This window comes from Pteronotus mesoamericanus, unplaced genomic scaffold (genome assembly GCF_021234165.1).
Source record: "Pteronotus mesoamericanus isolate MK-2021 breed Mesoamerican mustached bat unplaced genomic scaffold, CSHL_Meso_final contig_78, whole genome shotgun sequence".
NCBI lineage: Eukaryota > Metazoa > Chordata > Mammalia > Chiroptera > Mormoopidae > Pteronotus > Pteronotus mesoamericanus.
In genome coordinates, this window is record NW_026555258.1 from 5,618,761 (window position 1) to 5,755,369 (window position 136,609).

Genomic DNA, 136,609 nt, shown 5'->3' on the forward strand with positions numbered 1-136,609 from the left:
TTTAGTTCTTACATATACATGTATATTTTTAAAAGACTAAGGGAATACTCACCAAATTGTTTAGACTGGTCATTTCTGAGGAAAGGCATAAAATTGGAGTTTGATTAGGTTTTGATGGGAATTTGCATTTTTTCCTGCCATATATTTCTGTATTGTTTGGATTTTTTTTTTTTTTAACAAGAGTGGCTAACTCTGGTAACTTAAAATCAATAGACTTGAAATGATTCAAAATTGTATTGATACATAGTTACACATGGTCAAAAAGTAAAATATGCTATGCAGAAGTAAAAAAAATGCACAAAGCTAGTTATTAGAATTGGAGTGAGGGTTGGGTCAAGATAGAATTCCTGGAGGAAGTAACATCTAAACTGAGACCAGAAGGTGGAAGACTATTCTGGATGTGGATGGAAGCAAGAAAAGTATGTATTTGGGAAGATACTGTTTGAGCCTACGGGAGAGAAAAAGTTCATTAAAAAAAAAACAACAAAATAATGTTTTAAACTCTCTAGATTGGAGAGTGGACGTGGGAAAGTAAGCGAAGGGGACAGGAAGCTGGAAAAGGAGACAGGGGACAGTTATCCTTGTCTTCCACAGCGAGGGTTGCAAGCAGGGGAGAGCCCAGGTCAGATTTAAGTTTTGGAAAAGCCACCCAGGGGCTGCGGAGAGAATGAGGGGAAGGACCAGGGAGTTCCATTAGGAGGCCGTTACGGAACCCCAGAGTAGAAGTGATGGTGGAGAGTCCGGCACTACCGGGTCAGGAGAGAAGGGACTGGGTTTGAGAGACCCTTAGCACTTGGCGACTGCACCAGGAGGTGAGGAAAACACAGGGGCCAAGGCCCACTACCAACTTCCTACGTGACAGCCGAGTTGCCCGGTGGCTCATTAACTAGCTGGGGAAGCAGCAGGGCGTTCGGGAGGAAGACGGTCACTGCGTTTGGACGAGTGGGTGTGAGTTACCTGTGAAACCAAAGGGGAAGTTCAATAGGGCGCCGGGTGTAGGGGCTGGCGCTCCGACAGACGTCGCTGCTGACAGGGGAAGGTGGAGTCAGTCCCTCCCTGAACCACTGCCTGGGATCTGGTGGGCCTCAAGGCAGAGCGGGACCCGAACCCAGGAGTCACACGAGCGGGCCCCCGGAGGCCAAGGGGAGCCCTTGAGGCACGTGCTCAGCACCAGGGCGCGAGCCCCATCCACTCCCTCCTCCCCCGGCACACGGCTCCGGGGTCCCGAAGAGAAGCCCCGTCGGAGTCCCGGAACCTTCTGCCGCCACCGCCCTCGTTCGCCGCGGGACCCTTCGGGGACACCGGTCCGCTGTTGCTAAGGGGCGGCCCCGGAAGTGACGCGCCCGTGGTTTGTTGACAGCGGAGGCGGTGGCGGCTGCAGGCTCCGAGCCGTAGGAGCCGAATCGGGGGAGGGGCCGGGCCCCGGAGCCAGCACCCGGCGGCCTGCAGCCCTAAGGGCAAGGTAAAGGCCAAGGGTCTCCCTGGCGCGACCCCCTCCCGCCCGGGGCTCCCGCCCCCGGGATCCCAAGTTCCGCCTCGTCGACCCCGATCTCCCCCAGACCCCGGCCCTAGCCTGTCGACATCCCCTGCCGGCCCGGGCCGCATCCTCCGCTCCTCCTCGGCTGAGGAAGCATCCTGTCCGTTCCCGGAGCCAAGGGATGTATCTGCGTTCCACCCCTTCCCCTCCTGCCTCCGGCGCCTCGGCATCGCCTCAGCATCGCAGCTGCGACCGCTTGCACAGGTCCATCTCGGCCAATGGTGGGAGGGCTTCTTCCTCCTCTACCCCTGCTACCGGGTCTGAGAAACGTACCTTTTCAAACGGAACTCCCTTCCTCCAGAGAGAAAATGACTCCCTGTTGGATGCTCCTACAAAATGGGGGTTCGGTGGGGGACCGAAAGAGCCAGCCCCTGCCCTCCTACCTGTTGGAGGAGCTTAAGTTCCCCCAAAGCAGTGCTTAAACGCTCAGGGACGGCTCGGATCCTGGATCAGGTTCTCAAAGGGATGACAAGGTGCAGAAAATCCAACAACCCCACAGGGTGGGAAAGGGGTGGAGTGGGGTTGCAAACCTGAGGAGCAAGGAGCCAGGAAGGTGAGTTGGAACTGAAACTGACTGCGCTGGCCACTGTAGCTCTGTGGGTGGAATTTGACTTGGCTGCTCTGGCTCAAGGTGTTCCGGATTTCCAGTCTCTGCCTGTGCCTGCCGCACGTTTGGGTTTGTTTTTTGTTTTCTGTTTTGTTTTGTTTTTTTTCCCAAGGGGAGAGGGCTGCCCGATGCCTCCATGGGAAAATCACCCCATATGATCTTTCCCATGGAATGTTTCTCTTCAGGGTTCAAACTGGTTAGAGCGGGCACTGAAAGCAGCTTTGAAAAGGGTCACAAGCTACCCTTAGAGCAGGAGGTGGGCGCCAGGAGTGAGCGGCCTCTCTGTTTTGTTTCATTTGTTCATTCAGCACATTGTAAATGTGACATGCAGGGTGGCCACAGAGGGGGAAAAGCAGGAAGGGCCACGGAAAGAGCCAGAGAGTACGGTCGTATTTTTATAGAGGGTGGTCAGAGAACATGTTGAATGCATTGATATCTGATCAGGGACCTGAGGGGAGTGAAGGAGCAAAGGCATGCCGCTCTCTGAAGGCAGAGCATTCAACAGAAGGTGCAAAGGGCCTGAGCTCATGTGCCTGATGATTTTAAGAAACAGCATGGGGACAACAGGGCTGAAGCAGAATGGAGGAGGGAGGAGGAGTGGTTGATGAAGTCAGAGAAGAGTAGGGACCAGATAACGTTGGGCACGATATCAGGGACTATGCCTGATGCCAGGCCATGGGATGTCTAATGGGGCACCCTTTCAGAACTGTACTAACTTGAAGTGTCTGGTGCTTGGAGAAAATACAGATTTGTTTTAGATGACAGATGGCCATTGTGCTCTGGCCTTGAGTTGCAAGTACGCTTTTTCCATCTTTGTAATGACCATTGATTGAATAAACACAAAAGGACAGCCATAGAGCGCTGTGGTTAGATCAGGTCATGGCCCTGCTTCCTGGTTGTGAGGACTTGGGCAAGGGACCTTTTTCTTCACCTCAGCTTCCTCATCTGTAAAATAGTTCTTCGGTTAAATGAGATCACACTGAAGTGCTTAGCACACTAATTTGCACATATTAAGGACTCGAGCGATGACGATGACAATGATGAGGAACTGTTTGTGTGTACCTGAACACCTTTCTTTTTAGCACCAGCTGGTGGTGTCATCCCTGAGTTCGTGGAATTTGGGGGAACAGTGGGCGAGAGAAGGTGGAAATTTCCTGTCACCCATCAGCGGGAACACTGGTTGCGTATCCTCCAAGGGAGGATGGTAGCTTGGTCCTGGCTTTTTGACAGTGGAAGGTGATGGGGACTTTTTTCTTTTTTTAAAGATTTTTCTTTATTTTTAGACAGAGGGGAAGGGAGGGAGAAAGAGAGGGAGAGAAACATTAACGTGTGGTTGCCTCTCGTGCGCCCTCGACTGGGGACCTGACCCACAACCCAAGCATGTGCCCTGACTGGGAATCAAACCAGCGACTCTTTGGTTCACAGGCCGGCGCTCAATCCACTGAGCCACACCAGCCAGGGCTCGGGGACTTTTTTTAAAGAGCTCAGCAAAACCCCATTCTGCTACATAACATAGGCAAAATTACAGTGTTGAAATAAATATGACATGAAGGCAGGCTGAGAAGGGCAGTATGTGTTGGCCTTAGATGTATGGCTGGGGTGTGTGTGTGTGCCTGATCTTGTGATGGAGACTGCCCATCCCAGAAGAGCCCCACAGAGGCTGAGATTTTTGCAGGTTGGTCTGATAAGCTGAGTGGGGCATCTGGGCCAGAGGATTTGAAAATGAAAAGTCGGAGCACGTAGATGCTAAAAGCCAGCGCGCGTGTCGGAGCAGGCTGTTGTGGCTGGCTTGTCGGACTAGCAACCTATGGACCTGGTTCAAGCCCCAGCTCTGCTGCTGGCGTGCGTGTGAACTTGGGCAGCCTCATCCCATCTGGGCCTCAGTTTTTCTGTCTGTATACTAACTCTGAAGGCTGTTGGGAGGAGGAAATGAAATGAGGTTCTGAAAGAATCTGATGCACCCTAAAGCTCTCTACAAAGGTAAAGAGCCATTCTTGTTAGTGCCACCAAGATTCTGCAGCCGTATTCGCTCCCCTGGCTCGCCACCGCAGGCAGAGGGCTTCAATACCTCAGCTCTTCTTGACTCTGAAATGTAAGTTCAGAGTCTCCCCTTTGGTCATCTATTTTGGGATCACAAAGTTTCAGAAATGAGCAGGTTTTCCAGCTTCAAAAAGGAGCAGAAGGGTCTCTCCAAACATCATTCGTAGGAAATTTCTCCAATAATTATTGGTTTCCACCTTCTTTCTATCATTGGGTCACATGTCCTCAGCAACCCCATGAGGCAGTGACGTTGACAGGTAAGGGTCCTGATGAATAGTGAGGCTGTAAATATTGCCTGGGTGCCTCGTGGAGCTATGTCTCCTTCACCCGTAATCAACCACTCCCTCACTGTGTCATGGAGACCCTAAGGATCACATAGGGTCCCTGCCTTAGGAAGCTTCTAGTCCTGTGGCAAACAAATGCTGTATGTCCACAGGATGGGTACCAGCGATTTCCAATCATGTGTGCTCAGTGTCCAAGGACACTCAGAGTTGTAAGGAGGCAGTGAAGGCTCAGGCCACGGAAGGGAGAGCTGAGGCCTGGAGAACCTGTTCCTGCCTATAGCATAATGGTAGAGAGGGCCAGGTACTTAATGGGAGACCTTGGGCAAGTCATTGCACTTCTTTGAACCACAGTTCATCTGGAAAACAAAATTATAAAATACATGTACTTCAAGTTATTTGTGGCTTCAACAAGAACAGGCGTGAGAAGCTCAAACCACTGGATCTTGAACAAATGAATACATGTATACACATCAGTGTGTACTTCTATGTTGTCCGTGGCAAATCACTTCACTCCTCAGAGCCTCAGCTGCCTCATCTGTAAGTTGTTAGATTACAATAACTCCTGCCTTGTGTGCTTGTTGAATTCATGGAGCTTAGGGTGGGCGTGATCGTTACGTTTCAGTAGAACCGGGTATCCCCCGAGGCCCCTCTGCCTCCAGGTAGCTGCAATGCACATTCCTCCCTCCATATCCACACCTTCCTAGCGCACCCACCCTACAGAGTCAGACTCGGCAGGCTGGCTGCTCCCCGGGATGCCCTCGGATCCTCACCTGCGCCCCCGCTCCCCGGAGCCCCCTGGCGCTTGCCCTGACTCCCCTCACAGCAGCCTCCTGCCTCCCATGCCTGGCCCGCGGTCTGTTCTCTCCTGGAAAGCTTCCAGCCTCTGTCACCAGGGCATTTGTTTGGGTTCCCCCCATCCCCAGCCCCTGGGTTAATATTTCACAGGGTGGGCACTGCTCCAAGGCTCAGAGTTTCTGGCTCCCCCAGCCCCAGTCGGCTGGGTGTCAGGGTGCTGACGGGGTCCCATGCTCCCCACTCGGGACCTCACTTTGTCTTCCCTCTGTTGGATGGACGGAAGACTGGTTTGGTGAGCAGTTCAGATGTGGTTTAGGGCTGCGTCCCATTCGCGTTCGTTGTGTGATTCCCAACAAACCCCAGTGTCTTCATTAGGAGATAGCGACAGTGCCTTGTGTGCTTTGGTGAGGTTACGCAGGCAGAAGCCAACCTTTACGCTGCTGGTGCCAGGCGCTGGCTGGACACCAAAGACCCAGGAGTGTGCGAGTGACCGGGATTCCTGTCCTCCCAGAGCTCGCAGGCCAGGGGACTGGTTGTTAGACAAATTGTGACACAACTGACGAATGAGCTGCAAGTACAGAGTCCTAAGGAATGCTGCTTTGTTAGATAGGAGGCCATATGAAACAAACAGTTAAATAGGAGACCGTATGAAATAAGTCCGGAAGCCACAGTGAGGAGGTGGCGGCTGCCGCTGCCCTCTCCCATCTCTCCCCACTGTCCCCTGTACTCCCAGGATATCATGGGCTCGTCATGGATCCAGTTTTAGGGAACCTGCAAGAGAACGGATGGAGAAAGACACAGAGTTCTCCTCACCATGTGGTGTTCCCTCATGAGCAGCGTTCCTTCTGTCCCCGGTTGCCAGAGCCCCCGCGTGACCGAGCCTGCCTTGAGGCCACAGAGCTCTTCGTGGGGGGAGGATGGGGGGGTAGAAATGGCTGCATCTGGCAGGTGCCAGGCCTGCAGCTGGACGCGCGCAGGGGGCCGGCATCGCAGCCCCCAGGCCTCTCGGCCCCGGTGCCAGCACCAGGACAGCCCCTCCCTCCCCCAGCTCAGCCAGCTCCCAGCAGCAGCAGCGTCGACACCGCCAAGGGCAGTTAGCGGGGGGCGCCCTCTGCCTGGTTTGTCTTTTGGAGCTTTTGGTGACTTTGGCGACTGACAGGATGGTGCCTCTTCCTCCTGAGGAACAGGCTCAGGGCAGAGCAGCAACCTGGGTGACTGGGCTCAGACCTGCAGAAAAGGCAAAGCGCTCTCTCAGGTACAGTCACGAGGGTGCCTCTGCCGCCACGGGGTGCCCGGCACTGTCCTGCACACCGGGGGGTGTGGGGGGCGCGGGGGAGGGTACGGGAGCGTGCCCTGCTTCCTGCCTTCCAGGGGGGCACGGTCTGCAAGTCCCCCATGGTCCCTTTCACAGGCATATGTTGACGCCCTACTATTTGTCAGGCCCTCACAGGCGTCCAGCCCTTCTTTTGTCCAGCAAGGAGTCGTGGCCAGGGCTGCGGTGCCAGCGCCCCCCGCTGTCTGGCCCCTCAGCCGGTGCACAGCCTTTCCTCCTCTCGGGAACGCCTTTCCCTTCTCTGCCCACCACCAGAATTCACTATGACTCATCTTTTGGGTTGCAGCTGAAATGTCACTTCCAGGGAGGCCTGCCCAGGCCAAAGCTTCTTAGGTGGCTGGCTGTCCTGCTCTGGAGCCGGTGTGCTCCGTGAGGACAAAGCCCTTGTCTGCTGTCGCGCACTGTGGGATGGACGGATGGACAGTGTTCACTAGACAGGTACCGAGTGAACAGTTAAACGACCTGGGCTATGGCTGGTGAGAGATACCAGGCAAGACGACCTGCTGCCTGCCCTCGTGGAGCTGGCCGCTGGGCTGGGAGGCCAGGGAGTTAAACTAGCCTCAGTACAAAGTGGCCCTTGGGGCCCATGGCAGGTGCACCTTGGTGGGTCAGGGAAGGCTTCTCAGAGGAGATGACGTTGACACTGAGACTTGAGGGTGCTTAGGCATCGGTTAAGCAAGGAGGAGAGTTGAAAGGTGACGTGGGCTGGAGTGGTCACTGACACTCCCTGGGGGAGGGACATATATATTTGGGGGTGGGAGCGGTATTTGGTAGAAAGTGGAATAGTTTGTTGAATTTGGATGGTTCCAGTTGACAGAGAACTGACTGAACAAAGGCCTGAAGGTGACCCTCTGTTTCTGGCTTATTGCCAGCACAGCGACAGAGGCCAAGCTGGCTAGGGTAGGGGCCCGTGGGCTCTGGGCTGGCTAGAAGGCTGGTTCTAATCCTGGAGGCCTTGAGAGAGGGCTAGAAGAGACTCGTCGGTTTCCAGCAGGGACTGCCTGCCTGCCAGCAGCGTACACTCTGGCTCCAGTTCCCAGGCAAGAGCGGCCACTGGGCTCTTGAGGGTCTGAAAGTGAGTAAAGACAAAGGAAGGCCGTGCCCGGAGCCCAGGCCGCCTCTTTGTTGTGCTCTCCCTCAAGGTTGTCACATAGCTAGTGAGACAGCTGCCACAATGGGCCTTGAGGCAGGAGACTCAGGCCTGGGGAAGCTGGCAGGGACAGACCCTTGCTCTACTTAGGGACCAGGGCAGATGAGATAGGTGGTGATGATGATGAATATGATAAGGACAGTAATAATAGTTGCTATTACTACGTGCCAGGCACCATGCCGAGCCTGTTCTGTATCATTCCATGTTGTCTTCACAAAGCACTCCCTAGTTTAGAATAGAAACCGAGGCACAGAGAGGTGAAGACACTTGTCCAAGTTCACCTGTTCTTAAGCAGCAGGAATGGGACTTGAAACTGAGTTCTTACATCCAGCTCACCAGTAAGTGGTGGCACCAGAACTTAGAACTGGTGGTTCCAAAGGGTGCAGTGCTCTGTGGCCACCCGCCGGATTTCCTGAGCATCCTGTTAAGAGTCAAATATGGATACAGAGGTTCCCAGTAGCCAGGGGCAGTCCTGGTGGGCTCTAAATTTTAAAACCCTCCAGGAGGCGAGGTAATGGAGTCCAAGAAACCAGGCTCAAATCCCGATTTGGACCAAGTAGCCTCTCTCTGAGCTCAAGTCCCCTCATCTGTAAGATGGGATCGTAGCCACCTTATGCCGTGCACTCAGTCATGTCAAACCTGACACTGAGCATTTCCCCAACATCTCATTGACTCCAGCAGCCCTGTGAAGTGGGGGTGATTATCCCCATTTTCCAGTTGAGGAAATGGAGGACCACAGAGGTTAAGTAATTTACTAGTGAATTGTGGAATTGGGTTGAAACATAGATCTGTCTGACTACAGAGCCTGCACTTTTATAGATAGATAGATAGATAGATAGATAGATAGATTATGCTATTACAGTTGTCCCATTTTTTTCTCTTTATTCCCCTCCACCCTTCACCCCCCCCCACCAGCACTCTTCCCAACTTAGTTCATGCCCATGGGTTGTACGTATAAGTTCTTTGGCTTCTCCATTTCCTATACTATTTTTAACCTCCCCCTGTCTATTTTGTGCCTACCATTTATGCTGCTTATTCCCTGTACCTTTTCCCCTTTTCTCCCCCTTCCCCCTCCTCTCTGATCTTCATTTCTGTGATTCCTTTCCTGTTCTTGTTGTTTGCTTAGTTTGTGTTTGTTTTGTTTTTTTTAGGTTCAGTTGTTGATAGTTGTGAGTTTTTTGTCATTTTGCTCTTCATAATTTTTTAAAATTTTCTTCTTTTTCTTAGATAAGCCCCTTTAACATTTCATATAATAAGGGCTTGGTGATGATGAACTCCTTTAATTTTACCTTATCTGGGAAGCACTTTATCTGCCTTTCCATTCTAAGTGATAGCTTTGCCGAATAGAGTAATCTTGGGTGTAGGTCCTTGCCTTTCATGAATACTTCTTTCCAGCCCCTTCTTGCCTGCAAGGTTTCTTTTGAGAAATCAGCTGAGAGTCTTATGGGAACTCCTTTGTAGGTAACTGTCTCCTTTTCTCCTGCTGCTTTTCAGATTCTCTCCTTATCTTTATTCTTGGGTAATGTAGTTATGATGTGCCTTGGCGTGTGCTCCTTGCATCCAACTTCTTTGGGACTCTCTGCGCTTCCTGGATCTCCTCAAAGTCTATTTCATTGGCCAGATTGGGGAAGTTTTCCTTCATTATTTTTTCCAGTAAGTTTTCAATTTCTGGCCCTGGCTGGTGCGGCTCAGTGAATTGAGTGCCTGCCTGCGAACCAAAGAGTAACTGGTTCAATTCCCAGTCAGGGCACATGCCTAGGTTGTGGACCAGGTCCCCAGTTGGGGCATGTGAGAAGCAACCACACATTGATGTTCCTCTCTCTCTCTTTCTCCCTCTCTTCCCCTCTTTCTAAAAATAAATCTTTTTTTTTTTTTTTAAGTTTTCAATTTCTTGCTCTTCCTCTTCTCCTTCTGGCACCCCTATGATTTGGATGTTGAAAAGTATAAAGTTGTTCCAGAGGTTCCTAAGCTTCTCCTCATTTTTTTTGAATGCTTGTTTCTTCATTCTGTTCTAGTTGAATGTTTATCTCTTCCTTATGTTCCAAATCATTGATTTGAGACCCAGTTTCCTTCCCTTCACTGTTGGTTCCCCTGTGTATTTTTCTTTATTTCATTTTGCGCAGCCTTCACTTTTCCTCCATTTTGCAACCATACTCCACCACTTCAGTGAGCATCCTGATTACCAGAGTTTTGAACTATGCACCTGCTGGGTTGGCTCTCTCCTCCTCACTTAGTTCTATTTGTGAAGCTTTGATTTGTTCTTTCATTTGGGCCATATTTCTTTGTGTCGGCGCACTTGTTATGTTGAAGGGACGGAGCCATAGGTATTCGCCGGGGTGGGGCAACCCAGGTCGCTGTATTATGACGCTGCGTGGGAGGGAGGGGTCCAAGAGGGAACAGTACTGCTTGATTGGCTCTCGCTCGCTTTCAGTCACTTCCCCCGCTGCCCACAAGCAAATTGGGCTCTTCTAGTGCTGATTCCGGGGTGGATGGGTTTGTGTAGTTCTGGGATCCTGTGGGCCTCTCCAGCGGACTCTCCTGTGAGGCTGGCGTTTCTCCTACTGCCACAACCCCCACAGGTTTTTACCTCCAGAGGTTTTGGGGCTTTGTTTTCCGTCTCTAGAACCCTGGGTTGAATGGTCTGTCTCGCTCCCCAGCTGTTCCTCCTGGCTTATCCTCACGCGTATGTGGGACCATCCGGTCTGCCAGCCACCGCCTTGCGCACCCTGTCCTCCAGCCACTGCCTTGCCTCACGTCCTCTCCGCTCCAGCTGCCAGTCTCCGCCACTCCTACCAGTCTGGATGAATGTTTGTTCTTTAGCTCCTTGGTTGTCGGACTTCCATACAGTTTGATTTTCTGGCAGTTCTGGTTATTTTTTTGTTTTTAAATGTGTCGCCCTTTTGGTTGTGTGAGGAGGCAAAGTGTATCTACCTACGTCGCCATCTTGGCCAGAAGTCACTCTTAATTCTTAGTTTTTAATCCTTACCCAACAGTATTTTCTATCATTGATTTTAGAGAAAGAGGAAAGGGGAGAGAGAGATGGGTTACCTTCCATATGCACCCCAACTGGGGATAGAATCCACAACCTTAGTATGTACCCTGACCAGGAATCAAACCTGCAACCTTTTGGTATATGGAACGATACCCCAACCAACCTACCCACCCAGCCAGGGCCACATTGCTGTCTTTTTTTTTTTTTCTTTTTTTAAAATTTTTAGACGGGAAGGGAGGGAGGAAGAGAGGGAGAGCAACAATAATGTGTGGTTGCCTCTCCCTGCTCTCCCTGCACCAGGACCTGGCCTGCAACCCAGGCATACGCCCTGACTGGGAATCAAACCAGCAACCTTTAGGTTCACAAGCCAGTGCTCAATCCACTGAGCCATGCCGGGTAGGGCTTGTTGCTGTTGTTTTCAATAAATTCATTCTGGTGGGTGGGCAGTGGCACCTCATTGTGGTTTTACTGATACTGATGAAGCTGAGCACCTTTCCATATGCTACTCTCCATTTCCCTGTCTTTCAGGAAATGCCATTCAAGTCTTTTGTCCATTTTTTATTCGATGCTGTGTCCTGTTTTAGAAAACTGATTTGTAGGAATTGTTTATATATTCTGAATACAAATCTTTTGTTGAAGATATCTTTCACTCTGTGGCTTACCCTTTCTCTTCGTTTTAAAAAAATTTTTATTAATTGATTTGAGAGGGAGGGCGGGAGTAAGGGAGGGAGAAAGACATGGATTTTGTTGTTCCACTTATTTAAACATTCGTTGGTTGCTTCTTGCATGTGCCCTGACCAGGGATCGAGCCCGCAAGCTTGGTGTATTGGGACAGCACTCTACCCAGCTGAGCTACCCAGCCAATGCTCTCTTTTTTATTATTTTTTTTTTCATCCTCACCTGAGGACATTTTTTCATTGCTTTTAGAGAAAAAGGATGGGAGAAGGGAAGGGAGAGAGAGAAACATTGATTGTTTGCCTCCCACATGTGCCCTGATGGAGGATTGTACACCCAGACCGGACACTGAACCTGCAACCTAGGTATGTGCCCCAACTGGGAATCCAGCCCACAACCCTTTGGCTGCAGGATGTTGCTCCAACTGAGCCATACTGGCCAGGGCCAGGGCCCTTTCTTAATGACATCTTTTGATGAGAACAGTCTTAAATTTTAAGGCTGTTCAGTTTATCAGTTTTTCTTTCTCACTTGTGTTTTTTATGACCTATTTAAGAAATTATTGCCTATAGTAAAGCTATAAAGATAGTCTATGTTTTCTTCTAGAAACCTTGTTGTTTTACCTTCACATATAGGTCTAAAGTCCAACTCATATTAATTTTGGGGTATGAAGAAACAGAAGTTTCTTCACTTCAGTGCAGATCAACTTACCATTTTTCCCTTATAAATCTTATTTAAGAAATCTTCACCTACCTCAGTGTCATGAAGATAGTAGAGGACTTCAATTTTTTAATAACTTTTATTGAGCCATAGTTCCTGTATCATACAACTCACCTCTTTAAAGGAGATAATTTGGTGGGTTTTAGTATTTTCACAGAGTCGTGCCATCCTTGCCACAGTCAACTTTAGAACATTTCATCACCCCCCCCCAAAAAAAAAATCACAAACCCATGAGCAGTCACACCTCCTTCCCCCCAGCTTCCCAGCCCCAGGCAACCGCTTATCTACCCCTGTCCCTATCGGTTTCCCTAGGCTGGCCAGACATTTTATATAAACAGAATCACAGAATTGTACATGGGCATGGCGCCTTTTGTGACTAGTTTCTTACACTTAGTGTGATGTTTTCAAGGTCCAGTGTTGTGGTATCTATCTGTACTTCATTCCTTTTATGCCTGAATGATATTCCATTGTATGTATAGACCAGCTTTGTTTGCCCATTCATCAGTTATTGGGCATTGTGTTGTTTCCATTTTGGGGCTATTATGAATAATACCTCTGTGAACAGTAACATACATCTTTTTATGTGGATGTATATTTTCATTTCAATTAGGAGGAGCCTGGATTCTTAATTATATATGATGTCTATAAAGCCCTGGCACGTAGTAAGTGTTCAAACACTGACACCTATATACAAGTTAAATTATACAACAAGGGTGCCGGCCAGGTAGCTTGGTTGGAGCTTTGTCCCAATGCACCAAGTTTGCAGGTTCAACCCCGGCTCAGGGCACATAAAGGAATCAACAAATGAATGCATGAGTCGGGGTGGAGCAACAAATCAATGTTTTCTCTCTCTCTCTCTCCCTCCCTTCCCCCATCTCCCTCTCTCCCTCCTTCCCTCTCCTTTCCCCTCTCTCTCTTAAATCAATATGTTTTTTGAAAAATGTAAAAAACATTACATAGCAAGGAACACCCCAGTGTAGCTGTTAATGAAAGCTCTGGTTATCCCCACCCAAGCACTGGGTCCCTAACACACATGCCTGCCCACAGACACTGTGAAAGCATAGAAACACTTGGACAAGGCCCCCCGCTCTTGGCAGGTCAAATCACGCTTAGATGGTGGCACGGTAGAGAGGGAGTCAGGAGTGGTGGAGCCTGGCCTGCTAAGCTGCTAATCCGAGTGCGACATCCGGGGCCTCGGTTTCCCTACTGAGAGAGTAGACACAGGGCAGCTGGTGGTTCTGGCCCTTATGTGGCTCACTCTGCTTCTCTCCCATTCTCTAGGCCGGGGCCCTGCCAATGATCCTGTGAGTGTTGAGGAGTCACTGCCGCCCCTGGAGGCCCCTGCCCTGGAGTGGCCCACCTTCCTACCCCAGCATGGCGTCCGATACCCCTGAGTCCCTAATGGCCCTCTGCACCGATTTCTGCCTGCGCAACCTGGACGGCACCTTGGGCTACCTACTTGATAAGGAGACTCTGAGGCTGCATCCAGACATCTTCCTGCCCAGCGAGATCTGTGACCGGCTCGTCAATGAGTGAGCAGGCCTGGAGCTGGGGGGCAGGAGGGAGTCTTAGAATGAGCACATGTGTGTCTTAGATTGGGACCACTGCGTGTGTACCATGTGGTGGTGTGGCTGTGGGTATGTATGTGTGACGGCGTGTGTGCATGCACATGCGCGTCCACGGGTGCTCAATACTGGTGTAACCCTAACCTCAGAGTCACACGTGTGCACGTTTGGTATGTGTTTGGATGGGTGTGCATGTGAAGGAATGGGTCAGCGTGCACATGGGCTTCTGCAGCACAAGGTATGTTTGAATGTGAAGCTATAGGTGTGCACTGCACCTGTGGGAGGGTACAGAAACTTGCACATAAATGAAGAAGTTACTTGCTGTCCTGTATGTGTGTGCACACCTGTGTCTGTGAACACATGTCTGTGTGTGAACATACAGGTTTACACATCAATGCCCAAATAAGGGATCTGTGACGAGGGATAGAATCATTCAGAAAATCCTTATGTGGCTCCCCTCCAAGGGACTCCTGCTAGTAGAAGCTCCTAGAAGCATGATATGTGTTCACTGACCTCTGAGAATTCAGTCAAGATGCCCAGGAGGGATATTGTTAGATGGGACGGTTGCATATAGAAGTGGGAACCTGTGTGTCCTGAGCATTTGATGTGGATCAGGCAGCACTGGGTTGAACACCCTGTAGACCAGAGTTATGATCATTTTACAGATGAAGAAATTGAGGCCTGGAGGAGTTCAGTTATTCGTAGGATGGGGCCCATGTAGTGAACAGCCAAGCAGGATCTAGGGGCCAGAGTGCTTGACTCCCAAGCCCTCGCCACCAAGACCAGGATTCTTGCACGAGCCAGTACCTCAACAGGGCTTTATTGCATGCAGCTGTACTCAGCTGGGAACACCAAGCCCCTCGACTTCCTCTTCCTGTTGGAAAGGGTCCTGGGAGGGGCTGCTCGAGGAGCCAGGCACTGGATTAGAAAAGATGAGGAAAGGAGACGTGTGTTTGTTCTACATGTGTCTGTGGTGTGGGAGGAAGAGCTAGGGGTTTGATGTTGATAAGAGGTCTACCTTTGGACCGCTGGTTCCTGGGGACACCCTTAATCTCACCTGTGGTAGAGGGTAGTCAGGGTCCAACCAGGTACTATTAGGAAGAGGAGGAAGAGCCGAAGGAGGAGGCAGAGGATGCTACCGGAGAGGTCAGAGAGGGCTCCAGGGAGGCTTACGCGGGGTCTTGAAGGGGCCAGGGGTCACCACCTCACGCCCATGAGCCAGGCTTTCCTCCGTACCAGGTACGTGGAACTGGTCAACGCCGCCTGCAACTTTGAGCCACATGAGAGCTTCTTCAGCCTCTTCTCAGACCCACGCAGCACCCGCCTCACCCGCATCCACCTCCGTGAGGACCTGGTGCAAGACCAGGACCTGGAAGCCATTCGCAAGCAGGTGAGACCTGCCTCGCTGGGCATGAGGTGGCCATGAGAGGCCACCACGAGACAGTCGAACGGTGAGTCAGGAGCAGGGCAGGAAGTCCGGGGCCCCTCCAGGGCTCTTTGATCTCGTGCAGCCCCCTCCCCAAGCCCACCTGTAGCCCAGGGCCAGGCCGAGGGCAGGGGCTGGGCCATGGCACTGATGGAGCCGTGCGTCCCCCAGGACCTGGTGGAGCTCTACCTGACCAACTGCGAGAAGCTGTCCGCCAAGAGCCTGCAGACCCTGAGGAGCTTTAGCCACACCCTGGTGTCCTTGAGCCTCTTCGGCTGCGCGAACATTTTCTACGAGGAGGAGAACCCAGGGGGCTGTGAGGACGAGTGCCTCGTCAACCCCACCTGCCAGGTGCTGGTCAAGGACTTCACCTTCGAGGGCTTTAGCCGCCTGCGCTTCCTCAACTTGGGCCGCATGATCGACGGGGTCCCTGTGGAGTCCCTACTGCGGCCGCTCAATTCGCTGGCCGCCTTAGACCTCTCAGGCATTCAGACCAGCGATGCGGTCTTCCTGACCCAATGGAAAGACAGCCTGGTGTCCCTCGTGCTCTACAACATGGACCTGTCGGATGACCACATTCGGGTCATTGTCCAGCTGCACAAGCTGCGGTGAGCAGCCGCCCTGAGCTTGCCGGGGGGGGGGCGGGGGGGCGACATTCGTGTTGTCAGTCCCAGAAGGTTCATGAGCCCCTGGCTAGGTCGAAGGTGGGCGTGGAAGAGACAGCCCATTCCCTAAATGCAATGTGTCAGCTGGATCAGGGCTGTTCAGGGCACCAAGGTCCCGGCAGGATTTTTCCCAGAATGCCCCATGGCAGTTGTGGGCTCTCCCCTGCCATGGACCGAAGGAACAGGGGTCTACAAGGCAGCCCCAGCCTGCATCCAGCTCCTGATCTGCACCCCCACCCCAATCTCCAGACACTTGGACATCTCCCGAGACCGCCTCTCCAGCTACTACAAGTTCAAGCTGACCCGCAAGGTGCTGAGCCTCTTTGTGCAGAAGCTGGGGAACCTCATGTCCCTGGATATCTCTGGCCACATGATCCTGGAGAACTGCAGCATCTCCAAGATGGACGAGGAAGCAGGGCAGACCAGGTGGGGACCCAGCCACGTGGTTGCCGTAGGGTATCATTCAACAAGCATTTACCAAACATCCCTTTGGGTGCTAGAGATTAAGACAGGAATCAGGCCCTGCCCTCTCCAGGCTGTGTGACAGGTCATTACAAGCACTGCAGAAGGGGAAGCCCAGGGTTGCCCTGAGGATCGGGAAGGAGGGAGGAGGAAGAACGGTATCCAAGCTGTCTTTTTTTTTTTAAGGTTTTTTTTTTTTTTTTAAGATTTTATTTATTTTTGGAGAGGTGGGAAGGAAGGGAGAAAGAGAAGGAGAGAAACATTGATGTGCAAGAAATACATCTACTGGTTGCCTCTCTCACACCCCCAAATGGGGACCTGGCCCACAACCCAGGCATGTACCCTGACTGGGAATTGAACCAGCGACCCTTTGGTTTGCAGGCCGGCACTCAATCCACTGAGCCACACCAGCTGGGGCCATCCAAACTATTGAAAGTTCATTCTGGGTTTGCCAGAGGAAGGGGGTTCTAGCAGAGGGAATAGCACGTGCAAAGGCTAGAAGGAACAAGCACAAGGAATGACCGGGAAATGATGACACTCAGACTGGCCACAGGCAGTGTCGTGGTGTTAGAGAGGCTGGCAGAATCTGCCACTTGTTAGGCGTTGCAGCAAATAGGTTAATTTTTTAATTAACCTATTAATAGGTTGGTTGAAAGATCTCATTCAATCCCATCCGGCTATAATTGGCCATAGCCCTATCTATCCCCAGCCATCCTCTAGCGGGGTGTGGTTGATGGGCATGTCCCTTCATGATTGCTGGCACCTAAAGATGATGTATTCTCATTAATATGGCAGATACTATTTTCCGAAGATGGCTGCAACTGTATCTCCCATCCCACATGTCCTTTTACAATGTGACCTTGCCCCTCAAGAAGTGGGGTCTAGCCCCGGCTGGTGTGGCTCAGTGGACTGAGCGCCGGCTTGAGAACCAAAGGGTTGCTGGTGTGATTCCCAATCAGGGCTCAGGCCTGGGTTGCGGGCCAGGTCCCCCGTAGGGGTGCGTGAGAGGCAACCACACATAGATATTTCTGTCCCTCTCTTTTTCCCCTCCCTCTGTCTAAAAATAAATAAATAAAATCTTTAAAAAGGAGAGAGAGAAGCAGGGTCTATGTTAAAAAGAAAAAAAAAAAAAAAAGCTGAAGGGCCTAGAATAGAGTCCGCAGTGAACCCCCGACCGCCCCCAGGGAGAGGCTCACCTGTGTGCTGAGCCTGGGGCAGCCCTGGCCCAGGCCACTGACACCAGCACCCTCTTCCCTCAGCATCGAGCCTTCCAAGAGCAGCATCATGCCTTTCCGGGCCCTGAAGAGGCCGCTGCAGTTCCTTGGGCTCTTCGAGACCTCCCTGTGCCGCCTCACACATATTCCGGCCTACAAAGTGAGGGGGGAGTGGAGGGGGCAGGGAGCAGGGAGCCCTGGGAGAAGGGAAGGGCATGGGCTGGGGGCCCCAAGGTGTTTGCTTTGGGGCTAGAGATGGAGCTGAGGATCCCAGAACGTGGCCTCTTTCGGGTGGTTTCTGAGCATGCTTCGTCTACAGGTAAGCGGCGACAAGAACGAGGAGCAGGTGCTGAACGCCATCGAGGCCTACACGGAGCACAGACCGGAGATCACCTCACGGGCCATCAACTTGCTTTTTGACATCGCACGCATCGAGCGCTGCAACCAGCTCCTGCGGGCTCTGAAGGTCAGCCCCGTCCCTGGAAGCAGGAGGGCACTCTCAGGTCCCCATCCCTCCCCACGTGGAGGATGCTGGATGTGGCTGAACCATGTGCCCAGAGTCCCTGTCCCTCCTCCACATCCCCTCATCCCCAGGACACAGGTAGTCCTACCTCCCAACCACACAGTGCCTCACATGCCCCTGCCCTGGCCTTGTCCCAGAACATGGCCCTGCCCTCATCTCTGCCCCTCAAGCCCCCAGACTTGTCCCTGCACAGCTTTAACAGGACTTGCCAACTTGGTCCCCATACCCTGTCTTCATACAGCTGGTCATCACAGCCCTCAAGTGCCACAAGTATGACAAGAACATTCAAGTGACAGGCAGCGCTGCCCTCTTCTACCTGACGAATTCCGAGTACCGCTCAGAGCAGAGCGTCAAGCTGCGCCGGCAGGTCATCCAGGTGGTGCTGAATGGCATGGAATCCTACCAGGAGGTGACGGTGAGCCCCTTCCTGCCGCGGCCCAGCATGCTCTCACCCAGGCCCGCGTTCCCTGCTCCCCCTGCGGCCCAGCCTCGCCAGCCTGCTCGTGGATCCCTCGGGCGCTGTGCTTGCTCCCTCCCCTTCTCACCTGGCTCTGCACTGCCCTCTCCCCACACCCCTTCCCTGCAGCATCATGCCCAGACCCTGGGGCCTAGCATTCGGGGCCCCCTAGCCTGGCCCCACCACCCTGGGCCTCTGCGTGTGCTGACTCCTCAGCCTTCCTGCCTAGTAACACTCTGTTGGGGGCTACTTTTTTCAATGACTGTTTCTTATAAGAGTCATAAAGATTTTAAAACCCATCCATAACCCCACCACCAGAGAGAGCCACCGTTACCACTGGGTATCCATCGTTCTGGATTTCAGTCTACGTGTATTTAGTTAGTGAATGGCCTCACTCTGAGCATGATGCATGTGTAACGAGGGGTTTTATTTCAACAGTGTCTCATGAATGTGAACCTCTCCCATGTCAACAAACACTTGGCAACAAAATTTTTAAAATAATGTTTGTTTTGTGTAAGACACTGAATGCTTAGAAAACAAAGTCAAGTAATATGAAAACGTATTAACCAGAAAGTAGAAGTTGTTCACAGCCCCACCTCTCCTCCCTGGACAACTGGATGTGATGGTTCGGTTTCATAGTTGTTGGTGTCAGCCTCGTGTCCGGCGTCCTCCACGGAGAGGCCTATCTGGTGCTGACTGACTCCGGGCTGGAGCTCAGAGGCAGTCGCCAAGCCCTGTCCTCCGGAGGGGACCAGAAAGGGGCTCCTCTGAGTGCGGGGGCTGCAGTTATGGAATCGGCCCCCGTAGGTGAACATTTAGGCTGCTTTTTTAGTTTTTTCTGTTTCAGTAAGGCTTTGCTGACTGTACTGAATAGGCTACCATTACACTGCCTGTTGAAAAGTGGAAGTGCCGGGGCAGTGGACGTGTGCATTTGTAAAGCACTTGGTGTGTGTGAATCGTCCTCAGCGAGGCTGCGGTGGGGACGCTGCCGCAGCAGGAAGGCGGAGGCCTGCTGTCTGCCAGCTCCAGACCAGAACAACTGTTTTTTCCACTGTGAGGTCAATGTTAGAATCAGGTAAAGGGGGCATCTTTGTTTTTAATGAAAAAAGATGCTACTTGAAGACTCTCAAACAAATTAATAAACTCTATCAAAGCAATGGAAATTAAAATAACAAGATGTCACTCTTCTCAAGAGACTGACAGTGCCCAGCAGTAACAAAGGGTAGGGAATGGGCACTCGCGCACTCTCCGCCGGTGAGGTGGGGGTCAGACAGCTTTTCTAGAGGGCAGCTGTCAGAACCTGCTAGAACTATAAATGCCCTTACCTTTCAGCCTATGTTTTCCATAGTTAAGAATGTTCTTTCTTACAGGGAAAAGATGCACACACATCCACCCTTTTTGATTACACAGAAATCAGAGACAAGCAAAATGGTTTAGTAATAGGGGTCAGGAAATGTAATGCACGACCCACCCACCCAGTGGGATATTACAGTGCATCTGTCTGTCCTTACATGGGAGGGGCCCACTGCATATTGGCAAGTGAAGAGAAATCTGGAACCAGCAGCTACATTACCTTTTTTGCCTCTCCTCTCCCCCAAATATATATTTGTATTTACATAGCAGAAAAATCTAGAACAATTGTAATAGCATAATCAATATACTTTGAAAGAAAAATCTAGAAGAATGTACACCAAACTTTTTTTTTTTTTTTTTTTAACAAGAGAACAAATCCACTTTTAGTTTTCACTTTTCAGTACCTTTATAGCCTTGGCGGTGCAGCCTTACACGGATTCTGGCTCCAGTGGCCTGAGCAGGAAGGCTGCCCTGGAACTTGGCGCGAATCCCCCACTGCTCCCACGAGCCCTGGTTCCCGTTCCCCAGACAACCCTGATTTTATTGGACTGGCCACCAGGAGTCACCATGCTGCTCTTCGCTGTGTGCACTTGCTCCTGCCGAGAGAGAGTTTAGTTACACCTTGAGCACAGGCACCTTTGATTTTAAGGAGAGCTGCACGCTCCCTCTGGTTCTGGAGACCCCGCTTACATCCAGCAGAAACAGCCCTGGCCCACAGGCTTCTGGATGGACTTGTCGTTGTAGAGCCCTGCTCCCCAAAGGCCCCCCCACCCCTACCCCCGGCTCCAGGAGGGCGGAGCAAGGAAGGCCTGTGCACCAACCCGTTGACAGAGTACTGAGGGGAATGAAATGGGGGGCTTTAACTTTTTGCTCAGATAGCAGTATTTGAACTTTTTACAGTAAGTATTTTATAACTTAAATTTGTTCTCAAATTTAAAAAATATATATACATTGGCGGGGAGAAAACCAAGAGTTAACCAAGGGTGCTATCCTCTCATTTACATAATAAATAAAGTAGCGTGAACTTCCAGTATCTAATAAGCAGGGATGGAAAGAAATTAAATTGAGAAAAATGTCCTGAGAACTCAAAAAAAATAAGCCTGCAGACAAGACAAAGAGCCCCTGATGCTGGCGCCACGAGCCCTCCTGCACTGCTGGGCGCTGGCAGCAGAAACTGCGAAACAGCCTGGGGCTCCCTGGTGGAGTTGAAGACACGCACGCCTTGTGACCCAGAAGCTCCCCGCGACGTGGGTCTGCTTTGGAGGGGCTCATGGGCATGGCCAGCGGGATGCGTGAAGTAGTCAAGCGCTGAAGCCCACCTGCAGCAGAATGGACGCGTGCATCGGAATACTATACTGCAGTGAAGAGCGAGTGCACAGCGGCCCCTGATAACAGCATGGCTGATCTTGCAAACCTGTGCTGAACAAAATGAAGCAAGATGCTAGAAAATCTTTCAAACAATCAGAGGTAGCGGGTATCTCTAGTGGAAAGAAGCATTTATAATGAGAAAGGGACATGTGACATGGGGACTTCTGGGTGCTGGCAGTGTTGTTCTTTCCCCAGATGGTGGCTACATTGTTGAAAGGCTTGTTTGCTTTGTAATTATAAAACTATACATTTGTTATTTCATACGCTCTTCTGTATGACTATTTCACGCAAAAAAAAAAATGCATTTTAAGAAAGCCTTATAGTCTCCTCTTCCAGAAAAGCCTTCCTGGAGCAGCACAGCTCTGGAGGACCTCCCCTCTAGAGAGCCCCTCCAGCGCAGCTCCCGAGTCTGCCTCTGACTGTGCTCTGCTTGCCTCTGTCCCTGCCCAGGTCCAGCGGAACTGCTGCCTGACCCTCTGCAACTTCAGCATCCCCGAGGAGCTGGAGTTCCAGTACCGCCGGGTCAACGAGCTCCTGCTTAGCATCCTCAACCCCACGCGGCAGGACGAGTCGATCCAGCGCATCGCCGTGCACCTGTGCAACGCCCTGGTCTGCCAGGTGGACAACGACCACAAGGAGGCCGTGGGCAAGATGGGCTTCGTTGTGGTGCGTGCAGGCGGGCTGCCCTGCCCTCCCCCCCCCCCCCCTGTCTGTAGCCCCGCTGCCCTGTGACGAAGTCAGGCTAGACCAAAGGGTTTCCTAACCGTGAATGTTACTTGTGACCCGCGTAGATTTTTCTCCACCTAGAACGTTCTGTCATCCTCTCCCAGCCCCTCCATTCGCCTGTTGGGTCCCAGTGTACAAGTCCTTTCTGCCTCCTTGGACTAGGTGCCTTGACACGTCTTCCCAGTGGGGACTAAATAAGTAGATGGACTTTCCGGGAGCTCCAAGCGGAGGACGTTATGCTTGCTCCTTCCGTCATTAGGTCCACAGCCCTTCCCAGCATAAAGCCTGGTGCATGTTAGCGAGAAAATAAATACAGGACGCGGCATAAATAGTGCCCCTCTTTTCTCACACACTCATAAGCATGTAATTCTGTAACGTAGCAGCACCCCACTCAAGCACACCCTATGACATTTTAGGTGAAATGCTCAAATCGCTGTCCATCTTGTGTGAGACATTCACATACCCCACCAACCACACTCAAGCAGGTGTTACTTCTGCCGGCCCTGTATTTGCTGAAGGAAGCAAGCAAAGAATGAGGAACATCCAGTGTCCTTTCGTTTTCTCGCTGGGGAGGCTGAACTCCTCAGGGGGGTGGGCCACGCCCAAAGCCACACCGTCAGTCAGGGTTGAGCGAGGACTGGCACCCAGGCCCCCTGACGCCAAGCGCCAAGTCTGTGGATTGCCCTTCTTCAAACAGCCTCCCGAATAGACAGGCAGGTTTGGCCTTGTCAGGACATACTAGCCAGGAATGGAAATGCTGTCGCCCCTGGGAGCGACAGCGGGGGCACGGGAGCTCTTGAGGCCTGGAGCCCTGCAGGTTCTCTTCTCTGCCCACAGACCATGCTGAAGCTGATTCAGAAGAAGCTGCTGGACAAGATAGTAAGTCACGTCCTCACAGAGCCACTCCGCCCTCCCACAGCCCAAGAGGGTCCTGGTTTGTCCCGAGGACGTCCGTATTTTGTCCAGGGACCCCGCCTGCCCCCCCCAACCCCGCCACTGGGTGCCAGGAGCCCGCAGGCCCGTCCAGGTGAGCCTGTGCTGAGCCCTCTCCTACCCCCAGTGTGACCAGGTCATGGAGTTCTCCTGGAGCGCACTGTGGAATATCACGGACGAGACGCCTGACAACTGTGAGATGTTCCTCAACTTCAACGGCATGAAGCTCTTCCTGGACTGCCTGAAGGTAGTGTCTCCCTGCAGCAGCCTCCAGACCGTGCACACGGCCACTCTCCTGTCCCCGGCTCCCCACCGACCAAATCTGCCAGCACCCCCACTCCCTGCGGTTCTGGCCAAAGGGCAGCGGGCGGGCGGGCAGGCAGGGGCGGTGGGGGGTGTCTTCACAGACCCATCAGCCCAGGATTTGCTGCAAACAGAAGCTCCAGAGACCCTCCTGGACCCACGGGGCCTGGCCGGGCTCTCCCCGGGAGCCCTCTCTTCTCCTTCCCAGCAGCGCCTTCTCAGGTGGTCCAGTCTAACTGGTCTGTCAGGATAGCAGCTGGACAGAATTCTGTCCAGCAGAACCATCTGTTCATCCTAAAACTCATCCTTTGTTTTCCTGCTCTAGTTTCTAAGAGGGTTCCGTTAAACTAGTATTTTGAGCTTTGGTAAACAGAACCGTGTTTGTCCCAGTCACAATTTTATAGGTCCTGTTCCCACTCAGCCTCTGATTTTGTGACAAGGAGCCCCTACTATTTTAACCCCTTGCAGTGTGTACCCAGCACCGTCCTGGGTGCACTGGCAGGTAGCAGGGCTGCATGTTGCGCCTCCCCTTTGTCCAGTTGAAATAGCCAAACAGATGCTCATAAAGCATCTAGATTAAGAATACGAGACAGTAATTAAGTGCTAATCTATAAGGCCCCGATGGCTGTCATTTGGCCAGGAATTCCCAGAGAAGCAGGAGCTGCATCGGAATATGCTGGGACTCTTGGGGAACGTGGCAGAGGTGAAGGAGCTGCGGCCCCAGCTAATGACTTCCCAGTTCATCAGCGTCTTCAGGTTGGTACTTCTCGCCTTCGCCTTTTTGCCTTGGCTGCCAGGGTGCTCAGAGCTCTGGTCTGTGCTTAGTAGCAGCAATTGCTCTTAGCCTAGGTTTTTGTTGTAAATGTCTCCTTCCCCTGTAGTGTGGATTTTTATTCTTTCAGCCTTCCATAAATGGTCCTCTTGTGGCTTTGTCTTACGTTAGTGACCTCCCATCGCTTTTAAAAGCCACCTGGATATGAATAAATGATAAAGAAATCAGTAGTTCCTCTGGCATCTGGTTTGTAAGTTTGGGTCCAGCACCTGGTTTCTGAAGAGGGGCTTGAGGGGAATTAGACTGCATTCTTCTCCATTTTGGCAGCAACCTCCTGGAGAGCAAGGCTGATGGGATTGAGGTTTCCTACAACGCCTGCGGCGTCCTCTCCCACATCATGTTTGACGGGCCTGAGGCCTGGGGCATTTGTGAACCCCAGAGGGAGGAGGTGGAGGAGCGCATGTGGGCAGCCATCCAGAGCTGGGACATCAACTCGCGGAGAAATATCAATTACAGGTGCGCGGTGGGGAGGGTGGCCTGAGCGCTGGGACAGGGCCTGGTCTGGCTTCTCGCCTCTCTCCTGGTCCTCCTCGGGCCTTGCTTAATGAGGCAGAGTCCACAGACAGGACAGAGCAGGCAGGTTCACAGCTTGGCTGTACAGCATGGTGGACGTTCATGCACGTCAACACCTGCGTGTGCCCAAAGCCTCCTGTTTACAAACACCTGGTACATGTTTATTCATGGGGGGAAATACCCACCTGCACTAGGAGACAAAACAGAAACTGTTAATAAGTAAGCTCACCCCGGAAAGAGAGTCCCTGCTAACATGCCCGTGTCTCCCCTCCTCACTGAGGTGCCCGTGGCCCCCTTCCTCCAGTGGTTCTCCGCACAGATTTAGTTCCTTTCAGTCCAGCTTCAAGACTGAAGCGTCGAGACATACAATCTTGTGACTCAATTTGCAGCCATAGGTTGGGTCTCCCTTATGTATGACTGGGTCACTTTCTAAGTGCTGATGGCCCATCTGATTGACATTAAATTGAAAACCCGTATTGAGAGGAAGGGGCTCATGCTTGTGGCTTTGCCAACACTCCACTTATGTCGTTCCCGAGGAGAGATGAAGTGGAATCACTGGCTCAGGGGGTTTGCATGTCCATTTTGGGGGCTTTGGGACAGGGCAGCAGGTAGCCTGTAGAAGGCCATGATTAGAAGTACAGTCACAGTTCCTTCTGCTTCCCAGGACACACCCATCCCCACAGGCCAGGTCTCTCTTTCTTGCTGAGGCCCCCAGTTTCTGTACCACCTAATCCGTGTCCCTTCTGCCTCCCTCTGTGTGTCCATGCCCTTGACCTCTCACACAAGGGAGCTCCTGCGCAGGGCCTGAGCTGGGCTGAGGGGTCAGATGCCCCGTATCCCCTGCGTGCCCCTGGCCTGCTCAGTTTGTCTGTGGGACCCTTCAGGGAGAAGAAATTCCAAGGAGCACACCCCTGAGCCTCAGCACCAGAAGTGATCTTGATTTCTCTTCCTACAGGTCGTTTGAGCCAATTCTTCGCCTCCTTCCCCAGGGAATCTCCCCTGTCAGCCAGCATTGGGCCACCTGGGCCTTGTACAACCTTGTTTCTGTCTACCGTGAGTACCCACTCGCCCCATGTTCAGACACAGGGACACACGCGGCTGAGGGCTGAGTTGCCCTCAGAAGCTTCCGGCCCGGGCGGGGAGCATTGAGAGAGCCGATGTCGTTGGGGCCCACCTTAGAGCACAGCCCTCTGCTCTCCAGCACTCGTGGGGCGCACGGCATTATGGCTGCCCCCGCCCCACCGCCAGAACATGCCTGGCAGGCCAGACGGCCATCCGGAGCTCCCAGACAGCTTTCTCAATGGTTCCTGCTTCCATGTGAGTGAACAGTCAAAAATCTCCGTGCCTTCTATAAAGCAGAGTAAGATCCACCCAAACAGAGAACCAACCCCTGAGGAAACGGACATCCAAGAGAACTTTAAAACAACTCTAACTTATTTCTTCAAAGAGAGCCCACCCTCCCTGCCCATAGAAGAGTCTAGACAGTCCTGTGCTCGGTGGCTTTGGGGGAGCGGAGAAAGAGGGGGCCACACAGACCAGGTGTGGCCCCTAGTCCCCTCCCTTACTGGTTACGTGACCTCGTGCAGGTTCTCTAACCTCTCTGAGCCTCAGCTACCTCCTGTGAAACGGGGATAATGGGAACACCCACCTCATAAGATTGATGTGACAAGAGAACCACCAGAAAGTGCTGAGCCCGGGGCCTGGGTGCTGCTCAGCCCTGTTAACCAGAAGAGGGGGTCAGCCCGTGGGCTCTGGGCCCAGGCAGCCTAGGTTTGCAACCTGGCTCTACCTCTTGCTCTGTTACTTTGAGCAGGTTTCTCAACCTCTCTGTGCCTCAAATTCCTCATCTTTAAGATGGGATAATAATAGCACTTACCTTGTAAGATTGCTGTGAAGTAAGACATATAAAGTACTTAGAACATACCGCATACCAACCACATGCATATATAGACTGTTCAGTACAGTAGCCTTTTTTTTTATTATTTGAGGTTAGTCTTATTAAAAAGTAGCCCCTTACCTCAGAGAGGCAGCGTAGTACAGAGGAAAGCCCTGAGCTGAGACTCCCTCGGACAAGCCTCTGGAGTGACTTTGGGCGAAGTACTTCAACTCTCTGAACCTCAGTTCTTTCATCTGTAAAATGGAAATGATAAAAATAGCTCCTACCACATAGACCTGCTGAAGGTCCACTGAAATGCCCGTGTTCTCCATGGGGTGGAAGCCCTGGATCGCTCTTTATTGGCATGAACCATGAACCTCCCACCAGAAAGGCATGGGGGTCCACCCTGGCTGGTCACCAGAATCACCTGGTGGTATTTCGTTACAAACACAATTAAACACAGGTTCCTGGGTCTGTGGAATCAGAAAATCCAAGGGCAGGGCTTGGGAATCTATATTTTTACAAAACTCCTCAGAGAGTAGAAGCCATTGGTTTGGTTGATATTTTCCATAGGATGAGCTCTGGGGAAAAAACGCTGCTGCACACCAAAGTGGGGAAGAGCCCTCCCCCAGATTCAGCCCCTGCTCCCCCAGGTGGACAAGCAGGGCTCCTCCCAGGTCACAGCAGTGCCCTTGTCCAGGCCTGCGCCTTCCTCCTGCCCCTCTGCCCCTCTGGAAGGGTCGTCCTGGCAGCGGGGGGGGGCAGTTCTGGTCCGAAGGCTGAGACCCGCCCTGATCCCCTGCTCTCTGCCCCTACCTCCCCCTCAGCGGACAAGTACTGCCCCCTGCTGATCAAAGAAGGCGGGATGCCCCTTCTGAAGGACATGATTAAGATGGCCACAGCGCGGCAGGAAACCAAGGAGATGGCGCGGTAAGTGGCTGGTCGTGTTTCTGCTGGGAAGCCTTGGTTTGGGGACGGAAGGACACAGTGGGGCCCTCGGGAGTCAGGACTGGCTGAGATCCCCCGGGCAACGCTGGGTTGAGTGTGGAGGTGGACAGCATGCTGACGTCCAGCTGGGGCCTCCCCGAACGTCATTTTGGCCCCAGTGCAGTCAGACACCAGGCAGCCACACCCTGCGTGGAGGATCCCTGCCCTTGTTTGTAAGCCTCGTTTTTTTTCCCCCCCCAACAAATTCCATCCTCTCATCACTGGGCATCAGCAAGTCAGGTCAGAACTTTTTAATTATTTCTGGCTAAAAACACTCCAACTAAAGAGAGGAGACAGTACAGAAAAACGCGTTTGGCGCACGAGTGTCCGCGTGTGAAGGTCCCACGCAGAGCCGGCTGGACTGTCACCACTGCGCGGCTTTCACTACAGAGGCTGAAGTGTCACCCGCTCTGACCTCACAGGGGTCAGTTCACAAGAGACTCGGGGCTGCTGCGTGTCAGTCACCACTAATGACCTTGCTTTCTCTAGGGCCAGTTCTAGAAAGGAGCACAACTACGTTTGCCCCAGTTCTAAACACAGCGTAGAGTAGGGTGTCATGGAGGAGGGGCCTGGAGCTCAGGGGCTTCCAAGATGCCGCTGCGCTGGGAGTGTCGGCTGTTTCTGCAGTTATTTTTGGCAAAAGGCATTGCTTAAACATTAATGGGCAGATTTGTCTGAGTTTGAGAATGCTAAAATGACTGGTTCTCACACTTAATCTCCCTAAAGAATCATCTGGAAAGACAGTTAAAATTGGACAGGCCCCACCCTAGATTTTCTCTCCCAGCGGGTGTGGAAGGTGGGTCTGGGAACATTCATGGTCAACAGGAGTCCCAGGAGGATTGAGAAGCAGAGGGTTAAGACGGGCCCATAACCTTCCCCCATCACTGAGCCTCTCTGTGAGACTGAGGCATGCCTCTGAATGACACAGGGCACTTAAGAGAGGTCACTCCACCTCGTCACAACTCCTATCCCACTCCAGCATCCTTTCCTGAAATGCCTTGGGCACCTCCTCGGCACAGAGCAGCTGCAGTGACCACCAGCACCCACCCGCCCACCACACAGGCTTAGTGTTGAGTGGGAAGGCCACCCAGGGTCTAGGGCGCCGCCTGACAGCAGTGGGTCAGCCGTTCCCAAGGGCCAGCTGGAGTGGGTGAAGGACGCAAGATCTGAACCCGGATGGTGGTTCCCAGACATCGCAGGGTGTCTGGCGCCCCATGTGGTCTGGTGCACGGTCAGCATGGCGACCATCAGCAGACACCAGGGAAGGAAGAGGCTTAGGTGTGCAGGAAAAGGTGGAGAGTGAAGACAGTGCTAAAGAAAGGGTCAGGGGGTTCTGGCGGTGAGACCGAGCGGATTCAGGGGAGCCACTAACCACGGAGGACCTGAGGCCAAGAGGCGGGGAGGGCGGGGCACGGGGAGGAAGGCAGGGATGGCGGGATGTTCATGGAATTCACGGCCGCAGGCACCGTTTCATGGGTGCTCTGCACGTGCCGGCCACTCCGGACACATTCTCTCAGTCCGCAACGTTGTTAACGTTTGCTAACAATTTCAGCGACTCATCAGCCAGGAGGGACATGGCCCACCTGCCCTGAGCCCGCCTTCCAACTCTCCCTCCCCCATTGTCTCCAGAAAGGTGATCGAGCACTGCAGTAACTTTAAGGAGGAGAACATGGACACGTCCAGATAGAGGCCTCTGTCCCCGTCCAACTGCTCTGGACCATGCGGCCGGCAGGCAGCGCTCTGCAGCCGCCCAGCGGGCAGACCCCCCCCCGGGAGCCTCCCACCGGATGAAGGGACACAGGGGAACTTTTGCACAACTGACGCTTTTCCTTAATTAGTGAGATATATATATATATTATATATATATATTATTTTTTTTTTTTGGTTAGGAAGTGTGAAGTTTTGTGTATATGATTTCTGTACAAAAACAAAAACACTCCCTGAGTCCTCGCAGCTTCCTTGGCCATTCTCAAGCCCCAACGCGAAGCCGCCAGCGCTGCCACACTCTACCCCCAGCAGACTGAACGCCTGCAACGTTGTGAGTGTCTGGTCCTCTCCCAGCTATCTCAGACCCTGGCCTCGCTTCCTGTTAGGAGAGGCAGCAGGCTTTTAACAGCCCACTCCAGCACCCTCACCCACCCACCAAGCCTGAGAACCCCATCTGGGTTCCTGGGGGGCGGCTGATGGGGTTGGGGATTAGAACTAACCCCAGAGTCTTCTGAGGGCCTTGGTGCTCCCAGCTGTGGGCCATCTGGGACAAGGAAGGGAGCCGCGCCTAGGCCTCGGCAGCCCCGGCCCCGGAGGCCCCTCGAGGAGTGGGGCTCACGGTGGCCCTGCCGCTCTTTGGCCAGGCCTGCCTGAGGCCACGCTGCTATGGAGGCTGCCTCCTAGTCTCCCACCAGGTCCCAGGCTGTTGAAGGCCCCAGTCCCGGGCTCATCCACTGCCCCTCCTGCCAAACATACCGGAACCTGCCCCAGTCCCGGAAGCCAGCACCTTCCAGGACTGGGGGCTTGCTCACCCCCCAACCCTTCATCTGCCCGCAGCACCCAAGGTGCCCAGGCACCCCACCAGCAGAACTGAGCCTGTGTCACTCACCCCTGTGTGCCCTGTGCCACACGACCCCACAGCTCTCAGGCAGACGCCCCCCCACGCCAGCCTTTCCCGCAGCAGCGGCAGGCGGAGGCCTCCTGTCCAGCACTCTGCACGGCCTGCTGTGGGCGCCCTCCCGCCCTGCCCGCGGCTTTACCTGGGAAACTTCTGGCCTGAGTTTCAGAGAAGTGTGAGCCGCAGGTGTATCAGCTATCTGTGCTCCCTGACGTAGCCCGAACTGCTTCTCTTGGGGAACAGATGGGGTGAGCAGGCCCCTTGGGAACCAGGGGCCTGGGGACAGGCCTGACGCTGCAAGCAGCCTTGGGGCACGGCTTTTCTCTCTCCTCCTGCCCGGGCTTGTTTTTGGATTCTCCTAGCGTTTCTGCCTCCACGCAGAGCAGGCCGGGGGAGCAGCCCGTGGGGAGGCACCTGGCCGCTGCGTGCTGGAGTCTTTCCCTCCCAGCCCCGGGAAGAGGCAGCTGCCTTGCATTCCCCCAGCTCGGCAGATGGGCTGCAGCTGGCCTTGCCTCCCGTGCTCAGGTGGCCTGAGCCAGCCACCGCCCCCGCCCCCAATCCCCCAGGCAGAGCTCACATCGCATTGCTTTACCACCTGGGGTCTGGGTAAATGTCTGTACTTTGGGGTGTCACAGAAATACATTTTTGTGCAAAGTGGAGAAGAGCAGAGTGTCTTCTTTTGTGGAAGGGATGGGGTCAGGAGAGGGCTACATTCTCTCTCTACCCTTGTGCCCAGTCAGAGGGTATGGCTGCCAGCAGACCAACCCGGTCCCTGCCTTGGTCTGATGGCAGAGGAATGTCCTGCACAAGGTGATGACCCAGTGTGCAACGGGCGGGGAGAAGGGAACACAGAATCGCCTGTGGGCTGGAGCGAGTGTGCAGGCGGTCAGGGAGGACAAGTCAGCTGGGCCACGGTGCCTCAGAGGGCAGGGAGAGCCCTCGGGGACGGCAGGGGCGGCCTGGTGTTGCCGGCGCAGCAGGGAAGGCCTCTCCCAGAGGAGAGATGTGGGAGCGGAGTCCAGTGAACAGATGGCGCTGTGCAGGGCCCACGGAAAGGGCGTCCCAGACAGGGCCCCGGCTAGAAGGGCCTCGCAGAGAGGACCGTGAAGCAGCCTGTGAGGAACGAGGGCATGAGCAGAAGTCGCTGTGACCAGACCATGAGGTGACCAGGCTCAGGCTGTGCCCAGGACAGTCCTGGCTTACACCTGTTGTCCTGGTGTGACTGTCAACAGTGTCCGGGTGCCCCTGAGGTCCTGCAGTTGCACCCAACTTGGGAGGACTCTTCCCCAAAGAACAGTCTGGGTGCGGGTGTGTCCCCAGTGCCCAGAGAAAAATGCTCTCCTCGCCCTGGCTTGTGTGGCTCAGCAGGTTGGGCCTTGCCCCACAAAGGTTACCAGTTCAGTTCCTGGTCAGGGCACAGGCCTGGGTTGCGCCCGGAGCTGGGGTGTGTGCAAGGGGCAACCGATTGATGTTTCTCTCCCTCCCTTCCCCTTCCTCTAAAAATAAGTAAATAAAAATCTTTAAAAAAAAAAAAAAAAGATTCTCTCCTCAACCAGTTTTTAGCCAGGTTCCTCTGAGCCCTCTTCTCAACTAGGCCTCCGCCTTGACCTATAAAAACTACTGCAGACTCTCAGCTTGCGATTTTGTCCATTCCCGCCTCCCCACATTAAAGGAGGTAAACAAACAATAACCTAATCTCTCAGAGTTCAAGGTTGCATCCCAAGGGTGACCCCAGCCCCCCTTAAAGCAGCCGAGAAAGCTCAAGGCTGCTAAAAGAAGTGCCTGTTTGTTTTCGCCACCACCTGAGGACAGGCCCCCCACACCACCCTGTCACAGCATTTACTAAAAAGGGCTCATAATTGTCACTCCTTCCTCTGTCCTTTTGAATTGTATTGGTGTCTTTTGCTACTGAGGAATGTCTTCCTGAAGGACCTGAAAGCCACTCCTTTGAAATGCAATCCTCAGGAAGGAGGGCCTTGCCTCCCAGTCTCGGTGGGAGGACAGAAGCCTAACTTCACCCACTGCCAGCGACAGACACAGCGGAGGGTCTGAGAGCAGTGACGCTCCCCACCCTTGGTAACATCCCACTTCCCGAGTCTGTTCCAGCCCCTCCCAGTTCCCTCCGTTTAAATTGCCAGTCACCAATCGCTTCTGGCCTTTTGGCTAAAATCAAGTGTAGTGTCCTTTTTTTTTTTTCTTTAAACTGTGTGCCCACCACCTATAGTCAAATCACCTTCTGTCACCATATATTAGGCCCCTTTTTCCCTTTACTACCACCCCTCTCCGACGTCTGTGCTCCTCAGTGTAAAATGCCCAGTCACCTCTATACAAACTGAAGTGGCATTCAGTTCACTCTGGACCCTCTTCCCTACCACAACAGTATATTGCTGATTAAAATCTGTCCTAACCCCTTTACCTAGTGTCTGACTTTGTTTCTCTTTGACACCCGCACAGTCACTGAGTCACGGGAGCTTCAGGATTTTTCAAGTGGATCATGAGCTACAGCTTCCCCCACTCATCTAAGTCATACCCCATCGTAGTAATTAAGACTGAGTTGCACCCTGACCAGTGTGGTTCATTTCTTTGGGTTTCATCCTGCAAAGCAAAAGGTTGCTGGTTTGATTCCCAGTCAGGACACTTGCCTGGGTTGCAGGTTCAGTCTCTGGGTTGGGGTGCACACAAAAGGCAACTGATCGCTGTTTCTCACATCGATGTTTCTCTCCCTCTCTTTCTCCTCCCCTTCTCCTTTCTCTAAATATAAATAACTAAAACCTTAAAAAAAAAAAAAAAGATGAAATAGTAAGTGGCAGACACCCAACTCAAACGTCTACGCAGATTACTCAAAAGGGGGAGGGAATTCATTGACGGATGAGGCTAGAGAACGTAGAGCTAGTATAGCTCCGGGCATAGCTGGAGCTAGGGGCCCAGATGACGTTAAGACTGTTAGACCCCCTTTCAGTGCTGCTTATGTCTGTCTCTTCATAAAATGTCTTCATCTTCTGCCACAGTCTCTCTCCAATTTGCCCTTATACCCCATTCCTGCTTGAAATCCAAAAGAACGCCCCTTTCTCTCTCAGCAGCTATACCGTATTCTCGTAAAATTTTGGCTCTGCCAATTCACACACCCTCCAACGAGGACTAGTCACTGGGGACAATGATACAGGGAACTGGTTTGGCCTTCTAGTCACATGCTCAAAATGACTTCCCACCACCCTGTGGAGTGAGGGGTCAGTTCCTTCAGAGTCACATGAGTTGGGGAAGAGTCAGTTCCCCAATAGAAAAAGGAAGGTCGAGCTGATAAAAATAACGTCCAAAGAGGATTACCAGAGGAGCTGGGGGCGGCGGGGGGGAGGGCGGGGGGTGCGATCTGATGGAGAAAGACGGTGGACATTGTACTACTGGGAGGCGTGAGTGCAAAGGCAGAGCTGAGAAGGAAGGCCCTAGGGGCAGAGTTGGAGTATGAGCCTTGAATGATGAAGCCTCAGGTGGGGCAAGTCAGTCTGGCAGCGTGTGGGTGGTCGCTTAGGCAGTCCCGTGCTAGACACTGTATTTCCATTACTCAGCCACCTTAGGAGGATACTATTATCATCTCTATTATATAAACAGAGAACAGCTCAGAGTAAGTAGTTCAGTAATTTGTCCACGCTCACACAGATAGGAAGGGGCAGTCAGCGATGGCATTTCCGACCCTCACCCAAGTGGATCCCCTCATAGCCAGAATCTACACCACGGACCACTTTGCTCTCATCCCGTTTGCAATATCTGATAATGAATAAGAGCAAGGAGGTAAGAATGCCGCCATGGAGCAACCCTGGGCGAGTGCTGTCCCTCTCAGACATCAATCGCATCCTAGAACCGCGCATAATTCTGCAACATGGAGTCAAAACAAACACCTGGATCTTTGAGGCGCCCACGGAGCGGCACGCATGCGCGAGACTGTGGGGCTGCGGCGAGGGGTGGAAGCTCAGCGGGCGGGATGGAGTCTAGCAACTGCTCCAGCTTCCGAAAGTTACCTGGCTGGTGCGGACTGGGGGTGGGGGAGTTACCGGCTGCGCGCGCGCGCCGGCCACGCCCTCAGCCTCTTCAGGCACCTGTTGGCTCGAGGGCCTACTCGGCCGCAGCTGCCACCCAATAGGGAGCCTTTCTGGCTCAACATGGCCCCGCCCACATCAAGAACTCGCCAATCCCCGGCCACCCGCGGTCCCCCCCACTCGAGGGCCCGCCCCTTTAGGCGCTTCTTCCGGGTGGGGCCCCGGGCCGAGGCTATGGCGCCCTGGGCGCTCCTCAGCCCTGGGGTCCTGGTACGGACCGGGCACACTGTACTGACCTGGGGGATCACGCTGGTGCTCTTCCTGCACAATACCGGTGAGCCGGACCCCGCGCCACCCCGGACCCACCCGATCCCCCGTGGGTTCCCCAGACCTTGGAGTCTCACTGGGTCTCCTACCAAAGCGCCAGAGACCCTGGGATTCAACCCATCGCCGCCAGCTCCTGAAGCCTCTTCCCCATTTGTTATTCCAAGAGCTTTCCGCCTAATACCCAGCCCATCCCTAATTAATCCCAGCATCTTCCTGATCCCTGCCAGACGCCCTGTCCATCCCAGGACCCATGCGATCCTTCCCAGGAATTGACTCCCAACCTTCCCTCCATAAGATCAACCAGATCAAGGACTGGCATCACGCCCAGCCCTGGGGCCACTAGCTGCCCAAGTCCAGGCTCCCCACCCCAGGCAAGAGAACACCTAATAGGGGAGTGGCCGGTCCTCCAGGTCCCCATCCTTAGTTCTTGCCCTAGTAATCCTCATTCACCCCGCCGACCCACCCCCACGTCCATCCCCCTTTTAGTTGCCACGGCTGCTTCCAGCAAAAGGTCTCACCCTCGCTCACTCCCACCCCTGGCAGCCCCCACACCTCCCTCCTTGCTTCAGCCTCAGACCGCGGACTGGGGGTGTTCTCATTTTACTCCTAAGACCTCAAGTCTCCTCCATGGTCTTTGCCCTTTAGCCTAAAAACCTGTTCAGTCTCCCCATCAGAAAGGACCCCCCAACCCCCTTCTCTGCTCCCCTTACAATCAAGGGGCACCACAGTTGTTCACTCTGCTGTCTCACACCCCTCATGCCTTAGCCTCCCTGCCCGGCCCCAGTCCTCAGTCATCTCCACGGGCTGGACCCTCCTGGCCTGGGCCGCCTTTGTGGCCCTCTTTGCGGCATCTGAGCATCCAAGCCTGCGGGCCCCGCCCTCGTCTGTCTCTGTCTCATGGGCATCTCAGGCCTGGTGGAGCCAGAGGCAGGGACCCCTCCTTCCTCTCCCCCACATCCTATCAGGCCTGGTCCCTTCACCCCCATACCCCCATCTGTCCATCCCCTCTCCACTCTTCCTACCTGTGCCCTTGCCCAGCCATCTTCCTCTCCCTCCTGGACAGCTCTCTGTGCCTCGAGGCTTCCCCTCCGATCCACCTTCTCTCCACTGGGAAGGTTTCCAGAAACAGATCTGACCCTATAACCTTCCATGATTCCCTGTTGCCCTCCAGAGAGTACAGATGAACTGTCTTTTTTTTTCTTTCTTGGTCCTGAACTTTTATGCAGCAGGCACATCTGACCACTCATCAAAACCTATGTCCAGGCCTCCGCTCAGCCAGGGACATACTCCCCACCAGCAGCTGTACCTGCGCACATGCACCCCCGCCCCCCACCCCCGGTTTCCCACAGCCCGGCCTCACTCTCCTCCTCTGGCCTCCAGCACTGCGGCAGTGGGAAGAACAGGGGGAGCTGCTCCTGCCCCTCACCTTCCTGCTCCTCGTGCTGGGCTCCCTGCTGCTCTACCTGGCTGTGTCACTCATGGACCCAGGCTATGTGAACATCCAGCCGCAGCCCCAGGTAAGCAGGGGGCCTCTGGGGACCTGAACTCCTCCTTCTACCAGCATGGGGCCCAAGGACCAGCAACAGCTGCATTCCAGGCTCTGTGTGGAGGGCTTTTCTGGGGCATCGCAGCGAATCCCCTTGCCAGCCCTAGAACCCCATCGAACAATGAGGAAATCGCCAAGGCCCAGAGAGGAAAAGCAGCTGACAAAGGTCACAGCCTGGCTTGGTCCAGGGCACTGTGCTCCTCCCTACCACCTCCACTACACACAGAATGGGCCCCAAGATGTGCCCACCAGTAACATTTGCCTCCCAGGTGGCCCCCTCTTATGCTCTGTCTTGCATTTTCAGGAAGAGGCCAAGGAGGAGCAGACAGCCATGGTTCCTCAGGCCATCCCCCTTCGGCGCTGCAGATACTGCATGGTGCTGGTGGGTGATGCAGGGACTTCCTGGGAGGGTCGGGGCAAGGTTGAGATTGTCAGACCCCCTCCTGCCCCAGTGCCTTGGCCTCACCCCTCCAGGAGGGCCTCCCAGATTCAGGCCCCAACCGCCTCCCCTCATCCCTTCCCTTGCTGTTGGGTCCAGAGAAGAGCCAGTGTTGAGCCCGCCTCCCTCCGTACCCACAGCAGCCCCTGCGGGCCCGACACTGCAGGGAGTGCCGTCGCTGTGTCCGCCGCTATGACCACCACTGCCCCTGGATGGAGAACTGTGTGGGGGAGCGCAACCACCCGCTCTTCGTGGCCTACCTGGCGCTGCAACTGGTGGTGCTGCTATGGGGCACGTACCTGGCATGGTGGGTTCTACCACTGCCCCGTGTGTGTGTTGGGGGGGACAGGCAGCATGTGCCCACAAGGCGGTACAGCCAGGGCTCCCTCATCGAGGGCCTCAGACCCTCTCCCAAGCGGCCTGCCCGCCTGGGCCCCCCAGGCCCTGGGCCCCCATCACTATGCTGCCCTGCAGGTCTGGCCTCCGGTTCTTCCAGCCCTGGGGACTCTGGCTGCGGTCCAACGGGCTCCTGTTCGCCACGTTCCTGCTGCTCTCCCTCTTCTCCATGGTGGCCGGCCTGCTCCTGGCCTCACACCTCTACCTGGTGGCCAGCAACACTACCACCTGGGAGTTCGTCTCCTCGCACCGCATTGCCTACCTCCGCCAGCGCCCCGGCAACCCCTTCGACCACGGCCTGACCCGCAACCTGGCCCACTTCTTCTGTGGATGGCCCTCAGGGTCCTGGGAGACCCTCTGGGCTGAGGAGGAGGAGGAGGAGGAAGGCGAGGGCAGCAGCCAGGCTGTTTAGGGCCGCAGGAGGCAGAGCCACCATCTTGTGCCTGAAAACCAAAGCGCCCACCCGAGGGCCTGGGGCTCCTCACTTCCGCCCACGCCTCCCAGCCTCAGAGCAGAGTGAACAACAAAACCCCTGCCCATGGGCATCTCTGCCTCCAAAGGAAGAAGGGAAGGAAGAGGGCCTGTGTGGGTCCAGGGCGTCAAGATCCAGGCTTCTGAGACCTCCACCCCGCCCCTAAGCCAGAATGTCTCCAGTGCACAGTTTTATAAATTTAATAATCCATAAAGCAAGTCAAGTATTAAAAAACAAAACAAACCACTCCTTACTGTGCTGCCCTTTCTGGTCCAGGTCTGGCTGGGAGGCAGAGGATGGGGAGGTGGGGGGAGGGGAGCACCCTGCCCAGTGACAGGCTGGAGCGCGACACAGCTCCATCGCCCCCAGCTCGAGTCGAGGGCTGGTGAATACTAGGCAAGGCCTGGGCCTCCAGGGCGGGGTGCGCAGCTGGGCAGACAGGTGGGCAAGTGGGGGCTCTATCAGTCAGGGCGGCAGGGGACAGGGAGGCGGGGAGAGGCTCTTAGGGCTCCAGGAACCGCTCTGATACAAAGTCAAAGTCCCGGAAGGCGGCCTGTTGGCGGGCAGTGAGGGGGCTGCGGGGGTCAGGCGGGGTCAGGGCAGGCGGCAACCCCGTGAACTCGCCCTCGAAGTAGCGCAGGTCTGTGGGGCCGCAGAGAGTGGGCGCAAAGGGGGGCTGTACAGCACGGGCGAGCAGAGCCTGCCAGTCGGTGGTCTGGGGATAAGGGCAGAGATGCCTGAGACCACAAAAATGGCTGCCCACATGGTCTCTCAACACCTCCCGCCAGGTCACTGCCAGTGCCAGGCCACTGGGACCGCTGTGGTTGTGGCCACTCACCCTGAAGAAGGGCTGGGTCTTGATCTCCTCAGCGTCCTGCTCGCCCGCCCCCAGGCGCTTCTCCGGGCACTTCTGGAGGAGCTGGGCAGGAGGGCAGGGCTCACTGAGGGCGCTCGGCCAGGCGTGGCTGCCCCGCGTACCCCCAGTGAGCCAGGCTGCGGGGCCCCACAGACAGGCGGCGATGGGCCAGCCTGTGGGCCGGGAACAGCTGTCCGGCCCAGCTCTGGACCCTGCGGTGGTTATCTTCTTTTTCAAAATAAAGTTTTTTTAAATCCTCATCAAAGAATATGTTCAATGGCTTTCAGAGGAAGAGAGAGAAACGTCGATCCGCCACCTCCTGTACCCACCCAGACCGGGATCAGACCCAACACCTAGCTATGCACCCTGACCGGGGATCAAACCCGCGGCCTGCTGGTGTACGGGACGGGACGGCGCTCCAACCCATGGAGCCCCCTGGCCAGGGACAGTGGTTACCTTCTGAATGAGCTCGAGCCCTTGCACCGACAGGAAGTGGGGATACGGGGCATCGGCGTTGACGATGCAGTCAAACACCTCCTCCTCGGTGTCCCCTGGGAACGGGCACTGCGGGGATGGGGGCTCAGCAGGGTGCTGGGCCACCCCCTCCTCACCCCGACCTGGAGGCCCCTGCAGCCCGGGTTCAGCACTCACCTCGCCCACCAGCATCTCGTACAGCAGCACGCCCAGCCCCCACCAGTCCACGGCCCGTGTGTAGGCCTCCTGGGTCAGCACCTCGGGGGCCAGGAACTCAGGGGTGCCGCAGAAGGTGCTGGTCCGATCCCCAAAGCCGATCCCTGTAAACCAACGGCCACACCAACGCCGGTTCAGTATGTCTGGTCCACAGTAACCTCTGTGGTTATAAGAACCAACAGCCAACCCTTATGTCCCCATGCACCAAATCGGTGCCAAGCCCTGCCCCCTACTCTTGGAGGTGGGAATGGTTTTTATGCCATCTGAGGGAGGAGGGAGCAGAGTCTCAGCCAAGCTCACATGTCAAGGTCATGAGGAAAGCAGAACCCAGTGCCTTCTCCCAGCCCTGAGCACAGGCTCCCCCTTGGGCCAAGGGCGAGCTATGGCTCCTTCAGAGCTTGCAGGGCTGGGAAGGAAGCACCAATGCGTCCAGGGGGTCCCTGGAAGGAAGACAGTGGCGGGGAGATTTCCCAGGAGATGCCACTCGCCCACCACCCCCGGCCCGGACTGGGAGGGGATGGCTGGAGGACGTGGGATCCGGGACGGGAGACACCCACCTTCCTTACACAGCCCGAAGTCCGCGATCTTCAGGAAGCCCTGGGCATCCAGCAGCAGGTTATCCAGCTTAAGGTCCCTGAGGGCGAGGGAGGCAGATGAAGGGGGCCCCTGGGGTGGCAGCCTGGGAGGGGGGCAGCGCTGCTCCCTCGCCACTCCCTGGCATCTCGGGGACAAGTTACCTGTAAATGATCTTCTTCTCGTGTAGGAACTGCAGCCCCAGGACCACACAGGCCAGGTAGAACCTGGAGGAGACGTAGGGGGAGTTCAGGCTCAGGCCTGCGGGGGGAGGGCAGGGAGGCACAAGCATGGCGGCGGCCTGGGGGCTCGGATTTCCCAGCCAGAGCCAGACGTGGGGCGAGCCTCCTGCCGGGGCTCGGTGTCCTGCAGAGAACAGCCCCAAGGTTGTCCCAAGGTCGCGGCCGGCCAACAGTACTCCCTTCCTGGGAACTTAGACTGTGCCAGGGACGAGGCCGAATTCTCACGCCTTTTTCTCCCAGCAAAAAGCTCCCAGCAGTCTGCATGCCTGTCTTTCAACTGAGGATCTGAGACTGCAGGTAAGTGACGTGCATGGGGTCACACAGCTGGTGGCAGAGCTGATGAGCCCAGACCCCAGAGCTTACACTCATGGTCGAGAAATAACTCCAGCTGCCAGTGACTTCCTAGTCCCTGGTCCCAGGGCTCCGTAATTCATAAATATTATGCTCACGTCTGTAACAAATCTGTGACACAGTTATCACTACACCAATTCCTAGCTACATAAACTGAGACCCAAGGTCACAAATGCTGTGAGCGTTGATAAGAATTTGAACCAAGGCCTCCCTGACTCCCTGCTCCTCTGCCGAGGGGCGCCTGGGGGAAGCAGGGTGGGGGGCCCGGGTACACGGAACCGTGAAGGCTTATTGGAAGGGGCAGACACGAGGGATGGAAACCCACCGGGCCTGGGGCTCCGGGAAAACGTCCTCATGGATCTGCATCATGAGGTCACCACCCGGCGCAAACTCAGTCACGAAGCAGGCGTGGCTGGCGGTCTGGAAGCAGGCAAGGAGGGACAGCAGGAAGGGGTGGCCCGTGCGGCCCACGGCCTCCAGGATCCGCTTCTCGCAGTACAGGCTGCAGGGGGTGTGGGTGTCAGAGGGAAGGAAAACCTTGCCCTGCTGTGCCCTGCCACCCCCCGGTCACCCAAGCTCAGTGCGTCTTCAGTCCAAATGCCAGGCAGCTGGGCAGAGCGATGGTTTCTATGTGTCAGGGGCTCACATGGGTCGTGTAACCTGCACAACCACCACTGCTCCATTTTACAGATGAAGAAACAGGCGCAGAGATAAGAGGAGACCCTCCCAGGGACCATTCACTGCAGGCGCTAAGAAGAGAACCCAGGCGTGGCTGGCCCCAGAGAGCCACCACTTCAAAGCCCCAGGAGCCTTCTGGTGCCCAGAGCACAGGCCGGCCATCCGGGGCCCCCTCCAGGCCAGGCGCCCCGTGGCATCAGCACACACCTCTCCATCTCGTCCCGGCTCAGCACCTCCTGCTTCTTCAGTGCTTTGATGGCGTAGTATTTCCCCGTCCCCTTGAACTGCACCAGGAGGACCTGGGGACCACAGGGAGGCTGGGCTGCAGGTGGGCAGCACAGAGGAGCCTTCACATCCCCCACCCACTGCCTAGCGATCGCAGGGTCCTCCCAGCTAATGTGCTGAGGCTGCCCACCCCCTCCACTGCACCCTCCTCAGTCACTACCTTCCCGAAGTGTCCCCGGCCCAGCACAGCCAAGCAGCGGAAGTCCTGAAGCCGGGGGGGTTTCCTGCAAGAGAGAGGGCACAGGAAGCCCCCTGGGACGAGGGCTGGGCGTCCACCAAGAGCTGGTCCAGACCCTCCCCGGCCCCTGGCCGGTCCTGGTCTGTCCCCATGTACAGGGCTGGAGCGCCCGCGTGGAGCTCCCAGGACAGCAGCCGCCTAGAGTCTGGCATACAGCTGGAGTCCAGTAACATCGGCTCAGCCCTGGCCGGGTCGCTCAGCTGCTTAGAGCCTCATCCTGATACACCCAAGTTGCGGATTCAATCCCTGATCTGGGCATATGCAGGAATCAACCAATGAGGGCATGAATAAGTGGAATGACAAATCAATGTTTCTCTCTCTCTCTCAAATCAATAAATTAAGATCTTTAATAATAATAATAATAACAATAATAGTACTGTTGGTTCAGAGAGTCAGAACCCGAGAGTGAGCCAATGAATATGCCCAGGGGCTGTGGGGTGATATTTGAACAGATACACAAACCCTCAAGGGAGCGGACAACGACCTAAACATGACAGGGAGCCTGGCGAGGGTACCTGGAGGCTGAGGCTGAGGCTGGCGCAGACGGCCCGAGTCGAGTCCTGGGCTCCATGTGGGGGCGTTTGGTGCGCTGTGGGGGCGGAGGGGCTCAGGGCGGAGCAGGGCTTCCTTCCTCTCTCTCTCCAGCTCAGCCACCCCCCTGCCCAGCACCTCCAGGGCTACCATTCCCTCTCACCGGCGTCTCCTCGAGGGTTGGCTCCCGGGGCAGGTAGAGGCGTGGGGGCTTGGGTGGGGGCCTCGTCTCATCTCCCAAGGGGGTCTTCTTGGGTGGGACGTCGCTGTGGGGAGGAAGCAGACGCACGGTGGGCACAGGCAGACGGAATAGCTGGGGGGCTGGACACACAGCCATGCTGAGAGACAGACGGGTCAGAGGGTGAGCAACAGGGACAGAAAGACAGACGCTGACAGAGCCTGGAGAGGTGGATGCCACAGCGAAGCAGGCAGTCTTGGGGGAGGTGGTTCCTCACCTGGGTGAGGCTGGGGCGGCAGCCCCCCGAGGCGTGGCCGGCGTCCGGGGGCACCCTTTGGGAGGGCTCACGGTGCTTGGGGAGCTGCAGGGGGGCAGCAGGTTCATGACCAAGCGCCCCCAGGCTGCCATGCTGAGGTTCATCTGGGAGGCCCTCAGGAAGTCCTGACCTGGAGCAAGAGGGAGCTTCGGTCCCGGGGCCGCCGGGGCCCCTGCCCGGTTCCCCCTGCGCTCGGCCCTCTGCCGTCCTTACCCCTGCGCTTAGAGAAGATGCGCTTCTGCCTCTGCAGCCGGGGCCTCCTCTCAATGACGGGGTCACAGAAGGTCACCTGTGGGGACAGAGGGCAGGGCTGACGACCAGTCCCCTCCATCCCCACCTGCCATGGGCGCCTCTGCAGCCTCCAGGGTCCCGGCCTGAGCCCCCAGTGTCAACAGTGCAAGAGCCAGAAGGGCCCAGAGAGATGGATTCAACATTCTCATTGGAACCAATGGGGAAATGGAGGACCGGAGAAACAAGGCACTTGTCCCGGGTCCCACATGAAGCAGAACAGTCAAGACAAGGACACAGGCTTCTCGACTCCCGTGAGGTTCTCAGAGGTGGCCTGGGAATCGAGTCTCGGGGACCTCCTCCCTCCGGGCCTCCGTTTCCACTCCTCTGTTTGGGTGCGTCACAGTCTCCAAGGCCCTCCAACTCCGATGGAGCCCCACAAAATCAGAAGGCTGGGGTCTGCGGGCACCTGGGCAAAGAGCAGCCCCTGTGGCACCAGGCTGAGGGTGAGCTGGTGACAGGCATTGTCCAGGAAGTCCTCCAGCCGCAGGAAGGCCACGCCACACAGCTGTCGCCAGTCCCGCCAGCGCACCCCGATCTCCAGCTCCCGGGCCTGTGTCAGAAAGGTCAGGTTGAAGATGGGGCGCAACACCAGCCTCTAGCTGGCTGGCCTTCCACCACGTGGCCCGAGGTCACCCCTGGCCTCACCCGCTCCAGGGGGATGTCAAAGGTCTGGTCCCAGCACTGCTTGGCCACAGGGCCCCAGCCCGTCTGGCCCACAACACGATTGTCCACCTTTAGCACGGCCAGCACTTCACCTGCAGGGCCAGAACCAGGGCTCAGGGCGGGCCGGGTGTGGGGGTCCTCTGCTCCCCCCCACAACTCCTTGCAGCCCCCTACTCACTGGCCAGCTCGCCTCCGCCACGCTGCTGCCTGGCCCTGCCCCGAAGCCAGCCCGGCGAGGCGCTCCCGGCCAGCGCAGCCACAGGGGAACGGCCAGGCACAGCTGTCAGCAGCTGCTCACAGCCCAGGAGGTGGACCTGCAGTGTCCCTGTGGGGAGCGTGGGGGAGGGGGGGTGGAGGTCGTCAGGTGCCATCCTCCCATGGCCACCACCAGTGGGCCCCCGGAGCCTCAGGAATGCGCCCTTCTCTAGGAGATGGCTAAACCCAGGGCCTCCTCACAGGCCCTCCTCACAGCCCTCTGCCTCCCCATGCGCACCGGCTGGCCCCCCCTCTTGAGCACCGTCCGTGTGGTGGGGACAGCAGGGACACAGAGGCAGAAGAGTGAGACTCAGGCCGCAGCCAGGCTGCATGGAGCCACAGTGTGCGACATGCTGCCCGGGAACGGGAGCTGGGGAGCAGGGAGCCTGGCCACCTGAGCCGCCCGCCCCTCCTCCATGGGCCTCCGTCTCCTCATCTGTACAGAGGAGACGAGTCCCAGTCCTGTCCTACCTCCCACGAAGGGTACGAAGAGGGTTTTGCCAACCAAGTGGACTCATTTTGAGGGTCACTAGACTTTTGTTCCTCAAAGGGTAGGAGAAACAGTAGGACTCTAGCCATTTCTGAGGAAATAAACTGGCTCAAAGAGCACCAAAGAGTCCAGGCCTGGGGATTGCACTCCGAGGGACCTTATAAAAAAGGCGGTGGCTGGCGTTGGAAGGTTATCTTGGGAAGGACAGGGAACGAAGGTGTTTAGCCAAGACACGGGATACGAGTGGCCGCAACGGCTCCCTCCGAGGCCGTTGACAAGCCATTTCCCCCGCCTTTTCCAGATTGTCTGTTTGGCCAAATCCCATAAGCCCTTCAAGGCCAAGCTCATACACCATCTCCTCCAGGAAGCATTCCTGGGTCCCCAAGGCCAAGCAAGGGGTCCATGCAGCCCCTGTACTTCCCCTTCTCAGCTCTGCTCACACTGGAATTGACCTGTGTACCCGTGCACCAGCAGAAAAGCGCTAGGCCCTCCAGTTGGTGCTGTGTCCCAAGTGGGAAGCTCAGGACTTCCGAAGTCTGCACCCCGAGATTATTCACTGATTGCAATGCAGCTGCCACTATAAGGAGACAGATCCAACTTGGGATGAGAAAGAACTCTGTAATAGTCCATGCTGCCCAGGGCTGTGCACTCCCTAACACTGGCACTTTAAGCATTACCATGGTTACTCAAATAATCGCTCCACAGACAAGAGTGCTAACTGTGCCCACAGAGTGCACGCCACATGCGACAAACAACTCACTGAATTTCCACAGCGACCCCACAAAGTAGGTGCTGCTATCACCCCCATTTTACAGATGGATAAACTGAGGTTGGAGGAAGGATGTCAACTGCCCAAGGCCACACAGCTAAGGGGTGGTGGGGCCAGGAGTGGACCCCTTCTCCAAAGCTCTTCCCCACTGTATTTCACAGTCCTTTCCGGAAGGAAAGGAGAGCCCTGAGGAACGAGGGACCCCCAGCTACCTGTCATGGCGATGGGCTTCACAAGTGTCCCTGAAGGCAGGGGGCTCCCCGACACGGCTGTCCGCAGCTCCCGGGCCACTCGGCCACGCAGAGGGTGGGCAGGGGGCAGCCCCTCCAGCAGCTGCTCCAAGGCCAGCCGTAGGAGGTCCAGTTTCTGGGAGGACTCCTGGAGCTGGGCCTGAGCCTGCAGAGTGGACACAGGCCCGTGGGGTGTGGGGGCGGTGCCTCGGGCTGCCTGTGGACACCCCCCGTGGGGTCTAGATGGAACGAGCCTCCTGTTTCCTCCCTGCCATCCCGCACGGCCAGTCCACAGGGCTTCCCACCACTGCCGAGGGCAGGATGGGAGCAAGGAGACACTCAGAGGGGTGACGACGGGAGGGGACGATGGTCTGACCTCGGCCAGTGCCTTGCGGTCTTGCGTTCGCCGGCTACCCAGCAGCTTCACCACATTCTTGGCACCCTTGGCCACGGCAGCCTCAATGCGCAGTCGGTGCCTCAGCTCCTCTGCCAACAGCTCAGGACCTGGCGGGGGGTCAGCCCTCAGGCCCGTGCCCGGCTCTGCCCCGCCCATCCCCACTTCCCAAGGCCTCACCTGGCTGAGGGGACCCACTGGCCTCCAGACTGCTAATCTTCATCCGCAGCAGGGCCACCTTCAGCTGGCTGTCCCGCAGCATCTGCTGGGCAGCTGCCAGGAGCTTCCTCCCCTAGGGGGTCATGACATATGCTGGCCCAGGGCCTCCCTGGTCAGACCAGAGACTGGAGCCAAGCCTCCCCCATCAGACCAGGGACTGGAGCCAAGCCTCCCCCATCAGACCAGGGACTGGAGCCAAGTCTCCCTCAGTAGGCCAGATAAAGGGCCAAGCCTCGCTTGTTAGACAAGGTCTGGGGCAGAGCCTCCCCCTTGAGACCAGATAAGGACCGAGGTCAAGCCTTCTCCAACCTATCAGTACTGAGCTCCCCACATCATGCTGGGAGGCAGGGCTGGGGCTGGGCCTTCCCTACTAGACTGGGAACTTGTGCCTTTTCTGTTAGACTAGGGGTTCGAGCCATGTCTTTCCCGACCAAGCTGGGATCTGGGACTATGCCTCCCCCATCAGGCTAAGGGTTCGAACTGTGTCTCCCTTATAGGGTCAATGGCTGGGCTGCATTTCCCTTTCAGAACAGAGGCTGGAACAGCCAGTTCTCCCCTAACAATCTGAGAGCCAAATCTCTCCGCATCAGAGCCCAGGAGCCTTACCTTGGGCGTGCCACTGGCATACGTGTGGGTCATGTTCTCAGCCCCCTGCTTCACCTTCAGCTCCACCTGCAGCTGCCGCTGCAGAGCCTCCAGGTGCCGGGCCCTTGGCTGCTCTGCTGGAGGCTGGGGTCCTGGGGCCACAGGTTCTGTGGGCGCAGAGTATGGGGCACGTGAACCCTCACCCACAGACCAGTTCTCTCCTCCCTCCCCTCCTGGACAGGGGCTCCCTGAGGGGGGTCTGAGAGCAGTCAGGGCCAAGGTCCGAGGAGCTGGGTTGGCCTGGGGCCTCCTGTCCCCAGTGGCCCCCCAGACTCCCTCACTCACCAGCCGCGGGGCCGGGCAGCAGGATGCGGGCATGGAGCTCCTGAAGTTCCCCATGCAGCTGCTCCAGACGGCGGTTGGAGGACCTGAGCAGCTGCTGCACATGGCCCAGGTGGCGGCGGTCTGTGGCCACCCGCCGCAGGTTCTCCACACCCTCCTTGATTTTTAGCTCCTTCTGGATGGCCCGGCGGATCACCTCTTTCTCATCCTCTGGCGGCCGCTGGCCTGCCCCAGGCTGTGAAGGGCAGAGGGGCATGCCACTCAGTGCCCGCTGCCACCGGCCTCGGCTCACCACCGGCAGCGGAGGAGGGCGGCACACACGGCACCCAGGACCCACGCGCAGGGTGTGGGAAGCACCTCGGACTGCCGAGCTGGCATCCCTAAGCCAGGTGGAAACCCCAGGGCTCTGTATCCCTCCCAGGCTCCTTCCCTCTACATTAGAGAGAAGGTGAGGGAGGAAACCTTTCATGTGTATGTGGCGCTACTGGGTGTCAGGGTCTGAGAGCTTTGTGTACGTGAACTTGCCTATCCTGACAACAGCCCCATGAGGTAGGCGCAGCTACGTCCCCACAGCATAGGTGAGAACACAGATACAGAGAGATGTTGAGGGATCTGCCCGAGGCCACAGCACAGGAAGATTCCACCCCTCTGGGGCCCCACCCCTCCCTCCCTGCCAGCCACACTTCATCGGGCTGCTGCTGTAAGGCCGGGGTTCAGACTCAGATTTGGGGCCAGAAAAGAGGCTAGGGATTCACTCAAGGTCAGGGGCGGCTGGAGGCCCGAGTAAGGATCAGGACTGTTCCCCTGATGCCTCAGGTGGCAAAACAGAGACACACAGAAGGGCTAGGACAGTCACGGGGAAAACCCCCCCCCACCCCACGGCTCCTGGGAGGAAGTAGAAGGCTTTCTCATGACTTCACCCCAGGTTAGAGCAAGGAAGAGGAAAACCTTCTTCCCAGAGGCCGTTTCATACCTACAAAGCCAAAGCTGACCTCCGCCCAGAGTAACCCATGACACCTCCCGGGGACCCTTGCAGGGCCTCCACCTTACCTCTCGGCTCTCCATCTCCCGAGCCCAGTGGAAGGGTGGCCACCCCAGCCTCAGGGTCCCCCCACCACCCCAGGACTCGGTGCCCCGCTGGCCAGGCGGTCAGAGGGGAGGGGTGGGGCTCAGGAAATCCTTTGCCGGCTCTAGAGGAGAAGGCCAGAGCCAAAAGCCTGAGCAAACAAAGATCCCATGGAGCTGGGGGCCCGGCCACCGGGGTCCTGAGTCACCCAGCCTGCCACTGCTGGGCGGGGGTTCACAGGAAATAGGAAAATGTGTACAAGTCACTGCTGGAACAGGCGGAGGGACCTCCGGAGGAAGGGAGTGGGCGGGGGCAAAGCAGCTCCGAAGGCTGCCTAAGCTCTTGGTCGGGAGGAGCACTCAAGGAGCCTGGCCGGGCCACCTCACCCTTGAGCATGGCCCAGACTCAGTCTGCTGTGGGCTGGACTCCAGCCCTGTGCACACACACCTCCCCCATTCGCTCGGGACTAGAACGGCATCTCTCCCTCCCCAGCAGCAGATGTGCACACAGCCTCGACCCCTGTGCCTGCGCGCACCTATTGTCAAGCTCTGCCAGGAGCCCGATCCCCTCCCTCACCTCAGGGCTGGAACCCGCTGTGTGCTCGCGGGTTCCCGCCCAGGCGCGGAGCGGGGCGCCTCAGCCTGGAGACCACACTCCTCACGTGCCGCGTTCTTTGGGAACTGGCTCCTCAAAGGCCCCTTCTCCCGACCCCACGCATTTTTCTCCCCCAAGGTCGCTCCCCAATGTGCCCGCATGAACCCCACTTTGCTTTCCTCACCGATTCCCATTGGCCTTAGAGTCCTACCTGGAAGAATCGATTTTAGGAAACTTTGGGGCCCACCCTGGTGGCTCTGACTGAGGATTCAGACGTGCTCATAGGCTGGCCTGACTGGCGGTTCTGAGTCACTTGGAAGTGATTTGGGGACGTTTCCAGGGGGCATCAACGACTTACCCCCAGTGCGCAGTTATGCCCTGCGAAGGGGTAGGGGGCCCCGGGGCAGGAGCTGGGAAGGGACACAGGACGAGGCTGGGCACACCGCCGGAGGCTTCCCCCGCCCCCCTCGGCCCGCGCCCGCAGCCCGGCCTCTCCCGGAGCCGTTCACCTGCCGCGGCGCCCCCTCCTCCATGGCGCCACTCCGACCGCTCGGCCCCTCCTTCCACCAGTCCGGTTCCGGAAGCCCCAGCCCCTCGGCCGAGACTTTCAAAACTTGAAACTTCCCGGGAAGCGGCGCCGGAGCCGCGGGATCGGGCGCCCCCTCCCGAGGTCCGCTGGCCCTCCGTGTACCTGGGATCAGCGCCGCCACTCGGCCGCGCCAGGTCGGCTCTCAGCACTCCATCCTGATCCCGAGGCCACAGCGCCTCCCCCGGATCCGACGTTTCGTGGGATTTCGGACCGGCACCCCCTCTTCTGAGGCCGCAGTTCCCTCTCGGTGACACTGACCCCGGTCCCGGGATAGAAGGGCAAGAAGGGGCATTTCCCGCGCTGGGGTTCTCTGGCTGCCCTACCGCGTGCTTAGAGGGGCGGGTACGAGTGGAGGCAGCGCCGCCTGCCGGCAGCGGGGCTCCGCCGGTGTGACCGATCCACTCCCGGCCGGCTCTGCCTCCTCTTCCTCGGAACCCCACTATGACCTGGCTCCGCCCCTCGATGTCTCTTCCTCGCAGATGTCGTTGGTGTAAAAAGGGCTAATTCCAAACCTGTCGCCCCCACGAAATCTTGTCCCTATCTAGAGTCACTATAAAAACGTAAACTTCTGAAAAAACTGAAGCCTCACCCAAGCTATGCCGAATTACGGGTCACAGATGAATAAACCAAAACGGCTCTCATGCCCCCACGGGAGGCCTCTGGTTGCCAGAGCCTCCGTTCCACCTTTGCCCTGAAGAGCCCTACTAAAGTGAAGCCCGAACCCTAACCTGAGTGGCTGAGGCGTCGTCCTTGAAACCTAAAGGCCGCCGGTTGGATTCCCGGTCCAGGCACACGCCTGGGTTACCTCCTTCGTGGGGGGCAGGCCGGGTGGCAACTGATGGATGTTTCTCCCCCTCTTTCTCCCTCCCTGTCCCTCTCTCTAAAAATAAATGAGATATTTCATTAAATGTTTTTCAAAAAGTGAAGATATATTTACACCCTGTGAAAGTCACTATCTCAGGAAAGTAACCAGCCTGCACTGGACATCTAGGCAATGGCTTGCCTATGTAGGAAGCCCTGGTCCAGCCACTTGTGATCCTGTGCTCCCTTGCACCTTGTGCCAGGGCTTCATTGAAAGTAGCCATGTCCCAGAGATCAGAAGGGTCAATGATTGAAGGTAGCCTATTGGCTGACTTGGAATTAGGTGCCCTCCAATGTTTCTTATGGAGGAAAGCGTACCTTGAAATTGGCACATGGTGGGCAATCCCAGGTTGTTGCCCTGCCATGGGAAATCAGCCATGAGGCACTCAAATGCAAAGGCAACTTGGTCCAGTTGTGAACACGCCTACCCTTCAAGCCAGGACACTTACGGATACTTGTATCATAGTTGTTGAGGGAGAGATACTAACACAGAGTAGGCTCTTAATATTTTTTTTTAGAAAGATTTGAGGAAACATCAATTTGTTGTTCCACTTATTTAATGCTTTAATTGGTTGTTTCTTGTACATGCTCTGACCAAAGACCAAACCCACAAATCTTTGTGTATGGGGACACACGAAAACCAACTGAGCTACCTGGCCAGGGCCAGAGTAGGTTTTCAACTGGTACCTATAGCATCAAGCTGCCCTGATCTGGATGTAATTAACCGTAATTTAGAAGTAAAGACTCTCAGCTTCTGACTGCAGGTCATAGGCTCGGGTAAAAACTAGCAAAGCCCCCCACACTTCAGGAGGGTGGTCTGTTTCCCATTGGGAGGACCACTTATCCACTCCTGCAGCCAGAAAGCTGAACTACATTGAAGAACCGCAATTTCCGAATTTGCTGAGAAGTGTTTTACTGTTTCACTTGTCAAGAAGGAAAAGTTCAGAAGTAAAACTCATCCTTTTTAATGAACCCCAGGCTGGACAAATTACAGGGAAACCTGATGGAAATCTGACCAGATAGGTGTGCTGTATGTTTAACAGTGATGTCAATTAATGAAATTTTAATTCCTAGCAAAATTAAAGTTTACATTCAAAATCCATTGTATAGTGGACAGTACAAACCACCTCTCCAGCTATCCAACCATACAACTATCAAACTGAAAGGAACCTAGATTTCCTAGCAGGATACATAAACACTTTTCCCTTTCTATACTCGTTTTTCTCAGTATTGCAAACATCTACATTTAGATTGGCCTCCCTCAGGTACTTGCGTACCCATCGTCACCAACTAATCAAGCTGACACACACTCTCCTTTAAAAAATCCCTTCTTGTTCTAATCACAGAACTGCAGTCCTTTCCTTCAGATGTTAAAAAATTTTAAAGTCTTCAATAAGCACAGTCATATATACGATCACAGCTCGGGTCGAGGATAGATTTTTCAAATAAGGTGTCCTCTTCAAACCACCAGAAAGGCTACTCATTCATGTCCTTAAAAACTTCTTGCCCTGACTGGTGTAGCTCAGTGAATTGAGTACAGACCTGCAAACCAAAGGGTCTCCAGTTCAATTCTCAGTCTAGGGCACATGCCTAGGTTGCGGCCTGCATCCCCAGTTGGGGGTGCGCGAGAGGCAACCACACATTGATGTTTCTCCCTGCTTTCCCCTCTCTAAAAATAAAATCTAAAAAAAAAAAAAAAAAAAAAAATTCTCAATCTTCAGGAAGCCTAGTCTTCACTCTTTGCATCCGAATTCCATTCTTGTAGAAGACAGGGGTTTACAGGAAAATTTAACTGAAGTCAGAAAAACAGTCTGTTTCTGGGACCGAGTGAAACTGTGAAACCACTCATGTTATCCTGCAGTAATGATATAAGACTGCCAGGTCAATTCAGAACACAATTGTCCAGGAATCCTCTGAAGACGAAAAGGTCCCCCAAATTCGGAGTCAAAAACCCATTGCTTGTATAAGCCAAACAGCTAACCCAAGTGCATGCCCAGTGATACAAAGCAAGTCTATCAGCCCTTCAGGACATCCAGGTACTCTGAACATCGTTTAAACTCCCTTTTAGAGCTAGAGTTGGGTGAAAACCGTCAGGGCCTGCTAGGAAGGTCAGAAAGTAGTTAAATCTTTTATAAACCAGGACACCATTGAAGAAACCAATATTAACCTCAACTGCCAGGATGGATTAAAATAGAATACTCCTTAAGGTTTTGAAATTAACATAAAGACACATTACAAACTACTGTCTTCAATGCCCCAATTTGTTATTCGAGTTCCCCTCATAAGCTGAGCATAGCACAGCTTGCGAAAATGTCTTCCCAGAGAAAACTAAACAGCCATTTGCCTTTTTCTTTTTAAATGTCTTTGTACCCAAGGAGCTTTGAGCCTTTCATCTAGCACTTTCCAATACATACTTGCCTAAGGCCCACTAGCTACTCTGTAGCCGTTTTCCAGTAGAGGTGCCACTTTGTTTTCTCACAGCCTCCTCACACTCTGCAAGGTCTGCAAACTGGGGGCACCGGGAGCCTGAAGGGTGATCTCAATAGTTAGAAGGAAATTACCTTTAGTGACTCCTTTATTTTTACTGTATTTCCAGAATAAAATGGCATTATAAAATACTTCATGTGACCTATAACCCAAAAGTTCCGTGATCGCACTAGCATAAACGTTTCATTAAGCTGCAACTTTGTTTACAAACATCACAGGCTTCCGTATTAATTTGACTTTTCTCCTCAGAACTTACATTTCAAGTAACACTATCTTGTCCATGTGTCTCATACATACCTTTTCATGTACATGTTACCTATGCTAAGAATTTCCCCGCTTCACGTCTCTATGAACACAAGACAAACTTATTGCCTAGATCCAAAAGCAAGAAACAGTTCTCTACAAAACAAGGAGAATGACCCGTCAAAAAAAAATCTTTATGTTCCTTTATTGGAGCAAGATTCCTGACCAGTATACAGTGATGTATTTACTAAACAGAGACCTGTGCAGAAATTACATACTATCCATCTAGATAGGTTTTTCATTACACTTTGCCTATTGATGGAATAGTTCCATTTATAAAGTTTTATACACCAAAAAGCTTTGATTTTGACCAGGCTGTCCATTAATCTCTGAAAAAGTGGCATTTATTTTAGCTATTATATTTTACAGCGTTAAAAAGCGTAGGCATTAGGTAGCTTCTCAAAATGTTATTCTTTGCACAGTGGCATTTAGCAGACGAGAGTCCACCATCTCACCCAGACTCACGGAGACAGGTCTCATTGGAGGGATATGCTAAATAGCTGGTCCTTAGAAACGAAAGTACTCCTGACCTGAGTTTAACCACCAATACGGACTTCTTACTGAAGGCCTGTCTTCTTGGCCACATTTTATAGTCCCAATAAAGACACGCCAGCAATAGCCCCACGTGTGACTCAGCTTTAGAGCACCAGGTCTGTCTGATGGTGGTGGCAGGCACTATTATGATATCCAAGTAAATAGAGATCCATTTTTTTAAATGCCAATTTGAAAATACAAAATTAAGTGTACAACATACTCAGAACTGAGTTTTGAGGAATCTGGTATTCCAAGTCATTTGAAGATTTTCAAAAACTGATAGCAAATTGTATTCATGATGTTTCCCAACTACAGAGACATTAATACATTGATTCGAATCCTTTTACTCAGTCCACATCGCCCTGGGGTCAGCCTGCGACATGCATATCGGAAAAAAACAGAGTTACGTTGACAAAGTTTGACAATGTTATACAAGTCGATCCTGAAATCTGCACTGAGAGAAAAGCATCAAATTCTTTGTGTACACATTTAGTTTTATTGTAACAAAGCAACTTGTACACTTTTAACGTTTAAAACTGAGCATCTTTCCTTTCCAGTGAAACAAAAGAAAATTTAAAAATAAACAGAACAAAATTACAATAGAGAAATGTCAATTCCGAATAAGATCCTACAGGTTCTGCTGATTCTCCCACTGAGTGGCAGGGCTCAAGTCATCATCAGGAGATTATTTTATTTTAAAAGTGTCATTTTAAATTGCAAGGATGTCCGTTAAACATCACAATTAAACATGCCAAAGGAGAAGCCATGTTGTCAAAATGCCCACTTAACCCACCCAACATCTCAAACCCACCCTTTGCTGACCTTCTATAACCCCCTTTTTTTTAGTTTTTTTTTTCTTTTTTTAAACAAGAGAAAGTAGACAGATACATGTTGGTAAATGCTAACTGTCCATATTCACATAGAGACACAGTGTAATCTCTGAGCCCAATATACAGAGAAAGGAGGAAAAAAGCTAGAATTCTATGCACTACTACACAGGGGCCTAGCACCCTCCAGCTTCCAGCAGAGCTAAGGAAGCAGAAGGTTTTCTTTTTTCCCACAGAGCACGGTGGTGTTGATTCCATAAAGTTTTTGTCAAGAGAGGAAGGGCTAAAAAATAAATTTGGAACAGAAAGGGGCAGAGATTCTTTTCCCACTGTATTCTGCTCAAGGTACATCCCCCCCAAATAAGGTGAGAACCATGGTGTAAAGGAGAGAAAAGAGACCTCAAAAACAGGGAGACTGAGCACAAGAGGGGGGGGGAAAAAAAAAGGCTGCAACTTGCTCCCAGGGACTGGAGAAAATTAAAAAAGAAGATTGGAATCCATCAGTGTTCCATTAGTCATCTTCTCCTTCATCTTCCTATAAGAAAAAAAGTGGGAGTTAATCTTTATGGTTAATTCTAGAGTCATTCCCCAACATTCACCGGGACCATGGACTCCACAGCTCATAACATGCTATGAGGACATCTCATTTTATGAACCTATCCATCCCAACCTATGCATTAAATCTCAGCTCAAAGACCCAGTTATATTATTTCAGCCACATGCGGATCTGTTATTTGGAAGATTTCTCAGAGTTTGTCCAACTGCACTATCCATATCACATTTAGTAAGTACTGGTAAGGGAAGGACAGGATTTGAGTAGTCATAAAAAACTAACCACAAAAGCAGAACTAGTTAAAAATCACGGATACAGGGAGCTTATCAAAATTTCTTTTAATCTTGGAAAACAAAATAGCTTTTCTACAAATTCTCCCATAATTAGTTGAATCAGTTCCATTTTATAATAATGTATCTTCCAAAGTAGCAGAGTGAGTTTTTTGAGGACTATCTTTCTGGACTTATCCAAATTCTCTTTTTTTACCTCTCCTTCCTCCCCCTCATCATCATCTTCATCTTCTTCACCTTCATCCTCATCCCCTTCTTCATCAATATCTTCCAACCCTTCTTCTTCTTCATCATCATCATCATCTTCTTCTCCTTCCCCTTCTTCATCATCCATATCAGGGACCTTAAAAAAGAACAAAAACAAGAGTTGTATTAAGAACTCATTTTCAAACAAATGAAACAATCGCACCTTGAATTAAAAAAAAAAAAATTCTCAACTCACCAAGTAGTACTGTAATGGATTTGGCCAGATATCATCTTTGATGACTTCTCCTAACTCATCTGCACCTGCATCAGAATGGTCAGTAAACCAGGTAAAAAAGCTCTCTGGTTCCTCATGCTGCCTCTTCCTGCTGGCTTTATTCTGCGTTTGACTCGAACGTTTCGTCAAATCCTAAATGAAGATGGGAGAACTGTTGACACAGGCTCTCTATAAGACCTAGATTCCCTATAATTTAAACAATGAGAGTCTCATCCCAAAGGAGAACAAAAACTGAACATCAGTTTTTTATCAACACTATTAGTCTTATCCAGAAAAAATTGCAATATATAAAGAGAATTCTAGGTCTACACAGACTATCGCCAAATTTCTATGACAAGCTTTTCCTGAAAAAAATACCATCTAAATTTGGCTTTTACGTAAGATTAGTTCCACAAGCAATCTAACACAGTGTAATTTAAAATATATTTACTGGGGGGATGGGAGTGGGTGGATGTGGAATAGGGTATGGGGGGGGGTAAATGGTAACGGGAAAAAATAAACTATAATGTACACATCTCAAAAAATATATAAAAATATATTTACTAATTAAATGCGGGCATAAATGGATTTTGGGAAGTAGTATGCCATTTGAAGAGCTAGGTCACTAATTAAGAAACTAAAAACCCTAGTCCATTTCTTTAAAAACTTGCACTGTAATGTATGAGAGCTCCTAGCTATTATGTTTGACTGAAGGGTTTTTTAAAAAAAATATTAAGGATTTGCATATAACACATTACCAAAGCACAAGTATTGATGAATGATTCAACTAAACCAAAATATACAAAATATTTTTGCCCAACAATTCTTCAAATACCTTTCCAGATTTCCATTTGATTTCAGTGGACTTTGACGATGGATCACCACTCTCATTCAGATGAAATTCTTTGGAGAGAACTTTATTTTCGAAGTAAGGATTTTCATCAAAATACTGTAATAAATGATTAGAAGATTAAAAACCAATACAAACAGCTCATCTAGCCAAAGTTCAAGTTAATTTCTACAGTGGCAAACCATAGTTAGTGATACTCACAAAATCTATTCTGTAACCTGATTTAATATCTTCAAATTCTGTCACTTCAACTCTTGTCAAATAATGCAGTGCCTCTTCATCTTCTTCCCCAAGCAGTGCAGACACTAGGTCAACAAATTATAGGTCAAATGAGTATTAGACAGCAAGCACTAAGTAGGATTTCAAATGCTTGTTAAAGCACTGTACAAATTTTCCAAACTTAATGAGCATCTTTGGTTTCATAAATCCATTATAAACCAAACACCAAATGGCTCAAAGTGTCTGAACTATCACTCTCTTTTTATCAATAAAGGAAATCCTGAGTTAGAATACACTCTTCTAAATAGAAAACATTAATTACAACACAGAGTGTTTTAACCTCTGTATGTAAACCAACATGATGGACCAAGTCCTCAACCAAAGTTCCTCTACTGACTAACAAGCGGACACCCCACACTCCAATAATAATGCTCTGCCATAACATACCTTGTGGATGGTTGACAAATGTTGTTACCCAAAAATTTGGGATTTTGGCGATCAATTCTGACCTCTTCTGAAAAAATGGTTGGCGGAGTTTGTTATATTTCTGTTCTACTTTCAAAATCTCCTCACTGGCTTGTTCATTAAGTCTGAATCAAATGAAAAGACATGTTGACAATGATGGTATTTAACAAATACAAAAATTGCTGAAACTACAAAATATTTGTTAGCTTTAGAACAGCACAAAGTACCTGTTTATAATGACCAAGTCATCTTGATTTTTGTACCTATCAAGTCTAAATTAAGATGACAACTTAATCTGCGTCAGGCACTCAGTAATTGGCAGTGCTTAAACTTTAAGTACCCAGAAGCAAGAATTTTGGTAACATTGTATATTTACTTCAAGTTCTCTAAAACCAGGCTAACTTCAATTCTGTCTCCCTCCAGATCAAGGGGAATAAAGACTGCTAACCAAGTAACAAAGTTATATGGTAAGACAGGGCAACACTGATGCCATAATGATAAACTATCAGAAGTCCATGCAATGCAATTCAGACAATTTGTAGCCTTTGAAAGAAAACCCAGTCTTTACAAGGGCAATGTACTTCCATCAAAACCTTTCTGGTGATTACAAATATTGTACAGAGAAATATCACTGACTTCATATTTCCAACTAAGTTGTAACCATCTGCACTTAGCGAGTGGATACAGAGTTGACCATAGTTTCAAAAATCACCAGACCTTAAGATGTATTTCAGAAAACTTTAGCAAAGTGAATTAAAAACTTTTACCTGTCTATTTCATTTTGTACTTCATCAATATGTTCAATTGCTTCTTGCTGTTCTTTTTCTGCAAGAAAAAGGTACATAAAACTCAATACTAATTAAAAGATACATTTAACTGGCTTTCCTAATGTTAACACTGTCTTTGGTGACCTGTTATCAATAAAGCTGTTTGCAAAAAGAGAAACTGCCTATAAGGCATGCCCTCCACGTGTTCATGCAAGTAGTTAACTAATCACTTTTTAATTCAAAGATTATTCCCAAACCATGCTATCTGCTAGGCTCTTCACAATGTCTGTAGCACTTTTAGGAGTTACATTACAAGAAAAAGGATTGTTAAAGTTTCTATTATGAAAGAGAGAGAATAAAACCTTATTCAGAAACTCATTGTTCATTTTATCACATTATGTACCTACAATACACTAGTACCAGCTGTTAACCAAAATAAGGGAAGTAACCCATGACATTAACAAAAATCAGGACACCATCTATCTCAATGGAAGAATCACTCTTTATGGAAAGCTGAAAATAACCCAGTATCTACAAGTAAAACACAAGACACGCCTACAAAGACAGGGAAGGGTCGCAGAACTACCCCGCCATCGTCAACGGTCTACCTCCTTAGAATATGAGCCCCAAGACTCTCATCAGACCTTTCTCACCCCTCCAACCCAATTTCATGCGAGCTGATCTCAAATGCGGCCCAACACGATCTTGGAGCACACTTACAGGGAACCAACAGCGAAGTCGGACAACTAGGAGCCACACAAGGGAGAAGAAAAAGAGCTGTGCTATGGAAAAGGTGCCCTTTTGTCCGGTGAAGGCTGCAAAACCTACAAGCTAAGTGGGCGTGAAGGGGCCTGCACGCGCGGTTCATTTCCGGTAACCATCCCGGCTTTTGCAGCCCCCCTGCCGAGAAAACCTTAACGTAAAAGGCAGGAGATTTCCTAACAGCCATTATAAAGACCCTCCGACACCCTGGTCGCCACGCCAGGTTTCTCGGCGCCCGGCCGCGACGGGGTGGCCACCCCACGTGGGGAGTGCCCGGGGCCGACCGGAGCATCCTCCGGGGCGTCCCAGGCCCAACGCGCCGCTGGCCGCGTGCTTCCCCGCGCCCCCACCCTGACCCAGCTCAAGGCAGAGAGCCGCGCGGGGGCCGGCCTCCGGGTGGGGATACGGGGGTGCCGTCCGCGGGCCGGGCGCAAAGGGGGAGCCGCGTGGAGGCCCCGGCGCGGGGCCGCGTCCGGCCGCACCATGTGGCGGCGGCGGCGGCTGATGGGAGCGAGGCATCATGGCGGAGCACAATAAAGAGAGGCTTCTCGGGAGGGAGGGAGGGGGAGGAGAGCGAGGGAGGAGGGAGAGGAAGGGGGGGTCTCCTCCGCCCGCGCCGAACAGGCCGCAGCGCCCCCGCCTCGCAGCGCCGTCCGCCACCGCGGCGCCAGCCCGGCCCCGGCCCCGCGCGCACAAAAAAGGGCGCCGAGACGCGCGCCGGCCCGTCCGCCCAGCGCCTCCAGCACGCCTCGAGCCCCGCCGGCGGCCTGCGAGCCGGGCGGGCGGCGAAGATGGCGGCGCGGGCCGGCCCCCGCCTCGCCTGCTCCTCACCTGAGGTCTCGTCGGCCCCGTCGTGGTTGGAGTTGAGCTCCTTTTTACTGACTTTGGCCGCCGGCGCCGACATGGTGCTGCTCCGCGGTCGGGGGGGGGAACGGGGAGGGGGAGAGGAGAGATGGGAAGGCGAAGGGGGCGGGCAGCGGCTTCCCCTCACGCCACACGCGCGGGCGCTCGCTCGGTCCGGCCGCCTCCTCCCGGCGCCCGCTCGCTCTCCCTCCCCCTGGCTCGCGCGCGCTGCCCTCGCGGCCTGAAGAGGAGGGAGGGGCTGGGGCAACGTGCCGGGCCCCGGCCCGGGGCTCCTGCTTACGAAGGGGAGGCGGCGGCGGGCAGGCAAGCGGCTGGGCTCCTTCACTCACGCTCCCCGCTCCAGCTCGCTGCTCGTTCTCCCTGAGCCGCCTCCTCCTCCACCTCCTCCTCTCGGCTAGGGGCGGGCAGCAGGGCGCAGGCGCGCCAGGCCCCGCGTTCAAGCCCCGCCCCAGGCCGGAGAGGCTCGCGCCGCCTCGCCATTGGCTAGAGAGCCGGGACGAGGGGGAGGAGCCTCGGCGAGGAGACACAGGGCCTGGAGGAGAGGCGGGAGGAAGGAACGCGGCGACGTACGGGGCCGCCCCCCGCGCCGCGTACCCCCTCCCCCGCTTTCCCCTTCTCAAGCCCGACCCGGGACATTTGCGCGCTACTGCGCGCGGCGGCCGGAGAGGCGGGGCCTTGCTGGGCTGCACGCAGGCCCCCCAGCGGGCGCATCACGTGGTGTCGGAGCTGCTTCCCTCCTCTGTGAGAGAGCGGGGTATTCGCAGCCCCCCGTAAGGGCAGGCCTCCTAGTAGCATTGGGACCGAGAAATACATTCGCCCCTCCCCTTCCGCCTCCTGGGACACTGCTGGAGCATCCCCCTTCGAGGGAGAAGGAAGGCGACACTTCCCATCCTATTTTCTATATAGGGGAGACTGCTAGCCCTACTCACTAGGGCTAGTTTGCAAAGCCTGAAGCTGTCCAGCCCACTCACAGGGCCCTTTTCTGGCTTTCTGTCCAAGTTCTGCCCAGAAGGCAGTGTGCCCTTGGGCAAGTCACTTTTCCATTCTCTACCTATTAATATAAAATTATAAAATGTGAAACAGGCTGACAAATGCAAAATTATAGACTGCAGGAAAAGGCCGAACTTAAGTGGAAGTCCTCTGAAGATAGGAAGGCCGGTCCTTTTGACCCAACTCAGTGCCTAGCGCTTGCAAGAAACCCTACCTAGTGCTAATGCGCAGCGTGCCCCACACTGAGGCCACACAACTGAGGAGAGGGTAGGTGTTAAAATCATTTTGCCATGTAAGAGATAATAGGCCTGCTTTAGAGGCCATGTCTTGAACCATTAAGTAGGGCCGAGGCATTTGTTTAATGCTTTTCAGGTAATGCAATGTACCTCACTCTCCTCCTGACTCCAGGGCCCTAAGACATGGTCCTCCAAAGCTTCTCTCGTGTGTGTAACCAGAATTTGATATAGGATAATTTGCCTTCCAGCAAGCACATTTTACAGTGTCTTTATTGTTCAAGACAGTCCACCATGGTGAGTGATCGATAACTGTTAGTTAGCATCCAGTCCACCAGTACAGAATACAAATACCTTCTTGGGACTTGGCAAAAAAAAAAAAAAAAAAAAAAGATTTTCATCTCTTCCTTCCCCCTCCAAACCTGATTTTCTGTTGGGTCCAGCTCAATCCATACCTATGCGAATTGCAGACTTAAAGGAAGAATTCCTAGTATATGTTTGATAACCAGCTCCCAGAAGAGGGAAAAACCACCCGAAACCCTGATTTGCAGCATTTGCTGATTCCAGTGATGTATACTCTCACCGTGGTCAGTTTCCTGCTACCACTGTGATGTCCCTGAAGAGCTGGAAAGAAAATACCAGGCTCTAGGGCACTGCTGAAGACAGTAGCATGTGCCACAGGCTGTGATAAGCACGAGCATTTTCTAATTTAATTCTCATGAAATACAAGGTAGGCATTAATATCCTCACCTCACAGATAAACTCAACTTTTTTTTTTTTTTTTTGGATACGAGTGGCAGAGCCAAGGTTCTAAACCAGGTTAGTGTACAGCAAAGGCCCTGCCCTACCTAAGAGGTCTTCTAGTTTCTGACATGACCTACAGTTACATTTGACATCAAGACCTGGTGCACAATACACACAAAACAACGCTTCACCGTTACTAAGTGTGATGTGACCCTTAATCTTCTATTTTCTTTAAATGCAACGCACTCCACTAAAATGATTTCGTGACCCACAAAGGTGATGAAACATTCTGAAAAAAGCCATGCTGAGGGCTGCTTGCGGCACAAAGCCTGCTCACAGGTAGGTCCCAGTGGCCTGCAGCATCCCCGAACTGCCTGATCTACCTGTGTTCCCCAGCCATCTGCAGAGGCTCCAGAGCGCCCTTCCACAACCCCAGGCCTTAGGCCGTCCAGCTCCCTCTCCTGACCTTTCCCACAGCACTCAAGATGAACGCAAGGAGCACACACTAGGAAGTAGAAGAGAAAGAGAAAGCAAAAGGGCAAGAGTTTCGGCAAACAAGGGAGTGGCATGGACACACCAAGAGATAATTCACCCACTGTGCCATTATTCACTGCGGTCTCTCCTTGGCCTCTTACCTCACTCAGAATTCGTCCTCTCCTCCCCTCTCCAGCTGACTTTTGAAGGAGAAGAACTCCACAGCTTAAATAATGGAACAGGGAGGTGCCGGTGTTCCCTACAGTGCAGCAGTGTCCCTGGATGACCATGAGATCTTCACCAAGGCGGCCTTCAATACAATACACGTATACACACCCACCCCATCTCGCCCAGCCTCCGTTATCTGATCTGTAAGATGGGCACATCACCCACAGCACGCTGCTGTTGTGTGGGCTGGTGGATACAGAAGTGCATAGCACAGTGCCTAACAGATCAGTGCCCAGTGAATGGCATGAGCTGCAGTCTGCGTTTGGATGAACCACCCAGGAAGGACTGTGGCGCACCTTCTTGTCCCGCTAATTCTCCCAGGAAGCTAAATGGAAGAAGACCAGGAAGATTCATCCACATTTTGCTGCTCTCAAGTGGGAATGAATTTACTACCCATCTCAAGAACACAGATTAGGTGCCGATTGCTGCCTGAAGTGTTTTACTTCTATCGAAGCCTCAGAGATAGGTACCACTGAGCCCATTTTACAGAAGAGGAAAGAAACACACGTTACACCCCTTGTCCAACAAGGTCACACAGCCAGACAGAGCTGGGTTTCAGCTTGACCCCAGTGGGCCATCAGCTGGGCGGGCGCATGCATCCCACTGGACAAAGGCCCAGTGAGGTCAGGCTTGCCGCGTCGCCCAGCACATCCCTACGAGCATTGACATGCGGACCCATTGCTTCTTCCAGCTCAGCCGAGCCCGCAAATTCGGGAGATTCCCAGACCCCCACGGCCTCCGCACTGAGACAGCCGACCTGCTGCCACGTTCTCCTGGGGCAGTGCCATCCTGCCCCGCACCTATCCATGCCCAGCTCTCGTGAATGCCCCACCACATCCCCACTCTAGCAGGGAGGCCTGGTCACCAGAACAGCCCACTTCGTGCTGGCTTGAAGCTGTGTCTGCAAAAGGTAGCCCTCACCTCCAAGTTAAGGGTTGATGGGGCAGGCACAGCCGTGAAACTGACAATTACAAAGTAATGATGTAAGGGCTGCTCTGGGGTCGCTCTGGGCACTGCAACGCCAGAAGGGAGCTCCTAATGCCCAGCAGCTCAAAGGAAAATGCATGCATGTTAAGTAAGAAGTGGCTTTTCAGCAGAGAGCTGAAGAATAAGGGCACATGCACAGGTAAGGAGAGTGATCAGGCAGAGAACAAGTGGATGTCCGGGTCCCAGATGAGAGAACAGAGCCCCAAGAGGTGAAGAGAGTTGTAAAAGGTGCTGGAGAGAGCATGAACTTGGACAGGTTGGCAGGGACCAGGTGGGCAGAGCCGGGGACCTCCTGTCTCTATCTAAGGGCAAGGGCACAGCAAGGCAGGGGAAGGATTTTAAGCCCAGGAGTCACGTGATTGGCTTTGCTCCTGTGGGATGGGAGGAGGAAGCTGGAGGCAGGAGGAGGAGGAGGAGGAGGTGACCAGAATTGTGGGCCGGCAGCAGCAGCAGCAGGAAAGAGAGGTGGAGGGGATGAGAGACTGAGGAAGCAGGATCACCACGACTTAGGGATCTGACGGGACGGGGGAACGTAAAAGAGAGGAAAGGGGTCCCATGTCTGGCTGACGGTGCCCCATACCAAGACAGGGAACGAACAAGGAGTGTCCCGGGGCTGGGAGGCAAGCTCAGTGTAGGTATGGGGGCGGGGATGAGCTCCCACGTGCCCTAAGTCTCCCAGTTTTCCCCCTTCGTTTTTTTCTTCAAATCGACCTCACCCACTCACCCTATGCTTAAAACTCATCAGGGCAGTTGGGTTCACATCTCAAAACTTTCAAAACAGACTAGGTAAAAAAAAAATTTTTTTTAAGACACTTCAAAGTCAATCTTTGTGAATCCCTTAACTATCCAATAAAACGTACTATAGGGACATACCTTCCTTTGGCAAGTCCTGAGAGGCTGGCTTCTTCTCTGGCTTGGGGGCAGGAGGAGGTCTCGGTTTCTTCGCGAGGGGTGGGAGCGAAGACGGGCGTTTGGGAGCCATGCTGCGAGATAAGCCGGAGAATCTGACCGCCTGAAAGCGGCGGGGCTGGAAGCAGCGCTGAGAAATGAGAGCGCCTCAGGTGCGGGAGCTTTAAATCAGCCCTGGAGCCGCCCTGCCTGGAGGGGACATTTACATGACAGTGGGACACACACCTCATTCCCCCTCCCCCAGCCTCATCCCTTTCACCCACCCTCCAATCAAGATCTACTTCTTTTAGCGGCTCCCTCCACTTCTCCCGGGCCCTTCTAGGCCCGGAGTGGGCGGGGGAGGTATTTCCTCCGGGGAGTGGCCAGGGCTCTCCAGGACCCTCTGGGTCTGGACTTGAAACTCGGCAGCCAAATCCCCTAGGTAGGCTGTGCTGACTTCTCCTCTTCTTTTTTTTCCCCTTTGGCCTCCAGAAAACTTAAATGTGACCTTGCTCCACCTCAGCCTGGAACATTCTCTTGCCCTTCCACCCCCACCGCCTCCATGTTGGCGAACTCACTCATTCCCAGCCTCCAGGTCTCAGCTTGGAGGGATAAATGAACATTGAAATAAGGGCTTCCCAATCAAGAATTACAAAGGAAGAGGGAAAAGCAGGTACCCTAGAAAGCAGCCATTCATTCTTCCCTCATTTCAGAAAAGGATGCAAGGGTCAGGAGTTCGAAGATCATGTTGAAGGCCTCTTGTCTGGGGGTCACAAGCCCCATTGTCTTTTGGGCCTGTCACGTAGTAGCTCTGAGAAAGGCAAGTGAGTGGAACTTACGTGGAATTCGCGACAGCTAGCAGACTGTAAGTTGGCACCACCGCTCAGGAAAACTGGCAGCTCTGCAGGAGCTGAACTCCATGCTGACTTACTCTGTCACCCAGGAACTCTGCTCCAGGCTGTAGCCCCAACAGAAACGCCTGCCTCTGTGCCCCCACATAGGGTGGGGCAAAAGTAGGTTTCCAGTTGTTCCTATGGAAAATAGTACAATAATGAATAAATAATAATACAAGAATTGGGCCCTGACCAGTGTGGCTCAGTGGGTTGAACCCCAGCCTGGGAACCAGAGGGGTCACGGTTCGATTCCCAGTCAGGGCACAGGCCTGGGTTGCCAGCCAGGTCCCCAGTGGGGGCCTCGTGAGAGGCAACCACACTTGCTGTTTCTGTCCCTCCCTCCCTCCCTCCCTTCCCCCTCTCTGAAAATAAATAAATAAAATCTTAAATTTAAAAAAAAGAGTTGGCCCTGGCCAGGTAGCTCAGTTGGTTAGAGCGTCATTCCCGTGTGCCACAGTGGCAGTTTGATCCCCAGAGAGGCCATATACAAGAATGAACCAACGAATGCATAAATAAGTGAAACAACAACTCTCTCTCTCTCTCAAATAAATTTTAAAAATTAATAAAAATACAAGCATAAGCTTTGCATACTTATAACCGTAAACCTACTTTTGCCCCACCCTGTATGTGTGAGCAGCGTGTGCTGGAATGCGCATAGCCATTCATAAAAGCCAAAACCTGGAAACAATACAAATGTCTATCAATGGTCAAATGAATATGTTGTAAGGCTTTGACGCAAGGGAATGTGATAGAACAATGAAACAAGTGAACTGCAGCTATCTGCCATGATGTGCGTGCAGTCTTTACATTTCATGTTGAGTGAAAGATGCAAGACACAAAATACCACAGGCAGTGTGATTTTGTTTGTATGATGTACAAAAACAGGCGGTGCCGGCCTATGCTGTCGGAAGTCCTGAGTGTGGCTGCCCTTGCCTTGGGGCAGGACGTTGCTGGAGGGGGCGCCTTCGGGGCCTCCGGAGCCCTGGGGATGCTTGGTTTCTGGATCTGGGGCTGGGGCTTGCTGTACCTGTGTGATGTGTGAACGCTGTGTTGCCAAAGCTTTGATTTTTCTTTCTAAAGTGAAGCCAAAGATACACATTTTTATGTGAAATCTCTGGATTTTTAAAAGTTAGCGTTAGCGATAATTAGCCCTGGCTGGTGTGGCTCAGAGGGTTGAGTGCCGTCCTACAAACCAAAGGGTCGCTGGATCAATTCCCAGTCAGGGCACGTGCCTGGGTTGCGGGGAGGGGGGGGGGATGGCGCTCGAGAGGCAACCATACATTGATGCTTCTCTCCCTCCCCATCACTCTAAAAATAAATAAATAAAATATTTTTTAAAAGAAAATATTCTTAAAAAAAAGTTAGCAATAATTAAACATTTTAAAAACATACTTTGTGAGCCGTGGCCAGGTATATCAGTTGGTTAGAGCATCATCCTGATACACCAGGGCTGCAGGTTCAATCCCTGGTCAGGGCACATACAAGAATCAACCAATGAATGCATAAATAAGTAGAATAATAAGTCAATGCCTCTCTCTCTCTCCCTCCCTTCCCCCTTCCCCCTCTCTAAAATCAATAAATAAAAATTTAAAAAGTACATTATTTGTGGATTAAATGAAATACATGGTCCGGTCACTTTCAGCCTATGGGCCATGAGTTTGCAACATCTGAAATAGTACAGTTTCCTTTTCTTTTTTCTGTTTTGTTTTTCTCATTGATTACTCTCTTAACAAAATAAATCTTAGGCATAAGTAAACAAGGTCAATACCAGGAAGAAGCTTTTCCAGATGGACAAGCTGAGACCTGAGAGAGCTGATTTGCCTCAGGTCAGGAGGAAAGTATCTTTGTTAACAGCTGGAACCAGGACTGTGGGATCACTTTCTCACACGGGTGACCAGCCTAAGTCTCAGCGTTTACATCTGTAACATGGGTGTTAACAATACTGGCCTCTTTGTTTTAGGATTTTTAATTTGAGGGCAAAAGGGTCATCTGTTCCCTGTTTTTACCTCCACAAGTTGTCCAAAAACAGTTTGGGTAAACAAAAATGAAAATTCTCTGTAATTTTCTCTGTAATAAAATTGGGAGTCTAAACCACAGAAGGACCAGGGGACTGGACAGCCAATGGGAAGGAACAGGATGTGTGCGGGAAGAGAGAGGGCTGATGCCTGGCTACAGATTTCTGGGAGTATCAACAAAGGACGCTTCTGGAAGCAGAGGGGCAAACCCAAAATCCCCCGCCAGAACCTAGTGCTCTGATGTGATGCTGCACCAGGTGTGCTGAGTTCCTAGAATCAAAGAAGGGACAAAATGGGGAGTGGCCTGGAGGAGCTTCATGAAACAAACAGATTAGAACTACATGGAGCCCTGGCTGGTGTGGCTCAGTTGGTTGAGTGTTGTCCTGCAAAGCCAAGGGTCACCGGTTGGACAACCCCCTGTTGAACCCGGTCAGGGCACATGCCTGGGTCGCAGGTTACATGTGAAGTGGCCTATTGGTGTTTCTCACATGGATGTTTCCTGTTTCTCTCCTTCTCTTTTTCTCTCCCTTTCCCTCTCTAAAAATAAGTAAATTCTAAAACAAAAAAAAAAAACAACTTTGAGATACCATTTTTTTCCCCCACCGGCCTAAGATCCAGAAGTTTGGAAACACTTTTCCTGGGAAAAGTTGTGAGGAGAGGTCCCTGCAGCTTAAACAGATACAGCCTCTTGCAGCTTAAATGGATACAACCTTGTTGGGGGCAATTTAGCCTAAAGGGTATCTATCAAAACCACAAAAACCACTCCAGCTGGTGTGGACTGAGCACAGTCAGGCAGACTGAAAGGTGGCAGTTTGCTGGGGTGATGGGCCAGTTCCCCCGGTGGTGAATATGCTTGATGTTTCTGCCCTCTCTTTCTCTCTCCTTTCCCCTCTCTCTAAAAATAAGTAAATAAAAATATTTTTTTAAGTGCAAAAACACATAGCTTTGATCCAGAAATTCCCTTTCTAGGAATTTATCCTACAGATTGATCGCTGTGCTGTGAGTTTCCTGTACAAGGCAATTCATTGCAACATAAAAGCCAAGGTTAGGAACAGTCTAACTTCTTTAGGCTTCTGGAATGCTCTGCAACTAACAAAACATTTCCATGCACACCTAGAACACAAGGGCTTAACAGAAGGACCCCTGGGAAGGTGGTAACTTGGCCGTCCCTGAGGAGAGGACTGGGCCATGAGACATGAGAGGACAGTGGTATGAGGGGGAGCTTTCACTCTTTATCCTGCTGTGTATTTCGAACTTTGAGCCTTATGACTATATTACATTTTTTTTAATTACCTGAGTTCCATTATTTAGATCTAGGTACAGACCTGCTTGGCACATGTCAGCTTAAATTCAAAATACCAGACCCCACCTTTCCTTTCCTGTATAGCTTCCAAAATTTTCACTTCCTGGATTCCCAGAGGTGTTACTAGGCAACTGTGCAAATCTGCTCCGTTCCAGAACGGGCTGCCGACAAGGTGGAGGCAAGGCAAATGGGCTCCCTCCACCCCACCCAAAAGTTGACAGGCTCAGGATGTTCCGTAACCCGGAGGCCAGGCTCCCTGCTGGAACCAGAAGTTTCCAACACAGTCAAAACACCGTATGTATTGTTTAGTTATCTGTGCGCTGTAAGTATAGCTATAAATAGCTACCATTTATTGAGCATTAGCGGTATGAGAGGCATTCATTAAGCATCATCTTTTCGAACCCTCCCAGATTAGTATGATGTCCTAATTTTACAGTTAAAATCAAACTAAGTGAAGAATCCATAGTCAACGAGTCTTGCCCTCAAATCGAAAGGACAGAAGAGTCAGGATTTGAACCTGTGTTTTTCTGACTGCCTCGCACCACCTTTGATTTTAATACGATACAGAAGGACTGCTCCACAGAGCTCAATTGCCAGGTGAGCTCAGAACACATCAACATCTTTCTCTGAGTCTCCTGGGTGGCTCCCGGTGACCTCCCTCCCTCTGTGCTGCTCGCCAAAGAGGAGCCACTAGGGGTAAGACAGCCTTTGTCTTAATTGGGTGCCAGGTTCCAAAGGTTCTTGGGTTCCCTTTTCATTGTCCCCACACTGTGCTCTAGCTCCTAGGAGGATTAAATAGTTACAGCCTTGACCAGGGGGCTCAGTTGGTTGGAGTGTTGTCCTTTACCCCAAAATGTTGCCGGCTCCATTCCTGGTCAGGGCACATAAAAGAATCAACCAATGAATGCATATTAAGGGACAACAAATCAGTAGTGTTCTCTCTCTGTCTCTCTCTCTCTGTGTCTCTCTGTCTCTCCCTCCGTCTCCCCCTCTCCCTTATTTTCTAAAATTTAAAATAAAATATTTTCCTATTTCATGCTTCCATGAATATTTTTTTAATTTTTAAATTAAAATAAACCCCTCACCTGAATATATGCTTATTGATTTGAGAGAGAGAGAGGAAGGAAGGCAGGCAGGCAGGCAAGTAGCAAGGAAAGAAAATCGATGTGAGAGGAAAACGTTTATTGGTTGCTTCCTGTATGCTCTCTGACCAGGGATCACACATGCACCCTAGGAATGTGCCCTGACGAGGAATCCAACCCACAACCTTTTGGTTATGGGACAGTGCTCCACCAACGGAGCCGTCCTGCCAGAGCACCATGACCACGTAAACAAGAAATAATAACCGTGGAGGTCACAGCACAGAACTGGTTTTGAGTCTAGTGTTTCCCACCAACAATTTTCCTTTAACATCTTTTCAGGCTCCTGGATATTCTCCTGTAACATTTTTGACGGCTGCATTGTTTTCTGTTGGATAAATGTGCTATAATTTATTTACCTAAACCAGGACAATGGCAATATAAGATGTTCCTACTATTTTGACATCATAAGCGAACTTGTGAGGACCCTGCTGGCAACGAGACCTCGGCTCGCGCACGTGGCCATTTTCCTACGATGCGCTCCTTGAACTGCGACTGAGGGGTGAAAAAGCGTGTAGGGTCATGAGGCTTTTTAACGTGTTGCCCCCTTGCTCAGGTGCAATCCTGCAGCGTTTGCCTGTCACCGAATCCTGCCTCGTTCTCGGAACTGCCTCCTTGGCAGGTGGAAAATTTTGTCTTGGACTTAGTATTATTAATGAGATGTAACAGGTTTTCAGATGCTTCTTTTTGAAACAACTTTATTTTTGAATTTTTTTATTTATATTTATATATATTTTTCAGATGCTTCTTGCTTGATGGTATTTATTCTTTCGTCAGTTGCCCGTTTGTGTCCATTGACCCCGCCCCCCCCTTTTTTTTCAGTCCACAATGTGTTCAGCGAGAGGGCCCCCGCGCGCCTTCCCCGGGGCGCTTCCGCGCCGCTCCCCGCTGCGGGCGGGCGCAGCGCCGTGGGGCGGCAGCGCCCGAAGCGGCCGTCCGCGCGCGGCTCGGCCCGGCGCGGCGGAGCGGGCGCGGCGTCCCGGGCGTTTCCCATCCGTGAGGAAGGACCCGGGGCTCGGCACCAGGCACCTCTTCTGTGACTCCTCTCTTAGCGAGAGGCCTGCGCTCCCGGGGAGGTCGTCACCTCCGGAAAAAGGCAACTTGCCCAGTTTCTTACGGAGAGGTTTCTCTTTGCTTTCTAAGTGTATTTTACATATTAAGCACATAAGCCTTCTCTCTTCTGTGTTGCAAAATATTTCCCCCTAGGTTGTTATATGCTCCTCATTGTCTTCTAAGTGATATTTCAATTTTTTTTTGGGGGGGGGAGACTCACTAGTATATTTTTATTTTTATGGAGTCAAGGCCCTTGTTTTGTTTTGTTTCCCTTTTTTTTTCTGTTTGTGTTTTCTGCCATTGGTGATGCTTAGTGAGAACGCCTCCATCCCAAGCTGATGTCAATAATCACCTTGTGTTTTCTTCTAATATTGGTGTATCTTCCTTTTTAACATTACAAGATATACCCCATCTGAATTCATTCTGGAGTGTGATGTGAGGCAGGAATATAGTTAGACTTTTTTTCCCAAATGATTAGTCAGTTGATCCAACATATTTTTAAAAATGTAATACATATTGATTGTCTTTTTTAAAGATTTTATTTATCTATTTTTAAAGAGAGGGGAAGGGAGAAAGAGAAGGGGGAACACATTGATGTGCAAGAGATACCAGGATCGGTTGCCTCACACAACCTCAACCGGGCACCCGGCCCGCAACCCAGGCATGTGCCCTGACTGGGAATGGAAGGGGCGACCTTTGGGCTCGCAGGCCTGCACTCAATACGCTGAGCCACACCAGCCGGGGCCATATTGGTTAAGTCTTGATGTGAAGGCTCCAGTTAAAAATGATGACAAATGCTGGAGTGGGTGGCACATGAGCCATCTTTCATTTTAGCTGCTGCTGGAGTTCATAATGTTGACAAAAGAAATACCAGAATTGACATATTTAGAAGACAATCCACTGACATAGAACCATATTCAGTCAGTCAATATTTATTGTCTAATACATACCAGATAACAATGATTAGGACATGTTCTTGAGCCAAATACAGGTCATAAGACAAGGCCTCTCTAGTAAGTTGGCATTTGGGCAGAACCCCAAGGAAATGGGGTAAAGATCTTGTGACCATCAGGGAAAGCACATTCTAGACAGAGAAAGAAGGTTGATGCCCTAAGGCTAGAGCATGTTTCAGGAGGAGCAAGGAGGTCAGGTCCTTGGAACGGGGCCAATGAAGGGAGACGAGCTCAGCAGCTGTTAGAGCCTCAGGTCTCGCAGGATTTGATATCCTGCGGGCTATATGATAAGGTCTCTGGATTTTTTTTTTATACTGAGGATACAAAATTTAAAACTGATTAAGACATGCCTGTGCCCTGAATGAGATTATAGTCCATATCAAAATCTGTAATAGATATGGACAAAGTTCAATAGGACTAGAGAAAATAGAACAAGTAAATCCACTGACAGAAATCAGAGAAGGTAAAATTTAACTTGAGTTAGTAAAAATGGACAGGGCCCTGGCTGGTGTGACTCTGGATTTAGCAGTGGCCTGTGGATACAAAGTTTGCAGGTTTGATTCCCTGTCAGGGCACATGCCTGGATTGCGGACCAGGTCCCCAGCTGGGGGCGTGACAGAGACAACCGATCATTGTTTCTCTCACACATCAAATTTCTCTACCTCTCTTTCTCCCTCCTTTCCCCTCACTCTAAAAATAAGTTAATAAATAATCTTTAAAAAAAAAATGGGTAGGTCCTGTCTGGGTAGCCTGAGTTGGTTAGCACATTGTCCCAATACACCAAGGTTGTGGGTATGATCCCTGGTTAGGGTACATACAGGAATCAACCAATAAATGCATCAATGGGTAGAGCAATAAATTGGTGTTTCTTTCTCTTTGGTGCTCCTTCTCTAAAAAAAAATCAATAAGTAAATCTCCATATTTCTTTAAAGAAAAGAATGAACAGGTGGTATGAGATTTCTTTTCTTTTTTTTATTTAAAAAAAGTTGGGTTTTTTTTTGGCCTGGCTGGTGTGGCTCAGTGGATTGAGCGCTGGCCCGCCAACCAAAAGGTCGCCAGTTGGATTCCTAGTTAGGAACATGCCTGGGTTGCAGGCTGGGTCCCCATGTGGGAGTGTGCAAGAAGTAACCACATTGATGTTTCTTTTTTCCTCCTTCCCTTCGCCTCTCTGAAAATAAATAAAATCTTAACAAAATTTTTTTTTAATTTTAGAGAGAGAGGAAGGGGAAGGAGGGGAAGAGAGAGAAAGAGACATCAATTTGTTGTTCTACTTATCTATGCACTCACTGGTTGCTCTTCTATGTGCCCAGACTGGGGATCCAGCCCCCAGCCTTGGGGTATGGGGATGAAGCTCTAAGCAACTCAGCTAGCGGACCAGGGCTCTTAAAAAAAAAAAAAAAAAAAAGTTTATTTGAGCCAATTGATGATGAGCAAGGTTCCAAATGCTCCCTGGGATGTCTTTTGAAGGTGATGAAATGTTCTAAAATTGATTGGGGTGATGATTGCACAGTTCTTTGAAAATAATAAAAATTGAATTATATATTTTAAACAGTTGAATTGTACAGTATATGAGATATATTTCAATTAAGTTTTTAGAGTTAACCAAAAAAGAGAGAGACAATGAGTTGGATTTCCAAGAAGAATGGATATACATTTTAGATCCAAGGAAGTGTTGGTTTGGAGAGAGGGTTTGTAAGGAATTTTCTCTTTTAAGAGAGAATTCCCCTGTTTTAAGACTTTGAAAATTTCAAGGAATTGACAGCTCAGCTTCTTAAAAACCAAAACAAAACCATATACTTAAGTCTGTTTCTAGACTTGCTATGCAGTTGAATTGATGTCTAGGATTATTCTAGTATCGACTCGACATTCTTTAGCCCTGGATGGGAAGCTCAGGTGGTCAGAACATCACCCCTACACACCAAGGGTTCAGGTTTGATCCTGGGCCAGGGCGCATGCAAGAATCAACCAATGACCGCACAAAGAAACAGAACGACAGATCCATGTTTCTCTCTCTCCCTCTCCCTTCCTCTTTCTCTAAGATCGATTAAAAAACATTGTTTACATTATTCTACTCGGACTACTACTCTTTTATAAAAGATTTTATTTATTTATTTTTTAGAGAGAGGGGGAGGGAGAAAGAGAGGAGGACAAACATTGATGGATGAGAAAAACATCAGTTGGTTGCCTCTCTCATGCCCGCAACTGGGGACCAAACCCTTAACCCAGCCATGTGCCCTGACCAGGAATCGAATCGATAACGCCCAACCCACTGAGCCACACCAGTCAGGGCAACTACTACTTTTTTTTTTTTTTAACAGCTTCTTTTAGGTATAATTTACACGTCATATATTTCACTCATTTAAAGCATACAATTCAGTGGTTGTTAATAAATTTACCAAGCTGTACAATCATCACTATAATCTGATTTTACAACATTTCCATCACCCCAAAAAGAACCTCATGCCCATTGCTGCTACCAGCCCCAGGCAACCACTGATCTATCCTTTGTCTCTATAAATTTGCCTTTTCTGGACATTTCATATAAATGAAACCATATGTGTCATCTTTTACGTCTGGCTTTACTTTATGTCTTAATATGTGGTGAAACTTGGCTTTATTATTATTATTCTTTAATTTCAGGAATTTTATTGGGCATAATTATAGCTTTATTCTTCTCAATGAACTGGAACAAGAGTCATATTCACAACACATTTTATAGATTGAAAGAGACCACCCCACTAAGTCCCAACATAATCATTTATAGTCATGTGCTGCCTAACAACAGATACGTTCTGAGAAATGGATCATTAGGCAGTTTTGTTGCGCAAACGTCATAGAGCCCGCTTACACAAAACTAGACGGTCTAGCCTACTACACACCTAGGCTATGTGTATAGCCTACTGTTTCCAGGCTAGAAGCCTGTATTGCATGTTACTATATTGAATACTGTAGGCAACTGTAACACAGTGGTAAGTACTTGTGTCTCTAAAGATAGAAAACGTATAGCAAAAATACGCAGAAAGGATAAAGAATGGTATACCTACCTGTATAGGGCACTTGCCATGAATGGAGCTTACTGGACTGGAAGTTGCTCTGGGTGAGTCAGTGACTGAGCGGTGAGTGAATGTAACATTATTGTCCCCGACTGTGGACTTCATAAACACTGCACACTTAGGCTACACCAAATTTATACAACAGGAGATTAAATCAGGCACGGGAGAAACTGTTGCAATCAGGAGACGTGGTAACCATGAAATGCTTGAGGCTGCTGCCACCATAGCAGGGTGTAATGTTTCACAGCCAGCTTCTTTTATAAGTAGAAAGAATACACTCTAAAATAACAATAAAAAGTACAGTAAATACATAAACCAGTAACATAGTTGTTTATTATGGTTATCAAGTCTTATATACTCTACACAGTTGTGTGTACTACATTTTTACAGGACTGGCAGCACCGTAGATTTACTTAGAGGAATGCATTGTAGTCTATTGCTGACTGAAATGTCGTTATGTGGTGCAAGACTGTATTTTCTCTCTGAATAAATCTTGATTCTAAAAGTCATATTCATCTTACATGCCCGGACTGGTGTGGCTCAGTGGACTGAGTGCCAGCCTGCAAACTGAAATGTTGCTGGTTCGATTCCCAGTCGGGACACATGCCTGGGTTGCAGATCAGGTTGCCAGTTGGGGGCTTGTGAGAGGCAAATGATATGTTTCTCTCTTTCTCTTCCTCCTCCCCCCCGCTAAAAATAAATAAATGAAATCTTTAAAAAATATGTAAATCAAATCCATCTTACAAATGACAAGTGTTGGTGAGCATGTGGAGAAAAGAAGAAACGGGAACGCTTGCGCACCGTTGCTGGGGATGCAGATTGGTGCAGCCACTGTGGAGAACAGTATGGAGGGTCCCGAGAAAACTTAAAAATGGGACTGCCTTATGACCGAGTACTCCCACTTGTGGGAATATATCTGAAGAAACCCAAAACACTAATTTGAAAGAATATATGTACCCCTATGTTCATGGCAGCATTATTTACAATAGCCAAGCTGCCCATAAGTAGAAGAGTGAATAAAGAGGATGTGGTACCCATGTGTGATGGAATACTACTCAGCCATGAAAAAAACAAAAAACAAAATGTTATCGTTTGCAACAGCATGGATAGACCTAGAGGGTATTACGCTAAGCGAAATAAGTCGGTCAGAGAAAGACAAGTACCAAATGATTTCACTTATGGGACGTTTTTAAAAAGAGATTTCACATAGATACAGAGTGCAGACTAATGGTTGCCAGAGGGGAAGGAGGCTGAGGGGCTGGGTGAAAAAGGGGAAGGGACTGAGAGGTGCAGATTGCAGTTACAAAATAGTCACGGGGCTATAAAGACAGCACAGGGGGTTTAGTCAACGATAACGTAAGAACTCTGTATGCGCCATGGGGTGCAGGGAATACCAGGGGGACACTCCGTAAAGTACATGATTGTCTAACTGCTAAGCTGTATGTCTGAAGCCAATACAAAATAATATCAAATATAAACCATAATTAAATAAATACAGAATTTAAAAATATTAAATCAAAACCATCTTCAAGGGACAGAGGAATTTTTAGTTTTTAGGGCTCTAAGACTACAAAGATAATTCCGGCCTTGACCTGCGTGGCTCAGTGGGTTGGGCGTTGCCCCCCAGAGCAAAAGGTCGCTGTTTCAATTCCCAGTCAGGGTTCACTCCTGCGCCTGGGGTTTCGTTCCTGGTCACGGCACATCTGAGAGACATCCGATCAATGTTTCTCTCTCACATCGATGTTTCTCGCCTTCTTGTTCTCCCTCCTTTCCCCTCTCTCGAAAAATACATAAATAATCTCTTTTAAAAAATGGTAATTCCAGAACTTTTTGTAACATTGAGTTAAGGTGTAGCCCCAGAATAAAACACATCATAACCTTACAGGGTAACTGATTGAAGGGCCCTTCACGTATAAGTTCTGATTTGCTTCCTCAAAACAAAACAAAGCTCTATACTCAGCTGCAAGGCAAATCAGCCTTTCTTTCTGAGCTGTGACTGTTATCTGTGTAATGGGGACCGAAACCTATGCCTTGGAATCATGAACAACCACTTACTTTACCTCCACTACCCACCTGGAAGGTCGCCCCAGCCCCAAGCACAAAGAACTTGTGCAGAACAGGTGCTTTAATTATGGCTCTTCTTTATTAGGCTCTTTCAGGTGTCAGGTGCACTTAATGTTCACAATGACCAGGTGTGACAAGTATTGTTATCACCCCACATTCTGTGCATTCATTCCCGGTGGGTACAGTTGAGGCCAAGGAGACAACGGTCCAGCACATGGCAGAGGGGAACACACACACCACAAGCAGGAGGTAAACAGTAGAGGCATAACACCCAGTTCAGAAGGACAAGACGGCAGCCAACTGGGGCTGCACTGGAGCACGATGAGGAAGGCCCCTTTCAGTTAGTCTGCAGAGGCTGGTCTGAGAAGACTCAATCTCAGACTTAAGAAACCAAAAGGAGCCCTGGCCAGGTGGTTCAGTTGTTTGGAACATCTTGTCAATACACCAAGGCTTCAGGTTCAACCCCCATCAGGGTACGTAAGTGGGTGGAGCAGCAAATCTGAATCCTTTCTCCCTTCCTCTCTCTCTCCAATCAATTAAAATAAAAGAGAAAAAGTTTTTATCCTCACCCGAGGGCATTTATTTTCATTGCTTTGAGAGAGGGAGGGAGCATAGATGTGAGAGAGGAACATCAGTTGGTTGCTGTCTCATACGTGCCCTCACCAGGGATTGAACCTGAGACTTTTTGGTTTATGGGATGATTCTCCAGCCAACACCAGCCAGGGCAAAAAAAAAAGCAAAATGGAGCCAATGCATCACAGAGCTGGAGAAAAGTATGTTTTAGGCAGAAGAAACAGGCACAGAAACAGGAAAGGCACGAGGTCACACGGCGAATGCACGGAAGAGGCAAGATGTGAAACTATTTCCAGAGGCCCAACTCCACTCCATGAATGACATTCTAATAAACTAGTCGTTTAAAAAATTATTTATTTACTTTTGGGCAGAAGGGAAAGGAGGAAGAAAGAGAGGGAGAAAAACATCAGTGTGTGGTTGCCTCTCACATACCCCACACTGGGGACCTGGCCCACAACCCAGGCATGTGCCCTGGCTGGGAGTCAAACTGGAGACCTTGTGGTTTACAGGCCAGTACTCAATCCACTGAGCCACACCAGCCAGCGATAATAAATTGGTCATTAACTGGGCTAATGTGAGGCTCACACATAGCAGGGCCTAAGAAAAATCGCCCTTGCTTGATCCTGGGTGGAGGGATGGTTGCTCAGGGGTAGGGCTCACACAACAGGCAGGCTCGTGAGCGCTGGAGAAGGATTTAAAAAGAGTATCTTCCTGGGCTGCCGCTGGGAGAGGGGCAGGGGTTTCATCCCATTGTCCTTCTCTTCCTTCCCTGTCTAACTCCAGCAGGGACAAAGCTGTTTTAATGAGTTTATTAAGGCTCCTTTGTCTTCAGTCTACCTCTGAACCCAGGCGTTTCCGGTTGGGAGGTGGGTTGGGGCCTGAGCTGGCGGAGGCCAAGTCTGCGGGGCAGAGAGAGTGGGGCGGGCAGGGAAGCTGGGGGCCTGGCGGGGCCGAAGAATTTGCCTCTTGAATGTTACCTCTTCCTGGAGTGCTCCCTTCGCTTGCTTTATTTTCCCTGTGGTCCTTGGGTCATAATAGGCATTCAATTGGTATTTGTTGAATGAACAGTTATTTGTGTCTTCCGCATGCGCATGCGAGGCATGGGGCTGGGCCTGTTCACACCACTTCCTTTCCACCCCACTGTCGATCTCGGAGTGGTGACTCCATCCTCACCGCAATGACCAAGAATCTTCGAAGCGCTTTTCACTGTAATTATGGGGACAGCGTCCAATGCTGAGTGCAAGTCCCAAGAAAGCAGGACTGCTTCCTGGTGTCATCTGCCCCCAAGCACAGCGTCTGACCCACAGGAGGTGGAGGAAATCCTTTGCTGGGTAGGTGAATGAATGAATAAGTGGTAAGGGCATTCCAGGGCTGAGCTGGGAAGCCTGCCGGTGTGCCTTGGAGGTAATGCCTCCTGGCCAGGACGGCAAGGGGTTTTCCCTTCTAAGCTGCTCTCATTTCACTGATACTGCCTTTACTCTAAACAGTTCTGGAATTCTTGAGTCAAGGGGTTTTAAACTTCAGAGCACAAAGAGATGGCCAGGGAAATTCCAGAACGTACCTTAGGGATAATGACTGAGCGGGGCTGTCCTGGACGAGGGGGATCTCCTTAGTCACAATCCACTTCCAGCTCAGCAGCCAGGCTTTTCCTACAGTCCGTAAATCCAGTGGGATCAGTCCCCAGCTGCAAACCCATCAGTGGTTTCCTGGCACCCAGGGATGAGAGTCCAAACTCGTTGTCTCTCTGTGAGATCTGGCCCTGGCCACCCGCCACATCAAGGCACCGAGTTCTCTCACGGTGCTGTTTCCTCTACTTGGAAGACTCTCCCCCTCTTCCCACTCCTACCTTTGCCTTAAAGTTATCCCTGCCAAGCTGATTTTCTTCAGACCTCAGCCTAGAAGCACCCCCCCCACGCCCCCTCCTGATCCCCAGCTGCCATGAGGGCCCTCTGCTGGCCCCGCATCCCAGCCCACCCCCGAGAGCTGCGTCTGCGGGCATCGTGGCTGTCTCTCGTGCCGCTGGAAGCTCACTGAAGGCAGAAACCGCCACAGTGCCTGGCTCATAATTAGTGGAGCTTAGGGAAAGGCAGCACTGACTCGCAGGCCTGATTGTGTGGGCGTGTGGGCGGGGAGAGCCCACCCTGTGGCCTGGTGTCACTCAGGACCCATCTTTCCCATCTTCTCAGGCCCAGTCCCCCTTGGTGTGGTCTCCCTGATCCCCGATGGCTTGGTGTTAATAATAATGTTAGTAATTAAGAGATCTGGGAGCTTGCTCTCCGAGTGTTAGCTCATTCACTTTCAACTGGATGAGATAGGCCTTCGTGTCCCAATTGTGCGGACAAGACCATGGAGGCGCAGAGTCACATAAAGAAAGGAGCATAAGCTTGTGATGGAGGCAGCTGTGGGTTTTAATCTGACCTCTGCCGCTCGGCGGCTTTGCACAAACTTGAGAAGAAACTAAAGGTCTCTGAGCCTTCATTCTTTCCTGTTTCTGTGAAAGGTGAGTCGCGAGAATGCCTGACCTTTCAGGATGCTGTGGGGATTCATGTAAGGTGCTTAGCACACGGTGAAAACTCTAGGAGGTGTGTGTGAGAGGCAACCGAACTACGTTTCTCTCTGCACTGATGTTTCTCTCCATCTCTCTCTCCTCCCTCTCTTCCCCTCTCTCTAAAATTACAAAAAAGAAAGTTAAAAAAACAAAGAAGTAGAGGTAGGAAGCAGAAGCCTTCCCGGAAGGCCCTGTTGAGATTTACAAGGCGCTCTGCCCTGCCTCTAAGGCAGGAAACTGAACTTGCTGATGGCTAGGTGTTTATTCAATTAGTCTTTACTGTGTGTGCCAGGCACAGTGCTGCATGGGCTCTGGGGACAGCTGTGGTGCCCACGCTGGTGGCGCTGACCCACTGGGGCCAAGACAGGCATTACCACCTTGTTACTGAATTACGATTTTGAGGAATGATCCTGAGGAGAGAAACTCAGTCCCTTGAGAGCCATCAACAGGGGCTTGGGATCCCGTCCTTTGAGGAAGTAACACTTCCAAGGGGGCCTGAAGATCAGGAGGGCAGGGAGGAGCGGCCCAGGGGGAGGAAGGGTGCCCGGAGGCCCGAGACGGGTGGAGTTTGAGTTGCTGGCAGAGTGATCCGGGATGAGCCGGAGGGCCTGTTGCTTTGCATTGGGTCTGGCGCTACACCGCAGGGCCGCTCGCTGCCCCGCTGCCCCTCCCTCTCCTCTCCTCGCCCCGCCCCCTCCGCCGGTGAGCCTGAGTCTCCGTTTCGGCCTCCACGTTTCCCGCGCACGGGTGGCTCAAGGCTTTCCCATCTTACCCTGGCTGGTGTGTCTCGGTGGGTTGGGCGCCTGCCTGCGAACTGAAAGGTTGCTGACTTGGTTCCCAGTAAGGGCGCATGCCGGGGTTGTGAGCCAGGTCCCCAGTTGGAGGCCAGCGTCACAGACAACCAGTGGTTCTCTCCCTCTCCCCCTCGCTTCCCCTCTCTCTAAAAATAAATAAAATCTTAAAAAAAAAAAAAGATTTTTCCGTCTTAGAAATGTTTCCCCAGTTGTCTTGCCCACCCAAAGTATGTATAATATGCCCTCCAGCACAGCTAAGCATTTGTCCATCCATTCCCTCCTTCCTTTCCACATACAAGCCACATGAAACTTGAACACTAAAAAGAGAGAAAAATTACACTTGTTACCCACGGGCGACAACAATCAATATTTTGGATTTGTACTTCTAGGTTTTGTTAGAAACATACCTTGTTGGAGAGGGCATCACATTCCTTACTTCCTCCGGGAGAAAGTAAGAATGTTTCTACCAAATGATGGTTGTCCTGACTCAGAAGTCAAAGGCCACTAACACGTTAATAATCCCACTGTAACACCCAAAACTAATATAAAAGAATGTTGAAAGTAACTGTAATTGAAAAATAAAATTAGGAAAAAGAAACATTGTTATAAAAACAGGGTATATTGGTCCTGGCTGGCGTGGCTCAGTGGAGTGAGTGACCCCTTGTGAACCAAAGGGTCAGTGGGTGGTTGAATTTCCAGTCAGGGCCCAGTTGGGGGTGTACTAGAGGCAACCACACACTGCTGTTTCTCTCCCTCTCTTTCTCCCTCCCCCTCTCTCTAAAAATAAATAAATGAAAAAATCTTTAAAAAATAAAAACAGGATATACTGTATGTAAATTGCTTTTTGTTTTTAGATTTTATTTGTTTATTTTCAGAGAGGGGGAAGGGAGGGAGAAAGAGGAGGAGAAACATCAATGTGTAAGAGAAGCATCAATCAGTTGCCTCTTACACACCCCCAATCAGGGACCTGGCCCACAACCCAGGCATGTGCTCTGACTGGGAGTCAAACCCACGACCCTTCAGGTCACAGGCCAGCACTCAATCCATTGAGCCACACCCGCCAGGGCAACATTTTATTAAAACTTTAATATGCTGAAAAGATTGTGTTGCATTTAAACATCCATAAAACAATAGTGTTAATGGCCACCTGAGATTCTATACATGTGTCAGAAATACTAAACCAAGGACCTAGTATCCATTCTTTTTCAAACATTTAGTGAACACCTGTTGTGTGCCACAGCTTTGATTGGAATTTACACTAACTGTAGAATCAGTCACTCTTATCATAGTAACACTATTATAAATGATGTGCTGCTGAATATCCTAGGTGCTCAACATGTGTATGAACCTGTAATTGTTAACTCAGGAAAAAGTTCCCAGAAATGGGATATCTAGATTAAAGAGGAGGTATACTCTATGGTCAAATTACCTTCCAATTAAGATTTAACAATTTACACTCATACCTACTTCCTGCGTTTAGCTTCCCAATAACGCTCATTACTTTCTGTGCTTCCTCATTTTGTTCCTAAACCCTCTGCAGGCTGTTTTTTGTCCCCACTACTCCACTGATATTGCTAAGGGCACCAGATAGCAAAAAATGCCAATTGCAGTAACTGATCTATTTTCTGGCCTTATTTTTATGGACCTGTTTAGGGTATTTAATACTTTGGGCCTTACTGACACCCTTCTCTTCCTGAAACATTTTCTTCCTTTGGTTGGGTTAAGCAGGTCCAGTCTTACTAGCCTTATTTCACAGCTAGGAACCCACGGCCCGGAGAGGTACCAAGGCTAAGAGGACATATAGCACTGTTGGTCTGCAAATCCAGGCCTCACCCCAGCTGTGAGCTTCTTTTTGAGTGTGATTTTTGAAATCCTTGGTGATGGTTGCAAATTCTTCTAGCGTTAAGAGAGCCTCCCAGGGCGAATTTTGTCTGGTTCTTTTTTTGCAGAAAGAAATTTTTGTAGCATTTCATTTTTAGCACCCTTGTTTATCTAACCGGTCCTCAAGGCCGTGGCTGGAACAGGGTTCTAATGAGGACTCAGCCATGGAGGTGCAGAGGGGCCCCTAATTGGGTAGGTTTTCATTCCTGAAATTAGGGGTAGGAGGAAGGCAGCCCAGTGGACCTGGCCGTTGGACTCCTGCCAAGAGACTCAGATCAGGGCTTTGGGGTCAAGCAGCCGACTGTCGGCGTCATGGTCAAATGCGGACTTTACTGGGTAACTTGGCGCAGTCACTCTGACCATCAGCGCCCTCGTGCGAAGATCTATGCGTATCTATGAAGATAGCATTTGCTTCTTCATAGTGTGGTTTTGAGGGTTTAATAAAATCAACATGCAAAGTTCCGGTCTTTGCCTGACACGCAGTGCATGTGTAGCGAATAACTAGGTCTTCAGTTTCGATTTAATGACGCTGTTTCTGTAGACAACCTCGTTTGGGCCTTCCAGCTATTCAATCATACTCTGGATCCACATATGGATATTTTATTTATTGCTTTAAAAATATTTTATTTATTTTTAGAGAGATGGAAAGGGAAGGAGAGAGGGAGAGAAACATCAATGTGTGGTTGCCTCTCGGGCGCCCCCGACTGGGGACCTGGCCGGTACCCAAGGCGTCTGCCCTGACCGGGAATCAAGCCACGGACCCTTTGGTTCACAGGCTGGCGCTCAATCCACTGAGCCACACCAGCCAGGGCGGGTATTTTATTTATTCTTATTTATTGATTTATTTTTTTAGAGAGATAGGGAGAGAGAGAGAAACACTGATTTGTTGTTCCACTTATTTATGCATTCACTGCTCTGACACTTGTGGTACCCAGATGAGTAGCTGGCCAGGGCCGAATATGGATGTTTTAAATTACCATTCTATTACAGCAGAAACTGAGGATCGGAGGAAGAGCACTTGACTTCGAAGTGGCCGCCAACTGGAGCAGTGCGGTTCTTGGCGCCCCTGGGAGGACCTGGCTTACCTGGTGGTCCCAGGCCTGCAGATCTTAAAACGCGCCAGCCTGCCCGGGCCGCAGCCTCCTCTCCGGGCCTCTGCGAATGTCGCTCAGCGCCATCTTTGAGCCTGGCGCGGGTGACTCACTTCCGCATTCCCGCTCCACCCCGCCATGGGGACAGCCGCACAAGCACTAAGCGTTCCCCTTATGGGCATAGTGTATTTAAAGCTGGTCATGCTTGTAGCACCGGCTAAAAAAGAATATTTATCTCCTCTTCCCGGGTCATGCAGAAAGAGTTCTGACCAATTCAAAAATGGCATCGATAGCCTCACTCCCCCAGCCTTGCGTTCTGGAGGCGCGAGGGCGAAGGTCGCGCTGGAGTGCGCCGAAGCAGGCCCGTCTCCATGGCAACCCGTGCGCAGCCCAGGCAGCTCTGCCTGGCGGGAAGCGCGGGTCCCGCGGCGCTGGCGACCGGCAGGGCTGCGAGCGCTGAGGGGAACGGGCGGTCGGGGCCGCTGCAGGACGAGACCCTGGGCGTGGTGTCCGTGCCTTCGCAGTGGAGGGGCGTCCAGGGCACCCGCGGGGAGACGGTGAGGGCGCGGGCCTGGCTCTGGGCGACGCGGGCGGCAGGGCGAGGGGCCACGCGAGGCAGCCGGGCCAGGTTCTGGCGTCCCACCGATTTTTTTTATACTTTAATAAACAGGAACTGACCTTTGGGATACTCTCTCCCAGTTTCCTCAGTTTTTGAACAGCAACATAAAAATAATTTTTTTAAGAAACCTCTGAAGACCCTCAGCGCCATCTTTGAGTTTGGAAGGATTTTGTGTGAACTGAAGTTTTTAGGCATTTCAAACCACCTTTCGTTTTTAAAAAATGACCAGACTGCATCTTAAGATCTAGATAAGCCGGTTTTTGTGTTTTAATCGGAAGCACACAAAAAAGAGGTGCTTGGGCGAGCTGAGGGGCCGCGCTCCCGGCCCGCTCACGAGGCGCCGAGTGCAGACGGACTTGGAACTCGGGCTGCGCGCCGCCCGGAGCGGTTCCGGCGGTGCAGGGGGCCCGTCTGGGCAGTGGTTTTCAGGGGATAGAAAATGGACAAAGCATGGAATAAGTATATTACGCAATGTGTTAAAAGGTGAATGGTGGCCTGGACAAGAGAAGCAGGGGGGAGGGATTCGAAGTATGGATTGGGGAGCGAGAGGGTGAGTTGCTGGGTGGGCCGCATTGACGGGGGGACATTTAAAGAAAGACTCGGCGTGAGAGCGTTAGCCGAGTGAGTCCCGGAGCTAGAAGGGTCCAGGCAGAGCGTAGGGCAGGTGTCTCCCTTGAGGTCCGAGCAAACCTGGTGTTGTAGGAGGTGGGCGGGGCTGGAGGGGAACGCGGGCCGGGGGAGGAGGGTGCCAGGCGAGAGCAGAGGGTAAGCGGAGGCAGGTCGGGCAGGGGGGTAGCGTTTCCCAGAAGAGAAAACCGCGGCTTAGGTTGCCACGCAGGCGTGCCCGATCTGCGGCGCTCACGTTCTCACCAACACCGGTGCGGTTTCCGTGAAGTCAGGCTCTAGAGGACACGCGGTGTCTTGCCTCCAGCCAACAGTCTGTAGGTCTCAAAGCCAGGGTTTGAACTGGCTTCAAAGCGTTCCCGCTTCCCCGCGCTGCGTGGGAACCACCATTCCAGTGAAAAGTAAAGGCAGTGGATATTTGAGTTATAGGTCCTTAACAGGTAAATGTATATAATTCACTGGCCTTGAAGAAAAGTACTTGAAATACCTCCCGCTTGCTGAAGATTCAGATTTTAGAAGACTCCAGGCTGGGAACTACTGCTTCCGTGTAATATTTATTTTTTAAGAATGAGATTGAGGCTTGTCAATTTTCTTGTAGTTTTAACCTGTAGGAAAAGCTGATTTTAGGCTTTCATCTGTGAGGAGGATTCACTTGAATCAGGGTCCTAACTTACTGAGGGAGATTTTTTTAAGTTGTAAGAATGTTGCAAGGGTTGGAAGGAAGTGGTCAAGTGTTTTTCCAAAGTAACTTTTTTTTTTCTTTTTAAAAGTTATCTATGTCTCCCTGGTCAGTACACATACAAAGGCTTAACCGATGAATGCATAAACAACTGGAACAACAAATAGATGTTTCTGTCTCAAATCAATAAAAAAAACTTAAAAGTTACCTATGTCTAAAATTTAGGAAAAAATTGGATAAACAAAAAAGTGGAAATAAAAATCACCCCACAATCTCATTCCCCAGCCATTTGGTTTGTACCTGTCCCCTTTCTGTTTTTTCTCTTCTCCACATTTCTTTTTAAAAATTATATTTTATTGATGCTATTACAGTTATCCTGATTTTCCCCCTTTGTCCCCCTCTTTTTTATAAAAGTGGAATTGCATTGTGCATAACGCTTTCTCACTTAATACAGCCAAACATTCCTGCATGTCGACATGTTTTTATAATTTTATTATTTAACTAGTCCCGTATTTTTGCTGTAAAATTTTTTTTGATTTAATCTTACTGTATTTTTTCCAGTACCATTTAGTTCTTTTATACCTCCCTACCCCCTTAACCAGTCCCTTTTATGGGCTTTTAGATTTTTCCCAATTTTTCTTTTATCAATAAGCCCTAGGAGTGTTTTAGGTAAGTTTTTATGCAGTCTCTTAATTTTTTTGGAAATGTCTTTGGAAAAGTCAAACGGGGGTCTTTGCTTGGCTCGTGTAGCGGTGCGATACTGCAACGTGAGTATACGTTCCGGTGATGGTTTTTCAAATTGTATTTTAGTATTTACTGTCTTTGGCCTGACTTGGCTTTTCTTGTCATATCCCAATCTGCAGGGAGGGACAGGGCCCTGGACTTTGGTTTGAGACCCAGGTGCACAGACTCTCTAAGGGTTTGGCCCTGGACCACTCATGGGATCTCTTCTGCAAAATGTCTTGTTAGAATACTTCCTGTGGGGTGGAGAGATCGCTGCTCAAGTGTGAGAGCCCAGTGCTGTTCAGGCGGAGGGGAGTGTGGGGCTCAGTGACTAGCCCAACGGCCTCAGATAAATGCCGCCCCCCCGCTGCTGTGTCTCAAACTTGGCGGACGCCGGAATGGCCTGGAGGTTGGAAAATGTGGATGTCTGGGGCTTACTTTGAGCGATTTGTGCTTAATTAGCGCGTGGTTACAGCTGGGATTCTGGTTTCATTAAAGCTACCCAGACCATTCTAATACATAGCAAAATTTGAATACTACTGATTTAATCCACCTGCTTTCCAGCAGCGTTACCTTTCTGAAGCCCACGTCTGAACATAGTGTGGCTCTGCCCCTTTGGGACCCTCTTTCCTGCAGCTCTCCACTTGGCCAGCTCCTTGTCCTTCCCATCGCAGCTCAAATGCCATCTCCCTGAGAGGCCGCCTTTGCCATCCCACCGCAGTGGCCTCTCTAGCCGTTCCCTTCCCTTCTCCCACACCTCTGCTGCACTTAGTGCCACTGGATTTCAATGGGGTTGTGTTTGTTTGTTTACTTGTCTACCCCCAAGTCCCAGGTATGCTCCTTTGGCACAGGAATCTTGCACGTTTTGTTTTCTGCTATATCCATCGTACCCAGACAGTGCCTGGCAAGGAGATGCTTAGTAAGTGTATGTGCGCATGTATGTGTCCATACACACACACGTGTGTATAATATAAATAAACTTGTACTAGGTGCCAAATACCTTGCAAAACGCTTGGGACATAAAGATAGGACAGACAGCATTCTTATGCTGGAGGAACTCACAATTCAGTGGGAGATGGACGAGCGGAGAGTTGAATGGAATGTGAAGGGGAACACGGGGACGAGCGCTGAGCGTGTGCGCCGTGTTCTAAGGAGAGCGGCCCCTGTATGGTCCTAGTCCCTGCTCTCCCGGCTCACTGGCTGTGGCCTGGTGCCTAGCCCTGCCCCCAAGGCTTAGTAGGGGCGCATGGGGGCAGGTCTTGCCACTGCCCTGAAGGGCAGGTGTCTGATGAGTGGCTATGGGAGGAGAGCCTCTTGCAAATGACAGTAATTTCAGGGATATAGGGCCCCTCGTTTGGAAAAGATTCGTCATGATAGTAAGAAAGGCAGGTTGGCAGTTCCTCCCCTGATCTGATGTCTGTCCCTGTGCGTAGCTGAACAAGGGACAAGGAACTTGAGACAGATGGCAGGGTGGAGAAAAGGGCAGCTGGGAAGTAACCTGCTTTATACCAGTTAACTAACAGCCACAAGTGCTTCCTTTGCGCCGCTAGGGGGTGACTTGAAAGGTACGCTATGGGAGAGGGCTGTGTGCGGAGGGAGGGAGAAGCTGGGGGGTGATCTGCTGGAGGCCACAAGGTCTAAGGTGTGCGGACCAAGGTTGATGTGCTGTAGGAACTTATGTTAATTAACATGTGATAAAATTGGTTTCCTTATAGTCTTTTGTTTAAAATGGTTACATGACTCATAGCTGTCATTGTCTTCAAAAAGGGCACTCCTGAGTCCTCACCAAACCATGTCACCCTAAGTCCTGGGGCTCTGACTGGGTCACGTGGTCCTTATGATCCAATCACTGAGGCTGGGGAGCAACCCAGTGCTGTGATTGGCTAGCCAAGGTCCTGTCTTCCCCCCAACCTCATTGAAGCAGGGAAGGGCTGAGGGGTCACCTCCACCTGTGTACCACACAGATCGGGGTCCTCCAAAGAAAAATGGGCTAGTTCACGGAGGGAAGGGACAGACTGAACAAACAGAATAAGTAGCCTGAGGATAAACAGCCGCACGGTAAGCGAGCTGCCCCTGGCCGGCGATGCTGGAAGCTGGGAGCAGTCACAAGCTGGCTGGTGACCGCGACCTTTTCCTCTTCTCCAGAAGAGTTGCCAGACGGCCAGCGTTGCCACTGCCGAGGCGTCCGCGCAGACCCGGAGGCATGCAGATGCCGAGGTGCAGACCGAGGCCGCAGTGCCGGTGGACTCTCTGCCTGCGCCCGCGCACGACGGCCCTCAGCTTGCGGCCTTTCTTCGGAGGGTAGAGGCCATGGTTATCCGAGAGCTGAACAAGAACTGGCAGAGTCACGCGTTTGATGGCTTCGAGGTGAACTGGACGGAGCAGCAGGAGACGGTAGGGAGCAGGCAGGCCTGGGGTACCGCCCTCCTCTGCCTCAGGTCAAGCCTCTATCCCATTTTCAGTCCATCTTTTGCACCGCTCAAATAATACCAGTCAGAGTACCAGCCTTCACTGGGCTCTCACTCTCAAGTCAGGTGCTGAGGGCTGTTTTGCAAGAACAAGTCAGTGGGCCATCGCTGCCGGGCTTGCGGTAGCGCCGCCGTCATCTCCGGCCACAGTTGTGGCCGCGCAGACTCAGGGCTGTAGCAACTGCCAGAACAGCAGGGAGCTAGTAAGCAGCAGGGGCGGAGTTTGAACCTGGGCTGTCTGCCTCTGTCGTTCCTGCCGCCGCTGGGCTGTGTCTCCCCAGGTGCTGTGGGTGAGGACTTCCTCCGCACTGTCTCCTTTACTCGCCAGGACACCTGTATCAGTGCTGTTATGATCTCCACTTTATAGAAAAGACTCAGGGAGGTCAAGTGGCTGAGCTGGAATTTGAGCCCTGGTCTGTCTGGTTTCAGGTGACTTTAGTGCCTCCAGGTCTGTCTTTTCTCCAGGCACAGCTCAGAGCCGTCACCTCTAAACTCAGCTGTCCTGCTGGACAGACAGTGTAGCCTGTGGGATCGGGGAGCCTCTGAATGAATGAAGGGCTCTTGGCTTTTGCGCTACACTGGGCTGAGCCTCACTCTCCTCAGCTGGTTGCCTGTGGACAGGCTGCTCGCTCAGTGCTGAGTGCCTCAGACTGCAGTTATTTGTGCTCTGGTTCATACCTTTGTTTTGTTTTACTTTTTAAAAGTTTTTGGCTTATTTTTAAAGAGAGGGAAAAGGAGGGAGAATGAGGGAGAGAAACATGATATGGGAGAGAATCGGTGAATCTGTTGCCTCTCTCACCCCCAACCGAGGACCTGGCCCACAACCCAGGCACGTGCCATGACTGGGAATCGAACCATGACCTTTTGGTCCACAGGCCGGCTCCCAACCCACTGAGCCACACCAGCCAGGGATAGCCCCCTTTTAAAAATATCCTTTTTTGACTAAAAAAGCAGTACATGTTTATTACAATAAATTCAGTCATCATAGAAATACAGAACGTAAGACATGCAGTGAGGGGCACTGGTCCACAGGCCTACTGTAAAGTTTTTCCAGTGCTAGGTTGGCACAGTAGGTTCATCGCTGTGTTGTCCTTAACATGTTAAACAAAAGAAGAAAGCGCTGTTTGTGACCTTTCTGACTTACCAGAGCTTCCCGCGTCAGTTCCCATAAAGGTGCTCCGGTCTTCCCAGCACTTGCGTCGTGTCCCTCTGTACCAGCGCCATCCTTTATCGGCGTCCCAGCTGGTGGAGATGCAGGAAGCAACCGCACTTCTAGAAGTGTAGCCGCCTCCCACGGGCGAGCAGGCGGGAGGCTGGGCAGCTCTGTGGGCTGGCCATACGCCGTGCACGCCCTGACGGCCCCATGGTTTCTAGCTGATCCCAAATGTCAGGCAGAGGAGCACTTTCAAACTTTGCTGTTACATAACAGAACTGCAGTGACTCCCTGTCTTTCTTTTTCTTCTTTTGCATCAATTTCTGGTTTATTCCCCCTGTAGTGGAATTACTGTTTTGGCCCATGTGGGGTTTTTCTGTCTCCTGTTGTCAGGGCTGTGGCCTTGACACTTCCCCACTGTCCTTGGCGTTGCTGCAGTAGCCCCTGAAAGGCTGAGATGTCGCTCTTACTGAAAAGCCGCAATTTCAAAATTTTGTAAACAGCTGTGGCCCGGTGGCTCGGTTCATTGGAGCATTATCCTGAAACGCCCAGTTGGGGCACATGTGGGAGTCAACGGGTGAATGCCTGGATGGGTGGGGTGGTGGGGCGAGCTCTCTCTTTCTCTTTCACCCCCCTAAAAATCAATAACTTTAAAAAAATCTACAAACAACCTGACAACATTGCCAAGCACTCAGAAATTAGAGATAAGGAAGAGATCCCTGGTGGACCTGCCCCTGGAACTTTTGATCTCTCTGCTGTGTCATTTCCTTCCCGTTATTTTCCACATGCGTGTTGTTGACAGCTGAGTCACCGTGACCAATCTTAGGGTCTTTTCTGGTCAGAGGCAAAGCCTGGTCTGTGCCGGCAAACACACACCTACACAGCGAAGGCGTAGGGTAGCCCCGTTATCCCCTAATTCTCTCCCTTTGTACTGTCACTTAGATTGGTTGTATAATCATTGCAGTTATAGTGTTGTGATAAATGACTTACTGTGTATACAGTAGTCCCCCTTATCCTTGCGGGATATGTTCTAAGACCCCCCAGTGGGTGCCTGAAACTGTAGATAGTATTGAACCCTATGCAGCAGGTCCTGGAATAACATTTTACTCAAGTCATTTCATTACAACGTCGATGAGATGCCTAGGAACTCAACTCTTGTTTATGTCAATTAGTCTGTGATAAAGTTGCAGAACCTATTGATGACATTAGGTTACTGTATATACTGTTTTTTTCTATATACACATTCCAATGATAAAGTTTAGTGTATAAATTAGGCACAATAAGGAATCAGCAGTAACAATAATAAAATGGAATAATTCTAGCAATCCACTGTAGTAAAAGCTATGCCAACGTGGCATTGTTAAGTAAAACAAGGGTTGCTGGAACACCAGCACTATGGTCCGGTGACGGTCCATCTGATAGGATGGCCACCGAGTGGCTGACAGGTGCGGAGTGTGCACAGTGTGGAGAAGCTGGACAAGGGACAGTCCACGTCCCGGGCAGCACGGAGCGGGTTGGCAAGAGAGTCCATCACGCTGCTTAGATCAGCATGCAACTTAAAGCTTAGAAATTGTTTATTTCTGGAATTTTCCATTTAATATTTTTCAGTCCATGGTTGATCATGGGTAACAAACTGTGGAAAGTGAAACCGCAGATAAGGGGGGGACTCCTGTAGTTTTATTTTTAACGTAAACTTTTATTAACTATAACATAAGAACATGCATAAATCACCAGTGTTCAAGTCCATGACTTTTATTTTTTTAAAAATCCTTATCCAAGGACATGTTTACTGATTTTAGAGAGAGAGGAAGGGAGAGAAAGAAACATCAATGTGAGAGAGAAACATTGAGAGGTTGCCTCGTGTATGCGCCCTGATTGGGGACCGAACCCACAGCTTAGGCATGTGCCCTTTCGGGGGTCAGTCCCTTAAGCTTCTGGCATACGGGATGGTGCTCCAGCCAACTGAGCCACCTGGCTAGGGCAGGTCCATGACTCTTCGCAAAGTGAAAACATTGGTGGAACCAGAACTCAGATCAAGAAACTGAATTTTACCGAACCGCAAACATTTTCTTATGCCCTGTCTGCTTCCTACTTCACTGTATAGTTTTGTTTCAAAATAACAGACTTATTGAGCTATCATTTATATTCCATATAATTCACCCATGTAAAGTGTACAGTTCAGTGGGTTCTAATATATTCCCAGGCTTGTATAACCATTGCCACTGTCATTTTTAGAACACTTTCATGACCTCCAGGAAACCCCATACCCACTAAGCAGTCACTCCTCATTTCTGCCTGATCCCTGGCAACTACTAATCTATTTCCTCTCTCTGTCGATTCTTCTATTCTGAACATTTCATATACATGGAATTCAGGAGAAGCGGTCTTTTGTGATTGGCCTCTGCTGCTGACCAGAATGTTGTCAAAGGTCATCGTGGTGCAGTGCCTGCTGGTGCTGCATTCCTTGTCTGGCCAAATGACAGTCACCATAGGGATAGATTTCCTTTGTCCAGCAGCTGATGGATATTTTGGCTGTAATGAATAATGCTGTGGACATTTGTGTGTAAGTTTTTGTGTAAACACGTTTTCAGTTTTCTTTGGTAGCCACCTAGGATTGCAACTTCTGGGGCATATGTAGCTCCATGCTAACATTTTGATGAAGCGCCAGATGGCTCGCCTCAGCGGCTTCCTCGCTCTGCGTTCCCATAGCAGTGTGTAAGGCTCCTGCCGCGTGGCGCTTCCAGATCCTGGAGTCTTTCCATCGGACAATTTCTTTATATGGGGCCTTGAAGTCAAGAATTGTGAAACTTTTCATAGGAGTTTGCTCCGTGGTGCAGATCCCACTCCGGGCAGTTCTTGCCAAGTCCTCTCTGTGGCCGGCATCACCAGCCCTCCCCTTTGCTCTCCTGCTATGGGCTGAGAGGCAAGAAGCCAGAGCTTTAAAAAAAACTTACCATTTTAACCATTTTTAGGTGTCCAGTCCTGTGGCATTGAGTACATTCACTTCGTTGTGCAAACATCGCCACCATCCAGCTCCAGAAGCCAAAGCTTTTGAAATTGTGTGTAGAACAGACGTGAGAACAGTGTCCAGCTCTGATCCTGGGCCTGGCGTCGGTCTCAGTTGGCCAGGCCCTCCCTCCGGGGTCCTGGAAGTGTCATGTTAGGAGAGCTGTCAAGATGAAGGCCCACGCTGCACAGTGTGCGGGGGCCTCAGACAGCTTTGAGAGCTTGCCGAGGCCCATGCCCATGAGTGGTTTTTGTTAGGTTGCATTAAGGCCATCTGCTGGGTGGCCTTCAGCATCAGGGTTGGGGATGCTCTGTCTCTTGCAGGTGACCTGCCTGCACACCCTGGGCTACCCCCCTGCCCAAGGGCAGGGACTGCATGTGACCAGTGTCTCCTGGAACAGCACGGGCTCTGTGGTGGCCTGTGCCTACGGCCGGTGAGTGGCAGCAAGGGCGGCTGAGGGGCAGTGGGAGGCCCTCGGGCTCACACGTGAGCCTCTGTCTGCCTGTCTGCAGAGGGATGGCTCAGGGCTCGGTCATCCTGGGAGTCTTCTCCAGGCTGCGCGGGCAGCGGGCTGGCAGGGGAGGGAGGGGCCAAGAGCCCAGGACTCACAGTGCCCACCGGCCAGGCCTGCGCAGTGAGCCGTGGGCCTGCCTCGCCTTCTCCTTGAGTGCTTTCCTCCACGCCACCATTGTGTGCACCCACCCTGGGTTCCTGGGAACCATTTTCCAGAGAAGGCCATGTCCTCGGGGTGCCATGGAGGAGCCTGTGCCACTTTGATACTAAGTACAGTGTCTGGGTATGATGGGGACACAGGCCAGTCTGTTTGCGGGTAATGAGGGGCGGGGGCAGGGTGCGGTGGGATGAAGCGCCGGCCTAGGGGCAGAGCCAGCTCAGGCGTGCCCGTGTGCAGGCTGGACGATGGGGACTGGAGCACACTGAAGTCCTTCGTGTGTGCCTGGAACCTGGACCGGCGAGGCCTGAACCCCCAGCAGCCGTCAGTGGTGGTGGAGGTGCCCAGTGCCGTCATGTGCCTGGCCTTCCACCCCACGCAGCCCTCCCACATTGCCGGTGAGCGACCCAGCCTGCCTCGCGTCTGCTTCCTGCCCTGCAGAGGGTGGCCAAAGGGGAGCTCTCCATCGGGCCCCCAGTCCCTGGGCATGGCCTGGGCAGAACCAGCGGGGGACAGAGACCACAGGGGACCCTGTGCTCAGGCGAGGATGCTGAGTGGGCCTGTGCCGGGCGCGCAGCTCAGGAGGCGGCCGCCAGCCCTCAGCCAAGCCCTGAGGGCGTGTGGGCTGTGCAGGGGTGCAGCCTGGTCAGGACAAGGGCAGGGCGGAGCTGCACCTTGGGGGGCTATCATTGGTGATAGGAGCCACACATCGGGAAAGAGGTCGTCCTGTAGGGCATGGCGCTGCTGGGCAGCAGGAGGGGCTTCTTGGGGCGGAGCAGGGCTTGTCCTCCTCAGGACCATTTTCGGGGCAGTGGCTCCACATCCTCGCTCAGCGGGCAGGAGGGGTGGGTGCCTGGCCAGGAAGCTGGGCGGCTGGGCACCGGTCAGCTCCAGCCTGGCCGGCTTGGCCCCGCAGGTGGGCTGTACAGTGGCGAGGTGCTGGTGTGGGACACGAGCCGTCCTGAGGACCCACTGCTCTGGCGTACGGGCCTGACGGACGACACACACACGGACCCCGTGTACCAGGTCAGAGCAGCGGGCTTTCGGGAGGGTCATGGAACACCGGCCCCTTCTCTCTGAGCGGGGCCTTGCTGCCGTGGGCCTGCTTCTCAAGGCAGAGCAGGAGAGAGGGTGCCCGCTTGGCACAACCACAGGAGGTCACCAGGGAGCTGGCAGCTGGACAGCTGCCTTCGGCATTCCTGGAGCTCCCAGGGCATGAGTCACGCCCCCGTCCCTGGGAGGAGCCACCCCAAGGGCCATTCCCAGCCTCCCAGCTGTCCTGGCTTTCTGCTAGGACTAGGGGACGGACCTCGGAACCCCGTGCCTGCCCCTGGCTGGGGAGGGAGGTGGGGATGCCGAAGGGTGGGGGCAGGCATCCTTTTCTTGACCTCGTTCCCACACTCTGTCGACCCAGGTGGTCTGGCTGCCCGAGCCCCGCCACAGCCACCGCTTCCGGGTGCTGAGCGTGGCCACCGACGGGAAGGTGCTGCTCTGGCAGGGGGCCGGGCCGGGCCGGCTGCAGCTCACAGACGGCTTCGCCCTGGTCGTGCAGCAGCTGCCACGGAACACCAAGCTGAAGAAGGTACCGGGGGGCTGAGGCTGCCACCCCTGGGAATGGCCCCAAAGGCAGCTCTGGCCTGTGGGACCTCCTGAGCCGGTGGCACTGGGGGCAGTTTGGGGCGGGCACTGGCACCAGTGCCACCCGCTGCGCTGAGATGTGCTGCATGGCCTCTGTGGGCCTAGGCTCCTTTGGGACACTCACCGGCTTCCCTCAGCTCTGCCCTGCCGTCCGTTCCTCTGCAGCCGCACCGGGGGGAGACCGAGGTGGGAACCACGGCGGTGGCTTTCTCCAGCTTTGACCCCAGCCTTTTCGTTCTGGGCACGGAAGGTGGCTTCCCACTCAAATGTTCCCTGGCAGCAGAAGACGCCGCTCTCACGCGAACACCCAGCTCTGTGCCCCTGCGGGCACCGGCCCAGTTCACCTTCTCTCCCCATGGTGGTCCCATCTACTCTCTGAGCTGTTCCCCCTTCCACAGGTAGGCAACACCTGGCCTGGGGATCGTCCTACATCTGCCACAGGGCCTCTAGCACAGGGCGGGTGAGGGAGTCCCGCCAGGCTTCTCTGAAGAGCTGCTTAAAGGACCAGGAGTCCTGCCTGGGCCTGGGCCTGCCGCGTTTGAGCTCTGGGGGTTGGCTGCAGGGTATCAGACCCTCTCTAACGAGGACTGCCAGTCTGTGGGGTTCAGGGAGGACTTCCAGGAGCCTGAGGGCCTAGGAGTCCAGCAGGAAGGCTCCAGCCATGCTTGGACATCCAGCACTCAGCCCGGCTTGGCTTTCTGCCCTTCCTTCTGTGCAGGAACCTCTTCCTGAGCGCAGGGACCGATGGGCATGTGCACCTGCACTCCATGCTGCAGGCCCAGCCCCTGACCTCCCTGCAGCTGTCTCACAAGTACCTGTTTGCTGTGCGCTGGTCCCCTGTGCGTCCCTTGGTGTTTGCAGCAGCTTCTGGTGAAGGTAGGAAGTGGGGTGCCAGGCTTAGCTCCATTTGGGTGACATGGGCCCAGCCTGTCCTGCACTTCAGCGATGGGGATAAACTGCACGTGGGCAACACCTCCCCTTATGTGGGACGGAGCTGAACTGGGCTGCATTCTTCTTTTGAGCTGTAGCCTCTGGAGTTTGCCTTCCAGGGTGTGCAGGGAACTTCTGATGCAGCTCCAGGCCTCTCACCCCACCAATCTCTCCATGAAGGTGATGTGCAGCTGTTTGATCTCCAGAAAAGCTCCCAGAAACCCACAGTTTCAGTCAGGCAAACCCAGGATGAGAGCCCCGTCTACTGTCTTGAATTTAATCACCACCAAACTCAGCTGCTGGCTGCTGGCGACGCCAAGGGCACGGTGAAGGTTTGGCAGCTGAGCACCGAGTTCACTGAACAAGGGCCCCGGGAAACAGAGGACTTGGAGCAGCTGGCAGTGGACGTGGCCACCTGAGGACGACAAAACCGCGGCAGGGAGTGTCGCTAAATACAGAGGCAGGTGGGGTGAGGCTGGACCTGTGCCGTGTACTTCTGGTGGAGCTCAATGAAGACAAGTTTTTGGAGGAGTTGAGTCATTTATTTCTTTTACATGAAAACAAAATTTGGGGGGCGGGGGAGGGGTGGGGAGAACAAGAGGAAACTAGCCAACTGCTTAGATTTTTCTGAAGTCGGAATGGAGCAGCTGGCTTCAGGACAGGAAGCTGGGTCCCCATGGCGACTGACTGGGCCAGAAGCAGTTTATTGAAGCACCATTTTCTACTAAGTTTTATCCCAAGCTAAGCAGATTTAAGGTTACATTGGAAAGTAACACTGTCTGGAATATTTTTCTTAAGAGCACAGAGATGAGTTGACATGCAGCAAGGCAACGGCAGGGCAAGCAGCGCGGGCCAGGCTAACCTAGGAGCAGGGATCAATTCACAAAGAGTGAGCGGGTAAACTCAACATAATCGAAAGCTGTGGGGAGTTCGCGGCCCTTGCCGTCCACGTAGGGCTTCATGTGGGAGACGCAGTAGTCGGCTTGTTCCCGAGTCAGGTTCTAGAGGGAAGACACCACCTGTCAGCCATGCTGAAGCCGCGGGTTGGACAGACTTCAAAAATGTTAATGCCCGAGCTTCAGGAAGACCTATGCCCAGAGCCCAAAGCCAGTTCAGCGGGCTGATAGACTCTGGCCTGGACTGAGATCCCCTGGTAAGTGGGGGTGAAACACCTGTTCCGGCAGCCCTCGGCTTTACTTTCACAGGGCCCCTCAATCCCCTCCTCCCCAGGGCAGGGGCGGGGAGTCCCAGACCTGGTACAGCTCCTCCTTGGTCACGTAAGGCTTCCCCTCAGAGCTCAGGGCACGGAAGGCGCTCTCGATCTCCTCGCTGGACTTGACGTTCTCCGTCTCACGGCTGATCATAAAAGCCATGTATTCTTGCAGGGAGACATGGCCGTCCCTGGGGAGGGACAAGTGCAGTGAGCAGGAGCAGGCAGCACATGCCTTGGGCAGAGCCGTGCCCACTACCTGCCCCCAGGCTCACCGGTTTGGATCCACAGTGTCCAGAATCGCCTCGAACTCAGGGTCGGGTTCTCCTTCCTCCACCATGGGCAGATCATAGCCCAGGGAACGGAGGCAGGATTTGAACTCCTGGTGGTTCAGGCGGCCAGATTTGTCCTTGTCAAAGTGTCTGCAGCACAAAGGGGAGGGCAGCTCAGCACACAGGCCCTGCCACTGAGCCTGTCCCTACCCCCACCTAGGGAAGGCGCGCGGTGTACTCACTTAAACATCATGCTGAACTCTTTGAGGGCCTCCTCGGTCACCCCTGTTGTATTCCTGTAAGAAAGGAAATTAGGGACTGAGTCCCCCACCCCACACAGCAGCAACCTAACTGCCAGACGCCGGGTGACCTATGGTCTGGTGGTGAGACTGTCCTTCCCACAGCCCTCGGTACCGGTTGCAGGTACCTGGCTTGGATCTGCTGCTCCAGGTTGTGCTGCATGCGCATGCCCAGCTGGTCGAGCTGGTCCCACTGCTGGGCCAGGCCCACCGTGCTGTGCTCTGTGTACTTGTTGTCCAGGATCAGGGCTTCCTCCATGGCTGCCCCTAGGTCCTCAATCTTCTTCAGCTGACTTCTCATGGCTCGAATCTCCTGGTGCTTGCGCTGCAGTGGCGGGGGAGCAAAGATGTATGGGACGGGCTCTCGCCTAGGTCACCAGGCCCAAGAGGCCTGACTAACAGCCCTGGCCCTCCCAGCCTGAGACCAGCAGGGCTGTCTGCAATGGGAAAGGTGGGCTGGGGTGAGGCTAGAATCCCACAGCCTCAGAAAAGGGAAAGACTTCAAGGGGAGTGTCACAAGGAAGTGGGCAGATCTGCCTGGGTAACCGCTGGGTTGGCCAAAAAGTATTCAGTTTTTTTCTGAAAAGTAAAAGGCACGTTTTTCATTTTCACCAATTTTATTGATTTTGGTATTGTAAGTACGTTGGCTACCGCCTGCGTAGTATAACACTGATGGTTCTCAAATAATGTCTCAGTTTGATCGTTATCAACTTCAACTGTTCTACCCAACTATGGAGCATTATCCAGCAAGACACCTCAAGCATGAAATTTCGCAAACCACTTTTGACACATTTGATCAGTTACAGCACCTTCTCGATATACTGCACGCGACTTTTTTGCATTTCAGTTGCATTTCTACCTCTTGATATAAGAAAGCATAATGCTGAAAACATTGCATATTTTCTTCCCTCTTCAATGTTAAAATGGCTACACAAAAATTCACCAATTTTGATTTTTTTTAAAAAAGGCACACTGATAGGACAACTATCATAATACAATCTAACAAAATTGTCTCAAATGAAATTAAAGACAACTACGCGCTACTAGAGCCAGTGTACGTAAAAAGCCAAACCTTTTGGCCAACCCAATACATATGAAGGACAAGAAAAGCCTTTTCCTCTTTAAGCGGGGCTCAAGGTAGCAATCGTCAAAGCATGTCCTTAGTATGATAGGGACCCAGGCTACTTTAAGCCCAGGGGAAAAGGAGTATCCAGCCCACCTCACGCCTGGCTTTGAGCCAGGCAGGCCTGCTGGGGTGGACGGGTGGAGAGTCTCAGCTGGGCCAGGAGCCCAGGGGGCACTTACTTTGGTAGCTTCAAGCTGGGATTCGAGGGTCCCGGATTCTTCCACCATGCAGGACCTAAACACAAAACACGGAAGCATGGTGAGCAAGGGGGACCTGGGAGCTGGAAGTGAACTGTCCTTAGAGAAAACAGTGCCTGCAGTCTCCAGTTCCTTGTACGAGGGAAATTAAACCTGTCGACTACTGGCCAACGTTTCCTAAGCGGCCCAGGGAGCAGGGTCGGTGGCCATTTCCTGTCCAGAGATGGGAAGCAGCCGCTCCACGGGGCGGGCCGCCTTCCTGGGCTGACCGATGGGCCAGGGCTGAGCCCCGACCAGCCTGCTCCCAGGCCAGGGCCCTTCGTCAGGTGGCCCCTCAGGCCCGGCCCGGCGGTGACATGGTGACTGACCCAAGTTAGGCCCTTGAGGGGCACCTTGGGAACCGACTTTAAAGGAGCAGAGAAGGGCTGCAGGCCTGCCTGACAGTGCACCCCTGTGCCGCCATGGGTCAGGGGGTGGGCTGACAAGCTGACAGCCTCCCCCAGAAACCTCTGGAGCCTCATGCAGGTTCCTGAGGAGGGGAGCCCCATTTTAGGGGGATCAGACCCCTGAGATACGGAGACTGGGTAGCTAAGAGATGACGACCAGACCTGAGGTTTAAAATGGTTCTAGTTCTGCCTAAAGGAGGGAGGTGGCCGTGACTAAGCCTCAGATTCAGCTCCCAAGACCTAGACACAGCACCAGAAGCTCCTTCCAAGCCTTGTTCTGAAAAGCAAGGGGCTGAGGAGCCTCCGTCTTCCCATTAACACAGTGCAAGGTCCCAGGAGGCTTCCAGTGAACAAAGACGACAATCGTGTTGGGGGGACGTGCAGGGGCAAGTCACACTGTGCGCATGTCCTTGGTGGGGTTTTAGCTCCGCCTCCCCAGTACCCACATTTGACCCAACCTACCCTTTTAACACCCAGCGACCAGAGTTAGCTCTGAAATCTCCCCAAGTCCAAAGTGTCTAGCAAAAAGCAAGGCACCAGGCTTCCTCCTACCCCAGCAGCTCAGACTTGCGGTCATGCCATGTTCCCCCGGGCAAAGCACACCCCCGGGGCCTGGGGGCGGGAGGCTGGGTGCTGCTGCAGGGGGAGGAGGACAGACCCCTCTGTCCCAAGCGGCCGAGGGCAGTGGGTTAGTCAGAAAGCAGAGCCGCCTGGGGTGGTGCATTGGTAAAACCAGTGAGATAAGGAGAGAAATAAGAGGAGAAAAACCTTCCAGACAGATCATCCCCAACTTCATACTGATAGACACGAATGACCCGACGATAGGCTATGCTATTCAAAGAGAAGAAACCAAATGAATACACCGAAGGAAGGGGGAGGAGAGGCATACCGAGACAGACACGCCACAGGCCCGAGCAGCAGCGCACAGGCAGGGCGACCTGGCGCCCAGGCGGGACCCAGGGGAGGGCGGGCTGAGGGCCAGCCTGGGAGGGCAGGCAGCCGTGGGGCAGTGCACATGGGCTGGGCAGGACAGGACAGGGCAGGAGGAGCCACACGGTAAGGGGAGCATGGCACCTTACAGAGACAGGACCGAGACCAGCAGACACAGCCACGGGGCCCAGGGGCACGGCAGACACCCGGGTGGCTCACAAGCTGGAAACCGGGATCCCTTGATCCTGACCCATCCTGCCGCCAGCATGTGGGGACGGACCCGTATGTGCTTCTCTCCCGCTCTGCTCGACTCACCTGCGGCAGACCCTCGGGAGGACTAGTCTAAAACACTGTGGTCCTACCAGTCGTGGCCCCGAGAATGGGCCTGGAGGAGAATGTAAAGGTGGCCAACCAGGCAGAAGAAGGGGGAGCAACGGGGGAGGGGTCCCTGCTAGGACTGGGTGGGATGACCCTGTTCCTCTTGGGCTCCTCCCAGGCCCTATCACTTAGAAACACTGGGCACTTATGCCTCCATTAGGGTAAGTGACGCCTGTCCCTCCCCCGACCCTGAGGAAACGGGGGTTGCTGGGGAAGGGGTCAGTGCACTGCTGGGGCCTTACTGAACCAGCCTGAGGCCCTAAACACTGTTAACTTGCTTTATGCTCACGGCCTCCTAAGGATTAAATACAGTCCCACCGGCCACATGAGGAGGAGAGGCATAAGAGGCGGCCAGTGCCGTCCTGTGGCTGACCCAGCGTGGGGGTTCCCAGAGGCTTGGCTTTAGCTCTGACCTCCCAGCTTGGTCACATTCCCCACCTGAGCACCCCTGGGGTCAGAACAGGACAGGAGTACCTCTCCTCCCCAGACCGCAAGCTGTCAGGGCGGGGCTGTGGGGCAAGGCACACCCTCCTTGTAAGGTGACAGGGACAGGGCGGGGGCAGTGGAGCCTGCCCTGGGCTGGGAGGGGCAGGAAGGCCCATCCTGGGATCCTCTGCAAGCCAGGCCACATGGGGGCAGGGGGCAGAGGGACAAGCACACGGGACAGCACCACACCACAAGCCCAGAGAAAGAAGAAGACAATATTAACCCATCGAGGAGGTACGTTCTGCGGAGGTGGAATCCAAGCAGCCACAAGACAAGGTGGTGTCCGGACAGCGGTGGTCAGGAGGTGGGGAACAGAGAGAGCCACGAGGAAGAAAAGAAAAACCAACAACATCAGTGCCCACCCTGCACTCAACCCACCATGGTCTGCCACTGAGTCGGTGCTCAGCGCTGACCAGGGGCCATGCATGTTCCCACCCAACTGGGCAAAGTCCCTCCAGGAACAGTTCTAACGCTGTGCAGCCCTCCAGCTCCCGTGCTCCTACTCTCTTCCTGAGTGCCCGGGATGCCTCCTGCTTTCATGCAAAGTTCCCCAAGCCCTGGGGCCAGAGGCCTGGGCACGCAGCCTCAGGCCCAGAGCGCTCCCAGGGCCAAGCGGGCCGCAGGGCTGCACCTGGTCTCCTGGATCCACTGGTGGAAGGCGTTGGCGTGCTGCGCAAACTCCTGCCGCAGCTTGTCATTCTCCTCCTGCCGGCGCTGCTCCTTCTGCAGCTCCAGCTCCCTCTCCTAAGGACCAAAGGGGAGCAAAGGCCTCGTCACCCCGGCTCCTCCTGAACAGACAGGCCCAGGACGGAAAGACTGCCCCCAGGAATGGATGGACCAGCTGCCTTAACGTTTGAGAGGAGTAGGAAGTTGTTTTCTAAATGCTGAACACAAACTACTGCTGTGGGGGTCAGGGAGACTGGGTGTCAACCTCAACCCAAAGGCAGCAGGGAGGAGTCGGGGAGACGTTCAGGGAGCTCAGAGCACTCAGCCACCTCTGGCTGCTCGAGCCCCCCGGCCTGGGAACTCTGGCAAGACGTGCACAGAAGTGACTGATGACAGGCAACGGGGGCTGCCTGACTGACACACACCGTCACTTCTGAGAACGAAGCCCCGCTTCCTCCGCCCGAGCCTCACTGCTTTCCTGCCGGAAGGGGTTTCTCTGACCAGGTCCCGGGACACAGCCCGGCAGGCGAGCAGAGAGCAGTGGGAAGGGCACCTTGATGATCTTCTGCAGGTTCCTCCAGGTCTCCTCCAAGGCCTCCATGGTGAACCAGGTGTAGGGGTTGGAGGCCACGCGGAAGCTCTTGATCTGGCGGTCCAGCTCGGCCAGCTGGTTGAAGTCAGCCTGGGCTGAGCTGAGGGAGGAGCGGAAGGCGTCGTGGGCCTCACGCAAGGCTTTGATTTCTTCCAGGGAGTTGCAGCGCACAGGGTCTGTCAAATCCTCCTCTGCGTTTTCAAACCAGCTGTTGAAGGCAGAAGCCTTTTTGGCAAAGGTCAGGAAGAGGTCCTCCACCTGGAAGCAGAGGAGACAGAGCTGTGACAGCTCCCAGGCGGGACGCGCTGGGCAGGGCGAGCAGCGGGTGCTGGGCAGGAAAGGCTCCGCGGCACCAGGGCTGAGATGGCCGTGGCCGGCTTGGCTCCCCTCTCCCACCTCCTCCACCAGGAAGTCCTCCGTCTGTCTTCCTTGCCACCCTTCCCCCTGGGTATGTGTGAATTCAGTCTGTCCTGGGGGTTTCTGAATGGCAATCTCATGAAAGCAAGGGTGCCACTGCCCTGGAGGAAGGCGACCCCACACTCCTGTGCAGGAGCCATGGGCCAGGCTGACGGCGCGGAGCAGCACACAGGAGGTGGGCTCGCCTGCCCCAGCCACTGGGCCAGTTGAGCTTCGCCTGGCACGGCCTGCCTTTACCTTGCGGAAGTGACTCTGAGCCTCCAGCAGCTTCTTTTTCCGGGTGGCCGAGTTGGCCAAAAGCTGGCTCCATCTCTTCATGAGGGAGGCGTGTCGGGCCTCGATGGCCTTTGACTGGATGTGCTTTGCGGCCAGCAGCTGGTCTTTGAGGGCGGTGATGTTGGCGATGCCCTCCTGCTGGAAGGCCTGCAGGCCAGCGTCAAAGGTTTCCTGGAACGGGAGCCATGAATTACTCTGCAGTGACTGCGACAAGACTCGAACTTGCTGGTTCTGGTGCCTCGGCCAGACAGCCTGACATCCCCATCCTGTCCTGCCACTAGGTCACACCTGCCCTTGTCCCTGCGACTGCAGACCACAACAGCAGCATCGTCCCAGTGCCCCCCCGCCCCCGGCAGCCTGAGGTCAGACAGGGGGGTAGGCCGACGGCGTGTCCTACAGAGCACAGCCCTGCTCGCACACGGGGCCGCCACAAGCACGCCGAGCGTGGAAGCGCCCCGAGGACCGGGCTCGCATCGTGTGCGCTGCTGAGTCCCTGGGGCCCAACGCAAGAGTCAGACGTCTCCATGAAAGGTGCTGAGCACCGCGCATCCACCAGGAACTGCTATTTGAGCACATTTCAGATACCCAGCCAAGGGGCCGCAACTGACCTGTTTGGTAAGGAGAGTCTGGACAGAGGACAGATCTCGGCCGTAGTCATCAGTCTTCAAACTGTTCTCCTTTTCACCTAGAAAACCAAGCATGGGAAATATACCTCTCCCTCTCAGTGGAGTGAGATTAAAAGAAAAAAATACTCAAACACACTATTACCTTTTTATATTTCAATTTCACTACCACCAACAGCAGCCTGTGATTCCACATTAACTGGCTACTCCCTGCACCTCAGACCCCCATTCCCCATCTGTGCCATGAAGACACGTGATTCAGTCTCCTCTTATGTGACAGCAACTACCAAGGTCACGTGGTCTTGAAATCAGTCTAGTTCCTGCTCTCAGGAAGGGTGAGCGCACCCTGGGCCCAAGTGGCTGGGGGCCGTGCCGACGCAGCCTGGTGCCAGCTGCCGTGCTGTGTCCCTGCTGTGACCTTCACTGCTCCTTTCATTGGCCAAGGGCTTTCCTGTGTGTGTGAGAACCCGTGTGTTGGCCCAGTGCCAGGCCCCGTGAGGCCCTGGTTCTCTGCGTCAGGACACGGGCCCTAGGCCCACCCTGGCGGCGGGTTTTCTGACACGCTCACGTTTGATTAGTTTCTTCTCTGCAGAAGATCTGCTGCAAAGGGAATAGATGAGCAGGGGTCTGAACAGTCCTGCTGGGCAGGGGGCGAGAACCGGGCTGCCCGAGACCACGCTTACCGATCCAGGACTCCACCACGTCCGCCTTCCAGTTGAACTGAAGGAAGGCCGAGTTCTCGTCCAGCTTCGCCTTCCTCTGGGCGGCAGCCTTCTCCAGGTCGGACACTTTCCCATTCAAGCCCTTCATCTTGGAGGAGATGTTCTCCTCATGGTGATTGTTCTGGGCCACAAAGAGAAGGCACGCTCCCGTCAGTCCCCTGCCCCCCACGGTGGTTACCTGCCCCGGGCCTCCCTGCCTGGGGGGCTTTGCTCTCTGGAAGGGTCCTGTGCGCCGGGGGAAAGAGTGGGTAAGGATTCCAACAGCAACACAGAGTAAAAGCCTTAAACAGACGAGTACTGGCAATTCCACATCAAGGAATAAATTCTAAAGGAATAATTGGGAATATACTGAAATGTTAAATCACAATCACGTGTCTCCATCAGCATTAGCTTTGACAGCAAAAAAACTGGAAAAAGCCTAAATAACAGTCTCTAGAAAAAATACTATATACCCAAAAATGGCTGTTTTATGTATTCCATAACAATAGAAAAATGGTTCAGGAAAATGTTTGGATACTGTGGAGACTGAGCTTACGAAGCCTCAGGCCCTTTTGTTCCCTCTTGGTTCAAAATGTACTGGAACGTCCTGTATAGTGGCCCCGTTACAGCCAGAGCGACGCACCCCGATGAGGCAGGCGCCTGTTTCATCGGGGGCAGCGGTGTGGAAAAGGTCACACCGGTGTTCTCAGGTGGTGGCGGAGGGTGATGGTTACGACTTGCTTCCCTGCATTTCCCACTGTTTCTACAAAGGGCTTTAACACTTGAGAAATAAGTGGCGACCACCACAAGGGAGGGGGTGCTAGAGTCACAGAACATGCAGCGGGATGCCTCTCCGCTCAGCTGACGCAGAGAAAGCGTGCGCTGCGCCGTTCCTTACTGACTGGCTTCCGAAGGGGAAACCAGCAACCAATCATGGGGTCTCCTGCTTCTTTATGAAACACAGGAGAGGCACTGCTACTGGCCTTGCGTAGAACTTTGGTGACTATCCTGGGGACGAGCATTGTGGGCAACAGATGCCTGCATGCGTCCCGGCGCTAGAAACCAGGGTCTCACAGGCTCACCTTCTTAACGAGGTCTTGTCCATTAGTGCAGACGTCATTCACACGGTCCTTGTGGACAGTGAAGTCTGTCTCGAAAGCTTCGTGCTTCTTCAGCAGGCCCTGCAAGGGAGGCAGCGAGACCGGCACTGAGCGCCTGGCACGCACCAATGTGCCGCGTCGGGGCAGAGGGTAACACGCCCTCCCAGCATCCATCTAGCTGGGCACTAAGGCGGCAAACAGGTGCCAAAATAAGCGGGGGATCCTGAAGGCAATACACCCCAGGTGCAGCGCGAGGACCGGCGGGGGCGGGCCTCGGGAGCGGCGCCAGGACGGTCTTCCTGGCTGGGCATGCTCTGAGCGGTCAGTCAGCAGTGTCCCTCCTCCCCTCTGGGGGACCCGGAGTGGACAGAAAGTGTGCGGAGAGAGCGATGACACCCCCGAGCCCATCTCCTCAGGGACCTTCCCAGTCCTGCCCTCAGCACAACGGGAGCGCTGGAGACAACGCTCCCAGGGCCCAAACTGCACAGAGGCGGGAGCGCCCTCACCCATTTCGGTTCGCGCTCCGCCACCCCCATGAAACTGCACAGGGTCCCCACTGTGAGGGGCATGGCTCAGGACTACCCCCATTCTTAGGAATGCAGACTCTGGGTCTGCAGCTGGTGACACACATTCAGGAACATTCTAGCATAATGTGCAGCTCCTCCTATCAAGAGGGGAGTCCACTCATCCACCCGACCCCGGGCTGCTTTGTGGCTGCTCTGACCAACAGAAGGCAGTGAGGACAATGCCGTGTCCCGTCTGAGACGAGGCCCACAGACCCCCGGCGGACTCCGCCTGTGCCTGGGAGAAGCCGCCTGAGCGAGGCGGCCCAGCCTGCTGGGAGAGGAGAGGTCGCGTGGCGCGGACCGGCTGCCGGCGGCCTCAGTGACGCTCAGGGATCTCAGCCCGGCCGCCCTCTGCCTCAGGGCGGCGGTGAGGGAGCCCAAGGGAGAACAGCAGAGGGACTGTCCCCCCATTCACAGAACTGGGGGACACAAGAGTCTGTTTTTAGGGTTGTTACAGTGTGACAGTGAACCAACAGCACGTAGGACGCATGTGTGCTGAACTGTGTGCCTGCGAAAGGCACGAAGCGGCCCTAACCCCGGCACCTGTGGGTGTGCGCCTGTGGCCTCTGCAGGTGACCCGATGAAGATGGGGTCACCAGGCTGGGCCCGAACCCCGTGACTGTGTCCTTAGAAGCAAAGGGAAACCTGGACACAGACACACCAGAGCACTGCCGCAAGAAGACAGACGCAGAGGGAAGATGGCTGCGGAGGACAGACAGAGCCTGGAGTGACGAAGCCACAGCCAAGGACCCCCTGGGGCCACCGGGAGCTGGGAGAGCTGAGGGAGGACCCTCCCCGAGAAGTTTCAGGGGGCGAGGACCTGTCCACCCTCCTTGCTCTCAGACTTCTGGCCTCCAGAACTGGAAGACAATGAAGCCACCCGTGCGGCAGCCCTTGATGGCAGCCACAGCAAAGCGACAGAGCACTGGGCTCACAGTCAGGTCCGCTTTATCTGCAGAGGGACGACTCCTGCAGCCCAAGACCTTGAGGACAAAAACCAGCCAACGCGACCTTGGCCCCTGGCTCGGTAACCCCCTGGTAAGAGCACAGCCACTCAACAAACCAGCAGGGAAGGGCGACCAGAGGCGGGGGCTGGGAGAGGAGGCGGGCGGCGCCTCCGGGCCTGCTGACCTGGATGGCAGCCAGAGTGTCTCCATAATCTTCACTGGCCACCAGGGTCATTTTCTCATTGATCCAGGCTTCTTCCTCTTCCACGTTGGCTACGAACTGCTGATATTCCAAGGATTCTTCTAGCCGTTGGCCCCTATTTACAGGAGACAGGAAAAAAAAAATCAGCTATGGCCCCTTCAGACATTGTTCTGACAGTTAACACGCTTAAAAACGCCGACAAGTGTGGGGCGTAAACGGCTCAGTCAGGCCCTCCGCACGCTGCGGACAGTGTTGGCGGGATGAGAGATTCTAGGACCGCACGCTGGGTCCAGAGTCTCGTAATGGGACCAGCTCGCCAGGGGCGGTCAGAGGTGGCTCTGGAGCAGGCCAGCTGCAGCCCCTGTACACACAGGGACAGGGTCCAGGAGGCGGCGGGAGGCCCCGAGCCCCGCGCAGGCCTCCCGGCTGTGGCCGAGCAGGCCGCGCCGCACTGCGCCCCGCCGCTCACCGGGCCGCGGCCAGCTGCTTCAGCTCCTGCCAGTGCTCCACAAACTGCGCCAGGCGCTGCTGGATCTCCTCCTTCCCGATGGTGTTGTCGTCTGACAGCTTCTTCCCAGTGTCTAGGACACCCTGGCGGGCAAGGAGGAGCAGGTTAATGGCCACCTCCAATCCAGAACTTCTTCCCAGTTTGGGGAGAGGGGGTCGTGAACACTGGCGACACCTCAGTGACGCGAACCAGAGCAAAGGATTTCCCAGTGGTCACTGGGGCTCATCCAACCCTGCTGCCCTCTCAGCCCGAAGGGGCTCCTCACCTGAATGGCAGGCTCGTGAGCAGCCAGCTCCGCCTCCAGCCGCTTGTGCTTCTTCCTCAGGTTCTGCACGCCTGTTAGGTCGCGGCCGTAGTCCTCGGAGCTCACCAGCAGCTTCTTCTCTCTGGGCAACACAGGCAGGCGGTCAGCACCCGCACCGCCATGCTTTCAGCTGGAGGTGTCGGCGCGGAACTGCTGTGAAATTCACAGCCCTCATGATGTCCTTCACCGACCCAGCTCCCCAGGAAAACCCTGTCAGCCTTCTGCAAAACAGAAGTCTTTATTTCCCAAATGAACAGTGTCTGTGTATGCGCGTGGGAGCACGCACTATGTCTGCCTCTGCGCAGGGCTGGGGGTGCCTGTGGAACTGCCCTTCAACCCACTTTATCAAAAAGACACAGAATCAGAGAGAAACTGACCATTTTTTTTTGGTGAGGAATTAAGAGATTCCCCCTATTTTAAATTGGTTTGTGTATGTGCTACACGGGCTAGAAAAAGTAGCCTGAAATTGTGGGGAGAGGATTAAAAACAAACTCCTCTCCTTCCTTCAAGAATCGACCTCCCCCAGGAAGTCGGACTATCTTTCCCAGGTGGGAACTCACTAATTTCCCCAGGGACCTCAGGGCAGGGTCTAGCGCAGCCTAGCGCGGCCATCACGCATCGATCACTACCGTTTGGAGGCTGCCGCTGACCATGGACGGCACACCTGGCCCTCCGGAAACGGATGCGGGCCACGGCGAGTGTGGTGGGTGCAGCCGGGACCCAGCACAGCGTGGCTGCCGAGGCCATGCCCTTCCTGCCACACCTCCCTGTCCCACCGCCACAGACCAGGAGAGAGCTGGGCCTCCTGACCCTCACTCGGCCTCACAGTTCCGACTGCCATTGAAGGATTAAGGGACGTCCTGGTGGCCCAGAGCATGACGTCCCAGGAGCACATACTTGATCCAGGACTCCTCGTCATCCATGTCCCGGAAGAACTGGTGCAGGCGATGGGATTCGTTCAGCTTGGCTCGCCGGGAGGCTGCCATGCTCTTGATCTTCTGGAAACGACTGTTGATGGTGTCTCTCTTGTCCTTTACTTGGGATGTGTCGAAGGCACTGCTGGTCATCAGGCTGTCTGCCTGGCTGTTCAGGTCCTTCAGGCGGTCCTGGGTATGGAACAGAATGGAAGGGGTCAGAAGTCTGGGTCTCCATGAACTACTTGCTTGTAAATACGAGCTCAGGAAGTGCTCCTCCCTGATAAATTGGTTTAGGATATATTGGGTGTGGAGTGTTGATACACTCAATGTGTGGTATGCAGACCCCTGAGCTTCTACAAGGTCAAGACTATTTTTGCATCGATGGTGCAACAATGGGCGTGTGAGCGCTGAAGCCTTGGCTCAGGGCAGGGCAGACCGCATAGAGAAATCGCCTCTTCACTGCTCTGCGCTCCCAGTAAAAATGCAGCCTCACAAACTCCCTTTAAAAAGCAGTAAGATCCCTGGCTGGTGTGGTTCAGTGGACTGAGCACTGGCCTGCAAACCAAAAGGTCATCGGTTCAATCCCCAGTCAGGGCATGTGTCTGAGCTGCGGGCCGGGTTCCCCAGCTCAGGGCGTGCGAGAGGCAACTCATCAGCATACCTCTCACACACAGATGTTTCTCTCTCCCTTTCCTCTTCCCTTCTACTGGTAAATAAAGTCTTTTTAAAAAAGCCCAGTGACTGTCTTGAGGAAAAGCATGTGGTACAAGTTCAATGAGCCACCTTTTTCATGCAACCACCATTTTTACTTGAAAGGACAACCGACAAACTCGTCATTCAGACTTCAGGATCTGACAAATGCTGTGTTGGGTATAAAAAAAAGGAAACCTATCATTTCAAGGAAAACTGAGTTTGTTGTTAAGGATAAAACTCAAATTTCCTGAGAAAATCAGAATTCTGGAAAATTTCTGTCTCCCTCCATGAGCCTAACAACGTTCCAACAGGTAACAATTTCTGCGTGAAGACTGGTTGTGACTTTAACTAATGCGATGATATAATGAAACATGTCTACATTTAGAAGGTCTACATAACTCAGTGAACCAGTATTTTCCAAATAGTCCTATAACCTCACACATGGGTAAAGAGCAACATGGACCAGTGGATTTTAAGAGAACATGGTATAAAAACATTTCGCGACTAACCTTTAATAAACTACCACCTACTGACCTTGGTGTGGCATCAAATATTCACATTAATTATCTGACTTAAAACACTACTCCCTTCTCAAGCTACTGTGCATGGCTGTAGTGTGAGGCGACATCCCGCAAGAAACTGCACTCAGAAGCAGCTATGAGAAGTCAGCTGTCTCCCGTTAAGCTGGACGCTGAAGAGATTTGCAAAAATAGAGCCAAAGCCAGTCCTGCTTTATTTTTGTTTTCGGAAAAATTTAGTTATAATTCATCAGAATGTTACTTATGTTAATTTCTAATGGGTTTATTTCTATCTTAAATGAATCGATAAATCTTTAGATGCATAAGAAGCTGCAAAAACAGCGCAGGTTCGTGTGTTCTCCCACCAGGTCCCCCAACTGTCACGCCTTCCATGGCACAGGATCAAAACCAGCAACCCCGCTGACGTTGCTATGACCGATCCACAGGCCTCATGCAGAGCCCACCCTACTCTACATGCATTCACTTGCGTGTGCCTCTGGGGACGGGCTGCGTGGCCCCGCATGGATTTACCCTGCGAGTGGATCTGGGGAAATCACCATCGAAATCGAGGCACAGCCACTGCTCTGTTAGCACAAAGGCACTTCCTGGACCTTGGTAGCCACATACCCGCCCCGACCCCAACCCCCGGCAACCACTTATTTGTTCTCTGCCTCTGTGAATCTGTCATTTCGAGAATGTTACAGAAATGAAGCCACATAGCATGTAACATGTTGATACTGATTTATAAAATTTAACTTCTAAAATTTGTTTACTTTTAATAACGGTGAATATTGATAAATACAGCCCCCACACTCCTCGGGGCCCCTCAGTGATAGTATAAAGTGGTCCCGGGACCACAACGTGTGAGACCCTCGACTTTGAGTGAAGGACACCCCTCCCCTTTCCCAAATGCACAGCCGTGTCCAGACACGGGCCTGGCCACCCCTCTGCTCACCTCATGGGCTGATATATCCGCCTCCAGCAGTTGATGTTTTTTTAGCAAGTTGTTCACAGAAGCCAGATCTTTGCCATAATCCTCAGATGCCAGAAGGGCCTCCACCTGGCGGCGAAAAAGCAAGAGGCTACTGCACAGTGCACATGGAGAGTTGTGGAACATCCAGGCCGCCCCACTGCTGTCCCCGGTCTTAGAAGGCCTGCACACTTCTGACCGCAAGTTACTGCTGTGCCTGCTCGGCCTGGACCAGCCTGTGCGGCCTGAGGCGCCCTGCCTTCCTGTCAATCAAAAACCCAGCACCGGGCAGTTGAAACGCTACAGCTAAAGGCAGGGTCACTGAGCCTTCAAGGAGGTTTGATGCAAAATGCAATGCCACTTCACGGAAACTCCACTCGGGGAAGAACTGGCACATTCCCCTCAGCACAGCGTAGAGTGCCAATCGGAAGACCTGAGTGTCCGACCCCGTGGGACCGGTTCTGTGATGGCACAACTCACTCTATATGGACCCGGGCAGCTATTCAAACTACTGGGAGGAATTTCTGGGGACTTGGCGATAACACTCCCAATATATACTAACAATAATTACACTGTGAGTCCAACTGTATGTGAAAAATACAGCTACAGAGACATTCACGTAAACATGCACAGACAGGACACGGAGAGCGGTGGCTCTAAACGTTTCTGCGCCGCACCCTTCCTGCACCCTCCCACTCGCCTACGCAGCGTGCACGGCTGCCCTACTCTCTGCTCTCTCAGTTTCTACCTGCACTGCCTCTGGAGGAGTGAGCTACAGCCTAAGGCCACCAAAAATAAACTCACTCTTCTCTAAACAGTCCTTCCCTCTACTCCTGAGTCCCATAGAGCACACGGCTCACAGACAATAACGAAGATTTCTGCTAAAAGGGATGTCAGGAGAGCCCTGACTTTTAATGGTTTTGGGCTCACTGGCAGACCTGTTACCATCCTAAGTGACCAGACATCCTCTGACGCTGGGAAGGGAAAACCTCCTGGCATTACCTCGGACAGCCAGAAGTCAAAGTCCTTGATTCCAGTGTTGAAGTTCTGCTGCTTGTTGGCTTCTTTCAGTTTCTGGCTCTTTTCAGCGGACTTCTGCACCAGGAACTGCCACTGGTCAGCTAAGGCTGCCAGCCGCGCCTGGGCCACAGAAAAGAGCCGTTAGAGATGGTGAAAGCCAGAAAACCCGTTGTGCTACAGCTGACTTGACACACTCCCGGGGGGAGAACGGAAGATGTTCAGAGCAGCCCCTCCCACCCGCGTGCACGCCTCTCTGCGTGCAGCCGTGCCGGAGCCGGCCTCGTGTCCCCGGGCCAGTGCGGAGTAGGGCCCACCTTCACAGCGTCCTCGCTGCCGGCACAGGCCCCGCGCTCAATCAGAGAGTTGCCTGTGTCGATGACACCACGGATGCGGTCAGCGTTGGCGTGCAGCTCTGCTTCAAAGGCCTGGTGCTTCTGGTGCTTGCTCTAAGGACAGCAAAAAGCCACCTTTCAAAACCTAGTCCTGCACTTGACAGCTTCCTGGGGAAAAGGGATTCTCAGAAGGGAGTGCTAGCAAACTTAAAGACCCGGGGCAAGGGCCAGTGTGTTTGCAGAGAACACCACATGGTATCTGTGACTACTGTGGGGGTCAGGCTGTTGGGGCTGCGGCAGAAGGGCTGGGCCACCAGAAAGGAAATGCACCAGCTCAGGAATAGGTAAACTGAGTCAACTCTTAAGTCAGCAGGACTGGCTATCTGGGAGTGAGATCCTGGAATTAAACACTTTCTAACACCGTTCAGAAGACCGCAATGGCCAGTTGCAGTTCTGAACCTATGAGTACATCACTCTCCATCCACGGCTTTCTCCTCAACGGACAGAGGCTCTAACAATAACACACGTACGCATCTCTCATCATCTGAGGCAGCGATCACTATGGCGCAATGCCTCTGTGGCCAGGCTAGCAGGCTGGCTGGCCGGCCCGCTGCACCAGAGGAGAAATCTACAGCGGCTGCGGGCTGGGGCTCAGCCGGCCTCTCGTTTGGTGGCTGTCATTATCAAAACTCCTGGATATTGTCAAAATCCAGGCTTCCGTCCCAGTAGGAGCTTCTTTTCGCTAAGAAGAGAGAGGGCTGGGAGGGCGATGGGCTCCTGATGCTGGGGCCTAAGAGTGTTTTCAAGGATCCACAAAGGAACAGGAGGCGCGGGGACACAAGACACAAGTGCAAGGACGTGGCTATGGCACAATTCTGGGTGAGAAATGCAGGGTCTTGGGGGAGAATGTTATTTGGGGGAAAAAGAAGAGAAAAAAAAAAGCAGTATAGCTGAGGAAGAATTCTGCATCAAATATTTCATTTAAGGAGCAGCAACTGTCCAAGGACGGAGCCACCTGGCTGGCAGACCGCAGCACTGACACCGTGTCCCTGCTGGGTACCCTGGCGCCTGCGCTCCAGAACAAGAACAAAAGGTCTCGAACGCCCACAAACCCTGACGAAGCCCGATTCACTCTTCCTCTTGCTCTGATTGCTCTCTGGTTTGAGTCCCATCTATTCTATTACTTCATTGCTTCTCTCCATTTAGGCAACTTCTGAACTGCATTAGGACAAAAAGTCCCTTTCACTACCCCTTGGGTAACGTCCTGTTTTCCCTCAGCCCTTTGCCCCTGGCTCCTCTTAGATTTGGGAGCAGGTCGCCTGCTTTCTCTGTGGATCTCTCGCTGGTCCTCTCCTGTGACCAGCATGAAATTCCCACACTCTGCTAGACCCCCTGCTCTAGGCCACCAAGGGCCAAGGGCCTATGTCTACACGGAAAAAGGTGACTTTCATTTTTTTTTTTTTTTTAAAGAAGCACCTCTCCCTGGCTGGTGTGGCTCAGTGGACTGAGTGCTGGCCTGCGAACCAAAAGGTCGCCGGTTCTACTCCCGGCGCGTGTCAGGGCACGTGCCTGGGTTGCAGGCCGGGTCCCCAGTTGGAGGCGCCTGAGAGGCAACCGATCAATGTCTCTCACATACTGATAACTCTCTTTTCTCCCTCCCCTCTTCTCTAAAAATAAATTTAAAAAAATCTTCGGAAGCAGCACCTCTGGAAAGAAAGCAGCCAATTACTGCCCCTCAAATCAAACACCGCGCAGAACTCGCCGGTGTGATGAACTGGAGCGGGAACGGGGAATGAAGGGGTGCAGGCTAACGACAACAGAGACAGCCACAACCCGCAGGGACACGTGGGTGGGGGCGATGGGGGGTTAGAAATGAAAAGATGGATGAAGAGACACCAGCAGGCTGCGCGTGGCCACGATCACAAGAGTCTATACAGAGGAACACAGGTACCGGAGCTCATTTAACTAAAGCTTTTAAAGAACAAAAAACTTACCAGCAGCTTGGAAAGCTACAAAAACAGATTGAAATAACAAGAGTTCAGTACACTGATGTGAACACACAAGTCAGCTATTAAACAGAGACTCATTTTGCCGTCCTCCTTTCCCCTGGGAAGCTCTGCAGCTGGGGAGAGCGAACAGAAGGGCGCTCTACAGCCTTTTTGGAGCAGGGACCGACGGTGCCAACAGAGACGAAGCAGCCCTGAAAGGGCTCTGGCAATTCATTGGGACCTTCCCACCAGGCTCAACGTCTTATGAAAATTTTCACTGGCCTCACCTTGGGCACCAGGAATTGTCTGACAGGTATACCTTCCTTTTAAAAGATGCCATGCTTAATACAACTACTCAGGACACCAGCTACTTGGGAGGTAACAGCCAAGCCATTCAGCTCACCTGGATGTTGGTGGGATCCTTATAGGACTCGTCACTCGCCGTCTGTAGTTTTTCACTGATCCAAGCCTCGATCTCATCCACGTCCCGGCTGAACTGCTGGAGGGTCTGTGATTCTCCCAGCTTGGACCTCTTCTCAATCATCTGGGCTTTAAGACGTCGCCACCTGAACAAGTGAAACGGAGACCGATGTGCACGAACGCCCCTCCAATGGGACTGGCCAGCGCGCTCTCACAAGTGTGGCGGGATCGGTCAGCGCCGCAGAACACCCACCTGTCCAAAACCTCATTGCGCCGGCTAGCGATGTCGCCTTTGGCATAGTGGCCGGCCGCGATGAGCTGGTCGGCGAAGGACTGCAGAGCAGCGATCTTCTCCTCCTGTGGGCAAGCAGAGGCGTGAGGGCGAGGTGGGCAAGGCGGCACCGCCTGCCCTATACTGCAGGTCTCGCGTAGAGAGCGGTTATTTTGGGTGACTGAGAACTAGCCGGGGGCAGGATCGGAATACACCGACACTTTAGAAGCAGGAGCACAAAAAGCCAAAAGCTTGATTTCAATCATTACTAGAGTAGAGTTTAACTCAAGAAGACTCCAGGTCACGCTGGGGCGGGGCAGGGGCTAGGACACCCGTAAACGTCACATACAAAACTAGGCTAACAGGAGGAGGTGGTCAGGTTTGCTACACAGCGGTTTATAAACCAAAGCATTTTACATCTTTCTGATCTCTGTTAACGTGTCCCCTCACCTACCCCCAGCTTTGTTTCTCTTCCATTTCACAACAAACGTTCCCCCTGTGGCGCCCCCATGGTCAAACCCTCAGGACTGATGTGTAAAGTTAACAAAATGACTTCTGTAGCTCGTTTTTCTGGACTGCACGGGTGTCCCCGGGGGCCGCAAGACGGACTGCGCTGCTTCCTTTCTGGACTCAGAGTCGCGCACTGCGCGTCAAGGACGCTGCCAGCACGCCCTAGCTGGCTTAGACAAGTCAACAACTATTTTTGACCGTATTTGTCGACAAAGAAAAGGAGAGAAACCCAACAAAGACGATGTCCATCAGGAAAAAAACTGTTCAGACTCTCAGGTACAAAGGCCTCACCTGGACATTAATGGCTTTGTCAAAGTCCTCGTGTTTTTTGATCAGGGCCTCCACACTGTCCAGCGAGTCCCCTTTGTCTTCCGTATTCAGGAAGGCCTCCCGGGCAGCCATCCAGTTCTCTGCCTGCTCACAGTCCCGATGAAACAGCTAAAGGAAGCGAGACAGGTGAGAAGACGGAGCCTTTGGCAATGAAATGCCAGGTCAGAAACTCTGCGGAAGCTGCTGTCCAGCACACATACCTGCAGTTCAAGGCACTGGTCCAACATCATCCTGCGCTGCACCCAGGCCTTCTCCAGATCTGCACGCTCCTGATCTAGAATATCTAGTTTCTCCTTGATCTCTGGGCTGGCATAGTGCCCATGGGCCAACAGCTGCTGCCCAAACTGCTCAAATGCCTGGAAAGTGCCAGCCCTGGCATCAATTTCTGTCCGGTGTTCCTGCCAAGAGGAGGAAAGGGATTAGGTAACCGGCAGAAGATGCCCACTCTGATGTCAGCCACCAACTCACAACAAAGGGGGCCAGGGGAAGGGGACGACGAGGTCTGCCCGGCCCGGCGGAGCAACCGGGCTCCCGTGGCTCAGCAGGCCGGCCTCACCCACCTGGTGTCGTTCCAGCAAAGCCTCGGCCCCGGTGACGTCCTTGGCTAGCTCATCTGAGGACACCAACCCGCGTATTCCATTGATCCAAGACATCAGGTCCCTGGAAACCAGATCCACAGAGGAACGGCCATTATGCTATCTGGCAAGCAGGCTTCCTGCCCAGGAAAAGGAGGAACTACAGGGTTTTTGTCTCAGAAGGCTATTTGGGATGAGTACAGTCAATCTAACGAATGGGGCTAGATGTCTGGGCAGTTATTTCAAAGCCCCTTGTTTACCTTATTGATGTGTTTAAAAAAATCAAGAATTCCTTAGAGAAAAAAATGAACAGGTTTATAATGAAGACCTTTCCATCCTACAGAGCAGCAGGTTCTAAAAGAGACAACAGCTGTGGTTAAGTTCCGCAGCTTCAAATGCAAACACCTTCTTTTAGCGTTCGGCCTGCCAAGTCCTAGGCCAATGCATGTATTCAGTCCAGCTTCTCACAGACACGCACATACAACGGCATAAAAATCAAAGTGTAAGGCCGCACATCGCATGCTTCCTTTTACACAACACACCCAGAACAGGCAAACGCACAGACAGAAAGCAGAATCGGTGGGGAGCGGAGAACAGGGAGTGACTGCTTATGGGGTACACGGCGTTCTGCTAGGGTGACGATGAGTTTTCAAAACCAGGCAGGGGATGGTCGTACGACTCTGTGAATCCACTGAATGCCATTGAACTCTCCACTTTAAAATGACTGTTTTGTGACCTTCACCTCAAACAAACAGATAAACAAAAACAAAAACACAACCGGACCTCCTGCTGGGGGCCTGTGAAGGCAAGGAGCACGCCTTGCTGCTCCCACCCCAGCAGAGGCCGGGCCCCAGGCAGATGCACGGACACACGGCAGGAGCACGAGACAGCGCTCTTAGCACCACCGAGAAAAGAAAGGTCTGGCCTGCACGGCAGCACTAAACAAGCCACACATCGCCCACTTGGTGGGATACTACGCAGCTTTAAAAAGACCCTGGTCCTTGACCCCGGGACATTCTAGCAGAGAGCTGGCCGGGGCGCTCATAAAGCGTCGGCGTCACGGCACTGAAGGCAGCGGCCTGTTCTAGGCTGAGGAGACCGGAGCGCCAGAGGCAGATGGTAGTCCTCGCCTGGCTCATGTCCGAAAAGCAAGCCTTGCCTTATAATAACCACTTCACACAACTGGGAAACAACTAAATAGGAACCAAAAACCAAATACTGTTGTATCAGTGCTAGATTTCCGAGGCGTGGAGGTGGAAACGCAGTTATTTAGGAGAAGGACCTTGTCCGCAGGAGCTGCACACTGACAGGCTGGAGGTAAAGCACCAGGAATCAGCAACCTGCTTCCACGTGGTCCAGAGAAACAAAAGCATGGGTTTACAGATAAAGCAAATGCCACAGAAGTTAACTAGGGGACTATATGTGAATGGTGAAGGGTTTCAGGGGAGATCACTGTTTCATCTTTCCATTTCTCTGTAGACTTAAAAATTTTTAAATAAAAAATGTGTGTGAAAAGACTGAGGTACATCTACATCAGTGAAAAATATGTCCAAGGAAGAAATTGCGCTTGGCAGGGGCGAAGAGCTGCGTGTGAGCATGCGTGTGCACAAACACGGCTGAGGAGGCAACTTCTGTCTTTCAGGCCTTCAGTAATTTGAATGAAAATGACCAACGACAGGTCCTCGCCCTCAGAGCTGAGTGCTGGGTGGCGGGGGTTTTACCGGAAGTCACTCAGGAAGCGCTGCAGGTCGTGGGAGTCGCCCAGCTTGGCCTTGCGCTGGTCCGCGCGCTTCCCCAGGCTGCTCCATGCCTGGTTTAACTCGGTGCATTTTTCCTTCAGGTCCTCTGCTGACTCCGGGTGGGACTGGATCAGGCGCTCGGCTGTGTCCCCGAGGGAATTTACCTGGGGGAAGAAAGTGGTGAGAAAGCAAGAAGTAAAGGAGCTCTGCTCCGTGGAACCCAAGACCTGGCTCTGCCCTGGGCAAAAATGGAGGAGGACAGCACGTGCCCACCTTGTCACCCAGAGCCGCCAGGTCCCTCTCAAAGCCCTCGTGCTTGCGCTGCAGCGCCTGGACACTGGCCAGATCGTGACCATAATTGTCTGTATTCAGAGCCTGATTCTTCTCTTCAATCCACTCCTTGGTTTCATCAGCATCTCTGCGGGTGAGACACGTTCTCGTTAATAAATGCTGAGAGCAGCTGCCTTCCTAACAGGACACACAGGGACCTTTCTCACTGGCATCTGTGCATCTGCCAGGGATACCACCAACAGCTCCAAGCCACACATGTGCGTCCACTCACCCAGCATCTGCCTGTCACACACGGTCCCAGGTGCCACAAAGCGCAAACATACCCAGCTCCAGCTGTTACCCTGGCGTGCCAGCAGGTTTGGGACACTTGCAGCGCAGCGTGCTGTCTCCCAGCCCGGTGCTGGCCCTCACCTGTGGAACCTCTGCACCTCGTGGGCGCTGCCCAAGAGCTGGCTCCGCTCCTCAGCCAGCTGCTGCAGGGACCGCCACCGCTCGTTCAGCTCCTGCGGGAGGACGCACAGCGTCAGCCCTCAGCGGCCCCCTCCGTCAGGCCCACCCCCGGCTCTGGGAACCGGGCCAGTGGGCTGCTGGTTTCCCTTGGAAGGACAGGCCGGGCACAGACACTGCTCTCTCCAGCCCCCTGAGGGGAACACATTCGCACACAACCACAGCACACGTCCGGACGGTCAGGCCTCGCCGGAGCTAGAGGCACGTCCGATGGCGTGCACACGCCACGCCTGACCTGGGGTCACCCTGGAAGCAACAGGAGACGCAGCGGACTCATCCTTACTGTTGGCTCCTAGCCTGGCGCCCACCACAGAGCAAGTACTTCATAAATGGCCGCCTAGCAGACAAACCCGAGTCCACGGCCTCGGAGCCCAGAACCCGCTGTTCCCCCACCAGGCCCTGGCAGGCCCGGGGAGCGCGGGAGGGCTGAGGACCTTGCACGCCAGGGAGGAGCCACCACAGCTCCAGAAACAGAGGCCCAGCCTCCCCTGGGAGGAGGCAAGAGGGGCGGCTGCTGCCTTCCTCGCAGCTGCCAGCCCTGCCGGAACCTATGGGAAGGTGAAGGCTAACTCTGGCAAGACCTGGCGGGTATGTGGCCGGAGATGTCAACCCTGGTGCACAAAGAGAGCCAGTTGTTTGCCCAGGACACCCTCAGACCCAGGAGAGTGACACAAGCTCCAGCTCATGCGCTGCTTAGGACGAGAGCCCTGGGCGGCAGGGAAGGGAGCCGGTGAAGCGGGCGGGGAGGCAGGGCCGCTGGCCATGCCCTCTTACCTTGATGGAATTAAAGGTGGCCACGGTGTGAACCATCAGGCGAGCAGACTAAGGTGGAGGAGGAAAGCAGAAGAGCAAAACTAATCAAGGGTCTGCCAATTAAGGGACAGAAACCTTACGTGCCACTCATCAGTTCCCAATTGTCAACCAAAATTATCTTGAAGGGATACTGTCAAAATGCCGAGCAGATAAATTAATAAAAGTATCAATGACTAGAAAGTCACGAAAAACCCCAAGTGCACAATTAGAACCAACTCAATGATTCATTTTCCTTGATGAACAGTGAAAAGAAAATGGTGAAAACCACGATTAACTAGTTGGAAGAGAAACAGCCTAAAGGCTGGTGTCTTTTTTCTTATCCCTATTACAGGAGAATGGTTCAGAAAACATATTCAAGTTAAGAAATGCTGGCAGCTGAAACCGTTTAACAGTTAAGCAGACCAACAATTTCTAATTGTGATTACTGGGTTGCTGTCCTTTTTAAGAGTGTCCCCTTGAGCTAAGGGTGACAGCCTTACCAGATGGAAAAGAAAGTAAACCAACGACCGAGCTTTCTCCTAGCCAAGGCACTAGCTTGTCTCTCGGGATCTCAAGAGCCCAGCGAGGTTCATCGCCCCGGCATTCTGTAACGCCCATAACCTTAGAGGACGTGAGACCAGGGGGCGGGAGGCGAGTGCCAGCCTGGGGGAGGGACGTCAGGCTACCAAATGCTCCTGCAACATGCCCAGGTGGCACTGTCAACCAGCGTGGGGCACACAGGATTCAAAGGCGACGTCTGCTGTCTCCAGCCCTTTTCAGAAACCAGAGGTAGCGCTGCTTGTGAAGCTGTCTGGAATACGCTTCTGAAAGAACACTCATCGCCAGGAAAACTGCCAGGGCAGACAGATGAGGTCAATGCCCACTCATGTCACCCATGATCAAATTCTGCCATATAAGGATTAAGACTGAAAAAAGGGGAAAGTGGAACTAAAGGAAAAATGCCACCGCCCCCCAGTTAGGAACCTACTGAATGAACGGAACAGGCAGAGCCAGGAGGGAGAGAAGGCCGGGGAAGCAACCCCTTCACCGAGGCCCTCAGAAAAGATGCCTGAGGGTGACAGGCACCCGCCTCGAGGGCAAGTGGCGGGAGGCTTTTGGGTTTTAGGCCTTTGCGTCTTCGTCACATCTCAGCAAGATGCAGTCGTATAAAGTAGTGACCTGCTCTATCTACCCTGCCTGCCTGTAACTCGGTGCCACGCTCCTGAAGGGCGGGGTCCGGAGGAAAAAAGCTAAGCACCTACGAATTGGTTTCCTAGTTCCACAGTCACAGCTATAAACACCTCACACCAAACAGCTTCTCCCCTGCTCTCCTGGTCCAGCGCCACCCTGGGCGTGCGGGCCCACATCCGCTCTTCCTCTCACTCCTGCCTTCACGCTGCCCCTCAAGACTCCCTCCTGTGCGGCCTGAGGGCGCAGGAACGAGCGGTCAGGCGGACGAGGGATGTAAGCGTCTTCTCTGTATCCTCAGTCCTTGTCTTTTTCACCTCATGTCCTTCTGGACAGTGATCCTACTGGTGGGACCAAGTCTGACCACACGTTGCCACCTCTGCAAAGTATATTCTGGCAGCGACACGGCTAATAAGTGCAATCTAAGTGAACTCGTCCTGAGCATCTGCAGGGGGACACTTTCCATCTGTCTATTGGGCATCACATTTCAAGACAGAACAGATTCAAAGGGTATAATGCCAGGATCGGAACGAATCCAGCCCAAATAGTCCAGAAATGAGCAAAGGCTCACGACAAGCCTGAATACTCAGAAACAGCCACACCTTCTAAAAAAGGACATAAAATATTTGTTTCCACGAAAACCCTGGAAACCATTATTTGCAAAGGAGCCCTTACCTTCCAGGGGGAGGCTGTCTTGGAATCAGTATCATCCTGTTGAAAGAAGAAGCAAGCGTTTAGGGGCGGCGACACAGCTGGCACAACGCCCGCCCCCCCCCCGCTCCCTTTGACCCCACAGCACTGTCTCTGTGACTCAGCTTATCGCCGGCTGCTGGTAAACTGCAAAGCCACGTGGGGAGTATGAAGCAAACACACACAAAAATTCTAATTTCTTATGCAGGAGAAGAAATGAGAAAACTTAATATGAAAACAATTAACTTTTCTTTCATAGGATTTTTTTGAAAAGGGGTATAAACTTAAAATTACTTTTAAAATGGTTTTTGAGAACTGAAGAGATAAACAGTTTTTTGGTTTTTTGGAGAATGGCAAATGAAAACCAAGGTCTGCTATTTCTTTACCAGAGTTTTACACACACACGACATCTCTGAGGTTCAGAAACAGAAATCCTTCAGAGGGTTTTGACTTTATATTCTTCCTAAGGTCTGTTCCTTCTCAGGGTCAAGTTCTACACGGAACAAATGGGACTTACCCTGGGCATCATGCCATACACCTCCTGTAAGGAAAAAGGGAAGGCGGCGTCATGAGGGGGTACACACCCCACTCGGTGGTGCTCAGTCCTGCCAAACCCACAGAGAGTTACAAAAAGATGGAAGGACTCAGTCTCTTAGAGAGACCCAGTGTTTATATGTAAAGCCCTTTATTTAAGGAATGCAGGAGTTTACTATTAGTCACGCGTTATACAAATGTTGAACTTTCCCGACACAGAATGGGTAAAGGGGGAGACGGGCCATCTCCCCTGCGGAGTGAAGGCAAGGGCTGCTGGCCACGGCGGTTAAACAAGACGGCGCAGGTCACGCAGAGACCAGACCTGCACCCTGGCCACAACGCGGCTTGCTGGGCTACGCAAACGGTGGCCGGGACCAAGTCGCTTCCTTGGGGCAGTGGAGCCTCGCTCCGCGCAGGGCCCACACACCCACCTGCTGCTGCACGGCCTGCACCTCCTCGGCCATCAGACCTTCGGACTCCAGGTCTTCAGCCACCTTGTTAATGTCCTTCAGCCGTGACTCGTTGGCCTTCAGATCCTTTAACGCAAAAGCCATAATAACCAAGACCCATAAGAGCAGCTCAAAGGATGGCAACAGAGATTCACAAGCTACAATCTGCATCTGTAAGTGTCTGTCCAACCCTATGAACGGGCTTTCCTCAACTGTGACAGGGATCAGGAAATCCTGTCACTGGCACGGAGGTGAGAAAGTAACTGCAAACAGCCTGTCTCAGATTTACCTAATCAACCGTAGTTGACGACCCATTGTTCTGACTGGACGGAGATTTTTAAAAACTTTCTTTGGGGGAGAGGACACAGTGTTTTAAAAACGTGATTAAACTTTAATGCCAACCATTATGGGAGAAAAAGCCCCTGCTTTTTCTGATGGGTCATAAGAACACTTTCAGATGGAAGAATGAATAAACAAAACGTGGTATGTGGCTACAATGGAATGTATTTGGCCCTAAGAAGTGGTAGAATCTCGATACAGGCCCTAAGGACAAGCCCTGAAAATGTTATGCTCTGGGAAAACAGTCAGTCACCAAAAGTAACGGAACATACGATTCCATTTATATGGGGTGTCCCAAATGTGAAAACCCAAAGACAAAAAGCGCATGTGTGGGCGGCCAGGAACCGGGCAGTGATGGGGAACGCCTGCTGAAATGGAGCGTGGTTTCCTTTTGAGGTGACACAAATGCCTTGGAACTAGACGGAGGTGATGGCTGTACAACAACTGTGAATGTGTTGTGCCAAGTACTTCTAAATTGCGCATGTTACAGTTTGCGTCAAAGGCATTTAAAAACAGCTACACAGATGGTGTAACATAACGTGTCATTTTCATTCTAATAATCTGCAGTCAAAAATCTAGAGCCCCGAGTCTTTGAACAATTTCCAGCTCAGCGGCAAGACCTGCCGTACCTTCTGGAAGTCATCAAACTTCTTCTGCAGCACCTCGACCTGCTCCAGGTCTGCGCCGACCTCCTCGCTGGTCAGGGCCGCCTCCTTCTCGTTGATCCACTGCTGCAGTTCGTTCGCTTCACGGAACAACATAAACTTCTTACAGCTCTTCTCCAGCATGCCTTTCCGCTTCTCGCCCAGTTCCAGCAGAGAGTGGTATCTGATGTAGTTCAAGAGGGTGACAAGAGGGGACAAGGAAGGCAGTTAGCTTCCTACAGAGGCTGTGCTCCTTGCATCAAGGAAACCACTGGTTGTCTCCAAGACGTAGGTCCAAGGCTATGGGTTTGGAATGAAGATGCCCTGGTGACAAAATACCAGAATGCAGATGAAGATGAAGAGCCTAGAGACCCCACTACAGCCTCCGGGATCAGCACACGTGTCATGGACACCACTGGGCGGCCAGAACAGCCAGGCACACTCATCCCAGGGCCAATCGAGCACTGACGACATCACAACCACAAATGAGGGAAAACCAGCGTTCGGCACAGTAACACACAGTTCATGCAACTACAGCTGAGGGCGCGATGAGTTTGCTGGTGGAATGTATACAGAGTTGTCTCCTCTCTTACAATGAACTCTCTGAGCAGCCCCCAGGCAGTGGGGCTTTAAATAGTCTCATACAGAACGTTAGTGCCTCTGGGACAGTAGGAAATTTCTAAAATGATATACAATATTCATTTCTCAGAAAGTTTTGGCAACTTCAGAAGGAAAATCAGGTTCAGGTAGAGTACAGAGTACCTGTACTATTTCATTAGCTGGAAGATTTCTTAAGATGAACCCAAGAATACTCTAGCTCTTGGGAATCAACATATAAAAGGCTGAACTCCTATATCTTTGAACACATGAAGTGATAAAAATTAGACTATCTAATTTAGACTATCAAATCTAAGCTTCCAAAGTGCAATAAAAAAAGCAACAAGTTACCAAGAACCAGAGAGCACTTTAACGAGGGACACTTTCATTCCCTGCTTCCTACCGAGAGCACTACAGAACCGGCCTTCCGGGGCGCTGCCGGTCCGCCCCAGAGGCCGACAGGAGGCGGAACCAACAACACTCTGAACACATAGCGGCACATGGAAGCCACCAAGGCGCGAAGCGGCCATCAACTGACAGCTTCACCGACACCTCGACCCGTGCGAGCGGAAGCTGGGGCACAGAGACGGTCCCGCCGCCACCTGGTCTCTCTGGATGAACGAGTGCCCTCAGGAGAAGCGGCAGGGGACGGGCAGGCATAGCCATGGACACAGGCGCTCAGCAAGGCTTCGCCTACTCACAGTTCTTCCACCTGTTTCATACGCAGGGATACACTGCCGGCCTCCTTAGTTATGCGCGTCCTGCACAGAGGGGCACAGCAAAAGCATGCACAGATTAGTGGGGCTCGCCCCCGGGGCGAGAAGCGGCAGCTCTGCTGGGCACCACAACAGCGGATGCGCCGAGTGGGGGAACCGGGGAATCATTCAAAAGCTCTCGGAAGCAGGCCAGGCCATGAGGAGAACCACATACAGAAAGAGCGGGAAAACGCCACCGGTGGGTCAGTTCACCTTCGCTGTCCTGGCAAGATTGCCGTGCTTAAGGCAGTCACGTTTCCTGGGCTGACACCTGGTGGCTTCACAGAGCAGAGCCAGGGTGTAAAACGATGGCTCCAAGGACAAATGTTACTGAGAGCCAAACACACAGCTTTAGTCATTTTTTGGTCCAGGCCAAAACCTGTCACTCTTGTCTTAAAAGCCACAGTCTGCAAGTGTGCAGATAACTGACCTCCTCCGGGACCACTGGGTCAGGAAAGCTCTATGATTCTCAGCTTGAGTGCGAGCGTAATTTCTGAATTATTCCTCAAGTGTCCAAAGCTGTCGATTTCATTAGTGGGGTCAGGTATGCCCTGGAGGAGGGACCCAGGTGCCCCTGGGGGCTGAGCTCTGGGAAAGGGGACAGAGCCAATACTAAATCAACTCCGCTCTCAGAACCGAGCCCACGGCAGAGAGAGTGGCTCTGTAACAGTCTCTGAACAGGGGCGGAGCTATAGGACATCTGAAAACGCAGTTTCAGAGAGCAGCTCCTGAACCAGATGATAATGCTCAGAAAAATGCTGTTTAGGAAAGGAAACCATGCAGGGAGGAATCAAACCAAGGAAAATAAAAGTATCAGTCAAGGATCTGCAGTTCAAACGGGTGGGTGAGAGGGACGCAGGGAAGCAGGAGAGGAGCACATCCTTGCAAGTGACAGGCGCCAGGACACTCGCCCTGGAACCCGCAGGACACGGCCTACACCTCGGCCCTGGGTGGTACCTATTAAGCCCTGAGCGCCGCCGGGATCTTTGTGACTGACTGTGTGGCCCTTACTGATTGTCAATCTGCTCCTGCCGCAATGCGATGCTGCCTTGCTCCTCCAGAAGATTCTCCCGGGAGGCTGACTGGGCAGGGTCCAGTTTCTTCACGTAGGCAGCCGGCACAAAACCCTGGCGGTCATTCACTTCTACTTTCCACCAGTCCTGAGGAAACAGAGGCGGTGTGCTGAGAGCGGTGTCCTGGGGAGGGGGAGCCAACCTAGCGGGCCTGTGTGTGTGTGTGCACGTGTGCTCACACACGCTCACAGGCGAGCTCAGACCTCAGTAAGAGGATCTTGTGACTGTCCAAGTCACTTGGCACAAAGACTGGAATTTCAGGCCCCTTGTGACCTGCTGAGCATGGACAAGGTCACGGGTGAAACTGCAGTGACAGACACCCAGCATGACGGCAACCCTTCTCTCCACTTAGACCCTAGGGGTGTGCCGTTCCACGCTGCAGCCGCCAGCCACGTGTGGCTAGGTCAATTTCAACAAATAACAATTAAATAAAAAACTTCAGTTGCACTTGTCACACTTAAGTGCTTAATAATCCCATGCGGCTAGCAGCTGCCGGAGGGCCAGCAGAGAGAATCCCCAGCACCATGGAAAGTTCTATTGGAAAAAGCTGCTGCTGAGGAAACCAGGGGAAGACTAGAGGACGGGCTTAGGTTTAAATTAGCATCAACAGAAACGAATCCCAGGTCTTCTCAAACTCCTGACCAGGGTACGCTGGGAGTGCAGGCATAAGGAGATTCTTAGCAACGGCGGCGCACGTTTGTCCACCGTAACCAAGGTGGCAGATATATCCCTCGGGAAAAGTCAGATAAGAATGGAGGAGTGTCATGAACTTCATTTCAAGGTCACTGTCAAACGGAATGTCAGAGAAAGAAGGCTAAGGAGCCAGGAAGCATTAATTTGGAAAATACAGAGCCTAGGGGGTGACGTCACAGCCGTCTTCAACTATCTGCTGCAGCCATGTAGTCAGGATTGTGAACCGAGAGGTACAAGGGGTAGACTTGCGGTTACATACAAGCAAACTCTGGCTCGTAAGGAAGAATTCCCCGTGGAACTGTGCGACTGAGAGAGAACCCTGTCAATGAGTGTGTGAGCCATTATACCACTTGCAGTTACTCAAGACGACAGACTGATTCACCTTCTTGATCATATGCAATAGAGGTAGGACAAACCTATGTTAAAGCAGGAGACTGACTAGGAAACTCTAGTATGTCTTCAAATTCTAAACCAGCCTCATCTTACGAAGACACAAGGACCCAAACACACCCAACCTGGGCAGAACTGGTGGTGCTGATGGAAACAAACACGCAATCACTGTCCAAGCCTTGCCTTGTTGGTGCTGTTGAGCAAGGTGAGAATGTCCCCTTTCTTCATGGTGACCTCTCGAGGACTCTTCTCCTGGTAGTCATAGAGAGCCAAGACCAGCTCCTTCCCAGTCTCGTCGTCCATGGGTGCCACTTGTTGCTAACAGCCCAAAACAAAAGCAATTCGTTAGACTAAGGATGTTCATGACGTATCATGGAAGCACAAGACAGTCCAAATTCAACATCTATACCAAATTCACTACATGTTTATGTACCTTCTTTCCAAAGCTACTAATAAAATCTGATTCAGGACCTTTAGCTCTCTGGTGTCTTTTAAAATCTTGTTTCAAACCGTCTCTAAACCTTTTGTGTCATAAGATTTAACAGTAAGGTCACAAGACTGTTGCCCACGACCATAACACCTGCTGCCAGACTCTGGGTCCTGCCACGTTCCCCGCCTCCCCCGAGTATCTTGTACCCCCGAAGGCAACGCCGCGCTCACCCGGCACGACTGGGCCTGCTCCCGGAGCGCCTGGATGCTGCTGCCGTAGGCGCTGAGATCCGACATCAAAGCTTCGTGCTTCTTCAGGAGAGCCTGCAACCAAAACCGCACTGTGACCCCGTGTGCGTGGCCGCAGCCTCCACCCCGGCCATGTCGCCAGCAAGCCACCTCCTCTGGAATCTTGTTTAGTTATGTGATGGATGATCTGAATGCCTCCTGCTCTACCATTTCTCTCCCTTCTTAATAAACATTTAACTTGGAGGAAATATTAACTGTTGACATAGTATTTTTTCACTTTTTTGCATACTTAATTATACAACACTTGCATGCATAAAGCAAAGGAGGACAGTTATCAACGTATCAGTGAGCCCATCACCATCCTGGGAAATAAACTCCCTGTCAGTCGGAGCTGGTTATGGACACGCCCTCCCGGAATGTCTGCCCAGCCCCCGCCGCATCTGGCGTTTCTTTCTTCACTACCATTTCCAAAGCTTTTCAGTTCTCCCATCTTTGGGGAGATTCAAATATAGTTCATGTCAACATTCAACTCATTCTGGTTTTTGTAATGATTGGCAAGAAATAGGTAATAGGCATAGAGACTACACCCACACATTTCAGTGAAACGTAAGACTTTCAGTCAAATAAAACAGAGGACCATCAGGACAGGTGTTAATGCACGTATATGGTGGAGAGAGGAGATGCGACAACAGCAAAATGTGAACGGTGAAGGAAGGTGACAGGTAGTTATGACCGAATTTCCATTATAAAAAGCAAAACAGACACTCAAAGACGCCTTAAAAACAGTCAGTCACAATACTGCACCTTCCGCACTTAGTAACTTCCCAGCCGGCCTCCCCGCCCGAGCCCCTGGACAGGCTCCCCAGCCAGCGCGACGCGCCCCAAGCCCAGTCACCTCGGCCGAGTCCTCGTCCTTCCCATAGTCGGTGCTGCCCACGATGGGCTCCTTCTCCCGCATCCAGGACTCGGCCTCGTTGGCGTCGGCAAAGTACTGCTGGGCCTGCAGCGAGTCCTCCAGGTCCTGTCGCCGCTGGGAGGCTTTGGATTTGAGCGACTCCCACTTCTGGTTCAGTTCATTGAGCTTGGCCTTCACATCCTCCGCAGCAAAGTGGCCTGGGAGGTAGGCGGGGAGGGGGGCAGGTTAGGGAGGACAGGGGAAAGCATGTTGACATGCGGCAGGACAAAACTGTACTTTCACTTCCATCCCTACGTGTTGCTGAGCCAGGCCCCTTCTTATTTCCAAGTCTTACGAGCAGCTCGGATCCCAACCCTCTAACAGGCTGCCTCTTCAAACCACGAGCTCCACCTAGACTCTAAGAATCAGACGTCCCAAGTTGGCAGTAGTGAGGTTACCATGAAGAAACAGAAACAGCAGCACTCCCACAGTCCTCAGTCACTGGCCCCTCCACCATCGGGTGCTGTGATCCCCGTGTCCCAGTGAGGCAACCAGGCCCAGAGGGATAAGGTCTAATCAAGGCCACAGAGCCAGAGAAGAACTCATGCCCTTAACCACGGAAGCGGGGAGACACAAGGAAGAGAAGCCAAGCCGCCTTCCTGGGGACAGCGGCTCACCTTCCTCCACCATGGCATTCCCCTTCTGTGTAACGGCTTTGATGCGGGGTTCGTGTCCGGCAATTTCCGCTTGGAGGGCTTGGTGTTTCTTTAGCAGATTCTGGACTCCAATCAAATCTTTGCCTGGAAGCAGAAGACACCGCCCCCAGTCACCCAAGCCATCCAGAGATAAGGCAGAGCTGCCGCCCACGGCTTCCACTGTAATTCCAGTTTAACTTAAATTTGACTTTGCTCATTCTGACGTGTGCCCCTTTAGACCAGGGGGTAGAGCCTTGCCCCCGCCTGACTCCCATCTGATGAGGTGGACCGACCTCTGTTGGTGGACGCAGCAATGGGCTCTTTCTCACGAATCCACGTCTCCTCATCCTCGACATCACGGAAGAGCTGCTGCAAACGCAGAGAATCGGCCAGCTTCTGCTTCCGGGCGATCATGGGCTCCTTGAGCGCCTCATAGCGAGCCACGAGGGCTTCCTGCTTCTTCTTGATGTTTTCAGCGTCAAAATGGCCAGCGTCCTGGAACTGGCGGGCCTGAATGGTGATGCCATCGATCCGATCCTGGCGACGGAAAAGGACGGACAGTCTTGAAAGCTGGGACCTGACTGAGCAACCTGTCCACTAGGCGGACTTTGTTCCTTCAGGGGTGGTTTGAGCGATACAGGGAAGAACTCACATGGCTCCTTTCCGCCCCCGGCCATCCCTTTCCCTCACGCCGGGCTCCCAGAAAGCTGAGGGGACAGCTGAGGCGGAGCAGGAGCACACACAGCACCGGGGCGAGGTAAGCAATCAACATGTTTGACCCCTCCCCAAACCAGCCTGGGCCTGGATTGCTCACCGCCCCTCCCCCCTCAGGACCCTGCGCCTGTCCGCGCGCTACCTGGTGGGCGGCCACGTCAGCCTCCAGCAGGGCGTGCTTCTTCTGCAGGTTCTGGACGTTCGTCAAGTCTTTGCCGTAATCGTCAGAAGCCAAGTGGCCTTCCACTTCGTACAGCCACAGCTCGATATCCTCAACGTTGCGGTTAAACTGCTGCTGTTGGTTGGCCTCACGGAGCTTTATTCCTAGTTGGAGAAGCAAGTGGATTTTCTGTTAACATTACTTCCGCCTAGACACACACGGGCAAGAGTAGGTTTACAGTTATAAGTACGCGAAACAGCTTATTCTTGTATTATTTACTGTGTTGTTTTACTGCCATTGCTATTATTTCATATCTCTTGGGTAACAATGGCTGGAAATTTACCCTCCGGCTGCCCACCCATCCCGCTCACAGGCGATGGCCTCTCAGTGCAGGACCACGCGGCAGGATTGTAGTTCCTGCTTCACTTCTATCACAAAGGTGAAGAAAACAAGTTGCAAGCTCTTCTCTACCTTCTAGATGCCGACTTGGATTGTTTAAAAAGCGTTCTAACCCCCATGAGATAAGGGGCGCTGAGCAGTATTAGGACTGAATGTTAATCAACACCCTGGGCCACAGTTGAACTCTGATTTTTACTGCTGAGGCCCTGTTCGGTGAGGACCGGTTGGCCACAACAAGGTCCCCTCCTCACTTCGGCTCCCCGCCAGCCGGCACGCCCAACCTCGTTTACCAAGTCAGCAAAGCTTCGGAGCCCAGGCGGCAACTCCTACACGGAGGTGAATCCCAGTGCCTGGGCCATCCGTCTTGCCCCCCTGGGCGGTCTACGTCCCTAAGACTCTTAACCAGGAGGGGACAGTAACTTTCCCGAACATTCCTATAGAGATCCTGTGAAGCACTGTCTCTCACCTTTCAGCTCGGTGGCCTCTAGCAGTTTCTTCCACAAACTGATGACCTCATTCATTCGAGCCGCCACTTCCTCCTTGGCGTAGTGGTTGACATCGATCAGCTTCTGCCCTGCTTTCTCCAGGGCATCAATGCGGCTCTGGTTTGCTGAGAGCTCAGCCTCAAAGGCCTGATGCTTCTGGACTTTTCCTTGTAGGTTTGATGGGTCCTGACCATACAAGAAAGAAAGGGGTTCTGTCTTGAGCCTGAGCACGTTGCCTCGCATTAGCCTCACATTTATCTTTATAAAGGGATATATATATACATTGACATAGTGTGGGTTTTAGAATTCCGGTTGTTTTTCAGTTGTTATTTACTTGCGGAACTGCATTTAGCTTACTGACCACGTGCTACCTGGCAATGCTAACAGTACATTACTTTGTAAGCTTCATCTGTGGCAGTTTTCATCTTCTCGTTGACCCAACTCTTGAGCTCGTCAGAATCACGGAAAAACTGCTGCAAGTGGAAGGAATCGGCCAGCTGGGCCCGGCGATACATGGCTCTCTCGTGAAGGGCATTGCGGCGGCTCAGCAGCTGGAAAACAAGGATCACACGATTCTCTGGTTCTTACTGCCCCAGGGGCTGCCAGCTCGAGAGGCTCCCCTGCAACATCTGTCTCAGAAGGGACATCCGTGCAGGGACAGGAGGCACCTAAGGAACCTGGAACTTACTGCATCTCGGCGGGTAGCCACGTCGTCCATGGCATAGTGGTTGTTTTGAATGAGCTTGGTTGCAAATTCATCCAGTGCCTAGGAAGGAGGAAGGAAGAAGAGCTCTTCAGTGGGCAGGGGCCGATTACAGAGCTCGGCCTCCAGAGAAAGGTCACTGCTGAACAGGTCACAGGACACGCTACCCCTTCCCACAGGCTGAGGTTTTCCCAGACAACACTGATCCCTGAAATCTGAGTTGCTGCGTGATGGCACTGGTCAGACAGAACAACGCAGGCTGGCTCCACGCAAGGCTGCAGAGGTCTGCTGCGTGATCTGACCAGCAGCAGATGCAGGTTATAAGCCTTCTGGGCCCTACTTCTAAAATCTGCTAATGGCAAAGACACCCCCCCCCCCGCCCCCGATATGAATTCTTAACTACTTTCAATAAAAGGTAAATCTCAACTTGGAGGCTTACGTCAGGAAAGCGCTCTCACTCCATAAATCACACTGCCTCCTCCCTGCCGGAGTATCTCCCCCACCCTGAGGTGTCCAGCGCCCACCAGAGGGCCTTTCGCACAGACCCTTAATGAAGCCTGTTCAGAAACCTTTTGAGAAAGAGGAGACCCCAGGCTTACTCCGAAGATCCTCGCATGGCCCTGGCAACAACGAGGGGTCTTACTGTGATCTTTTCCTCCTGGGCACTCAGGGACTTCTCAAAGTCCTCATGCTTCTTGAGAAGCGCTTCCACGCTATCCAAGGAATCCCCCAAGTCTTCGTTCAGCAGGAAAGCCTGGCAACAGCAAACACAGTGTTCAGAAGGCTGCCCTGTTCCTTTCACCTCTTAAGGCTGGAAAGCAAAGGACACTTTCCCCAAAACACAAAAAGAAGGAAAGCAAGTTAAACTCTGAGCTCTCTTTGGAAAGCTGAGTCCCTCTAGCCTGATCCAACAGCAACATGAAATCCTTGTTGCACATTCTACGGACAGTTTTTTCAAATAGCTTTTGATGCATTTGCTAGATTTAGATTACACATAATCTTAAGATTTAAGGAGGAAAATGTCTCCCCCTTAATAAAAAAACTTCATACCACCACACTCATCTGAAAAACTGGGGCCTTTCCTGAGGTCCTGAGGCGACAGAAGCTGCTCGGCCTCCCCTCTTCCCTGTGTTTGCAACTGAAATGGTAGTGACCTCCTCCATGAAATAAGCTAACCATGTGAGGAGGGTAGGGGATGGGCAAGAAACGCAATCATCCACAGAAAGCATTTCGCACCAGGCCTGGCCTCAGCCACCTATACAACGACGGTAAGCTATCAACGCTTAAACCCTGAACAGCAGCAGACCGGGGACACAGCGTGCTGCAGCTCACTGAGCCGGCCGCCGCCTCCGCCGCCGCCGCTTGCGCATTACCTCCTGCTTGCTCATCCAGTTGTCCACCTGCTCGGTGTCCCGGTAGAAGAGCTGCAGGTCCATGCACTGCTCGTACTGCTGCCTGCGTAGCTCCCACAGCTCCAGCAGGGCGGCGCGCTCCTCCGAGAGGATAGCCAGCTGCCGGGAGAGCACCCAAGAGGGGACCCGTCAGGCCACTCACACAAAAGGCCGCACGGGAACGTGCGGTCCTCGTGCTCATCTCCAGGCCCGCACCAGAGCCACTCGTGGGTGCCAGCACCTCCTGGCCTGCGTCACACCCGCCTGTGGGTGCCAGCTGAGTCACAAGAAGTCACATGACTCCTGAGCAGCTTGTACGTTTGTGCTGAACGTGAGAGGGGTGGCCCTGTTCTAACTAATCTACAATTAATTTATTGTCACATTTTCACAAATGATCTCCAGTAAGAACGCTAAGGAAACTCCTAGGCAGCAGCAAAAAGTGAGGCGGGGGCATTTGCGATCTTGCTCCCCAGCATGTGTCATCAGCGACTCAAACTCCTAGCAATTTTCAAAAGATCAAGATAAACGACAATAAAAGGCAGTATAAATGGGGTAGGGACTCTCACTTGAGAAATGTCATTTAAGTGGGGACTCCATAAAATGTTAGGTAATTCAAGAACGCCCTAGGCACAATTTTTAGGCTTCAAAATTAATGACACAACAAAGTGTGTTTGAAATATCTCCTCTTCGTCTACACATAGTATTTTGTAAAGTAACTTTATCTGTTGTTCCTCAGGCAGCTTTATGCTCCAAGGTACTCTGAAATTAAACGCATCCATTAACATGATAAAAATTGGTTTCTCCTCGGCTCCAGCTGCCAACGCAGGGCTCAACTTTCTGCAGACCCCTCCGTCCCAAACAAACTTCCTCTGTTCAACCCCATGCTGCACACACATCTTTTTACATGAAGAAGCTCCTCCTGAATTTCCAGGTGAATCCCTGTCTGAGCTTTCTCAAGCCCCACCGTGAATGCCATGTCTGGATACCTGAGGGTGGGTAACAGCTTTCAGAGACTTTTGGTAGAAGAACCCTTCTCCTCTCTCACCTTCTCCCTCACTTCGTCGGAGGCATAATGGCCTGCAGCAAGCAGGGCCTGTCCGGATTCATCTGCAGCTTTGAAGCTGTCTTCATGGGCATCAATTTCACCCTGCGAGGGGAAAAAGGCACAATCTATGCCCAGATCTTGCAAAAGGAAAGTAACTTGTGGAATTTCAACTAATCGTTACGAACCAGGATATCCCGTCTACAATGAGGAAGAGATGAAGGATAAGGGCAGGTTCCCTAACACCAGCCGAGGCCGTCAAACGGGAGAGCACCGCTCATTAAGGGGTCCTTTTCCCACTGATGCTTCCTGCCATCCCTGGCTAGGTTCCACGTTCACGGGCTCCGAGCCCTCTGTGTTCTGTCCCGCTGGTCTATTTGTCTTCCTTGTGCTAAATGGATTTGTTTACTATGATTTTGGCACCTGGGAGGGGAGCTACCCGTGGACAAAGCTTCAATTACTCCGACTCTTAAGTGCTACACCCGTGCACTGTAAGCCCATCCATGTCTTTGGTTCTGGAAAATCCTGAGACATTACCTTGTGCTCCTGATGCCTATCCAGAAGGGCTTCGGCCCCTGCCACGTCGTTAGCAAGTTCATCTGCATTGATGAGGGCTTTCATCTCCGTCACCCAGCTGGTGAGGTCCCGGAAGTCGGCAAGGAAGCGCTGAAGCCTGGGGAAAACCGCACACAGGTCATGGGATGTTTCCAGTGGTGCGCTGGGACGGAAAACAAAGCTCCGCAGTCTATGTTCTCAAAACCTAACCAACCATACACATCCCAGTCCTAGGAAAGAGGGATTCTTCTGATCCAAAGGGAAGCAAGAGGGGGAAAGGAGGCACAAGGGGACTAAAAAGCAGTATTTAAAAAAAGAAAAAAAAAAAAAAACCACAATAAAGACTGAATTTAAAAAACAAACCAAGGAAAGCAACAGAAGGCTAAAGTCAATCCCTCATGCTTAGGCTCTGTCCACCACCACAATTCCTCCATCTTGTCCTTTCTTTCAATTTCCTTGTTATTCCCAAGTTCGACCCCTGGGTGGTAAGTCAGACACATTCCTTCCCTTTTCAACCCTGGATTTACTCAATTTTAACAGGGCATTTCACAAGGTGCTCACATTGCTAAAGACTACTGGTCAAAACAGTGACACAGGATGAAAGACATTTACGAAGTTATAAATATTACGTGTACACACACACACTCGGTAAAAGTGCCAGTCTCCACAATACAATACACAAAACCACCACCATACACGGAGGACAAAGTGATGTGCATTTCTTAGCAGAGGACACGGCAGGGCATCCAGAAACTCTCTCAGCCTACAGAACTGACCCTTAACCCTGCCTTCCTCCCTTCTCTAAAAATAGTCCCACGATTCGGGCTGCTGAGGGCGGGGGGCTACCCCCACCTGTACGAGTCGTTGAGCCGCGCGTGTCTCTCCGCCGCCAGGGTGCGGATCTGCTCCCAGTTTGTGATCAGCTCCTCACGCTTCACTTGAATCTGAGTGGCGCTCAGCGGGTGGGCCTGCTGCAGGCGGTCAGCCTCGGCGCACAGGGCTTTGACCTAGGAACACACTCCATCAGAGCTGCCTGCGTGACCCTGGGCGACATATTTATAGAATCGGCTGCTTTCAAAACCCACCTTGTCCTCTAACGCGGCGAGATCTCTCTCCAAACCCTCGTGCTTGCGAAGCAGAGCCTGAACACTGGCCAGGTCTCGGCCGAAATCATCGGAGGCCATCAACTGCTCCTTTTCCTTAATCCAGCTGATAGTCTCGTCCACGTCCCTACAGAACAAAGGCGGTGGCTAACCCAGAGGCGGGACGACTGTCTAGAGCTGGGCACCACACTGGGCCAAGGCCCAGTCAGCTTCCACCCCCTGTGGGCACATGCCATATACCTGACTCCTCCCGGCAGAGGCCCGTCCCCAAAGTGGTCCCCCTCTGGCGTGGTACCTGTTAAAGCGCTGAACCTCCGCTGCCCCAAAGAGCTTCCCCTGTCGCTGAAGAGCCAGTCCCTTCAACCGCTGCCAGGCTGCGTTCACTTCATCCTGCTTGGTCTTGATCAGCTCCTCCTCCGGGTGCTGCTCCTGAACAAGGACGAGAACACGGAGAAGCCTTGGCCCACCGCCTCTGCGCCTCAACTAGTCCCCTGGGGTCGGCTCCCTGCGGCATCTGCTTCAGCGAGCCTTCAGCGTCCTGAAGAAACGCTGCTTTTCTGTGTGGAATGCAGTAAGGCTCATTCGAAAAAAGCTGCTATTTCCCCATATATAAAGAGGGGAGAACCGCTCTCCCCCCTGGAGTGGGGCGCTGAGCGCGTGAGGCGGCTGTGCGCCTCAGCACCAGCGCCTGCCTGTGAACACACACGGGGGCTCCAACTTCGGGGGACCTTCATCAGTGCACCTGTTTCTGCCCCACCCTGGTCAAAATGCGGCAGTTCAAACGTTCACAAAGCTGTTCAGCATTCCTGCCCATAAACATGGTTTTCACGGTTCATTCCTGACTTTAGACTGGAAATATTTCTTTAAAAGCACCCTTCCCCACCAACCAAATTTTTCTGTTGTTTTGTTTTAATAAATATGACATGTCAAGCACAAAGGCGAAGCATTTCAGGGTTTGGCGTCCATTTGTGAGACCCTGGGCTTGGCCTGCTGGCGCCTCTGAGCAGCCCCGTGGGCTGGGCCGGGATCGGGGGCAGCGCACCTGTCCCTGGAAGGGCGGGTATCTCTGAGGAACGGTGGCTCTTCT

At 52.6% G+C, this 136,609-nt stretch overlaps 6 protein-coding genes across 20 annotated transcripts in view; 3 read left to right on the top strand and 3 right to left on the bottom strand.

Moving 5' to 3' along the window:
• The first annotated feature begins 1,345 nt into the window (after positions 1-1,345).
• ZER1 (zyg-11 related cell cycle regulator) lies at positions 1,346-30,944 on the top strand. Of its 5 annotated transcripts, none has more exons than XM_054584279.1 (17): positions 1,346-1,462; positions 11,666-11,778; positions 13,412-13,662; positions 14,935-15,085; positions 15,293-15,729; positions 16,036-16,212; positions 17,508-17,622; positions 17,782-17,928; positions 18,227-18,400; positions 21,614-21,829; positions 22,727-22,768; positions 22,950-23,069; positions 23,766-23,881; positions 24,225-24,413; positions 25,426-25,523; positions 27,174-27,276; positions 28,963-30,944. In XM_054584279.1, exons 3-17 carry the CDS (start codon positions 13,505-13,507, stop codon positions 29,018-29,020), a joined length of 2,301 nt encoding a protein of 766 aa, XP_054440254.1. In that variant the 5' UTR covers positions 1,346-1,462; positions 11,666-11,778; positions 13,412-13,504; the 3' UTR covers positions 29,021-30,944. The 5 variants fall into 5 exon arrangements, with proteins under 5 accessions (XP_054440254.1, XP_054440258.1, XP_054440255.1 ...); XM_054584283.1 differs by having other exon boundaries at positions 18,227-18,394; XM_054584280.1 differs by lacking the exon at positions 11,666-11,778.
• Positions 30,945-34,177: 3,233 nt separating this feature from the next.
• On the top strand, positions 34,178-37,388 carry ZDHHC12 (zinc finger DHHC-type palmitoyltransferase 12). Of its 4 annotated transcripts, none has more exons than XM_054584292.1 (5): positions 34,178-34,303; positions 35,677-35,813; positions 36,147-36,224; positions 36,422-36,588; positions 36,698-37,388. In XM_054584292.1, exons 1-5 carry the CDS (start codon positions 34,204-34,206, stop codon positions 37,041-37,043), a joined length of 828 nt encoding a protein of 275 aa, XP_054440267.1. In that variant the 5' UTR covers positions 34,178-34,203; the 3' UTR covers positions 37,044-37,388. The 4 variants fall into 4 exon arrangements, with proteins under 4 accessions (XP_054440267.1, XP_054440265.1, XP_054440266.1 ...); XM_054584290.1 differs by having other exon boundaries at positions 36,756-37,388; XM_054584291.1 differs by having other exon boundaries at positions 36,425-36,588; positions 36,756-37,388.
• A 208-nt stretch (positions 37,389-37,596) lies between these two features.
• PKN3 (protein kinase N3) lies at positions 37,597-48,533 on the bottom strand. Of its 2 annotated transcripts, none has more exons than XM_054584277.1 (22): positions 48,495-48,533; positions 46,328-46,560; positions 46,005-46,158; positions 45,360-45,471; positions 45,162-45,289; positions 44,768-44,951; positions 43,220-43,366; positions 43,024-43,133; positions 42,785-42,928; positions 42,301-42,376; positions 42,049-42,217; positions 41,757-41,859; positions 41,578-41,651; positions 40,985-41,048; positions 40,747-40,838; positions 40,187-40,363; positions 39,433-39,495; positions 39,253-39,329; positions 38,657-38,799; positions 38,462-38,569; positions 37,988-38,068; positions 37,597-37,864 (listed from the first exon to the last, which is right to left on the bottom strand). In XM_054584277.1, exons 1-22 carry the CDS (start codon positions 48,516-48,518, stop codon positions 37,652-37,654), a joined length of 2,676 nt encoding a protein of 891 aa, XP_054440252.1. In that variant the 5' UTR covers positions 48,519-48,533; the 3' UTR covers positions 37,597-37,651. The 2 variants fall into 2 exon arrangements, with proteins under 2 accessions (XP_054440252.1, XP_054440253.1); XM_054584278.1 differs by having other exon boundaries at positions 37,680-37,864; positions 38,032-38,068.
• Positions 48,534-52,353: 3,820 nt separating this feature from the next.
• SET (SET nuclear proto-oncogene) lies at positions 52,354-63,469 on the bottom strand. Of its 2 annotated transcripts, XM_054584288.1 has the most exons (9): positions 59,097-59,221; positions 58,784-58,860; positions 57,191-57,248; positions 56,406-56,548; positions 55,941-56,044; positions 55,725-55,838; positions 54,872-55,042; positions 54,626-54,772; positions 52,354-54,121 (listed from the first exon to the last, which is right to left on the bottom strand). In XM_054584288.1, the coding sequence occupies exons 2-9, from the start codon at positions 58,854-58,856 to the stop codon at positions 54,098-54,100; spliced, it is 834 nt and encodes a 277-aa protein (XP_054440263.1). In that variant the 5' UTR covers positions 58,857-58,860; positions 59,097-59,221; the 3' UTR covers positions 52,354-54,097. The 2 variants fall into 2 exon arrangements, with proteins under 2 accessions (XP_054440263.1, XP_054440264.1); XM_054584289.1 differs by lacking the exons at positions 58,784-58,860; positions 59,097-59,221 and adding an exon at positions 63,346-63,469.
• Positions 63,470-83,076: 19,607 nt separating this feature from the next.
• On the top strand, positions 83,077-95,756 carry DYNC2I2 (dynein 2 intermediate chain 2). The gene is made up of 9 exons (XM_054584287.1): positions 83,077-83,277; positions 87,511-87,759; positions 92,317-92,426; positions 92,904-93,061; positions 93,580-93,689; positions 94,078-94,245; positions 94,467-94,699; positions 95,020-95,177; positions 95,412-95,756. Exons 1-9 carry the CDS (start codon positions 83,092-83,094, stop codon positions 95,648-95,650), a joined length of 1,611 nt encoding a protein of 536 aa, XP_054440262.1. The 5' UTR covers positions 83,077-83,091; the 3' UTR covers positions 95,651-95,756.
• The window catches only part of SPTAN1 (spectrin alpha, non-erythrocytic 1), a 57,299-nt gene continuing 16,441 nt past the window's right edge, over positions 95,752-136,609 (bottom strand). For 2 of the 6 annotated variants that reach the window (XM_054584270.1, XM_054584271.1), the window contains exons 6-57: positions 135,818-135,951; positions 135,505-135,649; positions 135,272-135,426; positions 134,402-134,537; positions 133,868-133,969; positions 132,805-132,942; positions 132,075-132,185; positions 131,417-131,494; positions 131,124-131,279; positions 130,710-130,914; positions 129,827-130,008; positions 129,264-129,507; positions 128,953-129,075; positions 128,276-128,493; positions 127,363-127,455; positions 126,886-127,020; positions 125,558-125,706; positions 124,493-124,552; positions 123,180-123,378; positions 122,194-122,298; positions 121,746-121,769; positions 121,214-121,249; positions 119,333-119,380; positions 118,463-118,554; positions 118,034-118,178; positions 117,743-117,924; positions 116,007-116,106; positions 115,647-115,844; positions 115,408-115,554; positions 114,589-114,692; positions 114,319-114,481; positions 113,922-113,936; positions 111,910-112,041; positions 111,578-111,715; positions 110,561-110,665; positions 108,375-108,583; positions 107,439-107,559; positions 107,135-107,256; positions 106,648-106,780; positions 104,933-105,031; positions 103,833-103,992; positions 103,135-103,211; positions 102,488-102,697; positions 101,795-102,091; positions 101,207-101,319; positions 100,799-100,816; positions 98,318-98,372; positions 97,141-97,337; positions 96,956-97,009; positions 96,717-96,863; positions 96,485-96,632; positions 95,752-96,232 (exon numbers count right to left, since the gene is read on the bottom strand). In XM_054584270.1, coding sequence (XP_054440245.1) covers positions 96,107-96,232; positions 96,485-96,632; positions 96,717-96,863; positions 96,956-97,009; positions 97,141-97,337; positions 98,318-98,372; positions 100,799-100,816; positions 101,207-101,319; positions 101,795-102,091; positions 102,488-102,697; positions 103,135-103,211; positions 103,833-103,992; positions 104,933-105,031; positions 106,648-106,780; positions 107,135-107,256; positions 107,439-107,559; positions 108,375-108,583; positions 110,561-110,665; positions 111,578-111,715; positions 111,910-112,041; positions 113,922-113,936; positions 114,319-114,481; positions 114,589-114,692; positions 115,408-115,554; positions 115,647-115,844; positions 116,007-116,106; positions 117,743-117,924; positions 118,034-118,178; positions 118,463-118,554; positions 119,333-119,380; positions 121,214-121,249; positions 121,746-121,769; positions 122,194-122,298; positions 123,180-123,378; positions 124,493-124,552; positions 125,558-125,706; positions 126,886-127,020; positions 127,363-127,455; positions 128,276-128,493; positions 128,953-129,075; positions 129,264-129,507; positions 129,827-130,008; positions 130,710-130,914; positions 131,124-131,279; positions 131,417-131,494; positions 132,075-132,185; positions 132,805-132,942; positions 133,868-133,969; positions 134,402-134,537; positions 135,272-135,426; positions 135,505-135,649; positions 135,818-135,951 — 6,783 coding nt within the window. In that variant the 3' untranslated portion in view covers positions 95,752-96,106. The remainder of the gene's footprint in view (positions 96,233-96,484; positions 96,633-96,716; positions 96,864-96,955; positions 97,010-97,140; positions 97,338-98,317; positions 98,373-100,798; positions 100,817-101,206; positions 101,320-101,794; positions 102,092-102,487; positions 102,698-103,134; positions 103,212-103,832; positions 103,993-104,932; positions 105,032-106,647; positions 106,781-107,134; positions 107,257-107,438; positions 107,560-108,374; positions 108,584-110,560; positions 110,666-111,577; positions 111,716-111,909; positions 112,042-113,921; positions 113,937-114,318; positions 114,482-114,588; positions 114,693-115,407; positions 115,555-115,646; positions 115,845-116,006; positions 116,107-117,742; positions 117,925-118,033; positions 118,179-118,462; positions 118,555-119,332; positions 119,381-121,213; positions 121,250-121,745; positions 121,770-122,193; positions 122,299-123,179; positions 123,379-124,492; positions 124,553-125,557; positions 125,707-126,885; positions 127,021-127,362; positions 127,456-128,275; positions 128,494-128,952; positions 129,076-129,263; positions 129,508-129,826; positions 130,009-130,709; positions 130,915-131,123; positions 131,280-131,416; positions 131,495-132,074; positions 132,186-132,804; positions 132,943-133,867; positions 133,970-134,401; positions 134,538-135,271; positions 135,427-135,504; positions 135,650-135,817; positions 135,952-136,609) is intronic. The other 4 variants (XM_054584274.1, XM_054584273.1, XM_054584272.1 and 1 more) reach the window with 4 other exon arrangements.

Coding starts and splice junctions, on each gene's coding strand:
- PKN3 (XM_054584277.1), bottom strand. CDS start 48,518: ATGGAGGAGGGGGCGCCGCGGCAG. Junction 43,367..44,767: donor GAAGCCCATCGCCATGACAG/GTAGCTGGGGGT, acceptor CGCTCCCCACAG/GGACACTGCAGGTCCACCTC. Junction 38,800..39,252: donor CTTCGGGCTGTGTAAGGAAG/GTGGGTGTCTCC, acceptor GTTGGTTTACAG/GGATCGGCTTTGGGGATCGG.
- ZDHHC12 (XM_054584292.1), top strand. CDS start 34,204: ATGGCGCCCTGGGCGCTCCTCAGCCCTGGGGTCCTGGTACGGACCGGG. Junction 35,814..36,146: donor ACATCCAGCCGCAGCCCCAG/GTAAGCAGGGGG, acceptor TTGCATTTTCAG/GAAGAGGCCAAGGAGGAGCA. Junction 36,225..36,421: donor GCAGATACTGCATGGTGCTG/GTGGGTGATGCA, acceptor CCGTACCCACAG/CAGCCCCTGCGGGCCCGACA.
- SET (XM_054584289.1), bottom strand. CDS start 63,454: ATGGCTCCCAAACGCCCGTCTTCGCTCCCACCCCTCGCGAAGAAACCG. Junction 55,043..55,724: donor TCAAATGGAAATCTGGAAAG/GTATTTGAAGAA, acceptor ATCTTCATTTAG/GATTTGACGAAACGTTCGAG. Junction 54,122..54,625: donor ATGAGGGGGAGGAAGGAGAG/GTAAAAAAAGAG, acceptor TTTTTCTTATAG/GAAGATGAAGGAGAAGATGA.
- DYNC2I2 (XM_054584287.1), top strand. CDS start 83,092: ATGGCAACCCGTGCGCAGCCCAGGCAGCTCTGCCTGGCGGGAAGCGCG. Junction 92,427..92,903: donor GTGGCCTGTGCCTACGGCCG/GTGAGTGGCAGC, acceptor GCCCGTGTGCAG/GCTGGACGATGGGGACTGGA. Junction 93,062..93,579: donor GCAGCCCTCCCACATTGCCG/GTGAGCGACCCA, acceptor TTGGCCCCGCAG/GTGGGCTGTACAGTGGCGAG.
- ZER1 (XM_054584279.1), top strand. CDS start 13,505: ATGGCGTCCGATACCCCTGAGTCCCTAATGGCCCTCTGCACCGATTTC. Junction 21,830..22,726: donor GCAAGATGGGCTTCGTTGTG/GTGCGTGCAGGC, acceptor CTCTGCCCACAG/ACCATGCTGAAGCTGATTCA. Junction 25,524..27,173: donor CAACCTTGTTTCTGTCTACC/GTGAGTACCCAC, acceptor CCTCCCCCTCAG/CGGACAAGTACTGCCCCCTG.